We start from the raw sequence: 142,059 nt of genomic DNA, 5'->3' as shown, positions 1-142,059 counted from the left end.
GCAGGGTTGATGCTGCAGACAGACCTGAGAACAGGACTGTTGCAGAGAAAGTAAAAAGGAGGACCAGGTTTGTCTTTATTGATCTGCTCCCACTGAGGTGTCAATTCAGAAGTAGAGTTATGAGACAAACACGACTGTTTGTCTGCCATCCACATATAGCTGCAGAGCCTGTGCTTGTAATAAAACCATGAATTTGTCTGGGCGCCTGTCATGTGATAAATCTTCCCAAAAGTGCACCCACAAAGCTCAAGCATTAAGATTTTCTCTTGTTTATGTCTCTTTATCCCCTCCTTAAAGTCAGAATTTCCGTCCGATCATGACTCAGAGATTCTTCCTCCCTACGTACTGTTTCATTTCTCTAGCAAGTGATTTCCTTCTTATGTGAGCAGAAGAAATGAGGTATGATAAACAACAGCCTCCATCCAGAAAGCAATAATCTGGATATGAGAGAAAAAAGAAAGAAGCAGCTGTGAAGTTTTCTCCTAGAAGCTGATATTCACCTGAAAATTATCACAATTTATATAGATATAAAAATGTGATGACAAAAATGTTTTTTTTTCAACCGACAACAACTTATTTTTTTATTGTGAGCCTTGTAGTTTCACACCTCTTCTTAATCAACAAGAATAAAATCCAATAAATAAAAATTTTTACATTAATTAGAGATAATTATGAAAACAAAAATATAAACTTCAGGTCAAATAAAAGTAGCAAATAGTCATATAACATGTAGTGCAGTCAAATAGTATTTCCTGTTCCCTTCAATCTGGACCCTGTCTTTCAGCAAAAGTGTGACCGCCCCCAATAATCAGAGTGAAGTGGCTAGTGTCCACAAATTGTGAATCAATATTACCAATATCAGTAATATTACTCTCATCTGTGACTGTAGTTCCATTGAGAACAATTAAAGAAATGTCCAAAAATCGTACTCATATAATATTTAACTTACTGATTATAATATTTATACAATTAATTTATGATTAGAACATTTTACATTATGAGGAATTTTTCAGGTTTTGTAAAAAAAATGCATTTCTCATAATTACCTTGCATCTTTTAATAATAGGGTGACATGAATGGATTTCAGAAGGAAATAGACATGTTGTCTAAACCTACATGACAGTGACAGATCCAATACCGTTTATAGACAGAATTCCAAGTCACAGATTTCAATTTCTGAAAAACTATTAACTACATTCTGTGTACGTTATACATGCAATCATATTTGTACATTTATAGGCTGAACAAGGGTGCCAACATCTTGTTTATGCTTTTGGCTTTGGTGTTCTTCTGAGGTGGATTCTGGGAAGTGGGTGTGCTTTATTTCAATATATAGGCACTTAAAATGCACATAAAATTAGAATCTGCAATCATTGTATGCAGTTTGCACTTGAACGTCTGCAATACAGACAAATGCAAATACATAGGGGCACAGCTGGATTGTGGACACTGTAGAGCATGATGTGATGGTTGAAATGGAAATTATGCTACATATTTAATACAGACTTGACCTTAATGCATTAAATTTTAATTTGTTACTACAGTTTATGTTGAGAGTAGGTAATGCTGATAGTTTTGTTAATGTGACCCATGTCTGTGTCTGTATTCAGGATTTTATTCTGTGCTTGGTGCTGACCTGAAATACAAGTTAAGCCAGATTGACTTATTTCTGTTCGTTATATTACTGAGTCCTATCTGGACAGTTTACCTTACAGGCAGGAGACCATGTTGATTCTGCCAGTCTCCTGCAGGTGTTGTTGATGTACTCTGGCACCCAGCTGAGTCCGAGGATTTGAGGTGTTCAAACGAGGCCGAGTGGATAAAGAACCATGTTTGAAAAAAAGTAAGGGTGTGTTCTGAGCTTCAACAAGAAGGACACAGTCCATCCTGAGAAACAGACAGAAACACTTGAATTCATCAGCACTTCCAGGAGTTACAGGAGCTCTCTGTCAGGCCTGCAGATATGGAACCCATCGCTCAGACAGTGGAGGCAGCAGATGCTCACTTACAGAGGTGACGGTGGAAGTTTGCGGCGAAGCTGGGAGCCTTGTCGCAGTTTGTGGGGAGCACAATCATGATCTTCTCCACTTATGCTGTTACTACCCTAACCATGAACATTCGGAAAAACATCCACGAACGACGATTCAGACCCAATGGCCACTAGCAGCGATGACCTCAGCAAAGGTCTGGACTAAACCTCTTCTCTCTAACAATGGTATAAATGGCAGAAAGAGCTGAAATGAACTGAAATTCCTTGCCTTAAATCAAATCTGTCAATTAAACTCATCTCAACTTTATGCAGGAAGGACGGGTAAACAAATCAACTAATGTCAGTCAAGACTTTTATAAATACCTTTTTTTTTTTTACCAAGAAGACAATATAATCTGGTTTCAAAGTAAGTGCTCTACATTACATTGGAGACCTAGACAGTGAATGGACACAAAAACTTTGCATGCAGTGCTGCCATGAGGCCACATGGTGGAGAACTGGGACAACTTCTCTACTTTTATGATGTCCAACAACAAATCACTAGCTGAAGATTGGATGTGTCTGTCAACAGCTCACTATTGAACCACAACAGTGACATTATTAAACACAACCCTTTAAATACATTAGAGAGAATGGAAATCAAAGCTATTCAGATGCTCTACGATTAATAACTGGAATTTTAGATATTTTTCTGTATACTTGGATGTTTTTTTTAAGTCTTTGTCATCTATTTGCCTTTTAAGTTTTAAAAAAATGCCTATTTGACTGTGTGACAGTGGATTGGAGATTTTTCAGACATAATTAATTGAATGTCTATGAGCTGATACAGAAAATGTATTTATTTGTTGTCAACTAGCGCCTGTATAGCAAGCATTTGGACAGAAAGGACATAGTAGTAGGTTTTAGAATATACATAATAAAGATTTAAAGGAAAGCATCGTCCAGTCAAGGTAGACATGCTAGATATATGTGCTAGCAACTAACTTTGGCCATAACTCATGTAATGAATGGTTTTTGAATGGAAAAAGCATAAATCTGTGTTATTTTGTTCCTGTTCATCCAACTGCAAACCTTAGACTCCCAGTGACATTTGAAACACTTCTTCCAAGAAAAACCTTAATTAGCAACACCAACAATTTGGTATTTGACCAGTGACATTTCTGTCAACTGAAAGGTCACTGAATTTGACCTTTCCTTGAGAGTAGCTTCTACACTCACAGGAGTGTTTCCTTTTACCGTTAAATATTACAAAGGAATTCAAACTATGGCTGACTGAGATAAAATGCACGATCATTTTCCAAACAACAAGAGACCATTTAATGAGTTAAAGGGGTTTCCTATATTTCCACGTATATGACAGTCTCAGACATCCTCTGCATTGGATTTCCTCATGTTGAGGAAACAGGAGTAGATCATGAAACCTCATGTTCAACATGCAATACACCAGTGACTCCCCTTTTTGACTCATGTACCCCCACAGCCCTATCAGATCTTAAGAACCACCAACACCATCTTTCCTAACATGTTCTTATTAACAGATTATAATCTGGTTGTCATTTAACACTGTTAAATATATCATACAATTCAATTGTCAGTATTTAAGTTGGTGTGGTTAAGTTTGCATTGTACAACTAACACATGGAGTGACAGAAGCTAGACATTCCAACCATTTATCCATTAAGGCCTCCTTTTAGCCAAATATTTTAACTATTTATCAGTTCATTTAAGATTTCAACTATTTATCCATTATTTTAGCTATTTCAAGTTTTACTTTTTGCTAATTATTTAAACTTCTATGTTTGCTTCATAACTAGTTTTCATACACCCAGGTTGATGGGTAGTTTACTGGTAATTGTAAATTTAGGTTTTGATCGGATCAGCATCACAGCAATTTGTAATCCTGTCTGGCTTTCTGTTTTCCTCCCAACCCCTTGGTAACTGCAGAAGTAGCCCCTGGGAGTACAAGTATTCTTGGTTGGGAATCACTGCAGTACACAACACATTTTGTATCCCTGCTGTCATGAAGAGTTTTCGGACAGGTTCTCCACTTCTCACCTTTTATTTCCAAACTTCATGTAGATGCAACGTTTGTTAAACTGTCTGCTGTCCTGGAGAAATAGGTCAGTGGCACAAATCAAAGAAACTCTAAATGGCAGAAATGAATGTCTGTCAGTTTGTGAGTTGACGAGGATGGATGACACTGTTTGCCAGCTGAGGGCCGAGCTAAGGCTCAAATGCAGGCAGTGACCCAACCCTGTTAAATGAGAACGACAACAAGGGTACACAGAGAGCAGCAATGACCTGCTTTGTCCTCCTTCATTCTGTTCCCTGAATAGCTCTTGCACAAAGAATATCGTTATTCCTCCTCTAATTACCAGATGGAGAGCTGTTTGTCTGCCTCTCGCTCCTCTGCTCGCACCCCCAGAAATAAAGTGCTCTGTGGTGATGACCCTCAGCAGTTATGAAACAGTCTGGTGGACAACAGAGCCTGAGCGAGCCCTCATTTCCTTCTGCTGCTCATACAATATGAATCCAGGTTGAGTCTACACCGAGGCCATTTCATCTGCACTCAATCTGCGTGTTTATTTGATGACCAATCTGTCTGGTCCCTTCTCTGTCCCAGCACGGTTTTGTTGCCAGAACCAATCATGTCTAAAGCATGTCACCAATTTCACAGTCTTGGTTTTAGGCAGACGTATCTAGGCCACAAGACACTCTCCATCTGCTTTTCTATGGCCAAAAGCCTTGGAAGTGCACTTGGGGAGAGAGAGAGGGGGGGGGGGGGATGCACCCAGCCAGGGATTAGGTTGGCACACCAGGTCCAAGGGGAGGTGAGATTAAAAACCGGGAGTAATAATACACACATGGTGGAAAAAAACACTGGCTGGTCACACTCATTTGTCCATATGACCCCATTCAGAGCTTGGACTTTGCAGCTGTCATCAAACAAATGTGATTGTTTAAAATATTTACAACCAAATGGAAAGGATTTAAAAAAAAATGCTTTTAGGGATTATGCTTTTTGGTAACATAACTGGCAAGATTACACTTCATAGTTTGTACACATATGGCCTACATGCATCTATTGACATAAGTGGCCAAAAAAACTGCATCTAGAAAAAAAGGCTGACCTGAACTCTATCTTTTATATAACAGGAAGGGGTTTTGCAAGGCACAGCAGCTTGCAGGTGAGTTTGTGGTGTTTTGTTCCATAGAGATGTGAGTTCCCTGCCCTCTGAATATCATATAGTATTAAATCTCAGCTATATCCTCCTCTAACCCTGTCATCTGGAAAAAAGTCCTGACCTCAGTGTGTGTGTGTGTGTGTGGGGGGGGGGGGCAGAGTGAGTTGAGGGAGGTCAGGTGTGACTCAGCACCACCTGTGAATGATCCTCTCTTTCTTTGATTTGTGCCACTGACCTATTTCTCCAGGACAGCAGACAGTTTAACAAACGTTGCAGGGATCGGACTTTGCCTTTAAATCAGTTGGACAAGTGCAATGTTTTCTCAGTGTTTCCATCTACAACATTACTTGGACGGATGGGAGGAAGGCAGTCAACAAGGAGGATTTGGTAAACATCTCATCGAGAGATTAATAAGGAGGGAGCCCGCTCTTTTCTGTGTGTGCGTGCGAGAGAGGGAGGGAGGAGGATAGATGGAAAGAAAGAGGGAGAGAGAGAGAGAGAGAGGACTTCCCAGCATGGGGCAGAGGGAGGGGTGAGTTGCCTGGTGGAAGGGACTGAAATGTCCTTCATATAAACCAGTGACAAAGTGCCGAGTAGCGGCCCCGGGCAGCAGAGATCATAGGCAGCACAGTGCGAGACAGAGAGAGAGAGAGAGAGAGGAGGACACCGGAGCACCAAGCACAGCGTACAGCCACTGAATTCACAGCAACAAACCGGGGAGACACGGAGAAAAAACTCACCAACAGAAAAGCATAAAAACCGAGATAACTAAGCCGGACGGAGCATCTTTTATCCCAGCGACAGGTAAAAGCATAGACGACGATCTAAACTGTTTCACCAGATAGATTAAGTACACCTGAATCGACTGATCGTGGTAAGTAAATTTTTACAAGGATGTGATATTCATCACAACAAAATTACAGGTTTATGGGAAGATATTACATTAAAAATATTGTGCCATAAAGATAACCATAAAGTGCCTTATGGTCCCTGTAAACTCACTAACGAGTTGCGACGGAATCCATATGAAAACTGGAAATTTGTGGTCATTTTTTTCAAAGGTGTGTTTAGACAACTGCGTTGCATTTTTTGTTAAGATGTTTTTAATATGTTTCAAATTATATAGCTAGGTTACTGCCTGAGCCTCACTTTTAATGTGTTTTGTTTAACCAAAAACTGATTAAAAATAAATAAATTGCAATAAGTTTTGATATTTTATTTATTTATTTTCGAGGTTTTACCAGCTGCTTCACACTTGGTAGAATATTGTTGAAAAACTGCATACATTTCTGAGTGTGTAGCCTACACCCATGTGTATTTTTATTGTGTATAAATTTGAGATAGATGCATTAAAAACTGGTGGTTAAACTATTGTGCCAATTTTAACTTATTTTCTGTCTTTTTATTGTGTATCTCTGATGTATAAGATCACGGCCACAGTGGACCTGCCCAAGGCCATGTGGCCGTGTCCAACAGATTTGTCTAATTCGTGTTATGTAGGCTACACATCGGCCAGCCGCTTGACAGATTAAACAACTACGCATGTCATCCATCTCAGCACGGTGCCCCAGTCCCACCTAATTAGATTCACCCTGTCTACTAGGTCACCACACGCAGAGCACACACGGAGCTAAAAAGCCTGCGCTGTATGTCTCAGTCACTCTCTATAATTCACTGCATGCCATATTGATTGAAACTAGGAGGCGTGAAAGCAATTTTGAATGTGGTTTATACATCCAAGGTCTTTGATTTTGTGTATATGTATTAATAGGCTGTTGAGTTATTTTTGTGGGGACACTTTATATTTATTATGTTATATTAAAGTGTGTGTGCATTATCTTGTATAGTGTGTTTGATTTTTGCTGGTGATTATGATAAAAATGTGTCGTATTGTGTCTGCGCTGTCCAGTGTGCTTGAACTCTTTTTCCAGACCTGTTTGAATCTGTAAAGATGGATGTCACCTCTCGCGCTCTGCTATTGGTTTGTGCATATTTGGCGGTTGCGCTGATTGATGGAACCCACTCGGAGGGGATGTGTCTTCAGGACGGCAAGCACAAGGCCACACCCAGCCCGGAGTCACACCTGAGGGACTGTGCGCTGTACGCAGACAGTGAGTGACTGCGTGTTTAAACACCTGAAGCACTGTATATTCAATGGTATAATGACAACTCGTGATAAAAATATCAAAAAGAATCGCCCAACTGACAGCTTGTTGAAAGGTTTTCCTTTCCTTGCTGCTGACAGATAGCTGCTGCACAGAAGAAGACATCCAGGACATCTCCCATGTTCCTTCTGCCAGCAATAGGAATGAACCCTGGGACAAATGTGGGTCTCTGAGCGCTGAGTAAGTCTCACCCAGTAGATATAATCCTGATTCAGACTCTTTAAATTTAACCTTAAAGCGACTACAATAAACAATTTTTATATATTTTTATATTTAAAATTGATCATATTATTACATATAGTGAAAGGGGTCCTTCATAGTGACAAACTCATTTACCACTTGACTCTGCAACTCCCCACTGGCATACAGAGCTCTTTTAGCACATTGTTTTGGTTTTACGGCTGCAGCGTTACTGTTTTGTTTCAGTTTCTGGTAGCGTTTTTGGCCGAAGCAGGCAGCTGTTTTCAGCAAGAAAGATCAAAAAACCCACTACCCATCCAGCATAGCACCAAACTCCAGAAAAAGTTAGTGATTTAATTGTGAACATAGTGGAGCATTTAGCCTCCAAAGCTAAAACAGGATGGAATTTTGGGCTTACATTTGTAAGGTGGCCAGAAAAAAAACTAATGTTGCAAATGTTGCTCAGTATATGGTAGATGTGTAAACAGACAGCTGTTTGCTTAACAAAATCATCATTTCAACTTCAAAGGTTTAATACAGCATGTCTGTGTTGTCTTCATAACTTGTGGCCACTTTGTGCCCCCAGGGCCACAAAATCAGTTATTGCTGGGGTTTTTTTCCTCAATTTAATGATAATGTTACATAGGCTAGTCTGTATGTGTTTGTTCCAAGGCTTTAATGAAGTTGTATTAAGAAATATATTCAAACCCGTTGCTGCCCTCTCTTTTCTCAGGTGTGAAGGTTTCCTGAAGCGTGTGTCATGTTTTTACCGCTGCTCCCCAGATGCCGCACGGTGGCCTCATCCTGATCGCCGCTCATACATCCAGGCTGTGCCGCTCTGCCACAGCTTCTGTCGTGATTGGTGAGGCTGCCAAACTCATTTCGAAGCAAACCTAAATCAAAATCAGTATCTGTCCCCCTTCACCTATAAGGCTGTCAAGAGCATACAGTGCTATTCATACATAGACAGTGTTCAATAAACAGCATAAAACTGTATGACACAGATAAGATCAAGGTTGTATATACTGTATTAGAATCTTTTCATATAAAGAAGGTTACAAGTATGTTTAACAGAGGCTTCCAAGCTGTTATTCATAGACACCCAGGGGATCCCCACCAATTTGAGAAACTGCTCATTTCATGGTTACGATGTTAAAAAGACAAGACAATTTGGAAAATGTAGTAGAGAGAGTGTGTGAAATGGCTTTACAACTGGGGTCAGCACAGATGTACGTAGTGATCGTCACATACCTGAGACAAAATGTTTGTACCAGAGGTGTTTGTTGTCATGAAAAAATATTAAAATTACCAAGTATAAAATTCACTATTTAACACATTATATCTCATCTGTTGGCTGTAGCATCATATTTTACTGCACAGACATGAGAGTGGACTCAATCTAACTATCTAAACATCTAAAAAAGGCAAAAAAGCGTATTTCCCAAAACTAAAGAAAAGCATGGTGTACCTAAAATGAACAATGGGTACCCCAGTTCTTTTGTATACAACACAAATCTTGGGAGAAAATATTCAGAGGAGAGAATTACAGTTTAATATTTTACCATTTAAGATTTATTTTTTTTTTGACAATTTACATTAGATACATTTTCTTCAGGTTTGATGCCTGCAGGATGGACTTGACATGTGCTCGTAACTGGGCCAGAGACCCCAGGGGACAGAACTGCACTGGAACCTGTGTTCAGTACCAGCAGGTAGGCTGTGATCTGGCAAATATTTGACTGGATGTTATCTAACCTGTGATTCTTTGGGGTTGTTGCTTTGGTGGTCCCGTGACTTCTTCTCTAGAGCCACCATGAGGTTTACATATCACTCATGGTTTTGAGTGAAATGTGAGCTTCCAATATAATGGGTGTATAATTTAACTGTAACCAGCTTTTTTAGTCTTAGCAGTAATGTGACTGGTGCGCCAAGTGAACAGAGTACAGTCACAACTTGGCTAAGATTTTCAGGCCATTGGAGGAGTGTTACATGTTTGAGTCCCATTGACTGACCTCAAAGCTTGTCATTTGAACCGCATGTTGCAGGCAGAAGGTCAGATACTGTGTCACAGTAGAGTCTGTGTGTTGGTGGTCAAGAGAGCATTTTGCAAGCAAATGGTTAACGATGCAGGGGCTGAAGCATGAAAAGGTTCAGTGCTTCAGTGGGCAGGGGCCAGCTGGGTGATTTAAAAAGAGATGGAGTGACCGAGGGGCTGGTGTGCAGCTGAAGCCAACAGCACACTAACTGTCACACACCACACGCCATGCCACACGACAACAATCTATCTGTCTATCTATCTATCAATCTATCTACCTGTCTGTCTGTCTGTCTTTCTGTCTCTATCGATCTGATAGTGTGTTTCTCTTGTCTCTCCTTCTCCCTTTCTTTTAATCTGTTTTCCCTCTTTCTCTCCTCCTTTATCTCTTTTTCTCTCTTTCTGTTCTCTCTCTCTTTCTCTCACACCTAGAGAGAGAAAGAGACAAACACCAACAAATGAGCACACACCTCAGACACCAGACCTATTAAGGCTCCCTGGTGGACATTATGTGACTACTAGAAATGATGGATTTACAGTAAGAGAGAAAATGAAAAGAGATAATATCTGTGTGCTTGCGTTTGTGTGTGTGTATATATGTGTGTGTGTGTGTGTTTGTGCCTCTGTGCCTGTGTATTTTTGTGCTTTGTGTGCTTATACTGGCCCATTTTCATGTAGAATGCCATCATGGCACAAAATAGGCTCCAATAAATTTAAGTAGCTATCAAACAGAGTGTTTTAAACACCTCCTGAATACAAAGAAATTAGCCACATTCACAGCACATTCAATAAATCGGCACTCTTAGAGAGACTGCAAACAAGTGCCTGCCTCTCACAACATTTTTGGAGGTCACAGCAGTAAAGCTTCATTTTGTTTTCTCCTCAGCTAGCAGAGATGGGAGATTTCACAGCGGGCCGCCTTGTGGTCTTAGCTCACAGCACTTAAGTCCACCTCAGGGCTGAGACAGGCTGCACGGGAAAGCAAAACTGCAAACGTACACAGACATAGGTATCACTGGCATCATATTAAAACCTCTCACATGAAAAATGTAAAGATTTTAAAGCTTTACTTTCACATGATTTAATACAAAGTTTATCTATGATTTGAAAAAAAAAAAATCCTCATGAAACCTTTTCAGCATCATTGGTGGTGTTTCTCCCAGCTCCTGAAAAGTTAACCTGATAGATAGAAACAAAATGTAGGTGTGTGTGTGTGTGTGTGTGTGTGTGTGTGTGTGTGTGTGTGTGTGTGTGTGTGTGTGTGTGTGTGTGTGTGTGGAGTAAATATACAACGATGCGGACAGGATTTGTTTCTGCTGACTAGAGTAGATATCGATTTGCATAGAAATAACCTAAAAACATTTAAAGGCACACACACACACACACACACACACACACACACACACACACACACGGCATGCAAAAATCCCTCTGGCACTGTGTCTCACTCTCTCTTTATACTCACTGGTAACATTATTTGCCAGCCAAAGTCTGATTTATCTCAGCAGTAGTTTTGTGGGAATGAGGTTACATCTGCAAAGAGTGGCCATGTCTGTGCCGGACGCTGGCACAAAACACATATAGAGCTGCATCTGTGGATCAGATATAGTGAATTAATGGTCAGACGAAGGGGAGAATTTTTATAGGGTTTGAGGTTACTGAACTATGTGGTTTTACAGAACATATTGTGGTAACGTTTTAGATAACAGCCTGCCAATTAAAGTGCAAATCTTTAGTTTATACATTTTGTACAATTAAATAGTTACTAGGTACATCTCAGTAGTTAAAAGGGAATAAGTCCAAGGAATAAGTGGGTAAAATATATCAGTAAATATCATTAATTACTAATTTAATTACTCAAAATATAAAATAAATAATTACTGGCTATTTACAAGGGAGCAACAGGCTTAGCCTATATGTCCTTTCATAATAGCTATGTTTTCAATGTTTTGTCCTGACCATAGTGTACTGTCGATCCAAAGTAAAGGTAATTACCTCGGCTGAAATTCCTCATGCATTCTTTTACAAAAAAAGTTGGTCAAAAATTGAAAAAAAATTACATTTTGTTGTCATTTGTTGAATTTATGAATAGGTTGCCACAGCATTCCTTATACAGTATGTTGTCCAAAACAAAGTTAATAAAGTCTGTTTGTGAGTGAAAGTATATGTATGTGATTGTCATCTGATGATATGACAGGATATGACAGGAGATATAATCTCATATATTTTCTTGTCTGACATCAGTTTTGTATGTTAGATGATGTGACAATGGTTCCCAAAAGTACATTTCTTTTCCCCAGTATTTTAACATAATTTTTTTATCAAACATATACATAATTTTTCTATAGCTGCATTGATAGAGGTACTTACTATATTTCCAGGCTCAGCCTAATTTTTTGTTTCCCAGCAAATTTTTATGTGCATTGTGTTAATTAAAACAATTTATTTCTAATGTTTCCTTAAACACAATATTGTTACCTCTTAATTCCTCAATCTCTTGTCTTCTACACTTGTTCTTACATATTTGTCTTTGTGCAGGTACCTGCACAGTATCTTATTGATAGCCCATTTATACAAAATAATAACACTGTAATTTGTGGTCTGTATTCTAAAGCATAACCTTTCAAAGAATCAGCTGTACTAATTGTTGCATCTCATTTAAGATTATCGTAAAATGTATTGAATGTTGTCCTGATTTTGAATTTTCTAAATGTTGTGATGGCTCAAATTATCATTGCTGTAGCCAAACATACAGTATATATTCTCAAATTAGGATATTTTTTATTCTGCTACAAAAAAAAATTAAATTGACCATTTTCTTTATTCTGATCTTGACCGCTGGCCAAGAGAATCATTGTAATAGATGACTGCTATAAGCAAGAATGTATCTTTCTTTTTCTCGTTTCTGCTTCCCTTTTCACACCAGGTGTAATATCACATTATTCAGACAGAGAATTGCAAAATTGAATAAGATAAGGATGGGAAGGACAAGCTACTGCCCCAGGAAATTTCTGTATCTCAATTATTCGATCACACCATGTTGTCTAAAGCCACTTGTGCTTGTACTGAATTAGCTTTGGATGCAAACCATGTCTGCCTGGGGAAGGACAGAAATGTGCGTGTGTGTGTGTGTGTGTGTGGTGTATGTGTGTGTGTGTATTATGGGGTTGTTGAGATAAGACCTAAGCATCTGACAGAGAGTATACTGTATGTAGTGGAGAGAAATAGCAGTCATCCTCTTTGTCCTTCCAACACGGTAAATATATTACAGCTTTTTCTGCTCTGAGCACCCTGTGTGACTCAGTCTTAATCCCCCAACAGACAGGAGGATGAAAGGAAGCAGACGTTGGGGTGGGGGTATGCGACAAAGAAACAGGGAGAATAAGAGAGATACTATACAAACAAAAATTGCAGCAATAAGCAAAAGAGGCAGAAAATACAGTGGGAGATATACTGAAAGTTAGGTAGGGGACAAAATGAGCTATAGTAGGAGACAGAAAGGGTGACTTGGCAGCACATCTTAATGACTGCTTATGAGGCCGTCACTGGAGAGAGAATGGGAGTTTAAACACAAAAAAGTACAGTGTGTGTCACTGAAACTTCACTAATTAGCATTCCCAACTATTTCTAAATATGTACAGAAATAGCCTACACCATTTACAGTTAAATAGCTTAAATGTGGAATTGCGACTTGTTTTTTGTAGCATAATGCAATATCCCTTTTAATCTGCATACGTGTCCGATTAGAGAGGAGTATAATTTTTCATGCTCCAGAAACTATAAAGCTAATGTCAGCAGTAATTCGAGTTTTTCATCAAAGTATAACTTTATAAAGACTGAGCACTGTAATGAATTTCCTGTCAGATAGCAACACAAAAGGTGATGGAAGTAACCTTTCTGATTATCTATATCTGTCCATCTACTCTGCGAAGCTTTACAGAATCCTCATTCTACCGTAAGGACGGTGCAGAGATGACATCTTTCAGATACCAGTGTGAGCTTTTCAGGGTCATATCTTATAATTTCCTCACAAGGTGAGTGGAGATGACATGAGGCGTGCGACAGAGGCAGACAAAAGCCGCTTGCGAGAGCAGCTGCCAGGTGCCTGCAAACCCTTCTAACACCTAGCAGAGGGCTCGAAGGCCAGAATCAATTATTTCTGTGGATGTTCACAAGAAAAGAGAGGCTATACTTTATGAATGTTGCAAATAGTGTGCATTTATTCAAAATGCATTACCAGTGTGGAAAATTGGACTCCCCAAATTTGATAAGTCATTACCTGTTACTTAAAAATTCTCCTGACTATTGTAATTACCAATGGTGTAACGTAACCAAGTACAGGTTCAGGTACATGTTACTTGAGTATTTGCAATTTCTGCTACTTTATACTTATACTCCACTACATTTCAGAGGGAAATATTGGACTCTTTACTTCACTACCTGTATGTAACAGCTACAGTTACTAGTTACTTTGATTATACATGAATTTACAAAACATGATGCATAACTACAGATTAAAGGTCCTTTTCATCCTTTTAGGTGTTGTCAGGTTACAGTTGTGCAAAGCTATGCTGGGACTTGCATGAGATCACAATGTACTAATGATAAAATTGTAACCTGATCCACAAGAAAACTTACAGGTGGGCCCTGACATCCTGATTTTTTTTCAAATCTTGTTGCACATGGTAATTGACTTTTATGCACAAATTACTGTCTTTTGGCTTATGTGATAAAAATCTATCACTTTTCAATGCCTTTAGGGCCCAACAATTTTGCACACTAAAAGGAGCCAGTCTGTATAACAAATACACTTACTTTTGATACTTGAATTGCATTTTACTGGTAATACTTAGGTGCTCTTACTTAAGTAGTAGAATTTTGAAGGCAGGACTTTTACAGGTATTTTTAAACTGTGGTATTACTACTACTACTTAAGTAAAGAAACTGAGAACTTCTTTCACCACTGGATATTACCCATTTTGTCAAACGAGGTGTTTCAAACTTAAAAGTGTTTTGCATGTTTGTGTGTCTGTGTGTGGTATGTGTGCATGTAGATGTACCAGCACGGCAGGGATCTCTGTGAGAGCCTGTGGGGTGATGCGTTCATGACAGTGGAGGATGAGCCAGAAGATGTGGGAGAGGCTGGAGAGATTGGAGTGGAGGGCGACAGTGGTCACCCCTGTGGCTGCCTGACCCTCAGTCCCTCCGACAAGGATGTGATCGCTGCCCTCAGGGCCCAACAGGACGACCCGGAGGAGCTGGATACCACTAAGTCGGGTCTGCCTCAGTACCGGGCACCTTGCCAGACCAAGTTACCACTGCAGGCCAGAAGCAGCAGGAAGGGGAACTCTGTGCTGCGTAAACGCTCAGTCATGGTAGATGACGTGGAGGGGAGTGGTAGCGGCTTGTAGAGAGGAGTGATAGATGGCAATAAATTTAGAGTTAATTGTCTAGATGCTAATATATGAAATATATCTCTCGAAATGGAGCTGTAAAACTTGCTCCTCCGATTAACCTTTCCACACAAACCCTAAGCTCTCATTATCATTAAGTTTAAGATATAATCTCTATGGTTTTAAATAGTACTATATATGGCACAAGATAGACAGACAAGCTTGAAAACCTTCCTGGTCAATTATTTGATTGAACAACCCAAACAGCCAGGATTTTAAAAAACAATTACCATTATAGATGTCGGAACTGATTGATACAGTATATTGTAAGAGTATTGAAAGGCAAAATCCTCAGTTCTGCAAGGGCTCTGACTTCAATAATAGGACTATCTTTCTTATTATTATTGATATTATTGTACAAATGTTTTATTGCCAGCTAACAAGGTGTTTTTTTTTCAGGTCTCTATCAATGTCAGGTATCTTATTTGCTTTGTGTGGCTCAGTAAAACACATCACTCAACATTATTATATTAGACATGTGAAGTCTTGTACATGGGAAATGTAAAGAGTTACAGATTTATAGTGCTGCATGAATCATACATGTCATGACTGTTCCTGACAGAACTGTAAGCATAATGTACCTGTACCAGTACTTCACTACCCTACTACCCTTTTCAATCATCTAGGTTACTTTAATCTGTGCATTAGTCAATTGTTAAATGCAGATCTTACTGTTGTGATGCTGTACCGTGCAGTTTACATGTCATGAGGTGTATGATAATGGAGAAAGTCACACAGAGTCATTATAATAATGAATGTAACTTAGGCCTGAACGTAAGGAATCTGGTATGATAATGACACTGGAGTGGTATGCTTAATACCTGAGGGAAGGTTTAATATGCAGAAAACAAAATCTGCTCACCAGAATAAATCCGCAGAGGCAGTATTTGTACCAGATAAAGTTTGTTCTGGTAGTTTGATCATGCATCATCAATGTACTGTGGATGTTTCTTTTATAATCACGTCATGTGTATCTAGAGTGAGGCACTGTTAGGAATAAATGTTTTGTTAAAAAAGGGAAAGTGGTTTGTTTGATTTATGGTAAGCTTGCTGAAAATGGGTGTTTTTGTGCTTTTCTTTACATTCTCAATAAAGACAACATTTCTAAATGTCATCCTGAGCCTGTCATAGTTCTTTAGGCTGCACTTTGCAGTCAAGCCCTTTTTTTTCCAAAATGAAAGACAGTGCATTAAATGTTTGCAGTGGTTCCCAACCTTTTTGTCTGATGAGCCCCCACAGCTATATCAGATTCATTTAAATTGATTATAAACTGGATGTTATTTAACACTATTAATTACACAAAAGTGGATATTGTTCATACAGTTAAATTGTCTATGTTTAGTTGGTCAAGTTTTCATTCACACTACTCCTGGAGTGCCACAAGCTAGACATTTCTACCATTTATCCATTATTTTCATCTAACTAAAGTTATTTCTACCATTTATTCATTAACTATAGCCAACTATTTGAACCATTCCTTCATTTCTTTTAATTATTGCTTTCAATGGTTTATCCATTCGCTACTTTTGACTATTTCAACTGTTTATTTTAGCTACATGTTTAAAACATGTATTGATTACTTTTAGCTAGCAATTTGAAATGTGTATCCATTATTTGAAGGTAACTATTTCAACTGTTTGTTCATCTCTTATAGCTTACTACTTTAAATGGGTATCCATTATTAGTTTTAGTTAACTGTTGCAACTCTTCTGCTTTCCTGGTAGCTCATTTTCATGCACTCTCACATGCAACATGTGGTTACAATTGACTCAGGTTGATGGGCAGCTTTACTTGTTATTGTGAATTTACTGAAGAGCAGAATCACACCAATTTGTAATCCTACTTGACAGTTTATTTTCCTCCTTACCATAAATATGTAGATATAATTTTTAATCAAATCACAATTTCTTAGTTGAGTTTATCTCAGTTAATTAGCTGACCTTTTCATGTATCTTCTGGTAACAGCAGGCGTATCCCTGGGGTACAACTTTACACCTGGCTGGGAAAAACTGGTTTAATAGACTGGAAAGATTTTATGGTTTTACTTAGAAAAGTTTGGAAATGTATGCAAACTTTTGAAACATAAAAAGCATTTCTGATTTTTTTCTTTATCAGGGAAGGTGAATTTTACAACGGAGCAGGCTTGCAATGCTTTCTTCCAATGCCAAAACCCCTACTGAGCAAAGCTATGTAGAGATTTTGTCTGCACCATCCATCAAATACCTGAAAGCTCTGGAAATAGGCATAACATACTGCAGATAGCTTCACTTCCTCTGTGTTCTTTCTACTGTTATGCTACACCACTTCTTCTACAGCACTGAAATTTAACTCTCTTGTATATTACCAATTTTATCTCTGCATGTCCATTCTTCATAAACTAAGAAAAGCAATTTTTTAGCCCAACAAAAAGTCATTAAATCAAACCAACCAACTATATACATCACCCCAGGCGGAGCATTGCATGTTGGCACACAGAGAAACATTTAACTGCTGTGTTGGTGTCTTAAAACATGGCCTCCACTTCATATTATGGGAGCAGGCAGTGTCTGTGGAATTCTTTCTCAGCCCCCAATTTACTGATACATCATGACAAGTGTGTTTACCCTCCCATTCAGACAGCTGTCACTCAGTCCTGCCCTTTCCTAACCATTGCTTTAAGGGAGGAATTCAAATGCTATAATATTTAAATAAGAATCGGCACAATTTATTTTAACACATTCAAAGTCTGATTTTATTATACGGGCCGCATTCAAAATGAATGTCTTTTGGGCTTGGGAGAGTTTAAGTTCTACCGTTGATTCAGCTTTGTAGCAATTGAGGAGACAGCACAATTCATCATCTGAATCCAGCAAATAGACCTTCCCGATAAATCAGGACACATGAATAATGTGTAAATTAATCAACAATATACAGATCAGAATGTGACATATCTCTCTTTAAATAACCCCATTAAGAGTGACATATACATGGACTTTACACATAAATTATCTTTGGAGTTGTTTGAAGTGAAACAGTGTGTGCCCTCTGCAGGTGAAAATGCAGTGTGTGTGTACTTGCATGGCTGTACATTGTGATGACCAGTTTGAGTTTTAAACCATTGGAGTGAGGACATTTTGGGCAGTCCTCAATCTCTGATACATCTTAATAGGGCTGTTTGAGGGTTAAGACTTGGTTCTTGGTTTTATGGTTCAGGTTAGAATTAGGTTTAGGTTAGGGTTAGGGTATAGGTTAGGGTAAGGGTTGGGGTTAGGCATTTACACGTCCCATTACACGTTACATGTGGGAGTTAAAGTTAGGGTAAGGGGCTAGCGATTGCATTATGTCAGTGGGTGTCCTCACAAAGAGAGAAGTACAAACTTTTACAAGGCCAACATCTGAAACAAATTGTAACTGAGATGAGATATCATTGTAATTTTTTTCAACAAGGCCAAAATCTGAAATTCAAAGTTGAAAACACTCTCTGTCTTTGTTTTTCTCTTTCTCTTCCTTCAATTCAATCACTCATTCTTAGACAAACACACACATGCAGTACATCTAAAGGGTGAATATTGGAACCTCTTTGTCAAGTTTCATTCACATCCTCTATCTGTGGATTACCTTCACATCAAGGAGGAAACAGTCTCCTGGATGGCCAATGGTACAAAACAGTCAATACAACACAACATACACAATACAATAATGAAAATATATTACAGCACTTTAGGTCAAAAAAGTACTGTGATAGGTCAAAACATCATTTAACATGAGTGCGGAGAATGCTCACCCAACGTTTGGCCAATTTGACTTTAAATTGATAACTTACCTTTTTTTAAAAAGCAAGACCCTCCACAGCATTACCATGCATCATCCATTCGTTAGCTATGCCAGCCTATCTTTTAGTGGTTCGCTGGGAGCTCTAGTCAATTCCAGTTGAAACTGAGCGAGAGGCGGGGTACTACCCTCTCCCCACTTATCTTTAAATAATATATCAGTATCGGTACAACTCAATTCACCATGAATAAAAAAGGGCAAAACATAAGACTTTAAGATGGTGTACTTTTTCCTGAACCTTAACATTAACCTTGATATGTTAACAGTTTTCATTCTTTTTGTCTTGCTTTTCGTTTCACAATTAATCCGCCAGGGATGGCTGAAAAAAATTTATAAATCTGGTGAAAGAAAAAATTTAAATATACTCCCCTGCCTTCCTTAAAAAAGTCAGACCAACCTCTCTTCAGCTGAAATAAATATAGTCTTATTGTAATCCTAGAAACTGTGCAGACAGGCAGGTACGCGGTTATAAATATAAATAATGAATGCACTCTCTCTGCTTTAAGGATAACAATAGAGATCTGGTTAAATACATTATCCCATCTTTGCACAGTAAACCCAAACTTAAAATCTGCACAATGTCCATATTGTTCCTTGTTGAAGAGGAATGTGATGTTTAATATTCTAGCAATAGGAGAAATATTTTCAACTTAAATAATTTTATATATAACTACAATTACAATAACACAATCATGCACCAACAGCAGACCAAATGTTGACTGAGTTGTTCATTCAAATACCAGGTTACATCTGAAGAATACATAAGAATTGTCCCGGCGGATGAGTGTCAGGTCTAAGATTTGACCTGAGATGGGAAAAATTAAGGAACTCATTATAGAAACTGCATGAAGAGTCTTCTATTAATAACTAAAAGTTTCTAAACACTCCCTTTTCTAACTGGCAAAGATGTCCCTTGGGTTAAGACACCCACTCCCATGTAATTTTGCTCAACAAATGCCAGTAAGGTCAGTGTCTATGTGTTGTTTTAAGGGCTGTGTGAATTGTAAATGTTCTTACTTGCTTCTAACTTGGAATCACGTACAAAAACTGATTTGTCAAGTAATTTATCAAGTTTTTCCTTATTGATTGTTAAGGATCGGTGTGTTTTGACAAAAAATATACACAGAAAAACATTTTGATAATTTAATTAGGAGGTTTATGTGAGAATGTTTTTATTAGTTTAGAGCAGAATATAAAATGTATTTTGCTAACATTTATAAACAGAAAAAGAGGTTAGTTAAAGAATAAACCATAATTTAAAATGTGTTAAATGTGTTAAAAAATGTTATTTCATTTTAGGCCTAAACCCTTTAAAGCTGAACCTCAATATTGTGGTCTATTTAAATTAACTTTGCCCCTATAAATATGTAATCCTACACAGCATAAATGGAAGAATTTATTTAAAACAAACAAACAAAAACAAAAAATACTCTCACACAAAGTTCTTTAAGTAAATTATAAAATGTACTGTATATAGCTTAAACTAAAATTTCCCCAGGGGGCATCTTGCTCCATTATCGGGGGAAGAAATAATATTTATGTTTAGATTATCTACATTTTCTTTTTAAAATTGATAATAATTATCATAGCCCCATCATACGAATCACGATCATAGAGAGTCTTTGAAAGTAGGACAGCTATTGTTGGTGCTCTCTGGTCTCTCGCTTGCGGTTCACGATTTTAGCTGCTGTTTTAGTGTTATTCCACTAGATGGGGATGTGTGGCTACAAAAATCTTTCAAACTACACTGTTACTCAGACTAGTACTGTATTAACTGTGAATCTAGACCTGCTTTCTGGACCACTGCTCTGGTGTAGTGTTAACACACCAGAATGCATTTGAATACATGTGTATGTGACCACAAGACCACAATTCAACAAACGCTTTTTAAACGCCAACACAAAGTTTCCTGTATAATCCGTAGCTTGTTATGTTACCTCCTCTGGCGACACTGTGATGGGAACAGTTGGTGAATGAGTATGTAACTTTATGAAATAATGGGCCAGATGATAAATTTATCTTTATCATTTTCAAGTCTAATGTGTATAAAAAAATTTGTTTTCAAGATTGAAGCAAACTTCTTTCAACCCCAACCCCCCCCCCCCCCTTAAAAAAACAGCTCTCTATTAGCCGTCTTAAACTACTGTAAGAACCTCATTTGGCTCAAGGTGGGGGGAATATTAACAGTTCTTGAGAAGACAACAGAAGATCGGAGATGGGGAGAGAATGAGTGAGAGAGCCAGGGCTCTGTGTATGTGTGTGTCTGTGGGAGGTGAAGGGGGCTCGTGGAGAGGAAAGTCAAACCCACCCAGAGCTCTTCATACGTCACCGTTCACATCACAGACGTTCCCACAGACACTCGTTGTGGGTTGTTGGCCGAGGCGTGTGGAGAGCCAGTATGGCCTCAGTTGGCCTGTTTTAGGAATGTGTGAGCGCATTATAATATGTAGGCCTGTTGTGTGCGTAAATGGAGACTTGAACACTGCATTGATATTTTAACGTAGATCATTCCTTTGAGTAGGAGCTGGACTCAAATGAAAATAGCATTTTAATGCTTGTGAGTGCAGAATTGATGTAATTGGTTTTGATTTTGAAGACACTTCATTAGTATTCCATAATAATTTAGGTTATAGAAAATAAAACATTTTGCTACTTCAGGGCCGCAGCAGAGTGTGGGATTTTTGTGATACAAAAATCTGTGAAACTCTACTGGATCTTATCATAAACGTGTCGGTTATTTGAAACTGTTTAATAAAGCAAAATCAGACAATCAGGAAAAATGTACATCCCCTGAAATATAGGCTTCTTGATAAAAAGTCACAGAAAAGTAGAAACTGTGTGGGCGCACCCGTTTAGTTTCCACGTTCCTGGCAAAAAATAGGGGAGTTGTTATTGATGGAAATTAGACTATTTAAATATGTGTCAGATGAAAAGAGGTTAAAAACCTTCCTCTCCAAAACAGCTTGAGGTGAGAGTGCGCTCAAACCGCAGCCTTCGCTTCACAGAGTCTTTTGAAGTGGTTTTCGTGAGTACTGAGAGACAGATTTTTTTAAGTCCAGATTGAAGCTGAAGCTGTCTTGTTTACTTGTACGTCAAAGTATAATTTTACAGGACAGTTTTCCTGAGACCAGCTTGTGCACAACTTCTCTAAATCAGCGGTCACAAAAGCATAGTCTGCTTCACTTATTTTTCTGTGGAGGCTCTGAGTCTTCCCCTAAGTCAATGTATTGAGCAATTAGTCTCCCTACCGCACCCCCCACCTCAGATTATCATTATTTTAATTGTTTTGTGCATCTGGGGCTAGTGGGACGATTTGGTGACCTGATCACCAAATCGTGGTGGCGACCAAATCGTGGTGGCTGACTCATTCACATATTGACAACATTCAACCCCCTATATCCATCTCCTGAGCCCCTGGTACCGCACATATTTGCCCAGTGAGGCGTCCCACCAGAATGTTGTCCTTGGCCGCGCGGACATCTCCATCCCTTCGGTACCCCAGCGCGTTCCGGACGCCGACTCTCACCTACTGCTCTGCCAAGCGGCGTGGCATTTCGAGACGCCCCCGACATTCCTGAAGCCACTTTCACTTCCCCTCGTGTGCAGTCTTTCTGTTATAGCAACCATTCAAATATTTCTTCATGACTCTGACGCGTGAGTGGCACCAAAAAGGTTGAGGGGATTAAGAATTTGATTGTGGCTTTAGCTCACATTGATTGCTTTATAATGAGCCTTAGATATTGCAATTCGTGTTTCATAATGAAAACAAGTGTTTTAAAATATTGTAAACGCCACACGTTTTATGTTATTAGGCCTATCTACTTCCTCTCGTCTTCTAGCAAGTTAGACCAACTTTATCCATCTACCTGATAACACGGTTGCACTTTGTTCCATTCGTGTGCATGTGTGACAAGTTAGTCTAAAGTTGCACAATAAGAGAAAAGGAAATTCCGCCACCCTCACGAAGCTCAGAGACCTTATCGATACAACAGAAGGGGGGACTGTGATTAAACAGGTTTGCATTACCTGGGCGGGGGTTCCCAGAAATCCTCCCCTGTGACGAGGTATTCACCAACATGCCCATAAATGGACAAGCCCGTGCGTAATTATGAAAGGCATACGTACGCGGGCTACGCTCTGTACGTAAAAACACTGAAACCAGAATGTGCTTGTGTAAGGGTTCCTTCCTGGGAGCTGTAACAACTGTTATGGTTACAGTAGTGTAGGAAAGAAAGCTTGTGTGTACTCCCCACTCTTTCCTGCTGTTTATGTGTATTCTCTGTTTTCGACTATGTAGCCTACTATCTTAAATGAGATATAATTATATGTAATATAAATAAATAAATAAATAAAACACTCAAGATCACCGTTTACGTTTCATTTAAAGACACTTTACTTAAATACACAAGACAAATATAAAAGACATTGTAAACATTGGACATCATAAGTTTGTCTGGATCCACCGGACAAACAAAATAATTTACACAATGAATAAAATGCAGCATTGCATGACAATATCAGTTGCAAAAGTACAAAGAATCATTCCCATTTTCTACCATTAGTAAACCCGGCTCTTGGGCCAGTGCCCGCTATGTTGCTAAGTGTCTTCTCAGCCTGAATGCTGCCCTGGTTTCTAGGGTTAAATGGTCCTTTAAGCGGTGTCCAGCATCCGGAAGTACCATTTAAATCAGTCTTTTCACCCTAAATAGCCTACAGAGTTGTCTACACATAGCCCTCGGCCCTGTGTCGCTGCCAATGCTGACAACACATTAGCCGGTATTCCAGTGCTGCGCATGCAGAACATGACTCCAGTGTTATTACTTCTCGGTCAGTTTATAGGCGCTGTGGTTTAAAATGCCTCCATCTTGCTTGTAAGCATGAGCTGACAGCCGCTGCTCACATGTGTAAGGACCTTCTGTTTGAGCTGGGCGACCTGATCCCGGAGCACCGATGCTGTGTTGGAGAGCCCCGCGTTGTCGTTCTTCAAAACTTTCACCTTCTCCTCTAGCCGGGCGATGCGCTCCAGCTTGCGCCTCCGGCATTTGGTAGCTGCTAGTCGGTTCCTCAGCCTCTTGCGCTCCGCCTTGATCCTCTCCTGGGTCTCCAAGTCGATGGGAGACATCGGAGGCGAACCGTCGCTGCTCAGGAGGTCAGGCACGGTCTGAGGTTCCTCTTTCAGCGCGGCGAGCCGCTGCGGATGGAGTCCGGAGCCGGGGAGACTGTGCTGGAAGGGGTGCGTGCCGTGCGTCGAGGTGTGCGGGTGGCTCTGCTGGTGTGGCGGCAGGTAGCTGATGGTGGCTGTGGGGTAGCTGGATGCGGAAGAGAGGCTTGTGTTCGGGCAGTAGGCGTTCAGTGTTGTGTAGATAGGAGGCTCCGGTTGCAAGGCGGAACCAAAGACACTAGAGGCCGCCGCTGAACACGTCGTAACTCCACCAGCTCCGATGGACACATTAGGAGGAGGCATCTGGTTCATCTTGTGCAACTCGTCCAGGGCTTTCACGAAACCCTCAGCGAACCCCTCCTGCTCATCAGTGATCCCCCGGTTGTAGAAGTACTGCCCGGGGGTAGGAGTGGTGATCACACCGTTACTGTTTTGGATGATGAGCCTCTCTAGCTCAGGGGATGCGAGCTTCAGGGACGCCGCGTCTTGCTGCCCCCCTTGGTACGGGTCTGTCTCGGCTCTCAGCTGGGATTTCAGGTTGCGATAGGGCTCTGTCAAGTTCAAATTCATATTCTGCTTTAGCAGTTTGTAGTCGTGCATTGCTGCATCTGAGTGGCCGTAAGCCGAAAGAAAAGAGTCGTCATGATAAAAAGGCTGTTCCATCTTTGTAGACATAAAGTCGTAGGAAAAAGTAGGCTTACCAGGTGCTTATAGAAAACACAGTCTCTGGATAATCAACAAATGTCAGTGCCAGCAGAGTGCATGCATCAATTCAGGCACTCGTCGTTTCTCTCAACAGTGTCCCAGAATCAAAATGGAATTAAAAATCACACCACAAAGAAAGCGTGAAAGTCCAAGGTCCAACAAAAGCTGTCTTCAGTTCAGTGTAAACAGGTAAAAGTCTTGTCCAGTGTCTGGTTGCTGTTTTTCTTTGAAATCCTGAGAAGGAAAAGTTGTAACTTGGAATTCCTATTAGCTGCTGTGTTGATCTTGGCGCTTGTTGAGGTGTGTTCAGGCGGGTCAATACGTGTCTTATATATGGGCATACACACGCACGAAAGGCCAGTGCAGCATTATGATTGGCCAGGCAGGTCGGCCTCCACGCCCAGAGAGTACTTCGTCAAGTGACGCTAATGCCGGGAAGAGGCGACTGTAAACAAGCCTGTAGGCTAGAGAAAGCAGCGAGGAGGAATCGCAGCCGAGACCAGTGTCAGAAATAGAAAAGCGCACTGTTTTTATGCAAGGCTTTGCGTGTTTATGGGTTGAATAGTTGCTTGTTGGACAAGCGAAGAGGTGAGATCATTTTTAAATCAAATCGGTGCTTTTAATTCACTGATTCATGTGTTGTTACGTTGTAAAAACTGCGCCATTGCTCGTTTGTATTAATTCAATGTGGCAAATGTGCTGCATCAAATGTGTATCTGTTCATCTGCAACCTGATATTGGATTCATTAGATATCAATTATAGTCAAGAGCCCAAAACGTCGGCCTATAGTGCTGTTTTTACTGTCATGAAACCTCTGGAGGAAGTCCTAAGGCCTTATATGGGCAGAATGACGTACCGGTTCCTCTCCGGGAGAACCGGGAAGCCACGCCCACCCGGCCTCATTCCAGCATCATTCCTGCTCCTGTATTATCCCCATCCAAGTGCTAGTTAGTTAGGGACTTTCTGCCTCAGCAGGGAAAAGTGAGCTCAGACATCTCAGTTACATCCTCCTGTGTTTGCTGATCAGCTCAGATAGACAAGTCTGACAGACATGTCATCTTTTTTATTTTTTCTCATTGATATTGACATTAAAATATGATTTATTCAAATGACTGACTGCCTCAGTATTAGCTGTGGTGACACACACGACTGGAGCCGAAAACTATGTCTGTGATCAGTTATAGAACAGACTCCTACAGTATCCTGACAGGTTTGTGAGATGCTGCTGATTCTGGGCATGTTGCCTGAAGTAACTCTGCTTTGATCATGAATGGCAAATAGAGCAAACTTTGTCCTACAAGAGTTAAACCCAGTCAATTATCTCAAGCAGGAAGATTCACGTTCAGTAATTCATCCTTTTGATCTATAAGGCCTGTTTCACAAAAAATTGCATTTGGTTTTGCTTTACAAGTAGAAGAATTGAGGTTCAGTCTTTTGGACTACAGTGTGCAAACGAAGAAAATGTGATTCCTCAATGGTACACCTTTGTCAGTTGTGGAGAAGGGAACCTTTGTCTCCTGTTTGTAATTCTTCAAACGCCCACACAAACGCAGACCAATGTATCCCGTACATCCTGCACAAACAAAACAAGTCTGGTAGGATGCTTTGCCTTGGCAGGTGCTAAAATCCCGTGGCTGCACATGAGGCATGAATCTCTGATCATGCTTAACAGGTGTTTATATGAGGAAAAACATAAATAAAAAATCTCTTATTTACAGATGACAACTGGACACAACGCCAGAGTCGAATTTATAACTGAACAATAAAATATGGCAATCTAGTCAATAAAATGAGATAAGTTTAGATGAGTGGTTGTCAAACATTTTTTTCTGACGTACCCCTACAGCCATATCAGATGAGTTCATATACCCCTTCATCAGTACCATCCATCATCTTCCAAATATGGTCATATGAATGGATTTTAAAATTGATGTTAATTACTATTAATAATATAAAGAGGGAATAGTGTTACAATTATTTTTTAATATAACTGAATTTCAGTACCAACGTTGGTTTGGTGAAGTTTAAATTCATATTCAAATTCTTTACTGGGTTGGGAATCACTGGTCTAGATAACAAAAGTAAAACACAGTAAACTGACACGTAAACAAGAATACTATCATATGTAAATATTTCAAAACAAGTGCAGCTTCATCTTGGAATATTTAACCTTTGCCATTCTCATCCATAAAATGTCAGTCTCTGTGTATCCAACCTGTACTGGAGAAGGGGGCGGGATCAAGCTTTCAACACGTGTTCCCGTTGGCAGTGAACAGTCACAAGTACCCTGTAACAACATGTACGTGTTGTAAAAAGCATATACAGTGATATTGGCTCTGACAGACCCTGTTATCATGTTTAGGCCTAAAGGGAAAACTGCTGTTAGGACAGAAATTACTCAACATCTTTTAAAACTATCACAGAAAGGAGAATACAGTTGTTAATAACCATCTTCTTAACATGACTAGGAAAGTTGACTGAAATCAACAATTTTAGGGTGTCAATGCCTGATCATATTAATGTCATCTCAGGTAATTCTCTGGTATACAGACTGACTTTTTTAATTCTATGCCTATGCCTTTTTGTCAGTATCCATGACATAGATAAATAGAGGAAAACAACAGTTCCTGGCAGTGTTATGCCTCCATTTTGCCACCTCCCTTATAAATTCTATTCTCTGCGCAGCTGCCTGTTTCTGTTGCTGCTCTGCTCTGCTCTGCTTGGGTTAAGTATTTATTCAGCATTGCGGCAGAGGTTGACCACAGTCCTAGTGACATTTTGGCAGAGCACAACAGTATAGGGTCCAGAGTGGTGAGTGTTTACGGGAACACTCGTGAGGTGGCAACGTGCCATTCTGCCAAATGTTAGTCAAAAACAGTCATGTTACCCAACCAGTGGGAGAGACAAATGTGTGAATGTTGAGGCAGATGTACGGTGTGTTATACATTAATATGTGAAATTGTTTTTGTCACGAAACAATCTCTATTAATCACCACATCAATTATAAACAGTAGTGCTGTGAATTTTGGGCAGATTAAGCTCTCAACAATTCACATGGGGATTAGTTGAACACTTCAGTTATCAGGTTTTAGCTTTTGAAAAAAACAAACAAAAATGCTGGTGACGTTGTAGTCACATTTTGATTAGTCACATCTCTGTTTAGTCTGTTTAGATTTAGAGTAGTTCTGTGTATTCAAGTACAGAAATTCCTGAAATAGAGTTCTGCTTTTTTTCTGCACAAGTGCTAGTTATCGCCAGGAACTGCTCTAGCATTTTGTGTTGATATTTTTTTTTTTGTGCATATTTTTTGGGCAAACTTTCAAAGAGTTCCAGGGCAGGACAAACTGCTTGGCAACACACTCGGTTTTAACAGTCTGGATCACATGGATGAGTGCCAAAACGAACTGAATGTTACCTGCTTTTGTTCTTGGGAAAGGCAAGGCCTGAGGCTGGAAGGAAGCTGTTTACGGTAAGATTAAGCAAAGCATGTGTGTGTCTGTGTGTGTGTGTGTGTGTGTGTGTGTGTGTGTGCGTGTGTGTGTGTGTGTTTGTGTGAATAAGCACGTATATCTTTTAGGGTGGAGTATTCATTGGCGTAGAATTTTTTTGACCACAGTGTGAACATCTGCATGAAGGGAGGAGATAACTAAAATAAACATTTGTTCAGTGGAAATTTTTATCTACACACATCCCACATCATTTAGTTATCAGTAAAGTGACTTTTTTCTGAGCCCATAATAGATAATCTGGGTTGAATTTGTAGCATTTTGTGCCTTCATTTCCAAAACAAGTAGAAAATAGTTGATGAATTGTGTATCAGAGTATATTTTAGTGAAAAACCAAAAAGGTATGAAACACATTGTTTTCCTCCTCACTCACAAAATGTCACCAGTTCCTACACACAGGAAAATCCCCTTAATTTCCTCACCCTATGGATTCTGTCTTTTAACAAAGCAGGCTTTCACAATAAGGTGCTTATGGTGGGGACTGAGCTCTCCTCACCTCCTCCTCTCAAACCGTCCTATTGTGCCTCGCCACCTCTGCACAACTCTCCTTTTGTCAACAGCCGGCCAGCAGCCTACTTGTCGTCTGCTTCTCTACAACGCAGGGCCCCTCTGGTTGGCGAGATTGCTCCATCTCTGTGACTCAGAGCAGCTAGGGTAGCGAAGGCCAATCAGAGGTCAAAGCCCCAAGCTCCCTCCTCACGACTTTCCCCTGAGTCTTTCACCTGACCTTCGCAACTCCTCCAAACACCCACTCAGCAGAAAAGGGTCGCGATAGCACAGAGAGAGCGGGTGGGCAATGGGAAAGAGAAAGACAGGCTCAGTCAGATGAGGTTTGTTTGTGAAGTGCCCTCTTGACAGAGCGGCTGACTCCTTCATTTGGACATAATAGGGTCTCTCATCCATAGCATTGCTGTTCTTCTTTGTGACTGTGGTCAGCTCTATTAATAGAGTGATCCATCATCATTTACATCATCATTATCATCATCCTTGTCAACATCACATGATGGCCTGTTGGTGTTTTCCTCAGCTCCACTCTGTTAATCCCAAATGGCTGATTTTGATGTGTTAAAACTTCAGCTTCAACCTCATTCAACCTTTATGTGCCACTAATTTGAAGGCTGAAGTTCATGAGGTTTCTAATCAGAGATGCTTGATTGACTCCAAGCCTGACATGCATCAGTGCGTCTAATATTGCATGACAGTATCAATGGAAGAAGAACTTAGATCACGCAATCTCATTTAATTTTTTTTAGAGGAAGTGAAATTGTGTTGCAGTAAAAGACCCCCGCCCTAATAGTACTAAGGCATAAGGTATTTTTAAAGGACTAGTAGAATAAGTATAGAAGTAATCATGTTTCATGGGAAGCATTTTGAAGGTATAATACCAGAGAATTTTATTTTTACTTTGATTATTAGTGTGCCTGATTTATTTTAAGCTACACTAGCAGCATTGCTCTGGGGATGGCAGTGTCGGTAAGTTTGTCCACCATTTTGGTTCAGACTGAAATGTAACTCTAACTATTGGATAAAATTTATGTATGGACATTGCTGGACCCAAGAGGATCAAAACTACTGGTTTTGGTGATTCCATGACTTTACCTTTAGCGCCACCACAAGTTTCACATTTGTGTTTTTGGGTGAACTGTCTCAGCAACTATTGGACGGATTGCCATAAAATTTAGTACAGACAAGTATGGTCCCCAGAGGATGAATATAAATAATTCTGGTGATCCCTTAATTTTTCATCTAGTGCCAACAGTGGGTCGAAATTTTAATTTGTACAATTGTTTTGATTTATGACCACATACATGCAAAACTAATTGCATTCCCATCTGCCCAATCAGCAAATGTTAGTATGCCAACACACTAAACTAAAATGGTAAACATGGTAAACATGATACATACTAAACATAGGCATGCTAGCATCATCATTGTGAGCATGTTAGCATAATGATGTTAGCATTTAGCATAAAGCATCACTGTACCTAACTACAGAGATGCTAGCATGGCTGTAGACACTTAAGCCAAATTTGGACTGGATTTATGTCTCTAGGGCAGGTGGGGTGATTTTAAATTAACCGAGCTTATGAGTCATTTTAGTCCTATCCAGAGTGCATATGTGGGTGCTTTTTTCACTCTCACCCCAGTAATAATTGCAGTCGCACTTACCTACTTTTTTTTGACAAACTCATCGGTTCTCCTGTAATTTAAATTCTATCCTATGTGAATTCAATTCTATGTGAATTGCTGAATGTGGCATGTAGTGTCAAGCACTTTGAGTGATTTGATAAGACTAGAAAAGCACTATATAAGTGCAGTTCAGTTGTGTTTTATTTTATTTTTACCTTTTAAAAAGAATTTACTAACAATTTTAATGCAAGTTTTACAAATTGCTTGACTGAAATCATTGACAACAACAGGCTTAAGCGAAGATTTATGTTAAACACAGTGATAGACACACAAAACTCAAAACACTGCCAAAGCAGAATAAAAAAAGATCTTGCTAATATTATCTGAGGAGATAGCTGGAGGGAAAAACACTATGCCTATACCTATGCCCATGGCAGTGTATAGAGGGAGTACACAACACGGTGAAGTCTAAATGAGACGTAGCAGAAAATCTGTACATCTATCATTTCGAGACACATCATATTTCACTTAAAATCTTTATATTCTACATCTTTGCTATAATCTTTCTTATGTTGCGTGAACTACTTTTCATTTTTGCAGTTTTCAAAGCGAAGTTCAAAACTTTGATAATTTTAGAGAGAAAAAAAGGACAACTTGTCTCTTACTTCCCCTGTAGTAAGAGACAAGTGTGTGCATCAGCCATTCTGGGCTTGTCACAACCTCTTGCTAAGTTCTTTAAGATAAAAGGAGGGGGGTAAAAGGCCTGTTGGGCAGCCACATGGTCTCATGAACAGTGCTGTCCATGACCATGCAAACTAAAAGGACTCTGAGATCTCTTTGGCAAGGTCCCATGTCCATCCTACTCAGTGACCCTGAAAAAGCCTTTAGGAGCTGTGAGTCAGGTAGCTGACCGGAGCTTCAAGGGCATCCTTGCTGGCAGGCAGCAGGCCATGTTCTTCAGAGAGAGAGAGAGAGGAGAGAAGTGATAGAAAAACTGTTAGTCAGTCAAAAGCGTGGGTCACTGATTTTAGTGCCAGACGTCAATATGTTTGGCTGTGTCCAGTGGCTCCATTCACCCCTTTTTGCTACATCGTTTGTCCTGTCTTTCTCCTTCCTTCCCTCTTTCTTTGCTCATTAATCTGTAGTTCAGGGACATGCAATCATGGTAATGAATGCTGAATGTGCACTTAATGATCTTGCCCTATTCAGAGTAATAAGTTAAAAGCTAGGGAGCTTGTAGCATAAGAGGACATTTAGCGTAACAGAGGGGAATGCAGGGGTGAGGGTGTTGTGGCATGAGAGAACAATTGGCTCCAGATCTTTCTTATGTGTGTGTGTGTGTGTGTGTGTTTTCGTGTGTGCGGGTGTGTGTATGTATGTGTGTGTGTGTGTGTGTGTGTGTGTGTGTGTGTCTCAGGGGAGGAGGGCAGATAGCTGACATTTTGTCCTCACAGTCTTGAAGTGGCAAATAAAATACTGCATGAATTCCTCCTCTCCACCATAGTCCACTCAAATTTTTGTTTGGCGTCTGCCAAGCTACTTTCGGATTTCCTTTGAGTGGGTCTTCTCCGTTATGGTTAGCCATTCTGCTATGTGTGTGTTTCCTTTTGGCTCTTTATCTGCCACACGGTCAAAACATGGCTTTGGCTTTTATTAAAACAAAATGCCTCCGGTCTCAGTGGAGCTCATGATCTGGGGTTTTAAGAATAATATAAATCATCAACCCAAGCAGTTATTGCCCACTGTGGAGGTTTTTGCCAACACAGGCAGATTTGAAAGCAGCTGCTCCAACCTTTTCTGCTCTCACTGCAGACCACATCACTTTGATAACCAATAAAATATTCTTTATCAGAAATCTGTGCGTGAATGTGTGTGTGTGTGTGTGTGTGTGTGTGTGTGTGTGTGTGTGTGTGTGTGTGTGTGTGTGTGTGTGTGTGTGTGTGTGTGTGTGTGTGTGTGTGTGTGTGTGAACAATCACATATGCTCTTCAAAACTCCCTTTTCCTCTTTGCCTAACAGCAGTTTTTTTTTTGTCTGTGTTGAGTCTCTTCTTCAGTGTCTGGTCCACTTCCTGGTTTTCCCCTAGTCAGTGTCCAAATAGATACAGTGGAAACTTTGCAGTCCTAGACACCAGGATGCCAAACTGAAGGTAAAACCAGACCAGGGAATCCCTTCAGGGAGGATATGAGTGATGGGAAGGTCACGACCTTGATGGGAGTGACGTCACTGGTTGGTAAAGACGAAGAGGTGCAGAGTTCAAGGCAATGACAGTGGAGGGACTAGGTTTCAAGCCATGCACACACACCCTCACACTTCATAAAGTAATATAAACAAACAGCAATACAACCAGAATTATAACACACATGTGCTATTACTCATTTTACTATTGTGCAAGTCCATTTAACAGAAATCCACAGGGATTTTCTCAGGTTAGAGATAGAGTTCAGCGAAAAGATGCAGCACCAGCAGTTTCTGGGGACAAACACCCGTATGCAAGTTTTACTGTCAACATTAAAGACCAAGGATTTTTTGACTTTGTCTGCGTCTGCAACTCCTGTTAAGCCTTGGGGTGCGTTCGCGTGATCCTGTAACAGAGAGCCATTCCCGACACCTGGGACCTAGCACGTCTTAAACAAGCCTGGACACAGGCGCCCTCGAGTGAATCAGTGCCTGTAAAAATCATCCAACTCCCTCACAAACACCCACATATTATATCCAGTCACACACACATGCAGACACTGCACTCCACTCTTGCGCACACTCACACTCTTACTCACATATGTAAATGCACTTTTGCTAGTGCACCACCTTGTACACAGCTTGTACTGAATACATACACCTCCTAATGCCTCGTACCTCAGCTTAGCCTGCTATCAGACATTTTTTTGTGTCTCAACTCAGCTGACAATTATTGTTTGCAATGATCTTGAGCAGAGCAGACTCCGAGGTTAGTATTAAGATCAGTCTGCAGGTTCTTTTGGGTCAAGGCAAGAAGAGACAGCCATATACAGCACAATTATCAGTTTGTGGTCTGTTATGTGGCACACTAATTACCTCACATTTAATGTAGTTTACCTTAAGTAGTGCATTTAGGAAGCCCTGCTCCAAATACAGACTTTCTAATTGGGCAATTTAAGAGCCTTGTTTGGTCACAAATTACTGTTTAATGGTTTTCATGGCAGAGTTGTTTACTAGTGTTTCAAACAGAGAAAGTATCTGGCTAAGATTTGAGAGGTTTGGAAGCAGTGACAGCTTTAAAAAATACTTAAAACTTGTATGATATAAAGGTATTGCTTGACATTTTCAAGTTGCCCAAACTAATTCCTCTCAAGTATTTAAACATGTGGTCGACTGTAAACCAGCTGCAAGCAGCCACCAAAATATGGGAAAAGAACTTATGTGGCATTAGAAGCCTTCAAATAGTTTTCGCTGAAGTCAATATCAAACAACATCTTCCCCCTTCATATCTCGCTCTTAAAGTTTGGGCTTAGTCATCTTCACAGTGCCTGTCAAACAGTTCACTGTTTTGTCCTTCCTCATCATTGTGTCAGTCTGGACAATGTCAGAGGTGTCTCCGTGTATTATCACATTAACCTCCATATTAAAAAGCCTGTTACGTTGCATTTCTGCATTTCTGAGTTGCATCTGTTTTATCGTGTTCTTGACAAAAAGAAAATAATACTAAGGGAACACATTTGTTAATGGAACAGTCTTAAAGAACATATAGTTCAGAGTTCAGATGTTGACTTGAAAGCACTATTAATTATTATTTTATTTTTCACATGAGAAAAAGGAAACTCTGAAGTACAGGACCTGATATTTCCTGTCGTGGCTGTTCAAGTTTTATAGCACATGTTTTAATGGGGATTTTTGCTCAATGTTTCACTGTAAAGTGCGAGGACAGAAATAACTAAACAATGCCTGGCGGCTAGAGGCTCACATCCATAATGACCCCAGCCTTGTGATTGAAGAGGCCCCTGTAAAAGCCAGAGCAGGTGGAAGTGTAGGTGGTCTCCCCCCAGCACTCTCCTCACGTTGCATATGCACACATAGCTACCCCACAACCTGCACTACACACACACACACACACACACACACACACACACACACACACACACACACACACACACAGGCACAAAGTTGGTATATGTGCTGCTGCCGCTGTTTTTGCTTCACTCCCTCACTCTCAAACACTCAATCATAGATACACACATATACCAGAGTCACTTCAGAAGGTTCAGTTACTTGACCCCCTACACACACTAAGTGTGTAGGGGTCTGAGTCTATTGCTGCTCTTACTTTGTTTTATTTCTGGGTCACACTGTGGATTTTAGGCACTATTGTGTGATTAAACATCCTATGATCCCTTCTTGAGAGATTGATGCTAATCACCAACTCTAAATGCACTTATATCCAAGCTCCTCTCATTTTATTTAACCTTACAAGTGTGCAGTATTCATGCATCTTAGTTTGAAGTTGCATTCATTTACAAGATTCACGCATAAAAAACAAAGCAGCTGTAGGGAGTCGTCAACTTTCTCTTCTGCTGTGAGTAATAACGAAAGTTGTACTGTCATCCCATTGACGTTGTAAGACGACGATGCGGTGCAATTGACTGTTTGAGAGTAGCTCCATTCATCTATTTACAACGCCCCATGACTCTGAAGAGTTAAACAAGTTTCACTGTCAGATGTAAAAGAAACATAAGTGCAAACTTGGCTGGCATCTGCACAGTCAGTTGGCTTCATCTTTATCCTACCACAAGCACTCGATAACTGACTTCTCAGTTAAACCTTTGCAGTTACACACATAGACCACTGTTCCAACTGTGTATATGTGTACGTGTGTCTGTGTGTGTGTCTGTGTGTGTGTGTGTGTGTGTGTGTGTGTGTGTGTGTGTGTGTGTGTGTGTGTGTGTGTGTGTGTGTGTGTGTGTGTGTGTGTGTGTGTGTGTGTGTGTGCGTGTGTGAGACCAACTTCCATTTGTTATCTGGCTGTAACCTCTGCCAAGATCACAAGCATTCAAATCTGTGACTCATACACTCTTGACATCTGATCCTGAATATGTGGACATGTGAATGGTGGTTCAGGATTGAAATGGAAAAGTAATTTTGGTGCTTAAGTGTGGTATTGGATAAGTAGATTGGTTTCTTTGTGCTTACTGGTGGACAAGCGCAGATGTTGTGTGTAGATGATTGCATGCAGGTGGATTCACACACAGATGTTCTTCTCTGCTGAGTAGGTTGAAAACACACATACGCACACACATATAAACACTAACATTCACACACTGGTTGTCTCCCCCGTCTTTCGCCTTCTCACTCATATACACATAATACTGTGCATATACACTCATATTCTTTATTATAGAAATATTAAGAGCTGATTTGGAAGAAATGCTGATACGATGACAGACAACTGACAATTTTTCATTGGAATAAATATCTATATCATCAACTAATATTAAGTGATGGTTATTTATGAAACCTCACAGGTCTACATACACTGTTGTTTTTGTAGGAAAAAATCCCCTGGTGCACAGTAAGTGATGCTTATTAATATATTTCCACAGCTGGCACTTCAGCATATAAAGAAAATCTAAGGAAAAAGACATCACAATATAACAAGTGTGGCACAGACATAGGACAGTAATGATCTCTAAAGATTTTTATCAGTGGTGTGCACAGACTCTCTAAAGGTGGTAGGGGAAATTGAAAAAGGGGCACCCCCACGGTGTGCAAGGTTATTGTTATGGTTAGAGTTCATTTTTGCCCTGTGCTCACAAAAGACTGGCACTTTAGCTAACCAGAAGACTCCTTGGACAGACAAAAGAGACACCTGGACTAAACAGAGGGGCACCAGGTGTCACTTGAGTTAAGACTCTTGAAGATTCCCCTCAGCTATACAAAGTTTTGTCATGTCTTTCAGCTCAAAGATTGGGTTTTACAGCCCGCAACATTACCGTTTTGATTCATTTTCACCAATTTAATCTTTTTTTTTTTTAATCACGGGTGGCAGCTGTAACCAACTGTACAGTTTCTGCCCAGCACCAAAACAACAGTGACAACAATTGACAAGTTAGCAACTGTTTGGTGAACGTAGGGGAGCATTTAGTAGCTAAAGAGCCAAATATACGAGATGATAATATGCCAGTGTTGTGTTTATAGCTTGCTTCTGCTGACCCAAAAAAATCAGTTGTTTCAGGTTTAACCAGGGGTTTTATCTGCCTAACTTAAAATATACCTTATCCATAGTTTATTTAGCATTACAACAATCTTTCCCTAACCTTAACCATACCAGAAGTGCCATGCACAGATATTGTAGAAAGCAAGAATTTTTAAAATGTTGGCACCTGTCTATGTTCCCCTTTCTGTTGTTTGCTGTAGTTGTTTTTTACCTTCCCCAACCTCTCTGTGTACTTACTTGTTTCTTTTTCTATCGCCATTTCACCCTTAACTATCCTTCTTTACAACATGCACCTGTGCTTCAATTGCCTCAAAATAAAAAATCTTGCCCACTATCTCTGGTCCGCCATAACAAAAACCACCTTGCCAATAGCCTTGATCACAGGCACCATGTGCTCACAACCACATTTGCTCACAGCAGGAGCAGTGCTTCACACTGATGCATGCGTGAGTGCAGCCACTTAGACTGGGCTATTCAAAGCCATGTGGACCCAGCAGGTGCCTCTTCTACTTCCACTTCTTCATCTTCCTCCCTCTCCCCTTGCAGGCTAGCCTTAGCCATCCACCCACATCCCTGTATCAATTGAAGGATCAGAGAACAGAACAATGTCCTGAAGCAAATCATCTGGAGCATCAGACCTAATCCCATTAGTACTAACTCTTTCACACAAGTTGGTACACTCACTCAGCTGGCTGAGTGTCTCATATGGTAATGAATGGATGTTATCTAACGATTGTCAGACAGTTTTCAGCTCCCAGCTTGCATGTGGCAGTGAGAAGGAAACCTTATTGAACCTAAACCCAATTAGTATTGAATGCAATATTTGCTTCACTTTTTCTTTCAGCTCAGCTCACAGTATCATGCCCATCAAAGCCCATTTAACCGCTGTGTCCTTCCTTACAGACATGACTTCCTGTGCTGCTGCGGCAGCAAGGTTTTCACACAGGATGTTGAGGGGGCAGAGAGGATGTTCGAATTCTGATCGCATCCTGTGGTCGTGTGTATTTGTGTGTATTCATGTTTGTGTCTTTTGACAAACATAAACTCTAATGTATGAACTGATTGTGCCTGTGATAGGCTCCACCATCCACCACTGCCATAAAAGGACACACAGCTGTACAGATTATTAACATCTCATTTTCCACAGGTCAGCCTTTCCAACTCTTCCTAGTTTATCAAAACTGTACAACACTACAGTTTGAAAGCAGTTATCTAAAGTGTTAAGCTTACAGGTTAATGCATCAGTAACACAATTTAATCCACTCAATAACACAACAGTGTGTGTGTGTGTGTGTGTATGTGTGTGTGTGTGTGTGTGTGTGTGTGTGTAATATATGCTGTATATATCCAGTAAACACGCTGAAAGAGACCATTCTGCATAATGAGTACCTTCATACTTTAGGTACTTTTTGCTTTTACTTATAACAGAGCATGTGGTAGACCATCGTGGTATTGATACGTACTTACTTAAATAAAGGATCTTCTTCCACCACTCCACCTGAGTAGTCCAAGTGCCACTGTGGGGTGACATTTGCGCAAAAATAAAACATGGAGTAGTTTCATTAGAACTAATAAAATATTTTTATATTTATTTGCAGATAAAATCTTCTCAATAAGAAATTGTTTGCCAAAAATTAGATTTAGGATAATAATTTCAGCTAATTATTCTCAATATATGTTACCATGTCATATCTATTTCTAGAGTTGAATGCTATTTGTATTTTTTTGTTTAGCAGAATAAGTCCACAGCCTCCTGTCACAAAGATGATTGTCATCCCAGCAAAATTCCCCCTGCCATGAACATCAAGCTCCATGCAACTGTGCACCAAGATTTGCATGTGGTAGACTCGTGAACAGAGATGTTAACCAGTTCCAATGATTCCTTTACCTCACTGAGTATTCTGCATTGAGTTTCTGGAGCCATATTACCTGGGCACCCACATCTAGGAAGAATAGCTGCAGTACTAACTGCCCAACTGTGGACTGAATTAACCCTTTAGTAACCCTTTCTAGCTTTATGCAAATAACAACTTTTGATCGTAAGTCTGCTGAGATCTATTTTATGATTCACATCAACAGATGCTTCTTGTGAATAGCAAACTCAAAACTTTTGAGTGATTTTTTTAATAAGGCAAAGTAGCTCTAACCCTCACCTCTTATATTGTTTCAATGACTGGACTCCAGGTTTGATAACTTCTGACTCCAATTAGCTTTTTTTAATGTCATTACCTGAAGGGTTAACATACTTTTTCCATCCAACACTGTAAATGTTTTAATGATGTGTTCAATATGGAAAAAAACAATACAATTATTTGTGCATTATTAGTTAAAATTGATTATGTTTGTTCATAATTGTAATTTAAATGAAGATGGGATCATATTTTAAGACAAGTTTATACATAAATGCAAGTAATTCCAAAGGGTTTCTGTAAATCTGTAATATCATGATTGCTGGCCATGCTAGCAGCATGGCTCCAGGGACTGACTGAAATATCTCAACAACTACGGGATGGATTGCCGTGAAATTTTGTAAAGACATTCATTTTTCCCAGAGGATGAATCCTACCAACTTCAGTGATCCCCTGACCTTTCCTTTAGCACCACCATGAGGTGAACATTATAATGTTAGCATTGTATTGTGAGTATGTTAGCATGCCATTTTTAGCATTAAGGTGAAAGAACTGCTGTTCCCAAGTACAGCCTCACAGAGCTGGTAGCATGGCTGCAGACTCTTAGCCTTTGTTAAAAATTTAAATATTCACAAACATCAAATGAGCCCACAGCTGTGTAATCACTTAGGTAGAGACATCACCATAATAATTACCAGAGAGCAGGAAGAAACAAACACAAAGCAAGACCAACAGGCAGAAATGGAGACAGGCAGGCAGACGGGCAGAGACCCACTGAGAGAAGGCTGACAGGAAGGATACAGGCCCACAATGGCTCATCTGCCCAAGAGCCAGAATAACAGAGAAATAGGAAGAACACCAATAAAAGAAAGGAAGGAAGGGAGCCACGGGTTCAGACAGTACGCAGACCTCAGACTGGAATAGTTTGCACATTTTCCATTTAAGTAGCCTTTATTTTTCCACCAGTGCCACTGTTACTGAGTGAGCCCTGAAACACCAGGTCTGAAACTCCATAGACAGCCTCTGTGAAAACAGATAAAGGTCATAGTTTTTTTCAGACAAAGGGCCATTGAGTCAGAGGTGATTGTGTAGTGCTGCCTGCAGATGATACTAGAGGGTTTTACAGGAATCGCAAGAATGTCTGTTTTAATGTATTGCTGTTTGTTTGTGCATTTCTGTGAGTGTGCTCGTATTGCTTTTGTGTGTGCATCATGGGGGAAAATGTGTGTGGGTGTGCTCTAAGCCCTAGGAATAACATTTACGTCGTAAATGCTCTGTTTAAAACAATCAATATCCACTCTGGTTTATACACAATAAAAGAGCATGAAGTGTGTGGTTTGATGTCTGTGTGTGTGTGTGTGTGTGTGTGTGTGTGTGTGTGTGTGTGTGTGTGTGTGTGTGTGTGTGTGTGTGTGTGTGTGTGTGTGTGTGTGTGTGTGTGTTCGTGTATGTGTGTATGTGTGTGTGTGTGTGTGTTTGTATGTGCACTTACATGATGGGAGCCCTGATGCAGCAGGGTGAGTATGCGTGAGCGTGTGTGTGGGCTGTGGGGCGACCCTCTGATCGTCTCCTTGGCAGCCGCTGTGCTGAAGTGCTTTCATGGCGCTGAAGAGGCGTCCCAGAACAAGAAGAAACATACACACACACTCCAAGCACTTTATCAGAGCTGACAGCCTCTTTTTCTTTCTTCTCCACACTTTGGTTGGAGCAGCATAGCCTAGCTGCATCTCTGCAACTCTGCGCCATGTAATAATGCACACACACATAAACACATGCTCACACACATCCATTTAAATGCGTACACATGAACCCAACCCAGCTCCCTCCCTCCCCCATTTGCCTCCCCTTGTGTTTGATGTGGTCTTTGGAGAACCATGTTTAAAGAAATTTTTCTCAAGCTTTGAAGTCGCTCTGTGTTTCCTACTCTCTTTCTGCTGTGTTCCCTCTTTTATCTTCTGACAGTGTGCAAGTTGGGAGGGAAACAGGCCGGTATGGAACAAGATACTTGCCCCATATTTGCTATTTACAATGTGTTGTACTTGTGAACTCGAGAGGTTTCTCGATTGGAAGCTATTGTTTCTTGTAAGATACGGGTATAACTCCTACCTCTTGCCAAAACACTGTGGTCAGCTTTGACAAAGAGCTCCTCTTTAAACAAAGGCCCCAGGAGCAAAGTTTTGATGTGATTCCAGGCATTTATCAAACACTGTTTGTGAGAGCAGCGGTACTCAGCTACGTCTGGTATGCTTAGACAAATATGCCAGGTGTCATTATGGCTTCCTGCTCTACAAGGACACAATTGAATCAAAGCATTCATCTGTAGCTAAAGACTGTTAACTTCACTCACTCACATTTATAAAAGTCATTTACAAGTGGCGATGACTATACAGAATGGAAAACTCTGTCTTCAAGTGTGCAAAAACAAATGATCCACTAATGCTGATGTGCCATATTTCGGAGATGAAAATTACACCACATATTTTGCTTTGATAGATGAGAAATCAAATACAACATGTGATGCAGATGTTGCAACTCTGTGATTACTCTTTCCACTGGATTAAGTTGTTGTGCAAAATACCAGCTGGCTAAAGGCAACACAGCTGCGATAACTGAGTAAACTCTAAAGCCGACTTCAGGTTGAGAAATCTGCGATGATTTAGTCTTTCTCGGCAAAGTGTAAAATTTAAGTAAAAGCAAATTCACATGGAGGAGATTCAAACCATGACTGACAAGTAATGTGCAGTGTTCATATATCATGCTTCATTATGCAAGTCTGTACCATCTAATCCTCTACTCTGGTTTAAAACACAGTAGACCAGTAATTACAGAACTGGCCTGTGTTCTTACATGGACTCTGGGGTCTAATTTGCTCCAGTTTACTTGTGCTGACCTGCCCCACCGCAGTGAGCTAGTTCATCTCACAGGTCAGCGGTGCCCACACTAGTGTTTACAGACCACACATGCCACAAATTATTAATTATGCTGGTCATCTGTGTGGCCTACATGAAACCGGACAATGCTAGTACATCATTACTACTGGAATATTATTTACAGCCCATGTAACACACTGGAAAACAGGTTGTTTTTTTTTATTAGAGCTGCTTTATGAGAACTAAGATGCTTTTATATCAGAGTTTAGAGTAACGACAGCAACTCTGTCCTCCTTTTTATTTGGGCTTGGGAAATTAACACTCCTGTAACTGTTAGATGGCATTAGGTTTGTCAAACCCATTGGTTATTCCTCATCATCAAATCCTTTTCCTTTGTATGAATTAAGCAAACTGTTTGAAAATACAAACATTAAATCATAAATCTAACAACCGTGTTGCAAGTTTTCAAACCACCCATGAGCTATGTTACAATGAATAACATTTTAATTACATTTTTATTTAAAATACTGTTCTTTAATAGGTATTCCTCAGTGCTACAGTGCTGCTCCTTATTTCCATCGCCTGGTGAGGATGTTAACTTTTTGCCTGGGACACGAAACTTCAGTCTCATTCTATTAGCATTATATCATGTATGTGGCCATCAAGAGCACATTTTTACAGGATTCTCATTTTAAAATGAATCAGCTGAAAACATTCAAAAGTCAACTTGAAACAGAGTCTTCCAACACACAGAGTTTGACTGTTCTCTCTCTCATTTTTGTGCCTTGGCTTTGATTCTACAAGTCTCTGGACCTCTACGGGTGGGATGGAACACCATTCTTCCAAAAGGTATTCACTCATTTGGTGTTTTGATGATGGTGGTGGAGAGTGCTGTCATCGGGTCAAAATCTCCCATAGGTGGTCATTTGGATTGAGATATGGTTACTGCAAAGGCCATAGCGTATGATTCACATCATTTTCATTCTCATCAAACCATTGATAATCCCTCGTGCCCTATGGATGGAGGCATTGTCATCCTGTTTCTCTGCTAATTTTTCAGATTTTTCCTTTAATTTGTCTGTATGTGTAGGGCAGAAAGCTTGTCAGGCATAGAAACAGTAACTCAGTGGGGCAGGGCCCAGCATAGTTTACAATGATGTAAAGCAAGAGTAGAGTTGCTGTATCACACAGTTCACAGGGTGGATGTTATCTTAAACAACATTAAGTAATGAATGTTATATCACTGCTCCCTCCTGAATGTGTTAATTAGTCCTCAGAATGGACGGTAATAGTATTTATACAGGCTGAGTGCTGCTCCTGTATGCTGATACTATTCTAAGAAATGTTTACTTACTGTAATATCATGAAGGTCAGACAAGTAGCCTGACTTCAGGGCCACTTTATTGTCATAAGTGAGCTGCCTGCCACCACTTCCACCGCCATCACCCCTGCACTTCCTCCATGGCAACACAGACAGACAAACAGGAAGCAGCTGTTGCCAGGGAAACAGCCAGAAGGTCTATAGTGCTACAGTGTGAGAGAGAGCATGAGTGAGGTAAGAAAAGAGAGAAAAAATGTGGAGGGAAAAAGGTTGCTGTGGTGGTGGAATCTAATTAGACTGTGACAGAGGATAAAAAGGGATATTTCCAGCTTCCAACTTGCAATGATACAGTGAGAAATGTGTGTTCTGTACGTCCGTGCATGTGTATATATACTCCCATTTGCGCAGATACTGTAAGCGTGTAAGCCTGGGAATTGGCTGACTGACGCATGGAATGACAGACAAGCTTTGGAGTCCTGGCAACGCTGCTATTTCTTTCTCCCATTGCCCTACTCTCTCTCTATCTTCCTCCTCCTCGCACACCCACACACCTCCTTCTCATCTCTCATCCCTCTGTCTTCTCTCTGCCATCTCTCCTCCATGTCTGTCTTCTCCCTTGGCATAAAGTGATTGCATATGGATCACATAATCATCACATAATCCGATTCTGTCACTGAGAATAGCTTTGCCTCCACGGGCTTCTCATTTCCTCCAGAATGTGAATTTGGATCACTTATCCATATAAGTTAACAGGAAGAAGCCAGAATCATTACATTAGTATTCACCATGCTACTCCAAAGGCTCACTGTGGGAATTAGTTTCATGGAGGCTGACACGGCTCTCACCTGTGAAATGGTGTTACGAAGTGGAAAGTCTGGTTTTTGGATCAACATTAAAGTACTTGCTGGCTTCTCTGGGTCTTTACCCAGCGATGACATACAATACAAAGCTCTCTGAGCTAATTTTAAGGCCACCTGACTTTGATCTTGTGCTGAGAAAACAAACGAGAATCAAGATCTACCCAAGTTAAAGCTTTTTATGGTTGGGAGTAGGGAGAACAAACAATAGATAGAGGTGTGGAATCAGATGTGTGGAATCAGATAGTACAGACTGGAATGCCAAACACAATAGATAAGTTTTCATCTGATCTCTTATCTCATCCTTCCATGACACGTATTATTTTTCAGTCATTTAACTGTATAAACTATCACTGTTACACAAAAGACGAGCAGTTATTCTTCAATCAGGTGCATTTGTTTTCCTTCCTTTGGAAGCTGAACACAGTGCAGTAATTCCAACAGAACTGGCACACAGCTCCTGGATTTTTCCCTTGTCTTGGCAAATACCCTTTTCTTGTGTTTGTATTTTTCCATCTTTCCGTCAAACAGCAGCAGACCATACTGGTCTGCAGTTTCATGGGAATAGACTTAAATTATGTACTGGGGTTGGACAAAATACATGAAACACATCACAATATAATGCAACCTAAGGCAATACCATCTCAAACTATGGCTTCAACAAGACTGAAGCTGCCAGTATACTCTGACTTAACTGCTTATTGTATGGTCAGACAGCTTCGGAAACTCCCTGCCTCCACAACTTTCCAACATCAGATTAGGGGGGGTGTGACCATCAGTTTCTGTCATTCACACCCACTTGACGCCAGTGGGTGGCCAGCTGTGAAGAAGAGAGCAACTGCTGTAAACTGGGTTAAAACTTCTCTCTGTGAACAACCAAATGCAACATCATGAATACCTTCCAGGAGAGACTGTCTGAAAATATGCACCATTATCCCCATAATTAAACAATATCGCACCTCACTCCTCACTTTCGAGTGTGGTGATCAGAAAACATGTCGTACGTACTAGTTTTCAAGCAAAACCCAACCCTGATTGTCTACAATGCTAAGCTACTGATGTTTATAAACCAAAGTATTTAACAAATTAAATGTCTGACCAGATGGTGGTGCAAGAAGAAAGGTCAGGGGGTCACCAAAGTTGTCGCAATGCATCTTGAGGGGAACATGAATGTCTGTACCAAATTTTATGGCAACCCATCCCACAGTCCCTGAGATATTCCAGTCTTGATTAAAGTGGTGGACTTACTGAATGACCAAAATTACCATTCCTAGAGCCATGCCGCTAGCAGGGCTAAATATTAGCCTCTATCACCTCTCTGTCACTATATCAATAAAAAGCTTCACGAAGACAGCAGTTATTGCAGATAATTATAATGTGAAGGAGTTCACATTATTTTGTCTCCCACTGTTCATTTTGTTTCCTGTGTAGCTATCTGTCTGTGGTGTTCAGCTGATGCAACATGCCCTATGGCATGTGTTATGATTATCTGGAATTATTTTCCGTTTCAAGACACTGCCAGACTTGACACACACTGTATACCAAAAGTTTTCAGAAGTGGAGTCATCAAGTTTAAGTTGTTTACGTCAATGAACAATGTTGCTCAATCTTCTCATAAACCACAAACCAAGGAAGCTGTGACCTCACTACTTTCAGGTTTTTAAGATTACCAAGGAAGGAGATCTCTTGTCCCAGTACTGGAAACTGGAACCAATCCCTGTTTGTACAGTAAAACCATCATTCATTGGTTAATTCAGGTCCTGTGAACACTGAAAAAGGTGAGTCTTATTTGTTTTTATTTTGTTTGAGCAACTTTCACTTTTGTACTCTTGTACTTTTTAACAAATTTTTTTTCACTATATGAAGGCACATTTTTTGTTGTTGTTCTGTAACTTTGGGCATTTTATTAAAATATTTGGATTATACAAAATTGTTTAGTTTGTGTTTAATTCTGAAGATATTCTAAATTCTGTCCTTAAAATTCAGGTGTGCGAATAATTTTAACAAGGACAGTATCAGAAACACAGTGCAAAGATTAGACGACATAACCTTTCCATAAAGAAACAGAATGATAAGAATAAGAATAATTTCATAATGTGAGTCATGACCCTGCCACTGCCATTTTTTTCCATCGGAGGAAGGTGGTGTGTTGAACATGTAGTAATATAGTTTACAGTAAGTTTTTCTACCCCTTTTCTTAATCAAACATTTAAAATGTACTGATTGACCCTAAACCCTGTACACACAGCTTAGAGTGCATTTATCCATTCATTGTGTTTTATAAATTACTCCAGTTTGTTGACTAGTTGTAGTTAACGTAGTAGTTCACAATATATGTAATGTGTAATGTGTGTATGTGCAATGTCGTATTTTCTTTTGAACAATCAGAAAATAATCTTAATAAAAATAGACAGTGATGACCTAAAATGATGATCTGACCATAACAGTTATTTTTGGCTAAATTCCGCAACTAAGCTTTCTAATAATAATCCCTAAAGGAAGTGATATCTTTCTGGTTTAAGTTCCAACATCAGTTTCAAGAGAAGTATACCCATGAGTTAGATGTCAGCATCTCCCTTCTCCCAACTTTTCTTAAGAGTCATACAGTGAATGGAGTGAGGAGCACCTTTTGCATTCACCTTGCATCAAAAAAGTGCATGCAATATTGCTGAGGGAGATTTTCAGATTTTTGTCAATAGCTTTCACATTTTTATCATAGACACCTCAGATCTACTTTATATTCATCTGGGCCTCCTGCTGGTATATACACAACCTCCTGTTATTGTGTATATTTTGTGAGCAGATGATCTTATACATATACTGTATGTATGAGGAGAATAAATTGCAATAGAAGACAATTTAGCATAGAAAATCACGCAATCTAATATAAATCTGAATACAGATATTTTGTGACATGACCAGATACAGATACAGATAGATTTGAATTGCACTTCTGCTCCTCTCTCATTACTGTGGCCCTATTACAAACAGCAGCTTACTGTGTGTTTACCAAAACCAAAGCACTTTTGTTGCCTAAACCGAACCACAGACAGGACTCAGGAAACATTGCCAAAAAGCAAGCAATCCTAAAGCTTTCCTGTCAGAAATATCAGATTTTCTGGTATTGCAACCACTGCTGGTGAGGAGCTTTCTCTCAACTCTGATTCAGAGGCAGACCAACATGGGAGGGTTTTAAAATTGTTCCCTGCTGATTTTAAAACTCATTAATGCAAAATTAATTATCTCAAGCAAGTTTCAAGTGTTTGCATTTGTTTTTTACACTGTATGGCATGAGCTAAAATAAACAGTTTGAATGGCCTTAATAATTCTAGAAACATGTGGTATGCTTTGTTAGCAGTAATGTTCAGCACGCACAAGTGTCTGTATTAGTACTACCACTAAAACTATGGCTCTTTAAATGATCATTGCTTCAGATCTTTTAGGGACCTCACAAGCAGGGCTTTTCTTCTTAGCCAACAAAGTAATTCAAGCTAGGTGAAAACCCCTCTCTCTTTCTCTTTCTGTGTGTGTGTTCTCTAACCTAATCAATGTCTGAGTTCCCCTTGTTGACCTGGAGGACCACATGGGTGTCAGACCACTGCAGTTATGATGTCAGAACACCAAAGATGTTAAAGAGAAGGAGAAGTAAGACATGAAAAGAAAGAGGTGGGTGGAAGAGCAGAGAGGTTTGGAGCGTTTAGTGCGACTGGCGTAACAGAAAATCAGCCATGGAGAGAGTGGTTTATGAGTGAGTATATGAAATCTAGATACAGACAGAGGGACAGACCCAGCTTTTCATGTTGTCCCCACTGAACAATGCTACTCACTTGCCTCTTTACCAAAAGACAGTATAGTTTATTTCATACTCTTTATTTCCTCTTCTGACAGCAGACAGTGAGTTACAGAGAGTGTAATTAATAATATTCACCATATATGCAGTGCTTATGGGACAGTTGAGATAGTGACAAAGATAGCATTCTCAAATAAACTAACGTGTGTGAAGGTGTGTTTGTATCTGTCTTGTGTGTGTTTGTCTTGTTGTGGATTTATAAGGGCAGGCCTATTACAGATGGAGAATTCCCCGATGGAGCAACAGGGGAAGTAATATTTTCTTCCTGACATGGTTGTCAATCATTGGCTGTCACTACCCTGTATTTGAAATGTTGCCAACATTGAAACAAAACCATAAATATTTACATCCTTATAGTGAGTGTGTATGTGTGTATTGTTCTTTTTGCTAATTTGTATATGGCATGACATCAACGTGTTATGTCCGAGTCTTTGAGTGAGTCGCATGATCTTTGTGTAAATGAGTCACAGGTGAAAACCCAGAGTCTCAGTGTGGCCCCTGTCCAATATGAAGGGCCTCTCCATGGGCTTTTTGAGCAGAAAATGGGAGAGTTGGCACAGTTGGTGTGGAATCTGTCTGCTTTCTGTTTATGGCAACCCTGTCTCAATTCCTCTGCCTGACATTACACCAGAAGATAATGTTGTTACCTTACCTGTAGACCAGTCTCTGTGTGGAGTATATTATAATCAGCAGATATATCCAAATGACCAACTTACCTGTCAAGCTTTCAGCTAACAGTCAGTTTTTCAGATCTGCGGTTTTCCAACAGAATTGGGCTATTGCCGAAGGTTGAATTTTTTTGTCCACAGGTTGAGTAGACCTATTTTGGAGGCAAATTACATGAATAATATCCACTGGTCTACACCACAGAGCTTCATTTTATTTATGATAATATACTGTATCTAATTACACAAGGCCATTTTAGGAACTAGGTGAAAGAACTGTTTGGGGAAACTGCTTTTAATGCTGGCACACTAAACATTTATGGTGTTATCTTGTAGATATTACAATACATTTTTGCAATGTTGTCGCAAAGCAGTCCATTTGGTTTGGCAGAGGCATAGCATTGGGCTGATTTTTGGGCTGATTTTGATTGGCCATTGTGGTGGTTTTTTCACAAAGCTGATTCTATGCTTGGACCTGTGTGATTGTCCAAATTTGCCTCTCTAGGATTATTCTATAAGTACATTCAGGGTACAGAGGTGGGTGGTTTACAGAAAGGGTGTGTATGTGTCTGTTTGTGTGTGTGTGTGTGTGTGTGTGTGTGTGTGTGTGTGTGTGTGTGTGTGTGTGTGTGTGTGTGTGTGTGTGTGTGTGTGTGTGAGTGTGTGTGTGTGTGTGTGTGTGTGTGTGTGTGTGTGTGTGTGTGTGTGTGTGTGTGTGTGTGTGTGCGTGTGTGGTAGCTGCACACTTATCAAGAGAGACAGGAAGTAAGAAAAAGACATGTAACTGATTGGGGAGGATGGATAAACAGCCGGATATGACTATATTATTCTCTGGAGGAAATGCAGGTAGAGCAATAGGAGTTGTAAAAAAGAAAACTTTCTTTGGAAATGACTTTTAACACTCTCCATCTTCCCTGCTGTGAAATCATAAGGTTCTACATTAATGACCCACAAATGCACAGATATTAAATTCATTATGGCAATCATGTGCCGTACCCACCCTCCCTCTTTCTACCTTTCTGTCCTTTTCTGAATCAGCCACTCAAGGCTGCAGCTGCCAGCTTCTAATGGCTTCCAGATCTCCTTCTCTTCCTCCCTCTGTTCACCTTCCCTATCTCTCTGTTTTTCTGCAGCATTTCAGATGAATGGGCCAAAGTGGAAGTGGAAATCCACTGTACTTCAGCCAGTGAGTCAGCTAGCAAAGCACCCATTTGAAGGAAAACCACAACCAGGAGAAGTAATGGATTTTGTTTTTCATAAATCACGGTAAAGTTTGTTGGGGTTTATATTTCAACGGAAGGTCTTTGATGAGTGTATTAGTTAAATATGTGTGTTTATGCACAAGGGAACACATTCAGAGAAATGCTGTTGAAGTTATTTACCTTTACCGGAAAATGAAAGTAGCTTATGTATAACAGCTGTGAGACCGAATTTGTGCTTTTAACTTACTACAGACTACCGATGTGTGTATATGACTGTGTGTGTTCCTGCGTGTGTTTGCTTGTATACGAGTGTGTGTGTGTGTTAATGGACCTGTGGTAAGTTGTGTAGTACACAAACATAAGTTATTTTAAGCATTTTCCACTGAAATAAATTTCTTTTTTCACTTTCAATAATGAGAAAAGTGATGTCTTTTAGATAAGATTTGTGTGTAAAGGGGATTTTTATGACTGTCTATTGTAACTTTGGTGAAGCACAAAGGGGTTAAGGCAGGGTTAATGACTGATAGATAGACAAAACGCCTCCCAACAACAACTGGCTCACCTACAAATAGAGCCTGAAAGATGACACAGAATCAATAGGGCCTATATGTCACCCAAACAACACACACACACATGCACACACACATTTCAGACCACATATTTTGACTGTGTGCATGTACCTATTTTAACTAACTGCACAGACAAAACATAAACAGACTGACCATCTACCACAGCCTATGAAGGTGATAGACGGTTCTCCACAAGAGCAAACACTGCCTTATATCAAGTGCTCGATGACATTTTAATGGTAACAACCGTCTTTGTCAAGCAGGCTGGTTTCTACGACTGTTTTGATTACTCACTCTTAGTCATCATCAGCAGCAGCAGCAGCAGCAGCAGCATCGAGTCCTCATGTGCCACATACCACAACGGCCACACTAGCACAAAGAGCCCAGTAAGACTGAGGCCTATCAATCAAGCAAGGTCACTGTGGTCCAAATGAGAGGAGAGTGGAATGGCTGCCTTTTTTTTGTCCATTGTTATGCTGCGGCCGGTGACATCATCCTTTGTGAAGTCTGTCATTAAAGCCTGATAAATATCCTGTGTGTGTGTGTGTGTGCCTGTGTGTAGCACTGGACAGTTGAGAGAGAAGCTTGGCCCCTAGAGCTAAATGGCCACTGATAGAAGGTTTGAGGGTGTTATTGTGCAGTGTGCAGGGGGCCCGCTGGGGAGAGTCCCTGACCACAAAATTATGTTGATGATCAGTTAGTGGAACAGAGTGCTTGAAGGACGGATGAGTGGTCACACAAAAGAGCTGACATAAAAATAGTAGAAGTAAGTAGAGCAATAAAATCTGTGGTTTCTGCCTATGAGAATTTAAGCACTTTCCATTATAGGGTGCTCCTAAAAATGCTGTAAAAGCTCCCATATTTGAGCACTGTCATCATTTTACAAGCACTTGTCTGCATGTTACTGTCACACAAGATGAAGTTAGCGAGTTATAAAATCTTAGCATGGTAGCTGATATCCACTGACTCATCTTACCCACTGTATTTGACCTGATCACTTAAAACTGTTTAATGCACTCACACATGCATATTCACAGGAACAAACCTGAGTGACAAACTGAGGGTTTGATCCAGCAGCGGTTCAAGTTGTTGCTTGCTTTTTTTTTTTTTATGCAATAAGTCTTAACTTGTTATCTCCTCAGGTTTCAAAGTGAAGGATACGTCTGCGCCTGAAAAGAAAGCTCATGATGCTGACAGCCGTGCACACAGCTGCAACTCTGTTATTAACGTTCAGTGTGAGACACTTGTCAGAACTCAAAGGGGTCCATTGAAAGCATGACGCGGCAATGTGCCATGGAGGTATTCAAGCTCCACGGTGTGATGCCAAAAGGGGGGAGCTCAAGTAGAAAAGAAAAAGTGATGACTCACAAAACTTCCCAAAATCCTCCTCCCTCCCCCTTCCTGGTTTACGGGAAATGGAATGCTGTTTTTTTTTTTCTCTCTCTCTCTCTCCAGTCCTAGACGTTCATCTTCTTGACAAGCTGCAGGGCCAGGGCCTGGGTTAATGTTTGTCTGTGGGATTGTTTCATCCCTCTCTGTGGGGGCCAATCCGGCAAACTGGTCTAATTATGTGAGGCGGACATTTGAAAGTTTGTTAGCAGTGTGGGGGAGGACGCGAATAGATGGATTACTCGCTTGTGAAACAGATAAGCCTTTGTTCTGCCAGTGATTTATATTGGTGAGGTTTTGATTTACTAATTGCCAAATTAATTCACTGTTAATCTAAAAAGGATTAGAGGATCAATTGAAATGAGCTGCTTAGTTTTATGTTTCCTAAAGAGATTTTAATAAACCACATTGTTTTAAGCCATTTGAAGGATTTCAAGCTGTTTTGTTTGGTCTGTGTACTATTTAAAGACAACTCTTGGAGTCCTTGGGGAACAAACAAGCTGTTAACAAAGAAGTTAAATGATTTTATGGCATTTATGGTTAGATACATGGAACCAGTGTGCATGTCTTGTCCAAGAGTGGAACACAATTAAAGAGACACCCCAGCATGTAATGTGATCAAATACAATAACAGCTCTGTGTGAAACTTGTAACTTTCATACAGTAAGTGACAAAATAATCTCAACTCAAGTCCTGCTTACTAGTTTTTTCAGAGCTTTGAATCACATCCCATGGTCTTCATCAGTGAATTAAATCCAGGTGTAATTTAATTGTGGAACCTAATTTACTGGATTACAAGTAGCTGTGTAAAAATGGTTTCTGGTGTCAGATGTAGATGTCCTCTATCATCACTCTCCAGCCGTCCACTGACAGCCGATGTTGTCCCTTTTCTGATATTCACTCATCCACTCATTGTCCTTTCCTTTTCGACAATGTTTTCTTCCTCACCGCCACCACAAGTGATGTCATGATGATGTCATCGACTACTCCATTCTTCATTTCAGGTGGGCTCCTGTCTTTAGGATGTACACACGAGATCTTAAGATGTTGAATGGTTTGTGGTACGTCTGTTTTTATTTCTATAAATGCATTTCCGCGGTGACACTGAGGTATGGGAGCATCAGGACCTCCTTTAACAGGCTCTGCAGCACCAGTTGCTTCCCTTAAGCTGTGAGGATCCTCAACCCAGTGCCACACCCCCAAATCTATCCCATCACTTTAAACCTCTGTGCTTTACAATCCACTGAACTGTACAGAATAAGCAACCAGTCATTTGTTTACAGTATTTTTTAACACAAATATCTTTTTGCACCTTAATTTCAACTGAACCAGCTATTAACAAGCAAAGCTTTTGCTGTTAATGTAAATCCTCACTCTTTACCTTAAGATTGTATGGTGTTTGTATCTGTTATCTTTATTTTTAGTTTTTAATTTATGTATACAGTTATTTTGTTCATTGCACTTATTACTGTTTTATACATGTACTTAATGTCTATTCTATGTTGCACTGTGGTCCATGAAGATGGACAATTGGTTTTCCTGTATTCATGACAGGCCTATATGTGGAAATGAAAATAAAGATGAACTTGAACTCCTCACTTTGATGTTGAGTAATAATCCAAACACACAACCCAGCCTAGCTAGAAGATTGTCTGCAAGCATGTGTACTGCTTTACATTATTAAATAAAATGGGTCATCATGAAAAGAGAAAAGGTCAAAAAGCAATGTGAAAATTAAAAAAGACTTTTTAAAAAGCTGATTTTGATATAAACATGAACAATAGAATTCTGTTAATCTGAAAAAGAATGAGGAAAAAACATTTAATGAAAATATTTAGAGTTGTAAAAAATTAATGGTTTATTTAAATTTCTTACACAAATTGTTTATATAATTATTTATTTCATGATGTCTTATCTATTCATTTAATGTTGAACACTTCTGGGATTCTGTATTGGACCACATTTATGAACAAAAACTGACCACACATATTAATAATTTATTAAAATTCTATGCAAAAATGCAATAAAAAACCAATGAAATGGTGTAGTATAATGTACTTTACACAGTTGTTACAACTATGTGGTGCGATCAAATTTTGATTTTTTTTTTTTTTTTTTTTTTTACTGTATGCAAAGGAATATAATCACTTCCCTTTACATTACAAACTGAAATAAAACTTTGGCTTTTATTTGATAGTAGATGTCAGTTACTCCTTGGCCAAACAACCAAACAGGAAGTTTTTTCATAAATATTGCACTTTTGAACCTCACATAATTTCTCAAATTTGTTGCATTTTAATATTTAATCAGAAAAGACAGTAAAATCCAGGATGATTTCAGGCAAGTTATCCCACAGGTAAAAGTAACAGTGGCATAACTGTGACCTGAGTGTGGGAGTGAGAGCATCCTGCTCTCTGTGGTTAGGGAGAGCTGCTGCAGGCATTCTGCTGACCCTGAATCAAGGCTGACCCTGCAAAAAGAGTATAACAGGTCATGGGAGTTATTGCTTCAAAAATGCTCTAATCCTACATGACAACTCCCTTTGCAAACACCTTTCAAACTGAACCTTTATTCACTCTCCTGTAATTATCTCCCAAGGCACAGGTGCTATCACTTCTTTTTTGCGTACATTCAGTATTTCTGTAGCAGGAGTGTGTGACAACTAGATACATTTTACTGTGTGTGTACTTGGTGATAGCCATTGCCACTTCAAAGGGCTTTGAATTTGTGTTCAGGGTTCGACTCAGTTTAACACTCATCAACTGGGCTTTGAAAAACGGAGATCAGAGACATGACAAGTTCTACACAAGTTTACAGTTGATGATGGATCCTTAAGAAATGAGACAACATGCGGGGTCAGCAGCTTTCAGTCTTTCAGGTCATCAGCCTGCTGTGTCTCATAGTGTGTCAGTCAGCCAAGTGGCCCTTCCATCACTTGTGTATGTGAGCTGAGGGGAGAGTTAGTTCACCTGTGTCCAAATCAGTAACTATAGCTGGTTGTTTGAATGGATCAGTCTCATTTGGACGGTCCACCCTAGCTTGGTGCTGACGTTGCAGAAGACAGATGGGTGAGCAACAAGTGGGCAACTAGCACAATGCATGTATGTACACCTATACAATTTAATGTAATCCAATATAACAGCTCTGCCACATATTCTTCCTTTACAAAGTTTATAATCTTCAGTCTATGATAAAAAAATTTAGAGAGGTGAAAATTCTACCATATGTTTGTTACTTAGGTCGAAGTTAGGGGTGTTGTACTGGTCTATTTTTTTGAAATGCGTTTTTTATACTCACACGTGTGTATAGGGATGGGAAAAGCAGTAGAAACGCCTCTTATTATAATGTAGTACAAAACAAAACAAAACCACCACAAATTACAACATCAGTAATAGATATGTAGTTAATTAACACCTCTCTGACAGTGTCAATCAAAAGTTAACATTAATATCTTTGTGAAGGTAGAATATATGGCTGAGCTGTGGTAGTGGATTGCTTCAGATTTTAAGTGGTACTGAGTCTACAGTACATAAATAAATCAGAAAGAAAAAACATAATAAAACAAAAAACATACACGGTATGAGATGTTAAGTGAAACATTGGAGAATTATTGCCCTAAATAATGACATCACAGTAAGAAAACAGAAATGCAAATGTGATTGCTCCATTTAATTTTACTGTAGGTTATGGTTTGAAATATGATAAAATCTGTGGAAGCCTAAATACAGCTTTCATTTTCATTTTAACTTTTGCTGTAAATGGAATATTGAATTTTAATTTCATTTGCTATACATTATGTGCAGGCACTGTGTGTAGCAAATTAAACTGCAATTCAATATAACATTTTCTGCTTGATAATTTATGAAGATGCTCTCACTGTGTGTGCCTACAGTGTTTGCGAGGAGAAGTGTTTGCCTTGTGCGTGTGAGCCTAATTTGTTGCCTTGTGTGCCCAACTGGATGATGTGAATGTGGAAGGACGTGGGTGGATGGGTGGGGGAGGCGGGAGGTAGTGTGCCCTCATGCCTTCCCTCCCAGCGTCTACCCTCTCTCATTGCTGATCAGGTTAACAGCGGAATTACAGACAGGTCAGATACAGTCGTGTTGATTGCAGTGGACAGGTCCAGTAAACAGTGCCTGTGTGCTGCTGAGTCAGGCAGAGTGTCACTCTTGGTGAAGGGCCGCGGTTTCACTAAGGCCACACTTGTTGACAACCCGCTCTCTGCCCTCAAAGCTCAGCTGTGTAATTTAGGCTGTTAGGGAAGGGCATCAATTAAGCTAGGCTGGCTAAAGAACACTGAGCGAGGGACTGAAGGGTGCAGATTGTCTGGGTGTGTTTGCTGGGAGTGTGCGGACCAAAAGAATAGGGAAGTTGTGCAAGGCTGAAGGTGTGGTTGACGTTTTTTGACATGTGTTAACAACTCATTAGAATCTGGTCTCACACACCCAGCAAACTGGCAAGAATGGTGGCTTTTGAGATCACTGCTATTGATGGCTATTAAAGGATAGGTTTTTTGAAATCTACACTCACATGCCTGTGTACATTCGAACAGTTATTAGTGGCTGTAAATATTCCTCCTGTTTACAGTGGCTGTACAGAAATGCTTCCTAACATAATTCCAAAACTAAAAACACTTCAACTTTGGTAGATCCCTACTTGATTCTTCTAATTAAGACTGATGAAGCCTCATATTACCCTTAAATTAAATTTTACACAGTGGGAGGACTGTTGATTTTGTCCCTCATCACTTAAATTGGAAATACATTAGAAAATGATTTTTTTCAGGGCCAGTATGGAGACCAATAACCCTTTACATAGGGGCATGTGAACAATGTGAACCTATCCTTTAATACCGACCATATGCAAAACTTATATCCAGAGACCAACACACAGACAAGGAGAAACCTGACAGCCACTACTACTATAGTAATACCTTCACTCATTTTCTGCAGTATTGACATTGATTGCTTCTTTTACTGGGATAACAGGCCTTCCAGCAGGCTCAGTCTTGTCATCCACACACCCTGCCAGGGTAAATCCAGTCAGCCACCACCAGCATGACCAGGCCACTGAATCCGGTTACATGTGCAACACCCCAGTAGGACACACTATTGTGGTAAAGGGTGTGTGGAGTGTATCTGAAAAGGCAAACAGGGTGGAGGAAAGATACACCTGGCTTGTGCTGATGAGGTGGAGTGTAGTGCACGCTCCTCTATGGTTACAGTTAATCGTGGGTGTATGAGGTGTGTTTGCTTGTTTATGAACATGTGCTGGGAGGAGCAGCCTTAAATACTGGGCCTCTAGCCTGTTATTAGTCCTGAACAGTAATTATTGCATTCAGGACCACCAAATAACACCATATCCAGACTCCTTTTGACCACACTTCAAGAGGTGATTTTTGCAGATATCATTTAGTACTTGTACCTGATGACAGCTATATGATGTGCTTGCGTTATGCCAATAAAATAAACAAACACAAACTGGCAGGCCTCAATTGAAAATGCTATAAGCAAAGGTGTATAAAATTGAGCAAAACAGTTGTTCCTCTACAGCGAAAAATGCAACATAGATTTCAACAAATACTTTCATGTGTCAGTTATTATGACGACTGGGATTCACAGCAATTTGTAAATTTAATACTTCTCACCAAATTATTCTCAGTCACCCCTCTATGTTAAAAGAAAAGATGTTTCATTACAATTTGTTACCCAGTAAATAACATTGTCATGTAATTTATTTCTAACCACACTAGCAGTTAGCTCTATAGATGACAATGTCAGTCTGTCTGTCATTCGGTCTGTCAGTCAACTTGAGACTCATATTTCAACAACTATAGGACGTACTGCCTTGAAATTTTGTAACATCATTGATGTACCCTTCAGGATGAGTTGTAATAATAAACTGTAACTATTTATCAAATTTTAATTTGTCCAGCAATTGGCTTATGACCAAGTACCTGCAAAACTAATGACATTCCCACCAGCCTCAGCATACCTCAGCCTTTAGTTCAAGTTAGCGCATGTTAGCATGCTAACATGTTAACATGCGGAACTAATGTTGTTAAAAAGGTAAACATTACACCTGCTAAACATTGTCATGATAGGATTGTCATTGAGACCATGTTAGCATGCTGGAATTGGCATTTAAAGCACTGATGTTCTAAGTACAGCCTCATAGAGGCTGTTTTTGTTGTCTTGTAAAATATTGATGACCATGGTCAATACACTGTATTTTATGTATAAAATTTGCCTTAAAATTACCAGTAATTTGTGTAGGAATTTACCTAGATTCTTCTTGATAGTTTTCAAAAAGTAAGTACAAATCATTATTTATTTTTCTATAAGTTTATATATATGTTTCTTGCTCATCATACTGTAATCATAATGTGTGTAGCAGGCACAGTGCTTGTGGCTTCTGGGCAGGTCGCCCCTTTCTGCATACTCTACTGTCTATGAGCCCAGTCAGCTAGCTATCCTAGTAGTTGCATACTCTGGTGTCCCAATGTCTCATAGAATATGCTTCAACATTTCTATTTTCAAATGAATAAGCGTTAGGTCAAATCTGTATCAAAACAACAAAATACAATGAAACTACCTCACTATCACTGTCTGTTGGTTTTCAAGTTCAAGTTAATATCTGAAGGAGTGTGTGTCAGGTGTGTTGTTGCATAAGCTAATTTTTATTGTCAACTTGGAGAGAATGGAACCAAGTCTCACGTTGCCCAGCAAAGTAGTGCACCTGATACAGTCAGGGGGAATGGCTTTAATCACAAAGACACATGGAGGGGCTCTCCCTGAGAAGAGGCACTTGTTACCAGTCCACTGTGACTCACTTGCACTGGCCATGTGCTGCCTGTTTTATGTGTGTGAGAGAGAGAGGATGAGGGATTGGAACAGAGAGCAAGGCAAAGAGAAACAGGCAGAGATAGAGAGAGGGACCTATGCTAACACAAAGAAGGAGTAAACACTAAAAACGTATTTGTGCAGTGAGAATAAAAGCAAGCAGAGCATATCTGTTTTGCAGATACCACGATAATGATGGATTGTTTTGAAGGTGTCTGATAATTACATCACAGCTGATCCCTCCTCCTCCTCAGCTTCTAGTTTGATTTTACAGTGGGTCAAGTCTGAAAAGAGCAGATTGGGGTTTGACTGCTGCAGTTACTGCTGTTGCCATGAGTCATATTAAGATTTAGATCAATAAGTATGAGGGTCATTTAGTTCCTGTTACATAACATGAGTAAAACTTTGCTGTCTTTAAGTGACATTGACACAAAAAACACTGAGTCACCAGAGACGGGCTACACCAACTGGCTGAATATTCTCTCGTGTTGAAGAAATGTGCTCAATTTTAAAGGCAGACACCCTTTTCCTATGAGTCAACAACCTGTTTGTATTCACATACATGTATTTCAAAATGACCACTCCCTGCTAGGTTCCAGAGGTGAGTTTATTATTGACTACCTGTCCTTGCCAAAGACATAAAACTGTGGTTTAAGAGTTAAGGAGGAGACAGCTGATACAGCACAGAGGGCCAAACAATAAATCTCTGTTTATTTCCCTCCTCTGATTTACATGTCTTGACAGCATGTACCTATATGGGTGACCTCATGTCTAAAATGGGGATTTCTGATCAGACTCATGGGTGTTTTTCACCCACAGCCCCACACCCTTTCCTTTATTAATAGCCTTTCTATCTCTACACCATGGTTTTGTTTTTCCTTTCCCCGTAACACCTGGGAAAGCAATAGGGGAAATAAACCACTGCCAGCATTCCAACACATTCCTGCTCTAAATGCCTGGGCACAGCCGCACATCATTGGCATTCTTTCATTTAAAGATGCAGCGTTTCTTTATCTCTCCAAACCACATCATTCATTCATATATAGGTATATGGGGACCTTTTTACAGATTGGGTTTTCATAATTTGTTGGTGACTTTCATGGCTGAACTATGACCTGAAAATGAGGCCATAAGGGACTAAAGTGAGGTCCCTATGCAGATACTTAAAGACTGTTTCCAGACATATTTTAAGACATAAAAAATACTCAGTTTTTCAATCATTTGTGTCTGATATAGTTTTTTCAAAAAATGTTCAGCTATAAATTCTTAAAAGCCTTGAAAACTTATTTTCTCAATTAACTTCTCTCCATAAGTGATGTGTTCCTACATGAATACAGATTTTGCCAAAGTTAGAACAGTTTTGGCTGTTTCACATGCAAGATTTTCTGTATTTTTGTTTTTCTCTGTGCTCACATCACCCTTTTACAACTTGAATACTGAACCACATTTGGCTTCTAAACTAGTTGTGATGTTACAAAATCATGCTCATATATGCACATCTTAAACTGAGATTTAAGGTGAGCAGAGACACTTTTCAACTTCAGCAGATCAATGTGAAAACAACCTTCTAGCATCCAACTCTGCACATATTTTTCTGCACAGTGAAGGTCAAACATCCAGGTGAAGTAACAATAAACCAAACTGGTTGTTGAGTGTAAGGGGGCTTTAATAAATAAAAGTAAAAATGTGAAACATCTGTAGTTTTCATCTACAAATCAGAAGAATTTCACACATCAATGCAACCTTGTTGTGTGTAGAGTGTAGATAGTTTGCTCTTTGCACTTAAAGAATTTTCAAAAAAGGAACTATCCTCATTTTTTTCCAAACAAGAAAACCACAAGTTAAAAAAAAAGGAATAATTACTCAATCTTAGCTTCTGGCCCTCCCACCTCCACCCTTCCAGTTCCCCCCAGAGGGATGCAAGTGCGTCAGTGTGGGGTTGGAAAAGAGGAGAAGTAAAGCCTTTTGACTTTCAGGAAGGAAACACATCTGGGGAATAAGGAAAGAGAGAACGGGTGAAAAGAGGAATTAGAGTGGAGGAAGAGGAGCTGGCCAAAAATAGTCAGCCTCCGCTCGAGCCTTGCCTTGCCAGAGTCCCTCTGGCACCATACCTCCTGCCACTCAAGCATTAGTCAGCCCTGACCCATCCCTCAGCAAGTGACTAACTTATCTGCTGACCCCCCTCCCCATGTCATGAACCTCACTTCCTCCCAGGTGTCTTAATCTACTTTAGGGTTACTCAACTTGAGAACCCATTCAGCTCTTTCTCTCCTGAAGTAAAGATATACACAACTGCCCTTTACAGGACCCTACTGGAGGGAATGTGGAGCTCGAGATACAGATCACTTTGGGCCTTAAGAGAATGAGTTAGCCATGTACAAACAGATAAAAACTAAATTGAATGGTAAAGATATATAACCAAAGTTTAACCATAATCAACTGAGAGATAACAGGAGTCAGAGTAATTGAGGTATGATTTATAATACAGTAACAGACAGTGGAGTGGAATGGGTAAACATGTGCATTCCTCTGGTTAGAAAACCATCTAGAAAAACAGGAACTCCAGCCAGACAAATATGGTGAAGCCAGATGTACAGCGGGGTTGTGACCACACTGGTTTTGGATGGGAGGGAACGGAAGTATAGCAAATATTTCATCCCATGCAGGTGTTTAACAGGCACATTGGACTTGGTACATAGTCACTGGTTTGGTTTGCCACAGCAAACAGGAAGCAGTGGGCAGTGTTTCACTCTGATTGGTTACTGTAGTTTGATTTGTGACATGGACAAAGAAAGCAGGAAGGAGACGTGTGGACAGGGAGATATAAAGATTACCAAGGAAAGGGAGTACGTGTGTGACAGCATGTTAATAATATGAGAGAGGATTCTGACAGAAACCTGCTAAAGCTTTTTTTTTGTTTTGTTTTGTTTTGTTTTACAGCTGTAAATCACAAACCAGTTTGAACAGGCCAGTATATTTTGCACTCTGGAGGCCTTTTGATAACACTTAAGACAGTTTGGTAGTCTTTATTGCAAAAGAACCCCCCCCAACTGTGAAATGTTTGTATACATTTACAGAAGGTGTGATATATAGTATTAAATTGAACAAAAGCCAATAGATTTCTTAATGTAAAGTGAAGGATTGATTAATGTTATTCCTTCTATTTTAAAATCCACATTCTGGCTACTTAGAGATAATGTCTTATTAGAAACATTTTTCAAAACACCTGTAATCCAGTAGGATGTGTAAACTTTTTTGGCTGTCAGTTGTGTATCAGGCTGTTTTCTATAGCTATTTGTCAACTAGAGCCATCCAGTGGTGCTTTAAGGAACTTTGAATATAAGAAAGAGAAAACAAAGGGTCCTTCAAAAAAAATTCATTGTTGGGACTTTCTTCCTTAAAATTAAACAAAAATTGAATTTCAGCCTAGAAGTACTGTTCTTTCAATGAATGAGGTAACTATTGCTGGTAAAATATTCCATTCATTGTATCTTGGAAAGAAGACAAAACACATTCTTCCCTTGTATCTTCAAGTGTTTCCAACTAGATTTGATATAGTTTCACTTAGTCCCCTCAAAGGGACAGTATGTGTCCCACACACACACACACACACACACACACACACACACACACACACACACACACACACACACACACACACAGATTTAAATATGTGTGTCTGTGTGTGTGTGTGTGTGTGTGTGTGTGTGTGTGTGTATACATTAATCACTTTTATTTAAACATGTTTGGGGGGGTTAGATATCCCTTGGGTTGTTTAAATGTGCTATTTAGATTATTTATAGGATGAAATTTATTTTTTTTACATGGTTTTTATAATCACATTCCTCTTTGATTCTTATTTTGTATTCTGTATTTTATGTTGTATGTGTAACGCATTGTGTTGCCTATCTTGGCCAGGACACTCTCGAAAAAGAGATTCTTAATCTCAATAAGGTTTTCCTGGTTAAAGGTACAGAAAGGTTTGATAAATTATATTTTAAAAACAAATGAAAAGCTATCTTGATTCACGGTTTTCTCTGTTGGGATATGCAGACTCTTTAATAAGGAAAATAATAATAATAATAATAATAATAATAATAATAATAATAATAATTATTATTATTATTATTATTATTATTATTATTATTATTATTATAATCGCCAGGTTTTAAACCAGCGTCATTGTGCGAGCTTAACAAGACAGTGGGATACTATTGTCATTATTATTATTTTAACTATGACCAGACAAACTGATCCGTAACATAATCCGTGTCCATGGGAACGTTCTTAATACGGGAGCTCGCTTGGAGCTGAAATGCGAAAGGGTTAGGAGCCGCAGGAGGCCATGATTGGATAATGACTGACGTGGAAAGTGTCATGAGTGAGTAACAAACTTCGGGGGGAAAAGTCTTGAGAGCCAAATCCGTCTCTTCTCTGTAAGCTACCGGAGGTTTCAGTTGGCACAGCAGAATGAATCTGGACAAAGCAGAGCTGTGTGATTCACTGTTAACCTGGGTAAGTATGATATTAGCGAGGTTTAGTAGCAAGGCTAACAGCTGGCGAACAGGTGACAGCAGGTGATGGCAATGTAAGAAGAAAAATAACGTTACTTTTGCAAGTGAAGGCCTCACATAATCGATACAGAGGTACTTTATAGACTTAGTAAATTAACGAACAACGAAAGTTGTGTTTTGAAGCTAACTATCGCTAGCCAGCCAAGCTAACTAGCTAGGAACACAGCTTGGAAGTTTGCCCTTTGTGGTCTGTTAGCTTGTTATCTGTGTTGTCAAATTGATTGCAGGGTCAGCAGAGTTGACTGCCAGACAAACAGACCCAAATAGCATGGTATAAGCTCAGAGTCTTATGCAGTAATGTTAGGCTATCCAAAATAGTCACTACTGAAGCTCAGGGAAAATCCACCTGTTTGGCACTTGTCCACACAGAGGCAAGTGTAGTACTAAACGGCACCTACTAATATTAATAGCTTGCTCAATTGGGCTGTAATCCCCCATGACTGCTTAGTATCTAACATTTAAGTAGTGTTTAGAGGGACAGAATGGGTTTAGACAAAATCCCTGTTATTTACCTGCATTATTTGACAGTTGTTTTGTAATATTCATGCCACTATAATGTGATTTACTGCTGGTAACAGATCTCACACATTGTTATTTATAAATAATAATTTATTCAATTTATAAATAAACAATTTCTTTATTTATGAGTGGTTCAGTTTAGATTAAAAGTTTAATAAAAATAGGGCTGTGCATCATGTTTATATGTTCTTCAGAGGTTACTTCGTTAATGACTAATTCTTAACATCTTCATTCTTAGTTACAGACATTTCAGGTGCCATCATGCAACAGCAAGCACGACCTAACAAGCGGAGTGGCCATTGCACATGTGCTGCACAGAATGTAAGGGCGCACACACGTAAAAGTAGTTGAAGTATTTATAGTTATTGTGTTGTTTTAATTATTTGAGTTTACAGCATGAACTCAGAGGAAGCAGTTGATAGAAATTAATGCAGAACCTCACATACATTTGCTTATCTTTGTGATTTGCACTAAATTACCTTTTGAATTGCACAAGGCCATTATCTATGCAAATTTTAAATCATTTATAGAATAGAGGCCGGATTTGCAAGGTCTCTCTTTTTTTTTCTTTTTATAGAGTGAATCTGCCTAACTGTACCTTTGAAGCAAATGTTTGATTTTGGAGTAAACCAGTCTTTTAACTTGTGGTGAAGTATTTGTGTTTTCCTTATACCCATAACCCACTGATAAATAAACAAAACAAGTATTTTTGAATCAAACAAAATGTTCTTATTTTAAGGTCACCGTAACTGCTTCTTGAACATTATTCCCACTTGTGTGTGACTTTAATGAACTGTTCTACTCAAATGTACTTAGTAGAACAGAAGCAAAGGGCTTCATTGCCCTGTCGCCTCTTGTGAATCTTAATGTCCAGAGTTGTGTTGTCCTTGTCATTGGAGTTCTTTTGTCCTCTCATTAACAGAGACTCCTCTTGGTTTAATGAGACATGGCTAAGCAGAATCAAAGAGGAGAGCGGGGCCAACTGGCGCCTCAAGGTAATTTGTGAAAAAGCAGGATATGACACACTACCCTATGGCAACCAAGAATAATCAAAATGTTTAGTTTTTTTTTTTTAATAACTGCTTTTTCCCCTTATAAAAACGAGGATCTAGATTGTAACTCTTGTTTTGTTCTTTCAGGTCAGCAACTTGAAAAAGATTCTTAAGACAGTGCTGGAATATTATCACGATGTAAGGAGATTTTAACATTTTGCTTACTTAAATTTATATTTGTGTGTGAATGTCTTGTATTTCTTTTGCTGGATTTTCTCCCCTTTTTCCTATATCTCAGACTCAATCCTGTCTCACCTTACTCTCCATGAACAGGTGCTTGGTCATCAGGTGTCAGATGAGCACTTGCCAGATGTTAACCTTATAGGAGAGATGGGAGATATCACTGAGCTGGGCAAGCTGGTGCAGCTTGTACTGGGCTGTGCTGTAAGTTGTGAGAAAAAACAAGGTAAGCTGTCTGCTGTTAAAGAGAAAACCCAAGCAGATCCAGCCATCTGTGAAATAACATAGGATTAATTTAAAGTCAGCTCACATGATTCTTGTTTTAGTCATGGCCTGAGCATCACAAGTTTTTAAACTGACTACATGCTGTTTTCCCCTCACCAAAAAAAATTCTACAGATTATAATTCAGAAGACAAACTAATAATGTCATTTGTTATTTAAACAATATCTTGACGAGCTCAGGGTCTCTGAAAATAGATACACCTCTGGTTTGGTTTTTAGGAGATTATTTGTGTTAATCTGTATTTGGCTACACCGTCACTAATCACTGTTGTTATCTTCGCCTAAACACAGAGCAAATCCAGCAAATAATGACACTGGAGGAATCTGTCCAGCATGTTGTAATGACAGCCATTCAGGAGGTGAGTGAGACTCTTGCTTATCCTTATCGTCGGTTCTCTCTACTTTTCTATAATCCCAGCTCTTACTCATGGTGAATTCACAATGAAAGAAATACGGATAAGCGTAAGGCTGAACGGCGACCCAGAAACCCTACTCTGTGATATTTCAAGAATATGTTTAGCATTCCATTGACCCTCATGGGACTGGAAAAACATTGAACATGGGGGAAAAAGTGTATGACAGGTTTTTTCAAACAAAGTTATCCAGAAAATCCAATAAATTTGCTTTTAGGAAAACCCTTTGTGTTCTCATAATTTGGTCTTTTCCGTTACTTTCTTATGGCTGCTTTGTCACAGCTCTTATCAAAGGAGCCTTCATCTGAACCAGGAACCCCAGAGACCTACGGGGACTTTGACTACCAGGTAAAACCAACAACACTTTCATTCACCCTGTGTATACTTGCTTTCAACTATGTAGATCTGTTAGATCTTTCTTTTGTGTTTTCCCTCATCCTTTGCAGTCCAGGAAGTATTATTTTCTGAGTGAGGAGACAGATGAGAAAGAGGACCTGAGCCACCGCTGTCAAGAATTAAAACATCAGGTTGGTTCACTAAACTGGGTTTATGTCTTATTTTGCAAACATTTCCTGAGACCGTAAAGTTAGAATCCTTAAGATTTTAGTCCTGGTTGATTTGAAACCCATGGTTACTCTGGTAACAGCAAGTGCAGTTTAATACAACAGGTCCCAGAATTCGGGGGGCAGCAAACACTCTTTTACTACTTTGACTACTTTGTTGGAAATACGATAGAAGAGCAAGTGGTGTATGTGTTTTTACGTTGCAGCCAAACAAACTCAAATTAACTCACTGAGAGGAGTTTGTTTGCTTATTTAGTTAGGAGTTGGAGGGGTATAGCCAGTCGCCTGCAGATCTAACAACTCACTGTGGCTACTGCATCTAGTTCCATTACTGCCTGCAGTAATGAAAACTGGTCCACCTTCAAAAAAATGCAAAAAATGATGATGTGTTGTGTACAGATGCGTTTTTTGATGAATGATCATTGTCAGTGCAAACCTCGGTGACAGAAACAGTTAATCTTCTGTGACTGCTTCATAATAAAAGCATCATGTGTTTCACCGGTTGAATGCTGTTAATGTGAAACAGCAGAAGTAGGAAATGTTGTGTATACATCAGCAGCAAGTTACTGCAGCTGTGATATGGCTGAAACAGAGTGAACAATAAACAGTTACTGGCAGATATCAATGAGATAAAGTTACAAACAGTAACACTAGATTATATGCTTCATTTTTCCCTGTGGATTTCTTGAGTGTAAGTATGCAATTTCAATCCAGTGGGCAAATGGTGGACTTCACTACTAACCGTGAAAACTACTATCTTTTACTAATATCTACTATCCAGTATGTCTCAGACTGGAGAGGAAATTACATTATATAATTACATGGAATGGCTTTTACTTAAAAACTACTAACAATAAATAACATTAAAAAACAGGGTTTGATTCCATGAAAATCTTAAGGATTATAACTTTTATGCCGGTATACTGGGGCTTTGGTTTGTTATATCTTCCATTTGTCACTATTTTGTGGTTTTGGAGTAATATAAAGCCATGTCAATTCTATGTACTTGACTTTCAGATACTTAGAGGCCTAGTTTTGCTGTAGTGTGGTTACAGCATGTTGTTGAATGTGTGCATGCAGCTTTTGTGCTTTAGCCCTTATTGATTGGCCCGTCTGAGACTTTGTGTTCCCATGGCTTGTTTTCGCACCACTGAGAAGGGATTCATTCAGGGCTTTTTTTGGTTGTTTTATTTTGTTTGTTTGTTTTTTTTTTTTCCTTTTTTTTTTTTTTTTTTTTTAAAGAAACATTCTACTCAATAGTTGCATAACATCAAGATAAAACTGACACATTGCCTTGAGATGGCGCAGTAGCCAACAATAATTTCTACTGCTCTCAGCCCACCTGTTTGTTTAGTGTGTGTTGCCCACTCATTAGGGATTAGTCATTTGTGTTGTTTTGAAAGCTATTTACTGTTACTGGTCCTGTGCTAAAACATGAAATCTGTGCTTAAAGTTCAGTGTAGGGTTTTGCTGTATTCAAACTGGAAAGATATCCAGCAGGTAAGTATATGCTCTACTTTTTAATACTGGAATGCCAGCTTGTCTAACTGTAACCTCAGGTCAGCCTGACTCAAAAACAAACATTTTTGTTAATGTAATACAACTCTAAACTGCATTCCCTTAGTTTCTCATTTCAAACCAGCTTCACCAGCCTGAAGTTAGAACATTTCTCCCCTCCAACTATAACAGTATAACCAATATCACTAATGGTCCTCAATGAGCTGTGCATATTCATCTATTTATATCATGAGGATCGGGTTCTGACCCTAAGGCTAATGCTAACAGCTCCACTATTGAAGAAGTTCCCTCTGCCTGAGACCATTATATACCAGCTGACTAACTAGCTTTTGACAACTGAGCATGTGAAATGGGGATAAAAGCATGTGTTCAGGTTCCTCTGTGCTCTAAAATTGCTGACTTTGTCGCTGTGTATCAGTGTTTTTGCTATTTGAATCTGTTAAGTACTAGTACTTTGGCTTTCACGTGTGTATTTTTGGTTTGAGAAGATTTCAATGTTTATGTCAGCTATCTTGATAATGTTATTCTGTAAATCAGCATTGAGGACTTTTCTGATGCAATGGTTTTTTTTTTTCGGTTTTTTTTTTTCTTTCATGTGCCTCTTCTTTCTCTACTCTTTTTCCCTCCCTTCCCTTTGTACAGTTGTAGATTTGTCACTGCATCTTCATCACTTCTCTCTTAGCAGTCTAGTACCGAATCTCCAAGTCTTTGCACCTCTTTTTGTAATTTTTCCTCCGCTCCTCTCTCTTCCCCCCAACAGTTGTCAGTGGTGCTGGAGGAGAAGTCGTCCCTTCAGGCAGAGTCACGGGCTCTGAAGGAGAAGTTGAGCCGCTGCGAATCTATGGATGCCTCCACCACTGCCATCACTGGCAAGAAGCTGCTGCTGCTGCAGAGTCAGATGGAGCAGCTTCAGGAGGAGAACTACAGGTAAAGCCTGTACACATACATAGATTTGAATTTACTTAGCACCTTGCCCCATTTCACATCTTACAGTGCATCCCTCCAGTTATTCAGTTACACAAACCACTGCTCCTCTATCGTGTATGTCTCAGACTGGAGAACAGTAGAGATGACATGCATGTGCGGGGAGAGATATTGGAGCGTGAGGTGGCAGAGCTGCAGCAACGTAACGAAGAGCTGACCAGCCTGGCACAGGAGGCCCAGGCCCTCAAAGACGAGATGGACATTCTCAGGTGAGCCCGCTAGTATTCTACTAACATAAGTTTAGTCTTAGTTCCAACGGCATTTTCAATAGGAGACTCAGTACACTGAGGACTTCGGAAAATTCATCAGAGGCTTACGTGCAGAAATGCACGTAAGCTTATGTGAAAATGTGAGACATGTTGTGGTAATTATGGGCTTACAATTACTGTAAAGCCAGTTCTTCTGGAATTGTTTTGGATAAGAAAACTAAATACCTATGATATAATTTAATTTAAACAAGTTTAAAGTACCATTTTGGCTAAAAATATTACTTATCAATATAACTTATCTCTTTAAAGGATACGTTTATGATGTTCTACATTTTTGTTACTATCAACAAATCTCATGAAAAGACCAAAACCAACAAAGTATTTTCTGTTTAATAATAGCTTGATATATCTTATTCCTCTGTGCCATAAAGCTCCATTGTTGTCCAAAAAAAATTAAAACACATCAGTGAGCCACACCTTTGCACTGGGCGACATTTTCCTTTATTACAATGAACATGGGTACATAGTTTTTTTTTGTTTGTTTAAGTCGATCTAACAGACATTGTTTTGGTGCCATAGATATTCACTATTCCATATTTTTGCACGTGAAAACAGCCCAGAACAATTCCCCAACCCAGTAATTTCCTCCTGTTTGAGTAATGTTTGCTAAAAACTACAGTCCTAGCTTTTTAAGGAAGGATTTTAAGGATTCATTCGTTCCTACTGAAAATTTACATCTCAGTAGGAATGAATAGGCTTGGACTGAGAGCCACAGACAGGGTAAGGGAGTTGAAAAGTGTTCAGAGATGAACTAACATATTGTTGATTTTGATCTGAACTTTTGAAGGGAATATCAAAAAGGGAGAATATCACCAGCCTTTTCCTTAAAGCAGTAGTTTGTCCATATCATTTTACACTCACAGAAACAACTCCCACTTTGCCCACACACAGATGTCCATTCAGCTCCCCTCTCTGACATCTGTGTTGATGATATGAATTTTATGCATTGAGACAGGCTTGTGTCACAGTTGTTAGTTTTCAGTAGTTAAGTACATATCCTCATGGATGTATTGTGTTAAACTAAAAGTCATATTCCTGTGCCGGTACTAACCCCCCCCACCCCACCCCAGGCATTCGTCTGACCGGGTGAACCAGCTTGAAGCACTGGTGGAGAGTTATAAGAGGAAGCTGGAGGATTTGGGAGACCTGCGCAGACAGGTGCGCCTCCTGGAGGAGCGCAACACCGTGTACATGCAGCGCACCTGTGAGCTGGAGGAGGAGCTCCGCAGGGCCAATGCTGTCCGCAACCAGCTGGACACCTACAAGAGACAGGCAAGCTGCAGGCTGAAAGCAGGAGGGAAAGTGATACTTGCTCATGACATCGAAGTGATGTTAAACACATCACTTTGCTTCTGCACATGTTTTGGAAAATGCAGTTTGTATAGAGCACTCTTGCCAACACAGACTAATGCTCTCTGACTTGCAGGCTCACGAGCTTCTCACCAAGCACTCGGCAGAGGCAATGAAAGCTGAGAAGTGGCAGTTTGAGTACAAAAACCTTCACGACAAGTATGTCGCATTGCGGAAAGAGAAAGAAGTGAGTTGGTGAAGACCGTCAGGAAATAAAAGTTCAGTTGTGGTAGGAAAAAAAACGTGCTCATGCCACTTCTGCAGTGCTTTTGCTGTGGTGTTTTAACAGTGTGTAGCAATCTGTTTGTAGGGGCTCTGTCTCATATCATGGTCACACACTAAAGCCCTGTCATCACTTTACAAGGTGTAGGGATATAGGTTTAATTTCGGTGATGGCAGTACTTGTCTGGATCACCATTTATTGTGATGATTACAGGACGCACAATGCTGCAGGAAGAATTGTTGCTGGCCATATATTGTACTATTCTTCAGTGGACTCCCACGTCCAGTGTCAGTTCTAGCACGTTTTCCAATCCAGCAGGAGTGAATAATGTTTTCGGTTACTTGTGGGTGTAATTAAGAAATACACACTTAACTAACATGTAGTCTGAATTTACATTTATTTCATCCATATTATACTAATTTCATTGAAATAATTTACAAGTTTAGATACAGAAAACCCCTTACTCCATGGGGCTTTAAGGTCACGTTGTAACACTTTGTAATGTGTAATCTAATTTCCCCAGTTACTGCACTTTTCCCAAATGTAAAATGACTTTAGGTCTGTTTCCATGTGTATACCACAGGTGGTCTAACAAAATTAATGGGGCATTATTTTTTTCCTTACATCTCAGATGAGTTTCATCAGTTTTGTTTTTTTTTTAAACTGAACTGACTTCATAGATTCCATTAGTCGCTTAATAAGTCATTTTAACAAACCAAAGCAGTCTGAACTGAGGTGAGTGTATGTTGTGCTTTGACCCTTAGCGTCTTATCTCAGAAAGAGACACACTTCGAGAGACAAATGATGAGCTCAGGTGTGCACAAGTACAACAGAGGTGTCTCAGTGGAGCAGGTGAGATGTAATTTCTGCTCAGCCTAGAGACATACATTTTTCCTTTATCATTCAGGATTACAGTAGTAAACCGATGCCGATACCAATTTTAGGGAGTAAAAAATGTTTATATATGAATGTAGATGGATGGATGTATGTATGTAGATGGATGGATGTAGAAGGATGGATGTATGTATGTAGATGGATGGATGTAGAAGGATGGATGTGTATATGTATATGGATGGATGTGTTTGTATGTGTGTGTGTGTGTACACGCGTGTATGTGTATGTATGTATGTGTAAGTGTGTATATATGTGTGTGTATGTATGTATGTATGTGTACGTGTGTATATATGTGTGTGTATATATGTAGGTGTATATATGTATTTATATGAGTTTGTATGTGTGTTTGGTTGTGTGTATATGTGTAAATCATTAATCCAAAAGACAATGCAAATGTGAAATATTTCTAAGCTGGTGGAGCAATTTTATAACATCTGTTTAAGTTTACAGTTGACACTTAATCTCTTTTTCTCTACAGGAGGCTTATGTGATGGTGATGTCACAGTGGGAAACCTTGCTGCAGAGATCATGCCTACTGAGCTCAAGTATGTCTGTTATTATCATTATTATTATGCTGTATGTGTGTATAAGGTTTGTTGTGGAGGGGTTAATGTGTGCATAGCAATCAAATTTGTGCATAACAAATGAGATTTTCCTTCTAAACCTTTAAAAAAAAGATAGAGAGAGACTACTCAGACCTGCTAACACAGCCACAAAAGTTTGTCTTTAGAACTGGAATGCACACTTGTTCCTGAAGTAGCGACACATGGCAGCACTGGATATTTGGTCTGGGCGTTGTTGTATAGAAGGCTTGGTCAACTCAGCAGCCTCTTTTTTTTTTTTTCTCTTTTCTCTTCGTCCACCACTCTCTAACCCACTTCTGTCCTCCACTTTCTTCTTCCCCTTTTCTTCACCTCCTATTCCCTTTTTCTCCTCACTCCTTTGACAGGGAGACAGTGGTGCGTCTACAGAGTGAAAACAAGATGTTGTGTGTCCAGGAGGAGACCTACAGACAGAAAGTAGTGGAGGTGCAGGCTGAGCTGGAGGAGGCTCAGCGCAGCAAGAACACCCTTGAAACTCAGAACAGGTGTGTGTGTGTGTGTGTGTGTGTGTGTGTGTGTGTGTGTGTGTGTGTGTGTGTGTGTGTGTGTGTGTGTGTGTGTGTGTGTGTGTGTGTGTGTGTGTGTGTGTGTGTGTGTGTGTGTGTGTGTGTGTGCACTCAACATACAGTCCAGCTTCTTGTTCACCATTGTTAAATAATCATTCCCCTTCTAGGTCACCATATTGTGTGTTCCTGGACATTAAGCTGGTTATTTGGCTGATGGTAGAAGTGTTATCTTCCTAAATGTCAACACACCCTCTGGACTGTGTGCTCAACTGAGCTGTGTGGGCTGGACTGGAGGAGAGACAGCAGAAAGCCAGATTGTCCCTTGACTGTGTGTGTGTGTGTGTGTGTGTGTGTGTGTGTGTACATGCCTATGGGCATGTGGACATGTGGGTGGATTGTGTGTGTGACTGTATATGTGTCCATTGCAACAGGCCCAGGGTGTGGGGTGTGGGAAGCATCCTCAGTAACAGGAGGAGAGGAGAGGAGTGGAGTGAGCATGCTCAGTAGAGCAGAGAAGTGACTGGCCAAGCAGCACTCTTGGTGGAATGGATGAACGCTGCCTGCAGCAGATGTACAAAGATCCACATGATACTTTGCAAACATCTTCCACCCACAAAGCAACTTAATAACCTTATGTTTCATCTTTCCTCTTATGTTTTCACATATTCTACCATCCCCCTCCTTTGTGTTTGTGGCTGTCTCCACAATGTTTTTTGTTTTTTGTTTTTTGTTTTTTGTTTTTTTTTTGGCTCTTTCTTTTCCTAAACATTCTCCTTGTCCCTTTCCTGTCCCTATCTGTTTCCAAGGTTGAACCAACATCAGATCTCAGAGCTGCGTTCTCAAATTGAGGACCTCCAGAAAGCACTCCAGGAGCAGGACAGCAAGACTGAGGATGTGAGTGGAGAGAGAGCTGCTTCTCATCTGCCTACTTTTGTCACCTCACACTTACAACTTCCCTCAGCACAAATAATAATTTTCTATAATCAAGTTCAAAGAATAAGTTGAGACTATACACACTGTGTGCAAGTGAAAACTTGTTTCCTTGTGAAACTGCTCAACTAGGTGAAATCAAGAGATCATTTTATTTTTTCTTGATCAGATGACAATCGTTGTAATTTTTATTATTATATTATTTTATTATTGATTATTATTAGTGATAACTAATCTTAATAACATTGTGAAACTGGAACAGCACAGATATGATATTCATATCATCCCTTGAATTGATGAAGTGAAAGTATTTTTTTGAAGCAACAGTGTTTTAGTAAACACTCCCTATGTGTAAAAGCAAAATGTTTGCATGGCAAACTGAGTGTATTGGAAAGATTACTGTTGAAGACACTTAGCTGTCAAAGACTGCAATATCTGTTCTCCTACTTTTGATACATGTTGTGTGGGAATTTAACCCAAGTCTGCTGTGGTGATTCACTGTTAACGCCCGCCCCTCTCTGTCTGTGTCTCTCCGCCTGCCCCCATCGGTCAACTCTGCCAAAATCAGGCTATCGTAAGTACGGCCCACCCTGTCCAACTGGCCAATGATTTACCTCTTTGACAGCTTTACTTTCACAGTTTATACTGTGTGTGTGTGTGTGTGTGTGTGTGTGTGTGTGTGTGTGTGTGTGTGTGTGTGTGTGTGTGTGTGTGTGTGTGTGTGTGTGTGTGTGTGTGTGTGTGTGTGTGTGTGTGTGTGTGTGTGTGTGTGTGTTTGGCATTTAGAAAAACTTAAGAGTTTTGAGATGAATGTGTTTTTTCCCTTTTTCTTAGTCATCCTTATTGAAGAAAAAGCTTGAGGAGCATTTGTAAGTACTCCATTGCTTCTTACATATCATTTATCCATGTGTACTACAAACATAAGCAAATTCAAATTCTCTTGTCATGTGATTATTGCAGGGAGAAGCTCCATGAAGCCCACACAGATCTTCAAAAGAAAAGAGAGGTCATTGATGACCTAGAGCCCAAAGTGGACAGCAACAGTAAGTAATTTCCCTAATTCCTTTAGTTGCTGCCTCTTAGAGCACCTGACACTATCTGCTCTTTCTTCTCTTCTAAACACTTTTTTTTTCTCCTTCTCAGTGGCTAAGAAGATAGATGAGCTCCAGGAGATCCTGCGGAAGAAGGACGAGGACATGAAGCAGATGGAGGAGCGATACAAACGCTATGTGGAGAAGGCGAGAACGGTCAGTCCACCTAAATAGAACATGTTGTCCTCAGCATTTGGCTCTAAATAAATATAAGGGGTTGTTTTTACACTGATTAAAGGGGAACTCTGATGATTTTTACACATCAAAGTCTTTATAGGTGTTGCTGAGTATTACTGCATTTGTGGAAAAACTTGTTTGTGGCTCCACAGGGAGCAAAATCTGAAAAACTAACCCATGTGATGTCACTTGAGTCAGCATTGGTTTGCAAATGAAAAAAAATCTGGAGGTGTGAGTTTGCAAGATTTCTGTAGACCACTCCTTATATCTGTTTGAAGTTAGCAGCTCAAGGCTACATCAGCCACTAAAGGCGTAACACACCCAAATCTGCCAAAAGACAATATTGCTGGTTCTGCTGCATCAGTTTTTTTAAGAACTATCTACCGTCATGGACTATCGTGAGTCCAACAATGTTATAGGAGTATAATGCTAAATCAGTGGAGTCCTTTTGTGTACAGGTGATCAAAACCCTGGATCCCAAGCAGCAGCCGGTGACTGTAACTCCTGACATTCAGGCTCTGAAGAACCAGCTGACAGAGAAGGAACGAAAAATACAGCATCTAGAGGTGTGACCCTTTAACATAGACACAAATGAGGTTACTCGAGCTTTGCTAAATCTCACTGTTGCATGATAATCTGTTCCTTTGTACAGCATGACTATGAGAAGAGCAGAGCCAGACATGACCAAGAGGAGAAACTCATCATTACTGCATGGTACAACATGGTAAGCGAGTGTACAAATACATTAAAAAAACATGTTGATGGACTAGGACTATTTTATGGTTTTCATGTGGAAAAACTGTTCTACCACCTTTGATTTAATGAAACATGGAAGAGTTTTGAGGCCAAATATTTATACTGGACAGAAACAATTTGCACAAGATAAAGATTCATCACTCTTTCTTTGTCTCTTTCTTTTTCAGGGGATGGCACTGCATCAGAAAGTGTCCAGCGAGCGCCTGGGACCATGCAACCAGGCCATGTCCTTCCTCGCCCAGCAAAGGCAGTCCACCAACGCCAGGAGAGGCCTAACACGACACCACCCAAGATAAAACCTCCAGGCACGAGACAAACATGCTGAAATAAAGTATAGAGAAGATGAATTGATCTACAGCAAACTTCATCTGAACTCCCGTAACTTTGCCTTTATACCTTCACTGGATGCTGCACATCAGTGTTTTTCATTCTGCTGCTGCCCCCTGCTGGCTCTTAATGATACGGGAATTTATTATTTTCTCTGTGGAGCCCCACAGGAGAGAGAAACTACTGTTAACTCAGCTGTTGATAAAATTCAGGGTTAACCTATGGAAACAGAAATGATGGAGTAGAAGGAGTTGTAGGGCCTGAAAAGAGGCTGCCTCACCTTTTAAGGTGACTTTTTATTTCCTCTTTAGCCTCTTGGACTCACTCCTGTTTCTTCAAGGTCTCTTTTAAATATTTTTTTAATATCTTTTATGTTATACAATAGGATGGAATTTGAACTAGTTTTGTCAAGGTTACAGTTTAAATGTGGCAGATGAGGGAAGAGTTATTAGGGGTAATACATTTACTGTAAATGCTAAAGAAGACATAAAGCTATACAAGTTATAGAGTGCAAACAGATACATTTAGCCATTGTTACATCTCTCTGGTATTGTTCATTTGTTTTGAATTTTCTCAGAATTTATTTTTGTCTTCTAGATCCTGTGTTTTGAGGTGAGTTTTTTGTTTTAATTTGAATGACCTTGAAAAGATGTAAAGAGCATGAGAGTTGTTTAATGGCTTAAGTCTTGTTTTTCTTTTTTTCACTTTAATTTTCCCTGAACATAATGTTCATAATAAGAAATTATTAGAATTTTCACAAGATACACCAAAGCACTTCATCTTTAGATGGGTGGGTTTATTCATTGCCTCGCTAAACACTCTGGATGATACATAGATATAGATATAGATATGGATATATAGATATGGATATATATAGATATAGATATATAATATAGAGGAAACTGAAGTTTGATTTTCTCAAGTGTTCTCATTTATTGCCTATGATTTTGATTTATCCTTTTTTTTTCATCTCCTTCCCTCTTCCCAAAGATTGAAGCAGGGTGTTGGTTGTGGGTGGGACCTGATTGTATTCACCACTTTAGGCTAATGTGAACGTAGGTAGCTGGAAGCCTCTTAGTTTATCACAAAGACTGGAAAACACAATGTGAATGAGTCCCTAATTATTATAACACTAAAAATAATGACTCAGCTAATGGCTTTTTATCACTGCTTGAACTGGAAGGAAATGTGTACATCAATAAGCTGGAATTCTTTTGTTGTCTGTTGACAGGAAGTCAGAGGCAGATACAGAAGGTAGAGTCTGCACTAGATAGCTCATTTATCCACACTGCATCTTTCCTTTTCAACAGATGTCGTAACTTAAGTCTGTCCCTTATCAGAGCTGCTGTTTTGTGACTTGTACTACGGCCCTGTAAATGTTTGTGCTATGATCTACACAGACCGAAATCCTGCTGCTGTATGCACATGTTTCTCTCCGGATGTTTTATTATTTTTGAGTTGATATTTATGGTGTTAAGTCATTATCTTTACTGCACATGGTTGTCAGTGTTTGTTTCATTTAATGGTCTAGTAGACTATAGCATACTGTACTTCACACAGGGATCTGAGGCAAGTTACAGATTTGTAGTTCTGTCCGTTGTACTTTTGCACTACAAATAAACGGGATCTTAAAAACTGGTGTCCGGTGTTGTCTTTTGTCAGAATGTTAAAAGATAACTGAAGAAGTATCCATACATGGGTAGTCACTACAGGCTAATAAATAGTTCTTTCGAAGGATCTGAGAAAGATGACTGACCCTGGTTTTATCATCTTGGTCATTCTAGTGGGCACAGTTTAATTCTGTCAGGATCTAAAGGCCAAACCGATTATTCAGATTTCTCACATCCTTTTGGGCAGCTGTCGAACAATTGATTGAAATTGTGAAAGGACTCTATCAATCACACCACTTTCAACATGCATATCTGACAGACTTGAAAACCAACATATCTAAATCTAATCAACCCCATTAATTAATTAATCCCCCCAAAAAATCATGTAAAACAGCACGTACAGACAAAATGACAAATACAGTACTTACCTGCATTTGTTTTGTGTGGTTAATTTTAAAATTGCAGTACAGTTCTGTAGTCTAAACTTTCTATGTGAGATGTATGCAAGAATGAACATAGCTCAAAATAAGTCAGCTTGGCTTTAAGTATCTGAAATCCTACTTGATGAGTATTACAGTATGCACACCTAATTACAACCCAGCCATACCTTATTCTACTCAGAACTTGTGACAAAAACCCCAGGGACAAATAAATGGAAAAAATAGAAGATTTTAGTCATTCCCAAGCCAACAGGTCCAAGGGGTAAATAACAGCCATACATGAATTTTGATTAATGATATACTACAATTTAAACAACAAAGATGAAGTATACAGTTAGGTCCATAAGGTTTTGGATAGCGACACAATTTTCGTAATTTTACTTCTGTACACCACCACAATGGATTTGAGATGAACGAATCAAGATGTGATTAAAGTGTAGACTTTCAGCTTTAATTCAAGGGGTTCAAAAAAAATATTGCATTAACCGTTTAGGAATTACATCCATTTTTTATACATAATCCCTAATTTTCAGAGGCTCAAAAGTAATTGGACAAACCAACATAATTATACATATAAGGATTATTTTTAATATTTGGATGAAAATACTTTGCAGTAAATTACTGCCTAAAGTCTGGAACCCTTGGACATCACCAAATGCTGAGTTTCCTCCATTGAGATGCTCTGCCAGGCCTTTACTGCAAAGTTTCTGCAACTGTCTGATAGGTTTGTTTTGTTTTATCAGCCTAATGATGGCTTCCTTCATTTGCATTGACTCCTCTTTGGACCGCATATTGAGGGCTCCCATGATCAGTTACCAATGCAAATTCAACACTTGGAATCAGCTCCAGACCTTTTATCCGCTTATTTTATCATGAAATAACAGGGAACGGGCCACACCTCGCCATGAAACTGATCAATTGTCAATTGTCCAATTATTCTTGAGCCTCTCAAAATGAGGGACTATGTATAAAAATGGCTGTAATTCCTAAACGGTTAATGTGATATTTTGTTAGACCCCTTGAATTAAAGCGAAAGGTCTACACTTCCATCACATCTTGGTGGCTTCTTTTCAAATCCATTGTGATGGTGTACAGAGGCAAAATTACAAAAAATTGTGTCGCTGTCCAAATACCTATGTACCTAACTGTACGAGCACCCATAGACCTAAACAAAAGGTTTGTATGACATTGTAGAGGTGCGTAATGTTTGAATTTTTCAACCCATGCAGATAAGTATAGTAACCGTTTTCAGTGAGAAATCGCCAGAATCATTTTAAGTATCATTTTTTTACTTTTTAATATCAGTTTCATTTCCGACACAGCAGGGGGCGCAAGAGCTGCTCCGTGACGTCATCAGACGAAATTAAACATGGCTGACAGTGAGTGATGGGGAGCGAAAGTTAGCGAAAAGCGTTGGCAAAGTCCCGGATCCTCTCCGCGTTTGTTACAGGTATTTAACTTTGTAGTGCGCTGCAGCTGTATTTTTATATTTGGTTACATCCCACACGTGAACTGTAGATTCAAGTCGAGTTTGGTCGTCCATAAAGGCCTTACCAAACCGGGCATGCTAGCAGCGTAACCACCGCCTGCTTATGTTTTTGTCAGCGGTTATGCGCTAGAGGGCTTACATTGTGAAGCTCTTTAGCTTTTTTTTCATTTCGCCTTATTTCTTATAAACAGCTACACTTTTTTTAAATGAACTGTGTAGCTGTTTAGATTAACTCCGGAGCGTTTTAAATTGTATCGTGGGGTGGGGTCCAGTGTGTTGGTAGTGTTGTTCATTACAGGCCAACTTCGCAACAAAGCCATACTTATTACAAAACTGACGGATACATACTCGCTTTTGAGCTGCTGGACTGTGCCTCTGTATGAACATTACGCCCAGGAAACATGGATCCAAAGCGCGCACACAGCAAACCTCAAACAAGCGGTGACGGCAGCAGCGGCGACTCCAGCTGCGGGAGCCCTGCGTCCCCGTCCAGCAGCCCCGCACCGGCAGCCAGCAACGTCCCGGTGCCCGGAGGAAATGTGTTCGCTAACGACGGCAGCTTCATGGAGATGTTCAAGAAGAAGATGGAGGAGGAGAGGAGGAAAAAGGAGAGGTCGCAAACAGGTGGAGACGCGAGAGCCACCGAGCAAGGACAGACATCAGTGGAAAAGAAGCCCCCTCCCGTGACAACCTTTGTAAGGGGTTTGGCAGTTGTAAGATGAGATAGCAGTAGTTCAACATACATCCAAATTAAAGGACCGTGCACTGATTGAAAGTCTTAATTTAACTGGCAATTGAGTCATTACATCCTGAAATCATGGCCAGTATTTTAGTATTAATTGCCAGTAGCATTTCACACACATGCCAGTGCTAGTTTTATACTTGCATTATTTTACACTGTAACAAATAGATAAGTCAAGTCAAGGGATGATCCTCACTGATGATGGTTTTGCTGGTGGTTTGGCAGGAGACTAAATGTAGACCTTCTGCTCTGGTGTAGTCTCCTTCATTGGCAGTCCACCTGCAAGGGCTCCTATAACGGTTTCAGTCTTCTATCCCCTAACCCAGGTGGGGAAGCGCAGAGGCGGTGTGTTCCTAAAGACCGGCATGGTTGCAAAGAAGCAGAAACAGGACACAGAAGTAAGTGGAGTTGGCAGTAGTGTCAGCATAAACTGTGTGTACTTTTGATTCCCACAATTGATCACCTTTGCCTCCTTTCTGCCAGGTTGAGCCAGGCAAGAGTGATGCTTGGTCAAAGTACATGGCTGAGGTGAAAAAGTACAAAGCCCACCAGTGTGGCGACGACGATAAAACCAGGCCTCTGGTCAAGTAGGCTCCAAAAGGTGAAGATGAAGCAACAGTGTTTAGAGGGGAAAACCATCTGGGAGAAGCTCTGAGAGGGCCTGCAAATCTTGACCTTCTCATACTACCCATTCAAATTACCCCTCACATTAAGGCTCTCACAAACTGCTTAGACCGACACACCTTTCCCCTTTTTTTGTATTGTTTTTGTCTTATTTGTTGGACGTTGGTGATTTGATCTGGTGTCAAAAGGTGTTTCAGAAACTTGACATGCATTACTCATCATTGTTAAATCTTATCAAATTTGTCATGTTTGGTTTATGTTAGGGTTCATTAATAATTTGATTTGTTAATAGGCAAATCAAAGTTTCAATTAAATTGACACTGCCTATTTATGTGTTGTTGTGGCTCAGTTTTGTGAGATTCTTTTGTGTGTAGGGAGTCCAGAGGAAACATGGTGTTTAATACTGGAAGCATCAGTCGCACTTGACTTTCATGCAAGACCCTGTTGAATCAAATTACTCCATTGTTAAGGGAAAGATTTTAATTAAAAGTCGGTTTGAGTTCTACACAGAAACAAATTCATTCAAGAATTCAAGTACAATGAAAAAGTGTACATCTTTCATTGGAAAAAGCTAAAATTCATCAATTTGCAGTTTACATTTCTTACAAGTATCAGAGATAATTACATTATGATAAAAACAGCACCAAATAGAAACACTGACCATGCATCAGAGAGGGTGACATACAAAGGCACACTTTCAGCCCAACCCTACAAATACATTCAGACACTCGCACACACAAACACTCACCTAAAAAATCCATTCATTCCTTCTCCCTGTCCACAGTGATATAGGTCTATGTTGTAAACATTGACAAACAGTATTTGTCATTTCATTTAACAATTCTATTAAGAATAGTATTTAAAACTTATCAAATCGTTTAAAAAAGTTATATTTAACTGTGGTATTCAGAAAAATTTGAGCTGATCTTCTCTGATCATGTGTCCTAAGTGTAGCCCAGTCTGTATTTCAGACCCTTGTTATCCGTGTTCTGTCCATCTGTCATCCAAAGCCACGTTCCATCCTGATATGCCCCAACATCCCATCATTTCGTTAGACATCAACGGCTGGGTGTAGAAATCCAGCTGTATTATAGAGTCTTCCTTTTAGTGTCTCCTCCCTGGCTTTGACTGACATCTGGACAGGAATAGTACAGTGCTTGAAATCAGTGAAAAGCAGTGATAGACCAAAAAAAAAAAAAAAAAAATTACAGATTGGACAACAGCTGAAATGAATCCACGAAAGGCATGCTGTCACCAACAGACGAGGAGAGAACAGAACAGGACCAGAAAGAAAAGGACAACCTGAGATAGAACACCAGACACTTAAAGAATAAAGAAAGGCAGGAGATGGGGTAAATGGAGCAAGCTTTGAGGTTGGAGGGAGGGTCAGATTTTACCTGAAAAAGCGAGCTGCAAGTGAGGAGGCAGAGCAACCTGAGACCCTGACTGGAGACTCTTATACAGATCTGAGGAGACAGGACAGGGGAACAAGGAGGGAAAGGGAGGGAGGAACAGATACCAACAAAACAGGGAGGAGAGGGAAATGTGGAAAAGAAGGAAAGACAGATGGGGAAAGGAGCAATATGGCATAGAGGTAAAGGACAGGTAATGACAGCCAATGACAGCCAAACAGAGGGGGAGATAAAGACAAGAAGAAGTATAAGGCAAAGTGAATGACAGATGGGGAAAGTAACCAATACAGGATTGAGAGAAATTTTGGGAAATGAAGCAAACATAATGGAATAATGTCAAACAGGAGAAAAATCACAAGCTTACATCTGACACCCAATATGGTGATAAAATAAATGATGCTCTAACATACAACACAAAACAAGGCCTACACAGGAACACCCAAACAGACAACAGCAGAGCAACGTACTGATGGTCACATACAGAGTGTGTCTATTATGTAAAAATAAGTATTTCAATCACATCAACCGGACAATATTTTTCCACATTATACTATTTATTATATTCAGAACTTGTCACCAACTTTAAATGTGTATGTAGTGCATAGTTTAAATTTCATCTGTACAAAAGTATCCATGTGTCTGCCCTGCTTTCATCACTCACTCTGGGTCAGGGTAGAGAACGGTGCATTGCTACTGGCTGAAGAGCCGCTGGCTGCTGTACTTGAGCCTGCTGTACCCAGTGGTGGCAGGTTTAGCAGTTGTGGGAACTGGAAGGGCAATGACACGGGCACCAGGCCCCCCAGCATCCCAAACCCCAGGGGAAGAGTTGAGGCTGAGCCGAGCAGACTGCCGCTGCCTGCTGTGGAGACCTGGGCAGAAATGGATTAAGATTTTACAAGTGTTTTTCAAAATGCAAATTATTGATATTGTGTCAGAAAATACAGCAACTATTTCACTTTCTTTCAGACCATCTACAATTTATGATTTTTAAAGTTCACCCAAATCACACCAAAATTTCCCCATTCTCTAGGAGTGGAGCAAGTACTTAGTTCCTTTACTTAAGTATAAATAGCAATGCCACAATGTAAAACTACTCGATTGAAAGTAAAAGTCCTCCATTAAAAACTTAACATAAGTATGAGTATTATCAGCAAAAAATACCAAAAGTAAATGCTGATGATACAGCGGAATGACCCCTATCAATATTATAAGTATACTATACTATACAGTATTATGTAATTATTATTACTGATTCTTAAAAATAAGAAGGATTTTAGAGGGAACTCATTTTAACTACTATATAATGTATTACTACAGTTAGGTAGTTTAACCTATAATAATGTAGGCTGATTTTTCTTTCATTATCAATTATTTTGCGAATTATATTCTGGATTAATTGATTAGTCAGTTCGTGAACAATATGTCAGAAAATGTCATATCATCACAATAACAAAGTGGGAACTAGTGAACATTTGGCAGTTTTGCTTGAACAATTAATCTAATCGTCAAAATAGTTGCTGATTAATTTTCTGTCAACTAACCGCTCAATGAATTTATTTCAGCTCTATAATAATGTATCTTAATAATAAATTATCACAGGTTTTGTGCATTAAATCTGAATACACAAAGTAACTACAGATGCCTCTGAAATGTAGGAGGAGGAAAAGTATAAAGTAGGATAAAATGGAAATACTCAAAGTACTTCAAATTTGTACTTAAATACAGTATTTGAGTAAATATATGGAGATTACTTTACACGACGGCTACTTGCCACTACTGGTATTTAGTCATGAAGGTAATTTTTGTCGCATTACCCGAGCTTTTGAGCCTTGTTACCAAATGCAATGCATTAAAAGGTGGGTGAGAAGGTGGAATTTTATTTGAGGCACTGGAAGGATTGAAAACTGACAAATTCAAGTCGTGTGTCTTTTAAGAACAAATGTCCCAGCTACTGGTGATGATTCACACACACTCTACTTTGGCCAATTTGCAACATTTTTTTTTCTTTTGTTAGACAACAGCTCTAAAACAACACTGCTCACATCAAGGTGTATGTATTCTCATGAATAATCCAGGACACCGTTTCTGGAAAATCCACACTGCTATTGATTTTTAAAGTGTCATTTTTCAATGCTTTGAGCACCTCAAATTAAATTCCGTTCACATCTATTGCTTCGTGCTGGCACTGGATGTTTCAATAGTGAACATCTAATACTTCAGTAAATGGAACCACATGGCTACACACCACTCAGGGTAAGTGAAATATGTTTGCTACTAATGGTAGCACTGGTTGCTCTGAATAAATGTGTGTCTTTCTATTTCTCACACTTACTATTTTTCAAGTGTGCACATGAATATTGAAAAATACAGAATATTCCACATACTATTCAGGTGAGGAAACCAAATTAATGACTAGTTTGTGTGTTGAATTTATAAAGTAAAATGATTCTGTTCAGATCATGTTGGACTTCAGATTTAATTGTCTTGGACAGAATGCAAAACCACGAGTAAAGATGTTTGCTAAAATTACCTGGTGAATGATCGAATTACTACAGTGCATGTAAATGTGTTTTAATAATGATGCACTTGGACAATGGGAAGCACACTATAGGTTACTAATCTGGACATGCTGACAGTACAAACCTGTGGCAACTGAGAAGAGACGGATGATGATGAAACAGATGCAGCAGACTTGGCCCCCTGAGGTGTCCCACTCGCGGGCCTCTGACGCTGGCCTGGGTTGGCAGAGACCACTGTGGGGGAGGCACTGGACCCTGAATGCTTGCTTATGGATGAGGTGTTAATAAGGCTGGTGTTGGTGGTGCTGTTGTTGCTGGGGGTCTTCTGGCTGCCTGGAGGAGTGTAGCTGCCTTGCCCTGGCTTGGTTGCTCCTCCTTGGGCACCTGAGAATTGCGGGCGGAACCCTGCTGGGGTTTTGGGAGAGTACTGGTGTATAGTGGGGGTTGCCTGAGACCTAGGGCTTTGAGAGATAGAGGGCGAGGCTGAGGTGGTGGCAGTGACGGCAAGGTTGGGGGTGCGGGGTGTGAGTTTGACAATAGGTGGGATACTGCTGTGTGTGGACTTGGTGAGAGTGGCGTGCATAGGGGTGATGAAGTTAGACTGCGGCTGGGGCTGGGACTGAACTCCAGGGAGCGTCTGAGAGAGGGTGGGGGAGGATTTACTCTGTGGGGTGTGGGGCAGGCGAGGCGTTTGGAAGGTTTTGGGGGTCATGAGTGACGGTGATGAAAGGGTGTGTGGCCGAGACTGAGGGGATGTGAGGATGAGAGTGTCACCACTGTTGGCTTTATTATTATTGCTGCCTTTGAGGAGGCCAGAAGGGGGAGTGGAGACCCCCGTCTTTGATCCTGGGGGCACAAGTGGAGACGCAGTGGGTGGTGGACGTGGTTTAGGTGGCGACGCTGAGGCATGCATATTGGCTTTTGCCACACCCAAAGGTCTCTGAGTGTTCAAAACTGAGTGTCTATGCGCCTGCGGCGCGCCCTTGACGACCCCCATCCCATCCACCCTCACTGAGGGCAGAGGAGAGGACGTGATGGAGGGAGGCCGAGACAGAGAGGTGGAGGAAGACGAAGAGGTAGAGCTGTAGTGAGGTGCATTGGAGCTGGGAGTGCTGACAGAGTTCTTTTTCTGTTGCTGAATGAGTGGCGACACGTGGATGGAGGAGGGGTTGGTGGCGTTCTTGGGTCCATCCGGGGACGGGGGGCTGTCCCCCTGGGCCAGACCCTTGGCTGCGTTGCCGAGGATGGCTAGAGCCTGAGAGATGGAGTCCAGGGAGGGAGCTGTCAAATCCTCATCGAGGGAATCAAGACATATGGGCTCAGATGGTGACTGAGGTGGTCGCTTGGCAACCTGGGCAGTAGGGGAGGGAGTGGCACCTGCTGAGGGTGTGGACCGCTGAACCCAAACAGCGTCCTGGATTTAAAGATTACACAAAAATAACATTTATACAGACTTTCATAACCCATCTTTACTCATCTTTAATACCACTATTAAAGGATAGGTCTTCAAGAAAACATTACTCACAAGCCCATATGTACAGTACATTTAAAGATTATTTTTAATTGCTTTAATCATTCCTCCTTTCTATACCGGCCAAGAAGAGATCCCTTCCTAACCTAATTTCAGTGGAAGAGATGGAGGAATAAATCCACTTATTCAGTGTAAAATGCATTTCAAAGTTTAACTGAAGCTATTATGAGACTTCAGAAGTCTGAGTTAGACAAATCAATTGGGTAACCTCCTAACGTAGTGTTTTTATTTCCAAAGGAATTTTGTACTAAACTAACTCTGGAAGACACCTACTTGTTTAGTCTGACTCAGACAGATGACACTTCATATTAATTTGAGCTGAATATTAGAATGCATTTTTACAGAGGGCTTTATTCTGATTTTGTCCCCCACCATGGCCAATATAGAAAAAATAAATTATTAAAGCGACCAGTAACTTAAAAAATGTGAACCTATCCTTTAATGAGCTTTTGTATGGCAGTTTTTAAAAGTTTTTAATGTTTGAGATCAGTGTTAAATGTCAGATTAGTGTCTGAGATAAGCAGCAATATAACAAGCATGATATACATACCAAAAACTAAACCATGTAAATTTGATTAAGAGCCCAACTTAATAGGGAGCACATTCAGTGAAGCACAGTTTTCAAGCCTCATTTTTAAAGTACAGCTAACTAAAAGTCTAACCTTTGGCTTGGCCTTGGGAGTAGGGACCATCTTCTTCTTTGCTCTGGAGTGACATGGCCACAGAAGTGAATGAAAACAAGATAAATATCAGAGTCAGTTATGAGAAAACTTAACAATAAGTTACATGACTCACGTGTAGCCTGTGAGGTGACCATGAGCCATGATGCTCTCTTTGAAAAGCATCCTGTGGACAAAAATAAACATGGAAGACATTGATAAAAGCAATGTTCATATAAAAAGGGGTTTACTACTCAGCTGGCAAGTAAAAATTAGGGGGGCTGCAATCTTGCTAGTTAAAGCTACTACTGAAGACATATAATACAGTTTGTAATCATTATAAAAAAACAAAATCATCATGGCAATTAAAAAACACACCTGGCCTGCATCCAGCCTTTAGGCCAGAGAGGTTTAACTTCAGTCTCCATGAAGGCTTTGAGGTAGTCCTCTAGAGACAGTGAGTTCTTGCCCTCCAGCTCATAGCAACCCAGCTTCACACGCACTAGGTTACACAGCAGTGTCCTAGAAACACATACAATTATCCAAATACTCCATCACTACAGAGGGAAAAGTGATTGTGACCATTATGTATGTTTATGAAAACTTGCATAAGAAATGAACCTCCTTCCTCGATGAAACTGACCTGAGTTTGTCATCCCAGACAAACTTTTTTCGAGGCCCCATCACTCTCTTCCCTGGTTTCTCCTCATCATCATCCTCTGACCCGTTCTTCTCTCCCTCCTCAGACTGCTGCCTGGGAACACACAAAGAAACATCACGTGTCAAATCACCTTTATAAGCAATGTGGAGGGAAATATGTTCAGAGTCAAACAGATATAATGCTATGTAAGTCTAATAATCTGAGCTGCGTTCAAAATAAGAGCCACAGTTGACTCAAGACGTGTCCTTACTTTGCCACTTTAGCAATACAGTCCATGTTGTATCGAGCAATCTGCTCTGGCATCACACTGCACACTGCCAGTTTCAGCTTCAACAGGGGCGTTCGAAGACGGTCATCCTGGGCGAGACGGATAAACACAATCCGAAATCATACACACATATGAAGGGCAGCACACGCACATGCTAAATAAAGAATTAGATAATGGGCACACAGCCAACAGTCACAACAGCTAAGAAAACATTAATTTAGCTTTCACACAGTTACTTTTAGAAACACCTGCCAGCTCGAAGACTCTCACTACTTCTAATGTCTTGTGAAATACTGGGGAACATAAACCTACAGGCATCATTTGTTAATCAATTAAATGTAACGAAATGAAAATGGAAAATTATTCTTTGGTTAAACTGTTCATACTACTATGGGTCCCTGTGACAAGTCTCCTGATTAACACACCTTCTACCAATTCAATTCCGCAGAGAACAGTTTTAAAAGCACATCAAATATCTTTCCAAAACTGATAAGCAATGAGCAACCTGCAGCAAGCAGTCCTTATGGTCTGACTTGCAGTGACAACAATTTTTGTACTTATATGTAATGATAATGTCAATTACTCCACCTCACCTGTATGTTGAGGCTAAGCTTCTTAAGGCGTTTGAGCAGAGCTTCTTTATTGCAGGGCACAAAGGCCTCTAGGTGAGAGTAGACGGCTGATCGCACCTCTGCAGGTTGCTCCTGAACCTGCAACTCAATACTGCCACAAACACACAGAGGGAGATTTACATGGATTTATATTTGTTGATTTATAACAGACTGCGAAAGTGAAAATCTGAATGGTACTCACTCTAGTAGGATGTTGTTCATGTCCAATGTGAAGAATTTTTTTCTACCCTCTTCATCAAACAGACGGGATGCCTATGAGAAGAGACAAGTATTACTATCAGACAGACTTGAGCACTGTCTATGTTAATACTCTTCACATTTCTGAAAAAATGTGTCACAGTCTTAATAAACACAGACGTTAAAAAGCATCGAGGTTATTAAAATCTCTGACCTCCCTTTCTAACCTCCCATAGACCAAATCACTGGTACCCTTATCTATAAAGCCATGCCTGGGTTAACAGCCAACTTGTCTATGTAAAGTTATTCCACAAAATGCGTGAACACTGATGCTTGTCGTTCCCAGGACTAATTTCTCCCTAACAGTTGTAGAGTTTGCACTGAATTTGGTATTAGAGCTTTTATGTATGTCCCTTCTGCTTGGACCCTTCTTCAGTTAGATCAAAAATTGCAGAAAAAAATGTGTCTAAAATCTTTGTGAATTTAATTTATTGCTTCAGAAAGTGGGCGCTGTCTCTTCTGGCTGCCGGTGTTTTGGGGTATTTTAGAATATTTATGTGTTAGTCTCATTAAGTTATTGTTTGCAATTGGTTTTAGTTATTTTATGGTTTTAGATAGCTCTTGGGTTGCTTTACATCTTTGACATGATTGTAGTAGAAATGTTATTCCTGATGTTTTAATCACATTTCTTTTGAACTGTGATTTTGTTTAACGTGTGTTTTCTGTGATCTGTTGTCTGTAACTCATTGTTATTGCTCCCTATCTTGGCAAGGACACTCTTGAAACTTTTTATTTTTAATCTCAATCAGACATTCCTGGTTAAATAAAAACAACGTTTAACAGAAATTAAAAGCCACGTCCTTTGTGCCAAATACTGTAAGGTAGATAGATTTCTGTAGCAATCACACTGTGAACATTATTTGTATCATGAATATTGCCATTCAAATGTAATTTACACTCTACAAAAAGTGATCCACGGTAGTACTGAAGTTTGTACCGCTCTCAGGTCTTCGATGCGCTTTGTGAGCGGGCCTGGGAGTCCACTGGGCAGAGGAGGAGGGGTCACCACATTACCCTGTGACACTCTGCTACCACCTGCTTTATGTCCCACCCCAAAGGAGCCATTCTCTCCCTGTGCTGGACTGGAGGGCTGAGGTGAGTCCAGCATCCCAAAGTCCAGGTCACCCATCATGTCCTGCAGTATGTCGTTATTGGCCAACAGTGACATCACAGCTGGGTCAGAACTCAGGTCAGCCATGCTGCAGTCGTTGCTGCCAGTAGCCTTAGGGTGGGTGTTGAGGAGTACACTGTTGGCGTTGGGCACTTTGGCTGTGGGCCGCGGCAGACCGGCAGCAGCCAGATTCTTCTTGCGCATCTCCTCCTTCTCCCTTGTGAAGCGGCGCAGCATGTTGGCCAGGTGGAGAGAATCCTTCATCAGTTTCTTCCTCTTTTTCTTTTCTGGCCGATGAACATTCAGGGCAGAAACTCTGTCAGAACAGAAGAAGCAAGAAGAAAGACATTTAACCAACTAGGATAGGAAATAATCTGTCATGATTAACTCCTAAACTGACAAACTTGAGAGGGTGAGGGTGCTGATTGGAAACCATGATACATCTGACTAACTTCCAATTAGGGAAGTTCTCGTTTCAGTCTATACGATTACACAATAGTTAGACTTTTGAATTAATCTGCAATACTAACTGTATTACTACACAGACTTCTGAAAAGAGATAATAACAAATACAAAAATATTTTTTTGATAGAAAATATTGGGAGAAATGATAAGCCTGAGAATAAAACACTGAATAAATCTTTAAACCTCACCCAGGCTTTGGTACTTTATTCTTCTTGGGTTTCTTGTCCTCCAGAATTCCGTCTTGCTTTTTCCGCCGCTTTTTAATTACCCGCTCTTCACCATCTTTCATCTTCTACAAATGGGTGCAAAAATGCAGGGTAATTAGTATGGTATAACAACAGTAGTTTTCAGTTCAGAAACAGTTTTAACACTGATGAACATTTATGTGTAATCTGCCTGTATATATAGTGCTTCTATTTACAATGTCTTCATACAAGTGCAGAGAAGCAAGAACCTACCTTGAAGTGATTATCCTCCGTGCTTGCATTCTCTCCCTCAGAATCAGAGGCTGGTCTGAACTGCAGAGTGCCCGTGTTGATGTAGAAGCCTCCATGTTTTGTGGTGAGAGAGGCAGGCACCAGCTCATCATACTGAAGTCGGGAGAGAAGTACAATTAATTTTACTTTTCTTCTACTACCCAGCACACAACGTGTGATTTTGTGCAAAGTGCAATGCTGATCAGTGGTTATAAGATCAACGGCATGTGGACAAAGCTCTACTTAATTCTAGTTGAGGACATTCTCAGCCAAAAACAGAAAACTTCAGATCATCATAGATTTTTGCAAAAAATTAAAACTCAAAAGGTTTGTAGGGGCACACACTTTGGAAATTAGTTTCATTTTAATTAATAAAGTCAGGGCTGATTGCTAACTCTTAAGCTGACGTGTGTGTTTTGGAAAAAAAGAGAACTCACAGCCTCGGAATTGTCTATGAAGGGGTCAGTCTCATCATAGCCATATCCAATATCAATGAGATCCTGCATCCTGTCCTTTTTCTTCTTCTTAGAGCCCCCACCCTGCAAACAGAGGAAACACAGGTATGAAAAACCTTTTAAAAATATAGGGCATCCACAGCATGCACAACATCCAGACAGCTGCAGGTGTAACAATATATTGAGATATCTTGAGACTACAACACTTACATATTTGTTCTCAAATTTCTTGGCCAGCTCTTCTACCTCCCGTCTCTCCCTCTCATCATCAGCAAAGGGGTCATTGGGGTCCAGGGGAGGAGTGTGTCCTTTAGGGACTGTTGATCCTGCAAGCTTTACCTGATGTAAACATGGAAATTGGATCAGGAATGAAACTGAAAGAAGAAGCTTTTGATGATTTTCTTCATAAACTGCCTATTCTCACAAACAGCTATGAACCTAAACAGTCAGGTCATATTAGCATGCTCATCACAAGTGGTAGTGCTCAGCCTGAACAGTTGTATAATGTCTTCTGTGGCTCTGAATGCAGCAATTTGAAATCTGAGAAAGCAACCCTGATGATATCATGTTGAGTATGAAACATGAAGTTTAGAACAGAAAGTCTGCATTACAAACTGAGGGCCTACAGTTTGAAAGATGTGGGCATTATGTTGCGTTCACTCATACCAGAGAAATCGTAAAAACAAAATTCTATCTTGTAAATAGCATTCACATCAACATCCAAGTCGTTATTACAACTGAAGAGACTTTTCTGAAAGCTCCAATATATCCAACTTGGTGCTTCACAATAAAGAAGTGCCTGAAAATCAAACTAATAGGGACACGTCATTTCAGCCAAAGTCCATTGTTCAAGGTGATTAAACCCAAATTTAATGGATATAGTATTATACGGTCAATACACAGAATTTATACCCTCACTCAACAAGCTCTGAAGTCATACAACTGTCTTGAGTTGTCCTGTGATGTGAACGCTTGCAAGTTGTAAACATGGAGAGTTTTCCCAGCTCTACCATTAGTCCCATATAACGTGAATGAAGCATTAACCAGGCAGTTAACGAGGTAGGAAGGGTAAAACAGAAGAGGGGATCCAGCGTTTCTGTATTTTCACTCATTCTAGGGACTAAAACTCAGGTTATCGCTGCCTCTGCCTCAAAATTTTTCTGTCAAAAGGCAATACTAAATCACTGGATTACCCCTTTAACATGCAACTTTTCATCTTCAGCACTGATTCGTTTCCTTTCTTACTTAACCTGTCCAAACTTTGGCAAAGGCTAAAAATAAATAAAAACTGAGCATAAGAATAGTAGTTGAGTGCCTTATTAACACCACGCGTGCACAATTAAAACTCTTGAGTAACTATCAACATCTTCAAGAGTGACATCTCAGCCTCACAGCCCAACCAGTGCGCCTCTCCTGAACTGGTGCCAGGTTAGGCCCTTCCTGCTCATATCATGGTGCCTACTGTGTATCTACTCTCCTAACCTGAGTAAGAGTTGAGTGGACCAGCTCGCCGTAGTTGAACTCGGCGGACCCTCGTTCATTCGGCTCGGTCAGCGGGAGGTTGAGGCGGACGGTAGGTTTCATCTCCCCGGACTCGGCGTCCCCACCTTTCGTGTTACCAAACAGACCTCCGCAACCTCCTGACCCCACCGCCGCGGCACTTCCACATCCATCTTTCCCAAAAGTGATGTCGACGGCCTCATCTTCGCGGCGGCGTTTCTTGCTGGACTCCGGGGTCGGCGGTGAGGTGTTGAAGGACGAAATGGTGACGAACGGCACTTTCCTCGGCTCTGCCATTTGACGCTCTCCGTCCGACGACCGGGCACGTAAAACGGGGAGCGCCACGCTCCTCTGCCGATGGCTGGGGAGCTAAACCTGGAGATGGTCGACAAGTACAGCTAGCTAGTTGCTCTGCTAGCTAGCTTCCTCAGAATGAGTGCTGCAGACAAAACAATCACTTTTATCTCCTCTCAGCCCGTTTTAATCCATATAGTATAATCCGTGACACGGCCCCCGTGACCTACGAGGGACTTAAACAATGGGAAAACGTAGTTTTGAGAGCTTCCATAAAATTGGTTGTTAGCTACCGCAAGGAGTATTCTGTAGTAGCCATCTTGATCATTATTATCATTATTCAGCGGCTGGGCGTGCTTATGAAAAGAAAGCGGAAGCCGGGGAGGAAAGGGAACAGTGTTTGTCCAATGGCAGAGCTGAAACACGCCCACTTGACAGACTAGCGCGAATGTAGAGAAGATGATTGTTCTACAAAGGCGGGACGCAGCTCTACTATTTACTACAAGGAGAGATTATATTTTTCATGCTTTTTCTGTCCTGATTGCTCATATAATAAGTGAAAGATAGATTTTGTTCCCCATCGTTGCTAAAGCTTAAGAGGCGTACTTCAATCTTATGAATGAAATGTACCCTTTTAATGAATTCCTGGGACTTTTTTTTTCGACTGTAAATCGTGTCACTTCTGTAATACACATGTAGAGACCGGAGATCAGCTGTAGGCATTAATAGAAAAAAAATCTACTGTAGACAAAAATGTAAATACACTGCTCATGTGAATCCCGATAAATATGACCTTGTAAAATCTAGTCATGATAATAAATGTTTCCATCAAACACAAACAGGCATGCTGATTTCTTTACAAGGCAAAACAATAACAGTTCCTTAGTTCTTCCATGAATGAAGCGGACCCTATTTACTGTGTGTGGATAACCTATTAATTACATTTCAAGTTCCACTGCGCAACGCAAAGAAACAGTAGGTGTGTATGACGGTTTTTGCCAGATGAGTAGCAAAACTTACAAATGGGAGAAATAATATCTGCCCAAAGATTCAATCCTAAAGCAACCATTTTATAAATCTGGTTTATTCTTAAATTAAATAAAATACTCAAAAATAAAACACACTAATAAACCAAACACTGACATCATACATGGTTGCTATTCTGCCGAGCCTGTATGTTGGCCCTCTGTTGAACAATGCTGGAAAAAAATGGCCCATATGTTTGCTGACCCGCTCCATAGATCTTTTGTTCTTTTATTATACTATTACCCAGTGTTTTTGGTCGCATTTAAATGTTTCTGAATTAATTCTACAGTTATTTCCTTTTACACTTGAAATGTCAAGTATGGATAGCTTTTTAAGAACAGTGATGTTAAATACTTTAATTGTTTTGGCACAATTTTTCACAAATGAATGCAAAGGATGCAGAGTGCAGCCCTGTTTGGCAGATTTAAAAAATGTAGTGCATGTATTTCACATCTTTGAGATGTGAGTGGAAAAGGAGCCAAGAATTGACTCTCGGTAATCACACCGTATGATATAGTTCTTTTTTCAGTTATTTATTCATGTTTTATTGGTTTATTCCTACATGTTTCTATCCATTTACTCAGTCTTTTTGCTGGTGAAGTTGGAAGATGTCACTGCCATTGTGTCTTGTAAATATGTGGAAACACAAGAACAGAGGCACAATATAGCACTGTAAAGTACTATACATATTCTGAGCATCTACTATACATAAAATGAATTACAGAGGAACCAAAAAATTAAATGTGTATGTGTATTGTATGCTGGGACAAAAATAGTCACAATTTAAAGGGAAGAGCCATCGAAAAAGTTAGACACCCAAAAAAAAAAAAAAAAAAAAAAAAAAAAAAAATCGCACTGGCAGGTGGAGGGTAAACTTATTTTGGTTATAGCAGACATGGTTTTCACACCTGTAACATCTGTGGAGTGCCCCTTAAATTTTTGCATCTGAAAATGATGGTGCAATTCAGATTTTTTGTACGGCCTTAGTACCTACAGTAATATTTATATAAAAACAGGAATGGGCAATAGGTAGATTATAAAACTAATAAGACAACGGCATGTATTGTTCAAATTACAGTTACAGATAAAATCTCCTACCTTCATTCCTGCTCAGCCATAAGCTGGTCGGTTGTGGTTCCCCTGACTAACAAGTTCAGAAGTTTTGGTGAATTGTGTTGTACTGAGCTTTCTACAGATATTGGTGATTAAGATGGAAAATTAATTGTTTTGGTTACAGCTTCAAGCATGAAATTTTGCTTTCTGTAAAAATATTTAATGATAGTTGTGAATAATCACACACATATATTCCACAAGAAAAGTGGAATAGGAGTCTATAAAATCTTTGAAAAAGTAGCACACTATATACACAGCCACGAAATGCCATTTCGACCAGTCTAATAAATTACTTCCCTCCAGCAGAGATTGCTCAATTATATTCAGATAATTTTCACAACATTTACATATTTCACTGAAGTAAGTTAGTTCTTACTAAAACCTAATGATAAGTTTCATCATTTTGTTTTTATTACACCTAACCAAAATGTTTACCACAAAATAAATTCCACTAATAATCAGTGGTACTGAATGATTTGTCTACATGCACTATGCTGAACAGTGACAAAGTGGTGTGTTCACAGTACAAGCGTAATTGCAACTGTTCCAATTTCAGGAGTTCCACTGGTTTTGACACTTCAGTTGCAGTTAGTTGATGTCGTTAGAGGAACTAATAGTGGCCTTCAGTAAATATCAAATGAATCAACTGAATAACAAAGTCAAAGTGTAAAAACACACTTTTATTGTTGCCAAAGTTAATGATTTAAGACCAGTCAGAAGTGGCACCACCCCAGTCAGATGCCTGGGCAGTAGGGGCAGTAGACCAGTCCTCTGTGGCAGGCTGAGTACTCCAGTCCTCTGCAGGGGGGAACAAAAAACAAAACAAAAAAAATTAGTAGATGAAGTAATTCTTACATGTTCTGATAATTCCATATACACTCACCAGAATAGACTTCACCTGTCTTGACTGCTGCAGTGGCTGTAACAAAGATCCAAGTAATGTTTTAACAGTAGTTTAGTGCCACATGACCGTAGCGAACCAAATGTAGTTTTACAAAGTTCAGGTAAAGATAAGAGCTTATCAAAAGAAAAACTGCTGAACTTACTTGCAGGGAACTGCTGGATTGGCACAGATGGCACAGCAACACCCTCAGACCAGTCAGCCACCTCAGGCTGAGCAAACTCAGCTGCAGGGGCGCTCCATTCACCCTGGAACTCCTCCTTTCCAACAGCCTTCTCAGCTGCAGCCTGCTCCTCCTTCTCAATCTGTAGTGAAAATATGTGCATTACAGAATGCAAACTCACTCATGTAACCATTAAATATAGCAACATCAAGCCACTGTACATTTGGCAAGGTGCACTGCATTTATCTTACCTCTTCGGGGTCCCTGTAGAAGTACAGATCTGGCATGACCTCCCATGGGTGCTCCCTGGAGATGGTTCCCCTCATCCTGAGAACCTCCCTGGCCAACATCCACCACATCAGACCCACGGAGTGATGACCCTGCAACACATTTACAGATTGGTCGTGGATAATCACTGAATAAAAACCCACCAGCTGCCATTGTGTAGTGCCTTGTTTATTTCATATCCACAAAGGCATAAATGTAAAACAAAGTTGTAATTTTGTGGCAAGACCTCTACCTGCTTCCCTCTGTGGGGTTCTGAAAGAGGAGGCTTGAGGCCAAGCATATATTTTAGCACACATCCTACACCCCGCACTGCACAGACAGGACAGCACCGGGCTCTAACAGTGTGCAAAGTGAAAGGATTCACTGGAAAAAAAGTCAGAATTACTTGGACTATAATTATTCACTTGGTCTCACCTTATTGTTACAGGGGATGGCAATGTCAACATATCTCAGTGGGGAGTCAGTGTTGCACAGGGCAATGGTGGGGATGTTAACGTAGGAAGCCTCAGTCAATGGCTGATGGTCAGCACGAGGGTCTGTCACAATCAGGAGGCGGGGCTCCCTGAAAGCTGCCTGGATCTGATTGGTGAATGTACCAGGGGTGAAACGACCATGGAAGGTGGTGGCGCCGGTGGCAGAGGCAAACTTCAGCACCGCCCTCTGAAGTGGGCAGAGAGAACAAGTTATGCTGAAGATCTCAGTTAAATTCAGATTGTTTTCCTTTAACAAATCGAATTGTGGCTCAGGTCACTATCAAACCCCATTCATGGGACAGCAGTCCTCATGGTGTTAGCGAAAGCCCGGCCCGCTTACTCTTGCACACTTCCGACACCTGAACACTGACATCAGTGCCCGGCTTTAACAGTGTGCATATTGAAGTTAATGTACTGATGTCCCACTGTACAAACAGCAGTCACTCCAATTTAAATAGCCACTGATATACACAAGTGTTAAACCTTACCTGTCCAGTGTTCCTGGAGGAGATGACACACACATCAGCCGGGTTCTCAATGGCAACAATGGCCCTGGCTGCCAGCAGCAGCTTCTCCCAGGTCTTCTTCAGGTTAATGATGTACACACCTGGAGATTTAAGGAGCAGCCCAAAACACAAAAAATCTTACTTCATGATTATTCTGTATTTTAACCTGATTGACTAACTCCATAGTGAAGAGACTCACCGTCACTTTTTCTTTTGTAGACATACTGCTCCATTTGGAAGTCCAAGTTGGTGCCTCCCAGATGGGTTCCTGCAGCCAGGAACTTCAGCACATCTTCCTCCTTCATTTGAAGGACATCCAGACCTCCGGACATCGTGACCGCTTTCCCTGCGTTACGAGTTAGATGGGAGAGCTAGGAAAAGATTTTTTTAATGAGAAAAAAAAAAAAACCCCATCGGTCACAGTTTTCTGTCGAATTGCTAGCTTACGGTGAGCATTCAGTCTTGACTAAAGATCTGGTCAAGGAAATCCTCCTCATTCTGTTCAGGAAGGCCAGGGTGCATCGTTAGCCACAAAACCTGGCGCTGGTGAGGCCTCAGCGTCTTGCTAAATGGCACTCGGGCAGGGTAAAACATTAACTTAAGGAATCCGGGTTATGGGTGGCCCTTAAAAACGTAAAACTGCATACCAATTGTGCACCACCTCCATCGTATTCTTACACCTGAAACAACTGGTCCGAAATTGTATTTCATTTGGATAAACTGCAACTACGAAGTCTGATCAGTATTTAACGGTAGTCGCAAGAGGAACAGCGAGATGAGCGCGTGTCACCAGCTAGCAAGTTAGCTATGGACGTTAGCATTGTCTCTTCGATAATTAGAGATGATAAAGACACTACAGGGTGGGTTTGTATTGCCTTGATGTGTGGTTATAGAGCAGATCATCATTACTTCGCATCCCTGGTGGCATTTTAAGGGTTTATTACTAAAACAAAACCGGTTAAAACTCACCACGAAACAACGCCGTATGGAAATCTGACCACACGGTGAAAAAGAGGGCGCTGGAAGGAAATGACGTACTATTTATATGCAATTTCTAAGCGTGTGATTGGTTAGTTATTGTGACTCGGGGCTGATGTAGTTCTGTAATTTGACCAGTAGGCGGAGTTATATCCCACGCGCAGTAATGTCAGGAGCAGAGGTAACCAGAGGTCAGCTCACGGGTCGGATGGGTATCCCATATTAAGACAATGGAGATGGAAAGACCATATTAAGACAATGCTGAGACGCTGGCTTCTCAGTGAAAGACTGACCTGTGTTGTAACTTTATTTGCTAGAGATAAAGAGTTCCAGTCAATGGGATCATGATATGTACACAATGACACAACATTTTTAGAAATGATTTCAATTTAACATGTCTTATGTACAGAAAGTTGTGTATGAAACTATAATTCTGTAAGGACACTATAGGCGTTAATGATAATAATAAACTGTGGTAGGAGACTGAACAGACATAGGCAGATAAGTAGGTTAAGTGGTAATTGGATTCAAAACTTTGACATTTGGATGGATGTCAAGGATGTTAGAGGTGATGGATCTTACAAATATGGCTAAAAAGAAGGAGTGGGGCAATGTGTCACAGGAGGTAATGACATGTTTTGCAGTTGTTTTCTGGGAAAAGAGGAGGGTAAAGAACACAATACGCAGTAAATAAAAAAAAGGGGGGGCCTTCAAAACACTCAGAGTCTGTTGGTTTGGTCAGTTACCATAAGCTCTGCACAATTAATTTATTAATTCCTCACTCAGAGACATGGGCAATCTGTAATTTTGTATTCAGCCTTTCAGATTCACAAAATGTGTCAAATCTCATCTTAAATTGCTGATATTCCAGCCAACAGTGTAAAAAGGCATGGGATGTGACACAGTGGTACACAGCTTGTTGAAATGTGACACAGACGAGAGGCCTAGTGATGAGGTCTGTGTCATGTATATTCTTCACATAATAGAGTTTATGTATAAACAGACTGCACATACAACACTTTGTATATCAAATCAAATAAAAATTAAGATGAGCAAGTACTTATAAAGTTTAAATAAATAATTAACTTGTCAATTTCAGCAGACAGAGCAACAGAAATAGCTTAGTTTCTTACTTAAGCCTGACAGTCCTATTCTCCTTGTCCTTATTTCCTATTTAATGTCACACCACTCCCCCTCTGCTGCTTATCTCTGTTTCACAGCGCTGTGGTAAGTTTTTGGCCTTTATGTTCTGACAGTCTGCTGCAATATGCTGAGCGATATATCTTTCTTATCTCTTGAAGTGCTTCTGATAGTTTTATGCCACAGCTGAACTAGTAAATCATCCCACTGGCAGTGTCAACTATTGTTTTATATCCTCTGTAATTAATAAGAGGAAAGTAGTAGTTCAGGCACTTAAACTTAAGTTTTTAGGAAAAAACTTTTATTTTTAAGAGTGGTTATCCATTGTAGTATTGGTGCTCTTAATTTTGTAAAGGATTTATTACATTTCCACCACTGCTATCTGACCAATAAATAAATAAGTAAAATAACAAAATGGTGTATGTCACAGTTAGTTCCCCTTCCCAGCCTGGGGTAGGAATGCAATATGTTATGAGATATAGCTGCCATATCTGCATGGCAGCATTTCAGAGGTCAGCCAGGCTTGACGCTCTAATGTGAAGCTGTCAGCTTTCTGCTGAATCATTTACACTGAAAAAATGGGTGCACACAAGAATAACATCAAGATTCATTTTCCACACAGACATATTGTAAATAGTTTTATTTTATTAAACATCCATACTTTAACAATGGTAAAATACATGTGCATTAACATACACTTTAAAATAATATTTAAAAAAAAAAAAATCATTACATTTTAAGGCAATGAATGTACTGAGTAAATATTACAAGCACATTTCATTTTATTTTACAAAAAATATCAGAATACAGATAGCATTGTATTAGTGGAAAGGTATTTAAGAGCCTCTCCAGGTTTTTCTAACTGTGCCATGACAGAACTGCAGAGGTTAAAGTGCATTACAGAAGTCTGAGCTGTATCTGGGACACTGTCTTGATCATTGCAGTCTTTTTGAAATCACATGGATATACTGTGAAAAAACAGATACAGGAATGCCCACCACATTTCTAAAGCAAGGAAATTCTCAGTTAATGATTGAGTCCAAATACTCATTTGGATCAAAAATTTGTAGTGCAATTCAGAACATCATAACATATCAGTATTATTTTCAAATATTTTCTCCAAAGTTATATAGCACAGGCCAAAAGTTGGATTCCTGAGCTTCAGCCATAACCCAGTAATGTGCATGTCAGTCATTTAGACAAGCGTACACTTTCTTTTTTCACCAGTCAGCATCTCTCGTTACGGTGAAATATTTTAAGTCACTGAAAGCCTTTGATACTCTTATGATTAACTCCACTGTAGCAGTTCCTTCCTCTTCACACATTACTGTCTCCATTCAGTGACTTTACTTTAATCTCTTTTTTGTTTCACTGGCTTATCATCAACGTTCCCTTTCAGGACTTCAGTCCGATGTGGGCCATCATCTGTTCATATACTGTCCATGCCATGGCGGCCATCATGGTCCTCCTTAGTGACCGAGGAACTGCCCCTCTGAAGAAGCCCTGGAGGCCATGTTCCTTAGAGAGAGGACAAGGACAGGGGTCAAATATAATCATTAAATGTATCACACAGCGATGTGCTGCAGAGTTAAAACATCAGTCTGTTCAACTGGATATCATCAAATGAAATACAACTTAAAAACAAACAAAAGCTCAAGAACAGTAAGATAATAAATGGTAAGATAATAAATGGTAAATGGACTGCACTTTGGAGGACTTTTCTAGTTTTATCGACCACTCAAAGCGCTTTACACTACTGCCACATTCACCCAATCACACACACACACACACTCACACACCGAGGATACATCGGGGGTAACTTGGTGTTCCAAGGACACTTTGACATGCGGACTGGAGGAGGCAGGGATTGAACCACTGACCTTCCAGTTAGTGGACGACCTGCTCTTCCTCCTGAGCCACAGCTGCCCCAATAAACACATCAAACATTTCTTACTGGACAAACTAAGTAAAAGAAGAGTGACATAGTTACCATATAGATAAGTTTGATAGCCTCTGCTGTCCTCAGCTGTGGATTCACTTGGACGTGTGTTTTGACCACATCAGCAGGCTGAGTGATCAAGGATGCCAACACACCCGCCAGGATCCCACAGCTGAAGTTAGCCAGGGGGGCTGAAGCAGACCTGCTGATTTCTTGAAGAAAGAAAGCCAGTAGGTATTTAATTCAAATGGACATTAAAGACAATTACCTGTTAAGCTTGCGTTAGAATTTTAAATGTAAATGTTTGTCAAGCACCTTCTACACCAAGTCATTATGTATCTCTCTATGGGTCTCTACTTACCTGTTGGCAAAGAGGCCTTGGTCTGGCTGTAGAACATGACGTAGATACCAGAGAAGGGAACATCTCTGAGGAGAGTGGCCATTAGGCCAGAGAACAGAGCTGCAGGACCCTCAGTCTGACAAACACTGTGCAGAGCCCCAACCACACTCCTATAACTGTACCTGCCACACTGAAACATATACAAAGTTTACAGTACTTAAGTTAAGTAAACATATAGAACACCTGTCCAAATAAAGACTAAAAAAAAACAAACTAAAAACACACTGTGCAAATCAAACAATGCCCTCTGAAGACCAATAAAAATCTTTTTTTTTCTGGCATTCTGATATTGTCTGCTTTATACTCTACACTAACTTAAACTGTGGGAAATGTAATATTAAGTCTGAGTCAGACAAACTAATAGATGTCTTTTATATGTCTGTGCATGCAGTTAAAATTTTAATGTTCAAATGGAATTGAGCTAAACTTGGCTAAATTTGCTAATAAATGCATGATGGTAGTATTTCAGTGTTCTAATTCTAATTTTACATGAAAGGAGAAAAACACTATTTGCTTACCATAATTATATTAATTTTCCTAATCATGAACATGATATAACTACAAACAGTACCTCTGTGTTCTGTTTTTTACCCTGAACCCGATTATTGGGTCATAACCCATCCCACTGAACCACCACCCACTGGCAGAGCACAGTACCCCTATAACCAACAGTTATATCGTGGGTGGTTGGTTTAAGTCGGTAATTTCCAAACAGGGGTACTTATACTCTATGGGGCCAGTGGGTAACGTGGGGAGACTAAATATAATCTCAACTAATTTGGAAAAAAAAAAAAAGTGAATTAATTTAAAAATGTATTCACATATTCAGTCATTAATAACACATGAACATTACATGTTGCGATTCAGAGTGCTTGAAAACTAAATGGTGAGTGAGCAGAGAGGGGATATTTAAGTTCATCTGATAGAGCTGTGAGGGGAGATCTGACAAAAAAGGGTGGGAACCACTGGTTTCAGTCAAAGTATTGGGGCATTCAGGGCAATTCTATCTATGACCCAACTGAATGCGATTTTTGTTCACACTCATGTTTCAGAAAAGATACCACAGGAAACACACCTCCACACAAAAATCTCTGCCTGTGCTTACTTCAAAGCGTGTCTTGATGACAGTGACTGGCAGCATGAAAAGCCCTGCCACCGTCCGGGCCCCACCTCCCAGCAGCACGGCCTCCATGGCCCCTGGGCTGCTGTCCTGGAAGAAGTGCTGCTTCAATGAGTAATAGGTGCTGAAGTAGATGCCCACACCTGGGATGGTCCGAACAAAGGACTGGAACAGCAGTTGGATGAGAGAACAGAGTCAGAAAATGGAAAATCTGATGCTGGGGAATTTGTGAACATTTTTTCTTACATACAGAAGAGTTTCAATAAGACAGGAGGATGGAGAAAATGTGTGGTTATGAATAGTAGAAGGTAGCAGAATGGTTTTCTAACCGGTGATACTCCTTTCCACAGTCCCAGCAGCCTCTCTGTCCGCACCACGCTCAGGAGCACTGTCACCATCCCCACTCTGCCCGAACTGAAAGAGGAAGCTTCGGATAAACTGAAAGGTAGGTAATCAATGGTAAATAATGAATACTGCTTTCATGTGGGACTCTAGTGCTGCATATGTGATACAAGGTTCAGCTGAGGCAAACCTTTCTATTGTTTTCTTCCAGTCAATAAAGCAGTTTTTGGAGGTCACAAAAAATTTGATGTGACGTGTGTTCAAGTGTTCAGTGTACACAGACTCACCCAGGCTGCATGCCACTCTGCAGCGTCTGCAGACGGGTCTTAACCAGGTCAAGAGGCTGGAAAAGTAGAGTGGAACAGGTCCCACTAAGGGAGCCACACATGAAGGCTTTGATAGCTGGGTGAGCCTGGAGACGGGGTTATACACCGACACAGGGAGAGACGAAGTACGGAGTGTGCTTCAATTAAACTTGAATATGTCCCATCAGAAAAAGGAGGGTAAAAAAGGGTTATCAGCATGTCAGAATGACGTTAGGATGCCCTGACCCTGAGTTAGTTATAAAACGCGCAATGACAAGGATGTTCCTTATGCTCAAACCAAAAATGGATGAAAAGAAAACCTCACCACTAACGACTAATATCAGGTAAACAAAACAGTACATAACTTTTCTGATTGTATAACTCACCAGCAACAGCTCCATAGTTCTTCAAGATGATGCTTAAGGTTTGAAAAACACAAAATCTTCCGTTTTGCTCCCCTTGTCAGTCTTTCACTCTGAAATGTTGCAAATGCAAATTACACCTAAAAAGACGAGAAACAAGAAGTCACAAACTGGCCTTTCAGTCATGGGCTCAGTCCATTAAAGAACACCGTTTTTGCCTATGGAGTATCTCTCAAAGATGATGGAGAATGTGCACAGTCCTGCTGTCTGTGTCAGCCTGCTTATGATAACACACACACACCAGTATAAATACACAGATCACCTGATCAACACTGCGCTTCCTATTTGCGACAAACCTACATAACACACAGCTATTCATTAACTAACCAAAGATCATCCTGCTACATATTAGGATGGATCTGGTGTTTGTCATCCTGCTGCATGTTTTTCACGTGAGTGTGAATAGGAACACATGATGAGCTAATGCTCTGTGTGTGTGTGTGTGTGTTTGTGCACATGAAAGCATGATGCACTGGAGTTTAGATGGATTAAGCATAGGGGTTTAAAAAGTCTGGAAACACCATTTGTTCTATTTTCTGAATTATGTTTTTTTTTTTTTTTTGGTCTCCTAACAGGTGTTTCTGGGTTTGGATTCCACATATGCAGTTTTGGCTATAGTTTTAAGTGGCAATCTGGACTATTTCAGTCCGCGATGATTTGGCGAAACCTGCAGTTACTGGTGGTAGAAACAAATGTGGTTTAATACTACAGGTCACAGAATGACGACATAGATAGATAGTGACTTAACAGTTATTTAAATGAAAATCTTTGAGACTGCCACTTTAATATGACTCCAGACTTTTTTTAGTAATTCCCCAGAGACATAGTGACAACACATGCATTCTTCTTCAACAAGAGACGTATATAAAAAGTGTAAAATTCAGCAGACCAACTGCATTACATTAAAAACATTATAACTACAACAGGATTTGACAATACAGTCATAGGATGCAACTCAATCATTTAAACAGACAGTTACAACCAAAGATTAGGTGTGCCATAGTTTTTTTTGACATTTTGTGTTTTTATGGGGCTACTGAAATGTTATACTGTGCAATATCTACATGTGGCGCCAGAATGATCAATTTATATAACAAACAAAACACAATAAATATTTAAGGATTCTTCTTCTGTAGCCTACCTTCTATAGCTTCCTTATATTTCCTGCAGTGTGGGGAGACTGTTGCAGAGATTGATATTAAATGGTTGAAGCCATTAAACGAACACACTATAGGACACGGTGAAGAAAACACAAAGGGATGCTTGACAGGTCTCCAGTAAAAGGCCGGTCTTCTTCTTCCTATGACAGGGCAGCCAGTCCACACCTTACTATTTTGTTGCAGTGAAGTTTTCTCTCCGTCAAGGGCCCGAAAAATAAACCTCAACGAATTTAAATGTCGGTGTAAATCCTTCACACTGTAATAACCAGAGTGCAGCCAAACCTGAGCCTTGCTAGTAACCAGAGATCTGCACTGTAACATAACAACTGATAACTGTCCTTTCTACTGATAAGTTAAACCGGCCGGTTCCTGTTTGACGACGCGGGCTGTCGTAACCGTGAGAAAGCTCCGCCTACCGAGGAGCCGCTTGTTCTGGTTGGTTACACAGCGCTCCTACCGTGACGTGAGTAAAAGGGCCCTACTTTAACTGAGTACGTGACCGGTGAAATATTGCAAGCACACAATGATCCAGAAATTATTCAAAAACTCAAAAAACTCTAAACAAATGTGTATTTAGTAGGATAAGTAACACCCACAAATTGAATGTATACTCAGTGTGACCTTTTTTTTTAAAATAAAAAAAGAAGGTTTTCTAAGAAAAAACATGTAAATATCCCGAACACCTTGAATCTTAGTTGCACTTTAGGTCTCCACCAAAGACCATTTCTTATGCACTATATTCAGTGAAAAGAAAGTTTTTCAATTCTTTACTTTTATAAAAATTAGAATACGACCAGAAATTACCCTATTTTCCCATCCATTTAACTTTAGTACAGAAGTATATCTAAATTATACTTAAGGTAAAAAAAAAAGTTAAATGCTCATCTATCATTTTATCATATATTGTCAACAGCATTGTCACCAGCAGAGGGTAGTCAGGGTTTTCCATATAGTCAAGATGGGGAAAATTTGGGTGAGAACTCTATGGTATTATTTTTGACTTCTGTCATATTTCTGTTCTAGTGTGACCTTAAACTGAACACAAATTTATTACATAACTAACAACGATGACTTAGACATAATAGAAACAACGGACAAGAAAAAAAGCTGTAAGAAGAATTTTTTCTGTTACAAGAACTTGTGATTCAAATGTAGATGGACATGCCCCTAGTATTCCTAAATACAGTCAGTGGTGGAAAGTAACTAAGTTGATTGTGCTCTACTAGTCCCTTATGGAAAACTGACTGCCCTCTGCTGGTGACAATGCATAATAAACAACAACCTGGGCCCCTGAGGAGTCACGTTTTGGACTTCAAAGCTGATTTTAACCCATCCTATAAGGGATGGGTTAAAGTATTAAATGTTTAATACTGAAGCATCAGTGTGTAAGCAGCATGTTACTGTTGTAGCTCCTGGAGATGGACTTAGTTTGAAATACTTTATATACAGTTTTATATACAGGGACACCAGATCAATCTGAGGGGTAGTGAGAGGATTATGGGAGAGGAAAGAAAAAAAAAAAAAAATCATTTTTTAATTTTTGGACTTTTAATCTAATCTCTGATTTTTGGTGAGATATTTGATCATTTAAACATTTATTGAAATGAATGCATGTGTTTTGAGTGTGTTGTGTTTTAAGAGCTTGTGTTATTATCCATTTCGTAAAATCTTCATCTTAAAAGTAACTAGTAACTGAAGCAGTCAACTAGATGTAGTGGAGTATAAAGTACAACATTTCCCTATGAAATGTAGTGGAATGGAAGTATAAAGTAGCATAAAATGGAAATCCTCAAGTAAAGTACAAGTACCTCAAAATTGTACTTAAGTAAAGCATTTGAGTAAATGTACTTCCACCCTTGATAACCCGTGATCTCTCAAGTTAAACCTCTGTAAATAGACATCAGTAAAAAAGACACAGGGGGTCACCATGTAGCAGTTTAGAAAGCCTCTTTAATTGCAATAATACCAACATTTCACAACATGATTTCCATTCCAGAGGTGCAGACAGACAAACATGACAAAAGAATTGAGGAGATGCAGTTTTTCTTTTTTTGGATTTCCTGTTTTTAAGTGTGAAATATGTGATCCTTTTATTTGTGAACTGTTATTCTTTAAGTAACACATTCCTCTCACTTCCCAGCAGTGTGAGCCAAAAGCCGCCCCTGAGCACAGCCTGTGAGGGGTTTGTATAGAACTGTTCATCTGATACGTCTGGTCAATACCTTGTCACATATCAACTCCCCATGTCTATATGAGGCCCTATAGGCCAGTAAGAGTATAGTGTACATAGGTTAGAGTAACAAAGTACATTCCTACCTCCTGAATCTGCCTTTTGGTTTGTAACCTCAGCTACTCCACCCTCAACAAGCTGTGCCCTGAGAATACAGTGTGTGCTGTGAGTATTAAACTACCCCACCACCCCATTTAAACTTTACCCTGAACATTAACAAAAACACTGATAAATGATAAAAATAAAAATCAATGCATGTCAGGAAGAAAAGCAAACCACCCTGCCCAGTAGAATCCAGCTGCATTTAAAGGCCTTAGTGTGTGTTGGCAGTCTGTGAGACTGCTAAATGAGCATGTACACAGTCTTTCCAAAACTTCCAAGCTTCTCCATCACCATTTCAATTAAACACACAAATGCAGTGGTTTACGATGTCTAGGCTTAAGCGTTTTTTTTCCATGTCAGTGCAAAATTAAGATACTTCAGCACAGTCACAGTCATCAAATGCCTTCAGTATGCATCAACGAGTTTCCAATTGTCACTTGAAATCTGCCTCAAATTTTATTTTCCACATGAAATGTGTGTATCAAATTATTAAGCCCAAAAGCATAGGCAGAAGTGCTAACTGCAGCTAAATTGACAGAATACATTTCAGCATAAAAACCATTATAAACTGAGGTGAGAGCGCAAGCGTAATAAACATGAAGCACTTCCATCCTTAACCATTATTAAAAAAAAAAAACTTCTGCATAAAATACAATTCTGTAGATTGAGATATTACTTTGGTCCCCTTCCAGTAATCGGTCTTTATTTATGTATACTTCTTTCTTTGTTTTTTCTTTCTTCAATTAGAAAAATAGATCCTAAATCAGGACTACCATTACTGGAATGTTTCCTTATAAAAATATCACTTTTTTTAATTTTTCCCAGAGAATGAAAAATGAAGCAAAAGAAAAATTTGGCCCAAATATAACGTGTGTATTTGTCAGCATGGTGATTGTCTGAGTTTACTTCCTTCTGTATGTGTGAAAGTGTATTAAGAATGCATAGATTGTCTACATTAAAAGAGATAAGACTCACAGGATTGTGTTTGTGTTCCTCTCTGTTCAGCAGGTACAGTAATGTGTGCTCATGTTTATTTAGGTCTGTCTATTTATAATGCAGTGTGAAGGAGTCAAGTGGCACGACGGCTGTTCATTCAGGCTTGGGCTCGGGGGTCTCGCTCTTGGGCTCGCTCTCTTCGTCGCTCTCGATGCCGGAGCGGGGAACAGTGCGGCGTACGGTGAAGGGGAGGTCACCACGCCTAAAACAGAGGGGGGGGGGCAGTGAGACATGACACTTCAAAAAGCACTATGTTGCAATTAGTATAACTAATTGCAACATATATAATATATATTTCAAACTGATCTCCCATACTTCAACAGATCTGTCTAGGACTGCTACAATTATTTGTAAACTGGATAAATATAAAAGCTGCTAGGTCTCTCCAGTCCCTTTGCCCACCTGAGCTTGTTCTTAAGGGTGGCGACTTCACGGTTCATGGCGTCTGCCGACTCTGTGGCATCCTCCAGCTCCCTCTGCAGTTTCCTTCGGTTGGCGTTGGCTCTCTGAGCCTCTTCCTCAGCCTCCTCCAGCTGACGCTTCAGCTGCTTCATACGAGAGTTCAACTTGTCAACCTAAAAATTTGACACAGATTATGTTAGATTTTCAAAAAGGTCATTTCTCATTCTCCTAGACATAGGTTACAATGATGCAAAGCTGATCTTCATAATAAATCTAATACACCACTGCAGCTGCCTACTGTTTTATATGACAGTGTTTAAATCACCATTATGACCTCCAGACCTTATTTTGACATCTGAAAAATATTTAACTTGCATCATATACAATCAGTTACCAGGCTTCTGGAAAGCACCTATTTAGATCTACATAAACATTACACAGATAATACTCAGGAAAGCCAGAATACAGAGATAGAAATAACCAATGCAGAGCTCCTGTGACGATTATTAGTTTGACCATGGTGATGGAAAACCTCTGACCTGGTCCTTGTACTGCTCTGTGTTGCGTCTCTCATCATCCACCTGCAAGATGACTTCCTTCAGTTTCTTCTCTGTGCGTCTCACAAGCTTGGTGGCAGCCTGCCTCTCCCTAAGACAAGAGTACAACATTGATTAGGATAAAGAAATAACACAATGTAACATATTGTAGGCCAGTGGTGGAAGGAAGTATTCAGATTCATTACTGAAGTAAAAGTAGCAATACAGCAATATAAAAATACTCAATTACAAGTAAAAGTCCTGCATTGAAAATATCACTTAAGTAAAAGTATGAAAGTATTATTAATAGCAAAGTGTACTTAAATCATTGGAAGTAAAAGTAATCATAATGCAGAAAAATGGCACCTTTGAGTGTTACACTATTGCACCAAGACCATGTGCCCTCCAGTTGTGTTGCATGCTTGGACCCTGGTACATATTGGGTTATTATTACTGATACATTCATGCTTACGTTGCTTTTTTACAGCTGTAACTGACTCAGGTGGAGCTTGCTTATCTCTCTCTCTCTATTTTTATATAAAGTTGGTTAGTTTAATCCATCAGAGTGCATTATATTTTATAGAGCACTTCATATGTTTTGGATGTAAAATCTTATCCTGAAAAATAACAGTAACTACAGCCATCAAATAAACTAGTGGGGTAAATACACAATATTTCCCACTACAATGTAGTAAAATAGAAGTATGAAGTAGGATAAAATGGAAATACTTGCGTTAAGTACATGTACCATAAATCTGTACTTAAGTATAGTACTTGAGTATATGTACTCAAATTCCACCACTGGTGAACAATGAGACTTCTCCAAGCATTCATTAAACATCACATCTTTTACTTATTTAAGTATGTATAATGTAAAGTAAACGTGCAATCTTTAGTCAGTTAGCTCTCATTTCCATGGATGAGGCTTTCACCTGGTCTCCATGTCAAGTTGTTCCTCCAGTTGAGCGATCTTTGCCTCCAGGGTGGCCATGTTGGCCTTGTACTTGGACTTGACTGTTCCCTCCAGCTCCTGCAGTTTCAGCTTCAGCTCCTTGTTCTGACGCTCTAGCTGGGCACGAGCCCCTTCCACACGCTGAGACGTACTGCGCTCTGCTGTCAGCTCCACATTCATCTGGTCAGTCTACACAAGTGGGACAGGAACTCGTCAGTTTCGGCTGAACACTTGGTTCGACAGACATGATGAGTTAATATTTATTTAACTTCAAATCCATTCATTTTAATGCCAAAAATACCAAAGAATCAATGTTTCTTTTGGAATAACACTATTTGGTGTAGAAGAAACCTTGAATCATTTTAACATTACATCAAAACCTGTACTGATCAAATGCATAACGTGAGCCTACAAACCTGCAGCATTGCTTTCTTCAGCCTGTCGTTGGTCAGCTCAGTGTTGCATTGCTCCTCCTCCAGCTCTTCCTCTAGCTGAGCAATACGAGCCTCCAACCGTCTCCTCTCCTCTGCAACCTGAGCACTGAGGGACAAAAGAAAGGTGGGAGGGAGAGCAGGGATAAGACACCGGGACGGATATAGAATACACATCTGGGTGAATAACAAGTCATGCACACAACTGACAGGTTTATCTTTTTACTGATAACTGAAGGATGCCTTACTTCTTGCTGGCCTGGTTATTAATCTCATCCTGCAGTTCATCTCTCTCCTGCTGGGCCTGTCTCTTCACTCGCTCTGCAGCTGCCAACTCCTGGATAGGGACAAATCAGGAAAGAGCAGTTCATTTAAGTGTGTAAGACAGTTCTTGGCTCATATCACTTTCATAATTCAAAGCATATAGAGGATGTTTGCTTTAAGAAAGGGAGGGGTATAGAAAAGAAGGTTGAAGAGGTGAGCATGCTGACCTCCTGCATCTGAATCATGTCAGCCTCCATGCCCTTCAGCTTCTTCTCAGTCTCCTTGCTCTGGGCAAGGATCTCCTCTCTGGACATCCGAGTGTCCTCCAGCTCCCGGACAAGATCCTTCATCTGGGCCTGAGGAGGAAATAAAGAGCAAATTTGACTCAGAGGAAACTGGGAAAAAACTACATACTCGATATAAAGCTGAATCCATGTGGACAGTAGATGATCTTCTGTATTGAATATATTTCAACAACCAACTCACTTGGAGTTTCTTCAGCTGTTTCAAGGCCTCGTCACGGTTCTTGTTGGCCATATCAATGCCTGCCTCCAGCTCCTTCAGGTCCAGCTCAAGCTTCTTGCGCGAGGCCACAGCTGCAGAACGCTGCTTCCTCTCATCTTCTAGCTCCATCTCCATTTCTCGCACCTGAAGGAAGCACAATTGATTTCAGCCATGTCCAATACAAGAAATTGCACTTATGTGCCTACACAAAAAACAATTTCGCACAGGAAGCAGACAACAGTTAACATACAGTATATTAGAGTAGACTCAGTCTATGATCCATCAGTACCTGTTTGACCAGTGCTCTCTTCTTCTCCTCGCCCATTTCATCACGTCCTGCCAGGTCTCTCTCATACTGGGCCTTCATGGCCTGCATGTTGACCTCCAGACGCAACTTGGCATCCTCTGTGGCCTGCAGCTCATCTTCCAGTTCCTCCAGCTGAGTCTTCATCTCTTCTAGCTGCTGCTCATTTGCACGTTTAGCCTTCTCCAGCTCGTGGACCTGTATGACAGGGAAGAAGAATTGTGATGAGGACATCGGTAAGAGCAAACCATACAGGCACAAACACACCTCTGCAAACAAATTTTCCAGACTTACACTCTTGCCAACATCATCCTTAGAGGAAACCAGGTCCTCCATTTCAGCCCTCAGCAGTTTGTTGTTGCGGTCCAGTTCTTCCTTTATGTCCATCAGAGACTCTAGCTCACGGGTTAAAGCCAGTGCTCTGGTCTCCTTCTCACGGGCCTCAGCTTCAGCTCGGTCGCGCTCCTCTGCATATCGGGCGGAGATGTTCTTCTCCTCTGCCAGCATCTAGTGAAAGTCAGGACCAAGTGTTTAATGTTTGTGAAGCTCAAATGAAGACATAGATATAATTCAAACCACCCTGAAATCCTAATCCTAAAATATGTTAAGTACAAAAACATTATACCAAAAATCTATGTTACTGCATATACACTATATACATTGTCTGACCTGGTCAAACTTCTTCTGCTTCTTCTCAAGGTTGGAGACGATCTGTCGGAGGTGATCCTGGTCTACCAGCAGATCATCCAGCTCTTGCTGGAGACGCGTCTTGGTTTTGTCCAACTTATCATAGGCAGAACATTTCTCCTCCAGGCGCTGGTTTGTAGTCTCCAGGTCCCTTTGAAGCCTCTTCTTTCCCTCTTCAGCAGTCTCCAGACACCCTGCATCCTGCTCGACCTTCTTCTTCATTTCCGCAAGCTGTATGGAAAGAGGTGGTGTCACTCAAACATTGGTGTCACTCTGTGGTAGATGTGTGCTTCATAAAATATTCTTGAAAAAGTAGCAATAGTTATAATTAAGTCTTAGTAGAAGCCAGTGTACGTATCTAAGCTACTGGTCTGAATGAGGTTATCAGCATGTCTGAGTGACATGTTCATGTGTTTTACCTGTGCCTGCACTGTCTGAAGCTGCTTCTCTACATTCCTCTTGGCTTCTTCTTCTTCCTCTAGCTGTTCTTTCAGGTTGTTCTGTTCATCCTCCAGCTGTCGCAGACGTGTGCCCAGCGACAGTTTCTGGCGTGTCTCTTCCTGGAGTAGCTCCTGTTGTAAACATGGACATATAAAGCTGAATTAGAAGAAACAGGCCATTTGATTAAGTAACACAATGTTTGCAATAGGATAATGGTCAATAGTAAAGATTTTAAAAGGCGCCCTCCACCTGTAAATATTTTTTTCTTATTGTTACATCACTTGTATGTTGGAGCTCCACCATGCAGAATAAATTTTGTGCAGAATTTGACACAAGATAAATTATTTCACAATCATCTGCTGAAGGGGGGAAATTTCTCTGCATTCACCTTAAATCTCAGTTTAGGACATATATGTATGAGCATAACATCAAAACTAATTTGGAAGCCAGTCATAGTCAAACATGTAACTGTACAATGTGTGATGTCCAGTAGTTTAACTTTTAAGATGAACAGTATTTGCATATCCATAATTTCTGGATTTGTCAGTGATCAAGAAGGAGTAGATGTCATTTGAAGAATCTTTAAACAAGGTAATTAAACCTTTTGTGGAAAAACCATCACAAACATTGTTATTCAAAGCAGAGTATTTTTACACGTCGTTATTTATAAAAAAAAAACAACAACAACCAGTTTTTTTCTTGATAAGAATATTAAAAAACTAGCACAGGATAATTAAACAAAGTAAACTGATGCTCTGCTCTGCCGTGCCTTTAGAAAAATTAAATGCAACTCAAAAGTTATTTTGAATGACAAATTAGAGGAGACTTCATCTAATGTCTACCATTATATTGTGGGCTACCGCTATTTTCTTTCATTAAAGAAATATGTTATCTTAAAAATGTTATATTTTGTTTTAGGTGCCCTTGAAGAAATCATGTTTCAAAAACTAAGCATTGCTGGTTAATATTCCTTTGATCAATTACTAAAGCTTTTAAAAATCTTTTTCTGGGCATTTCTGATAAACTTGTTAACGGAGATAAATTAACCACTAATTAATCATTAATATCTCTAGTTCAAATGGATATGTCCTTTATGTCCTGAAAGCATCTCGAGCCTGGACCCATCTCAAGATTAACTTTTATTTAGCTGCTACATTTCTGAATAAACAGGGGGGTATAAACAGCATGCATGTCTGCGTACCTGAACATCCTGTAGCTGAGACTCCACAGCAGAGCAGTCTTTGGCTGCCTTGATTGATTTCCCCTCTACCTCACTCAGCACGCTGTTTACATTATCCAGTTCAGCCTGTGGACAAAGGACAACAAATGAACCACTGAACAGAGAAAAAACTAACTGAATAGTCAGTTAATAAAGGCTTTGATTTAGCATTAAGCAGTGTTACCACACAAAGTAAAAGGTCATCATTTACCACCAATGTGATAAGAAGCACAGAAAGTAGAAATAAATGTAATAGTAGGTGCAAAAGCACTGGCAAAAAGAAGAATCCCTCTAAATCACATCAGACAAATTCTTTCAAAGAGCTGTACCTGCACTTTTGTCAGCTTCTCAGCCAGCTCCACCCTCTGGCGCTCACTCTCTGAATGTTTGAGCTGCAGCTCCTGGACCTGGGATTCAGCTTTCTTCCTGCGATGCTCGGATTCTCCTTTACCCTGCATCAGCGTCTGCAGCTCAATGGCCAGCTCATTTCTTTCTGACTCCAGAGCCTGCTTGGCCTTCTCCATCGACACTTTGTTCTACAGGGAAGGACACAAACATTAATGGTTTCTGCATTCAAAAATTTGTATTAAGAAGAAATGAGAAAAAGTGGATAGAGGCTCTGAAATAGATTTTAAAATTACCCTCTTAGCCTGTTCCAGCTGCTCATTGAGCTCATCGAAGGCCTGACCGTGTTTGTGCCTCATTTCAGCCAGCTGCTGTTCGTGGACTTTGGCTTCTTCATCCAGAGTCTTTTTAAGATGTGCCACCTCTGTCTCACGCTTGGTCCTGAAGAGGCAGAGCACTGGTTAATCTGCTTGTGTAAATATGTACAACGGACCCAAATACCATGGAACATGCTAGGGAAACATTTAACTGTTGTAGCTATGCCTCAACCAATCTCTCTACCTGAGTTCCTGCTGGGCGGCAGTGGAGTCCAGAGTGTCCTCTAGCTCAGTCTTAAGGGCCTCCAGCTCTTCTCCAAGGTCCCTGCGGTGTTTCTCAGCTTTGGTGCGGGCCTGCTTCTCCAGCTCCAAATCCTCCTGGAGTTCAGAGAGCTGAGCCTCCATCTCACGGATCTTTTTCTGGGCCAAGTTTTTCTGTGCTGCCTCCTCCTCGATCCTTAAGGAAGGTTAGCAAAAATTAGTAAATGGAGCAGAAGCTGAGGAATCTTTATCAAACTATCATCCATCCATCATCTGTTTGAATAAAATAACCAAAATACTACTACTGACTAATAAACTGAGTATAGGGCAACAAAGGCAAACAATAACCCAAAACATTAAGCTGTGAAGTCCATACAGACCTGGCCAGAGCTGCCTGGAGCTCTTCCTCCTTCTTGGCAAGTTGGGCACGGAGCTCAGCAATCTGGGCCTGCAGCTCAGCAATCTGGTCGTGTATCTCAGTGAAGTCACCCTCAAGTTTGCGTCTGTTCTTTTCCAACTCCTGACGCTGCTTCTCCTCCCTGCGCAGGCGGTCTGACAGAGAAAAAGAACAAATGTCAAATTATAGGCAGGGGGAGGAAAAAAAAAAAGTTACTTAAAGTCGGAAACTGAGCTCAAATCTTGTTCTGTTTAGACTCCGTGTAGGGCCAGTGGGTTCTATGATGGCTATAATATATGTTACCACATGCCCCTGTTGTGTTCTCTTCTTACCCTCCAGGTCTGTGATCATGGCCTCATGTTTGGTCTTCAGTTTCTGCAGGCTCTTGGATTTCTCTTCCTCCTCCGCCAGGTTTGTGGTGAATTCAGAGATCCTCTCCTCCAGCAACTTCTTTTCCTGCATTAACAAACATGGTACACAATAAGTTTAGTAAGACATGGTACACTTTCATTTGTTATTTTTAGGAACAAATTATCAGAAAGATTCAAATCAAGCATTGCAGTAGTTACTAGCTTCCTAAAAGTATAAAACACTACTCCAATTAACCAGTCACAAAGATTGTAGTTCTCTTAATCCTAACCTTATTTAGTTTGTTGTTCTGGTCATCTAGAACCATAACATCCTCTTCTATTTTCTTCATCTTGGCCTCCAAAGTGACTTTCTCGAGCTGGAGCTTCTGTCTGGCTGCCTCCTCCTCATCCAGCTGCTGCTCCAGGTCCTGTGTATCGATAAATGACATGAGGTTTGGCAAGGCAAATCAAACAGTAAGTACCCAATAAAATGTGCATATGTATCTGAATTAGTGGTGTTACAAAGTGAGTGAACGTTCTCTACTTACCGAAATATTTTGCTGCATCTTCTTTTTCTCTGATGTCAAGTGAGAGGCACGCTCTTCCTCCTCCTCCACACGGGCCTCCAGGTCGTGGAGGATCTCCTCCAGCTCCTGCTTCCGGGCAGCCAGGCGGGCTCTCATCTCCTCAGCCTCGGCACAGAGTTCTGTTTCTGCTTGAAGCTGCTCCTGCAGGGCCATCTTTTCAGCACTCAGCTGCAAGCAGAGTAAAAAGATGACTTTAATATTGTGCATGTTTAACTTAAATCAAGGATAGACAGAACTCATAACATTCAAACAAAGCATCCTCCTTCATAATCTATCTATGAATATTATATATTGAAGGTGTTTATTCTACATTTCATGTTACCTGCTGTTGTTTCTCTTCCATCTCCTGGAGCTGCTGCTCAGCATACAGATGCTTCTCCTTCACTTTATTGAGCTCTTCATCTTTGGCCTGCATCTCCTCCTCCTGCCTGCTGACTTGCAGCAGAGGCTTCACCTGAGGACAAAATGGAAGAAATAGAGGTGTTAGAAAAAATAAGGGAAAAAAGCAAGGTTTTGACAGGTGTAGTAAGAAAGATGTTGGCTAAGATGTTGTCGGAGACTGAGGTTCACCTTGGTGAAGAGCCTCCACCACTGCCAGTTCCTGAGTTTAAGATAAGCAGCACAGTTTCTTTGGATCACCTTCATTGCAGTCAGCTGCTGCTGTCTCTTGGCAAAAGCCCTGCAAAGCAATATTAGACAGACTCAAACAATTACATTTCATATTACCATGCAATTCAATGCAACAAACTTTAGGACAAGAAATACCCTTATGTTATATATCAATAAACAAGTTATTTCCCTTGATTCAGCTGCATATTAACAAGTTCACCAGGGTCATTTTTTTTTTTTTTATAGAAACAAACCTCAGCAATAAAGGTTGAGATACAGAAAAAGTCTTGTTCAAATCTGAGTGTTGAGTATGCTCAAATGTTTTTGTTATTTTTAGGAACAAATTATCAGAAAGATTCAAATTATGGTCCACACTGTTTTTTCAGCAGCTACTGAAAAGGATCCGGATACCAGCAGAGTCAAAGAATGTGGTGATTGTCTCGTCTTACTTGCGGGCCACATAGCCTCTGCACCAGGCCTGGAAACTGATGATGATGTCTGTGATCTTCATGTCCCTCTCCTCCTCCAGGTGAGCGAGGACACCTGCTCTGAAGAAAACTTTACTCTGGCCTATGCGGTACAAGTTCGGATCCAGCTCCAGGCTTTTGATCTGAAAGGACAGGAAATGCACTGATCAGTCACACTATAGAGTGATTTGTTTGTATTTTCTAGCACTAAATATTGTGGAGCTTAGCTAGAATTTTGTAGACCCCTTACCATTAGCACACAGGCTTGCTTTCCATCCATGAAGCCCTTGGGGATGGCATTGGGAGTGAGGATTTCATACCTGGGGGAGGGGCAGATGATAGGATTTTGGGTTTTCTTACACACAATCCTGCATGACAACTATAAGATGCAGTGGCAACAGTATTATTATTCTGTTACCTCTGTCTGAACTCCTGGAAGACAATGCGGTTGGGGAAGCCCTGTCTGCAGATACGGATCCCCTCCAGCACACCATTACACCTCAGCTGGTCCAGAACCAGGTGGGGGTCCAGTTTACCAGCCTGAGGAAGGTGAACATTTGCTGATCAGTAATTTGGCAAAACAGAGAAACAAATGGTACTTTTCTTCAAAGTGGCTTATATTCCTTTTGCAACCAATAGTTTCCAGGAACTTTGGAACTAGAGGAACTAAACTCTGGAACTAAAAGTCTCTTTTGCGAATTCCTGTTTTTGTTTCCACCACATCAAAAGGCCTTTGAAAATAAGGCAAATTAGAGTGACAATGGATTCAAAATAATGGTGGTGTTTGACACGTATGTTTTGCACATCAGGAAACAGTCCGATTCTGTTGTTACACGTATTTACTGTTGCGTGACAATGTTTCCTGATATTTGAGTTTGATGTAATTTATGATTGAGGCGGCGACATGCAGAGGTAAAAATAGAGATTGAAAACTCCAATGCATATCTATCCACGGTGACGCTCTGAGTGTTTGATGGTTATTTATTTCTGCTTTAGAACGTAACTGGCATGTAACACTGGCTTGGTTCTACTGCCATTCTCTCATTCTTATCCACTCTCTAGCTTAATCACCCTCTGCTCCCTCCTCTTAGCTTTATTTCTAACATTTATAAACAATTGGAAATGTCCATCTTTCATCCCACCTGGATACCTGAGTACTTCCTTATTTTGTGAAGTGGTACACAAGTTGTACCTGCCATGGTGTCTGTAGTAGACCAATAAGTAATGATCAGTCCTTATAAAGGTTACTTAACAGTTAGAAACTACTTCACCCAGAACTTTTTTTAACCTTTTTTTTCACCCAGCACCTGGAACTATCGAATAGGAACTAATTTTAGTTCATGGTTACTTAATTTGAAAAGCAGGTTTAGTTCCTGAATTCCTCAAAAGGTTTTCTGGTCCCATGGGAAAGCTTCTATGGTGAAAAAGCCCTAATAGATGCCATTATTTTTCCTATACCTTTTTCTCATGGTTGGGGATGATGCAGCGAACAAAGTTTGGGTTTGTGTTCCTCAAAGTGGCCATGAGCTTGGAAAGCTGCTCCTTGTACAGCTGGCCCACTGTGCGGAACATGCCCTTACGGGTCTTAAAGGCACCGGGCATCTCGGACATCCCAGACACCTTATCCAAACCAACAATCCGGTCCACTGAAAGAGGAGGGGAAAAAAAAAAAAAAAAAGAAAGAAAGAGGAATGACATTATGTAAGAAGTCTGTGGGGTTTAATTCAATAATTTAACAAGGCAAACTCAAACCAAATGCATGTCACAAAGGAGGATGAATATGACCATTGTCTCTCCACTTCCTCTTAGTAAACACAAACCAGAAGAAAGTAGAGATGGAACCAGTGAAACATCAACACACACAAACACAGAGTGAATGTGGAGGGAAAACAGGAGTAGGATGACAAAGGGGAGTCACAAAAAGCCAGTGAAGTGTGGAAGGATTACAAACCATTACAAAACAAATATTCAGTGCAATGAGTGAAGAGGGTTTGTCAACTTTTAACACTGCCAGTTTGTAGTTTTCAGAGAGAGAACTCTGATGGTTCAATTAAATATGTATGTGTATCAGGGTGGTGACATACGTTGGTGCTTGCAGTGGCCTTGTATAGAAAAACAAAAATAAATAAATGAATAAATAAATAAATAAAATAAAAACAAACAAACAAACAAAACAAACCCATGCAGAATATACCCATCGTTGCAGTACCCATGATCAACATCAGGAGTCCCCAAACAACACTATTACACAGAGGGAGAGAAGGAGAGTTCAATGACAGAGTAACAAGTGCTAAGATGACCAGAAGATTTCGCTACTGAACACAGACCTGGCTAAAGACAATGAAGCAACTGACAACATTTCCTGGCATCTTTGGAAAGATAATTTTAGGAGAAAGGACAACAGAAAGGATTCATGGTGGAAATAAGCATGTTTAAAACAAGAGGATACAGGCGGAGAGATAAATTAAAAGAAACCTCATCACCTGAGTCTGAGTGTAGAATAGGAAAACGCTGATAAAAATAGGCTCTCTGACAATTCTGTACCTCTGAGACCCAGTAACAGAAAAAGATGACAGACAAAACAGGGCCATACAGAGGAAAAATTTGATGGAAACATCAAATGGGATTTAAGAAGGTAAAAACAAAAAAGGTCCACACACCAGACAGTAAAAGAGAAAAAAGCACTATGAAATGAAAAGAATATATTCCCACATTAAGCACCGCCTCTAGAGAAGCAGTGATTCCTGGGTTATTGCAACAAGTTGACATCTGCCTGAACTCACCATCCTTCCATAGCTCAGAGACAAACTTGTCTGTGGACTGATTGAGCAGTGTAGCCACGTTGTCATTCAAGGGGTCCATGTTCTTCATTAGCCACTCATCTGCCTTGTAGTCCACCTGAGTGGAAATATTAGGCAGGAATTAAGATGTCTTTTTTAGACTCATATCTTCTGGAGATTGTTATAAAGTTTGAGCAATGGACAAATGCATGACAGAAAAGGCGAGTACAACTTTAAAATGGGTGAAAAGTTATTTCAATTTAAGCCTAAGAAATGCATTAATGAGAAAGCATCACAATTAACTCTGCATGTTTACCTTGCCAGCATAATGGATGATACAAAAGTCAGCCTCATCCTTCAGTTTCTTGGGTTTAAGGAACTTGGGGTGTGTGCCCTGCTCCTGCAGCACCTTCTCCACAAAGCTCTTGTCTGTGGCCTTGGGAAACCAGCACTCCTCATCCAGCAGAGCAAGAATACCAGGGGGACTGGCCTGGAAACAAAGGAGGAGTCCAGATCTTAAAGCATGGAACAGAAAATATTAAACAGTGGAAGAACAAAGATGTTCAACTACAGAAACAATAGTATCTGATTAGAAATATACAGGACCTAATGCTTTGTCAAATAAATAAAAAGCTTGACAGGTAAGTGAAATGAGCAATCTCACAGGTTTCTCAATGAGGTCTATGCAGGGCTGCAGGTCGAGGCCGAAGTCAATGAAGCTCCACTCAATGCCCTCCCTCTGGTACTCCTCCTGCTCTAGGATGAACATGGTGTGGTTGAAGAGCTGCTGCAGCTTCTCGTTGGTGTAGTTGATACAAAGCTGCTCAAATGAGTTCAGCTGATGGGGCGGGGGGGGCGCAAAAAAAAAAAAAAAAAAAAAAAAGGTTCAGAACACCATTAATCAATCAACAGCACAAATACAAACATGAATAAGGTTTTGTATGATTTTTAATACATATTCACTGTGCTATATACACTATACTGTCTCGTAGGCAAGTCATTTAGTTTGCCTCACTGGTTTACCTCAAAGATTTCAAAGCCAGCAATATCCAAGATGCCGATGAAGGAGGCTCCCTGTCTCTTGGTCTTGTCCAGGGCTTTGTTGATCCTCATTACGAGCCAGCGGAACATTCTCTCATATGTGGCCTTGGCCAGGGCCTCCACAGCAAACTCTGCTTGCTCCTGGGTCTGGGCCTTCTGGACATAGTCTCTGCCCACCTTGATCCTGGGTGACAAGATGGCTCTGGTGAAGTCCGTGACATTCATGCCCATGAGATGGCACACCTTCTGGGCAGCTGTTGCAGAGGAAATGGAAGAAATATTTAAGACAAAACTGCAGGCTCATAAAATACTTATGAAGGAGCAGAGGGTTAAGGTCTAACTTACCTGTGTTGTCAGGCATGGAGGCCTGATCTGTGTGTCGCTCCTTCTTGAAGCTCATATTCCCCAGCTGCAGTACAGAGGCCACCACCTTCAGCATGCCTGCATAAGAAGAGAACCAAAAAAAAGAGCAAAAACATGGTTTTATGTAGCACTGACATTTTCAAGAATAAAAAAAAATGTTGTTTTAAAGTAATTTGCTGTCTGCATTACCTATTTGCTCATCCTCCGGGATACTCATGATCCTCATGGCCTCCATGGTCTCTGTAAACAGATCCTTGTCCTGCTGCCCAGGAATTGTGACATTCCCATTGGAAAGGAAACGGTAATTGTTGTAATTTTCAAGGAGGAGTTCATCTGAGAGAAAATGATGAGAGTGAGATAACTGGCAAAAGAAATTAAAAATCCTTACAAGGATCACTGCAAGCTTAAAGAATGAAACAATGTTTACTACTCCGCAAATTCTTAAAAAATCCTCACTGTCTTTAAACATATAGTTATGTAATATGTTACTTACTGCGCAATTTGTCTCCAGCCCCTGTGAGCAAGTAGTAGAAGATATGAAAGGTCCTCTCGTCTTTGGCCTGGCGAATGGCACGGGATTTCTCCAACAAGTCTAGTGGTCAATCTGTTAAGGACAAGTTTTCTGATACTACCATGATAAAGGATTTTGTGTTTTGTGGTGAGCCATTTCAAATTCCTGCAATGGATCTCAAACATGGCATTAAAAACAAGGCGAAAACACGTACTACAATGTTTTCAGTTTCAAGGATACAAGTCTCAATATTGGCACCAACGATGTAACCATTGACATCAAAGTTGATCCTGATGAATTTTCCCTAGAGGAGAGAGAGGGGGGAGAATGCATTTAAGAAAGGTATCTGGGACAGTCAATGTGGAAAACAGGCAGTTTATAAGAAGGAGAACAAGATTTAGCACTAAGTCTTACAAATCTGGACGAGTTGTCGTTTTTGACTGTCTTGGCATTTCCAAAGGCTTCTAGGATGGGATTAGCCTGCAACAGCTGCTTCTCCAGCTCCCCCTGGTGGAAATGTAGAGAAAAGCAAAGCACAATATAAAATACACCTTCTATTTGCATTACCAGCATTAAATCTGGATATTTCTCAGCCACGGATTTAGATCTAACAAGACCTTGACACCTAAATGGATCATTCACTGTGATGTATTGTGAGAACCTCAAATTATGATCTGCTAGTCATTTACTAGAATGTTTTGTCATTGTAAGAAACTGATTAGCTTGCTTCTTTGCTTTCCTTTTAAATAAATATGCTGATATAGTGGTATTTGTTAATTTGCTCATGACGTACTTAAGTCTGAGGACAAGGGAGATCATGGACTGTAAAAAACATTTAAAAAACAAAAAGTGACAAGATGGATACCATATACACACACATACACACTAGCAACGCACACAAAGGCACACATTGCACCCAAGCATTTTACCCCCCACACGTCAGGTTAGTGCCCAAATCTGCAAACACCCAAATACCATGTGACCCTCATCAGTAACCCATCACCTGTTACCCAGAGCAGAATAATCCAGAGTACCCCAAGCACAAAGCAATGTCCTTTCAGCTTTAGTATAACATTTAACCTCTCCCTTCAAGCTATACCAGCTTTTAGTGAGGTCTCTATATATATACAGTACATCATTTTGTGCAATACAAAATTACATCATTAAGTTATTTTTAAATTTTAAATCTTTGCTTACATATATGAACATTCAACACAAAAAGGCAATATCTTATTCCCAAAACAGTTTGCTGGGCATGTGTGTTTTTCAGCAAAGTTTTACCCCAGCTACCTGGCTTTTCATACAAAGGGGTTTTCACCTGTTTGGCTAATGATCACCAGATCATGGACTGGCATCATTTAAAATCCAAAAAACTGCCATTGCACTGATTCATAGCTAAAGCCCATATCACATGTTGACATTGAAGAACGCATTAAAATTTAAAGCATTAAAATTCTACTGTGCAAATGTTTTTCAAAAGTCTGAAGTCTATAATCAAGCTTTTCTGAGTGATAGTGAAAGATCAATGACTGACTGAAGCCCCTGGATAATCAAATTAATTTCAACCTATAGAGCAAATCTGATTCTGGACTACTGTTCCTCCGCTGATCATCTTGCTAAATAAAAAACTGTGATAACCAATCACTTAGGTGTATGTTAAGGACACAAAAACAGGCCATCACAAAACATGTGAGCTACGCAAGATATCAGTGTGTCTGCTGGGACTAGACATTGTACGAACATACACAATGACTGAGCAAAAATTTAGTGTGAAAGAGAAAAGCAACTTTGGATGTGATTCAAGTTATGAAAAATTCAACCAGACAAATATATGAATACATCTATGAGGCCTAAAATTGCTGTATTTCTTCAGCATAGACTCCCCCTTCCCGCCCCCACCCCGCAAAAGTCCTACCATTGTCTGGCTGAATTTTTCACAGGAACACATACGGCTGCCACTGATTTGCAAACAAACCTCCTCCTTACTTCCTATTGGCTGGCCAGACATACCACCTCTGCCCTTAATACAAAGACTCCCACAACAGTGCACTCCAGCAGGGGGAAGAGGAGGGAGGATGAGGGGTGAGGGCCGGGAAGAGGAGGTAGGATGAGGGGTAGGGTGGGGTGGGGATGATGACAGAAGCAGGTGGGGAGGAAGGGCGAATGGAGGGAGAGAGTTAACTCACATGTGACAGGATCGAGCTGTTCTGTTGACGGGAAGAGAGAAATACAACAACCTCAAAAAAGGGATGATATATACGGCTTTCAAACCTCACTATTTTTCAGCAGCATCTATCAAAAGGCTGGCAGGCCAGATAACAGTAGTGCAGGTTTTCTAGTGGAGTCTGACGTAATGTAGGACTGCTACATGGTAGACTGAGTTTTATTTCTGATAAAATGCAGAAATATCAGCAGAACAGATTAAATCAAAGATTAAGGTCTGCATAAAATACCAGAAGCCAAGTGCCAGAAGCCTTTAAATTTGCACTACTGTTTTTCTGTGCCTGTAGGGTTGTTATCTTAATTGCCACCACTTTTCCTTTGATGGCACTTCTTTTTTATGTCAGCTGTACCACAGAAGAATATGGCTACTGCTGAAAACAAGCTGTTTGAAAACAGCAATGTGATGATGGCTTAAAAATCACGTACACATTCAAGAGCACATGAAAAATAAAAAGAGTGGTTCATTGAGTGTGCAGAGAGGAACAGCAAAATGTTGATCCTGTAAAATAAAAGCACTGGAAGAATTAGGGATTGTGTCTAACTCAAAAATAATGATTCAAAATAAAAAGTAACAGCAGGAAGTGAAATGAGAGATGAAAGGATGAAAGACAAAAGGCATGACTGGAGGATGTAAAAGAGTAATAAGAGGTAGGTTTGAAGGATGAGCTGTTTAGATGACAGGTAGGGACCGACCTGATCTTTCTTGGTCTTGTGAGAGGAGGCCACATGAGCCAGATACTGGATGACCTTCTTTGTGTTCTCTGTCTTTCCAGCACCAGACTCTCCTCTATACAAGATATAAATAAACAATCAAATGACTGAGGAAAAAAAATGATCTAAAAGAGTGACATTCAAGAGTGGATAAAAATTAAAATAATGTTAATACAGCACTAGTCGAATGTGATGTCTGTCTGTGTGTATCTGATACTCACGTGCAAAGAATGGACTGGTCTTCACGATCTGCAAAATAAATGTGAAATAGTTGATTATGCAGCCTCTGCAGAACAACAATGCTGCATATTCTGAGTGAGCATATGTTATCACCACAGCACATTCAGTTTTTGTCTTTACAACAGGATGTACATTGGCCACAGACAGGAAATCAATATCCGGCTTCCTGTGACTGGAAAGAGGTGCTGCCGGATTTCAGACTAATAAATAAATTAAGCATCAGCTCCTATAATGTGGCCTGAAAACTTTGGAGCCAAACATAGCAAAAAAAATGGAAAAGAGGGGAGTAGTTTAGGTGTTGTGCACAACAGATGACAGAGCTCAGCACATAAGGAAGACAGGCCCTAAAAAAAAAAAAAAAAAAAAAAAAGGGAGCTTGACTGTTGTCAAGCTAAGAACACATACAGGGGATGGACTAAAGAAACACTTCAATGCAATAGCCCGACAGGAAATACTAATTGTGCTCATAATGTTAAATTTTTGTTTTAACTGTTGATTTAACTTACAGAACACTGCATAATTTTGTAATGAAGCAAAGGTTAATGTCTCAAAAAAGCAAGCAAATGCCAAAGACAGGAAATCTCCATTAGCAAAGTAATAAAAGCACTTAACAGGATATTTTTCTAACATACTCACTGTAAATTATATCCTAAAAAATTAAAATTGCGCTGAATTGGTCTCAAGAACAAAATAAAATACAATGAGCTCTATAAAATTAGCATTTTTGCAGATTTCATTGTATATACCCCTTTAAGAGTATGACGAATTTAAAAAAAAATAAAAAATACAACTAGAGTTGAAAGCGTCCGATATTTTCTGAGGCCAGTGGGGCAAGTAAATCATGTGAAATACTCTGAGGAGCTAGCATTATCTCTAATATTCTGCAGCAATTGGTCCCCAGTGTCTTCCATTTTAAGGCCCAAACTCAATATACAAACTACTCTTATGCACTGCATTTGATTTTTAAGAGGGCACTGATGCAAATAAGCTGCCAATATTACAGCAGGTATGCATAAATTGTATTCTCTTAGAGCCTTACAGTTTATAGATCAGTGTAGTACTGCTACAATACAATCGTAAAAAAAAGGGACCCATGTTATAAGAGCTTTGCAATGCAAAGATAACTGGAAAAAGTTTGAATCATGGGGGAAAAAAAGAAAAAAAGTGCATCATGTAAGCCAGCAGACTGCAAATTCCACTTGATTAGTTCTTTATCCTTCCTAATGCAAAAATCATGATAACAGTTTTACAGCAAGGATTGTGACTTACCCTGCATCATGCTTCTGTAAGATGTGTCAGTGATGGCGTAGATATGAGGCGGCATTTCATGCCTCTTCTTGCCCTTGTACATTTCAACAATCTCCTCTGAGTAGATGGGCAGGTTCTTGTAGGGGTTTATGACGACACAGAAGAGACCAGAGTATGTCTGCAGAACAGATAGAGGTAACATTTGAAAAAGCTGCACTTAAAGGTGGAATGAAAAAACAAAGTGAAGGTACTAGTGGAAGAGGAAGGTGTTTGTGTTTTATGGGTTAGTTAAAATGTTTTCAGGCCAAACCCTAGAGACTGGACATGTGAAAATACCATAAAGGAGATTTCCAAGACCCTGTTTAGTATAGAGATGAGGATCATGGATTGGTCATTTCATATGCTACCATATGCTAAAGTACAAGTGCTTCCCCAAAAATTAGCTTCTCAATAAAATCCCTCTCCCCCATCAAAACTGAACTGAAAGTTTCTCCTGAACTTTGAACTTTGTTACCCTCCTATATTATGAAATCTCAACCCCACCCTACAGCAAGTTTAAACTGATGAGTGACCTTGGTTTTGTGAAACTACAGCTACTATGACCAGTTAGCCAAGTCATATCTGAGATCCACTTGGTTGAATTATGCTTCAAGGCCAAGTTTAAAACTCTTCTCCATTCCTTTCTATAAGCTCCACTAAATTATTTTCTTTAGTGTATCTGGAGTCATTTCTCCTCCTACCATGACTATTGAATTTTTTACTATGTGCTGCATTCCTCTGCTGCCCTCCCAACATCTCTGTTTCAGCATCTCTCCCTCCACTGTACACCCACTCTTCCCTGGGGTAGGGGAGCCTGGAGACTCTCAAACGAACTGTAGCCTGGATCTCTGGAGGGATTGAGTGAGGGGGCAATGGGCTATGTTGATATGACTCGGTCATACCAGTGTCAAAGAGACCAAATTACTCCCAGCCCAGGTTATGGGGGGTAAATAACATTAATTATGGGCGCAGTAATAGCAGTTACAACACGTTTTACACCCCATGTCCATTTGTGTAAAAACTGGCCCCTCCCTCCTTCCCTAATGCTGTTCTTCTCATCTCTCATACTCTGGACTGCTTTGTTCCCTTCAACTTCCTGTTTACAAGATAACTCAAAAAAGAGAGAAACAAGAGGGAGAGAGAAAACAAGAGAGACAAAGAGGAAGAGGTTGAAGGAAAACAATGCTTTCCTACCATGAGTAGGCTCTGGTAACAGATTACACACTTTCTTTGCAGTGACAATTTACACACAATGGAATCGTTTAAACAATGGGGCTAATGAGATCATTAGGAGGTTGGACAGGGAGATAAATCAGTCTGAAGACTGGCCATTGAAGATTTTCAATGGCCAGTTTTCTATAAGCCACTGGGGATTTTAAAAGACCAGTGTGTAGGATTTAGGGAATCTCTTGACAGAAATGGAATATTCATAATAATGTTTTCATAAGTGTATTACCACCTGAAACTAAGAATTGTGTGTTTTCGTTAGCTTAGAATAAGCTCTTCATATCTACATATGGTGGTCCTCTTCTACGAGCCCACCATGTTGCATTGCCATGTTTCTACAGTAGTCAAGAATGGACAAACCAAACACTGGCTCTGGAGAGGGCCTTTCACATATTTAGGTTACCTGAAGGTCACCATAGGTTCTCCTACACGCTTGGAAAGGGAGGGATGAGAGGAGGGGTATTCAGTTGGTTGCAATCTGCTACCTCATCACTAGATGCCACTAAATCCTACACACTGGTCCTTTAAAATAATTAAAAGGAAAATGGTTTAAGATCAAGCCAATGGAACCAAGTTACCCTGATGTGGTCAAGCATACCAGGATAACAGTAGCAACACAAAGCTGAGGAAAATGTGGTATGTCACATTTAGCTAGATTTTTGTCTAAAACATGTAACATATGCCTAATACTTAAAATTTCAATAAAGTCTTTGGAAATACACATGCACTGAAGCAATAACTGGAACAGAGACTAAAATTAGCCCAATGCATCACTGCTACATTACCTTTCAGAAAACATGAGCTACATTGTATGAAATCAGTGCTTTATCTGAGGCATTTTGTGTCAAAGGCTGCTCCATACTCACATATATTAGACCAGAGTAGTATCTCTCCTTCAGGTTGTGCAGCACAGAAGCCTCGTTCAGGCAGGTGAGCTCAGCCATGTCCTCAACCTTGCTGAACTTGGGTGGGTTCATCTTTTGGATGTCATCCTTGTTCACCCTGATCTTCTTACCAGAGTCCGCCAACTCCACCAGACACTCATCGCCACGTTCCTCCTTCACGGAGCCGGCCTCAAAGCCCAGGCGCTCTGAGGGCACCCATACCAGCTTCTTGGAAGCCCAGTCAGCCTGTGCCAGGGGGTTGTTGACCAGATTGCGGTCCACGTACAGGAACTTGTCTGCATCTGACATGGTAGCTGTTTCAGAGAAAAAGCGGAATACAGAGTGCTTGTGGTCAGTGCAGGGAAATTAAGAAAAAAAAAAAAATTCCTGACAGAGGTCAGAAACCCAAACCATCAAACTTTGAAAAATAACAGATTCATTTTGATTATCATTTAAAATGTTTGTTATCCATCATCACAGTGAAATAAATTATATTTGTGTATTGCTGCAAGTTTTCACTAACACCTGGTAGGAAAAAAAAGGCTTGGTGGTTATGTAAAAAAGGTCTAGTTTACAGGTCCAGACATTTGCGATCCTATCTTCACATGCAATCTCTGAGGAATGCAAAGGTCACCACTGATGTAATGTACAACAGGAAAATTCTGCTGAAGTTATGCTGGGTTGACAAAACACACAACCATGTCAAACAAGGCCCCATGTTACTCCCTGGCTAACTGCTGTGAATACTTAATCAAATTTCCAGCTGCTGGACCATCCGGCTGACAGGAGAAATATTTGTCCAGAATCACAGAGATCTTAGTTCATCTCCCAGTAGAGGTGCCTTCAGTTTGGCTGACTGCTCCAACAAACAACTGTCTGCTGGTGGAAAGCCTGTGAGAGAGCAGGTCTTTGTCATCGTGCCTGCTGGCTGGTCAGGGTGCCTTTTCAGGCAGGGGGAGGTGAGTTGACTGTCGGCGACTTTGATGAGACGGCGTCAATCTTGGCATGAATTATGGCCCCTTCTTAACAAAACAGTCCCAGCAACTAATTCTAGTAGCTATATCTGGAATCAGTCCCTTTTGTACATTACTGTTTCCATTTTTTTGGTCCAGATAAACAGTAGAGATTGAAGGGTAAAAGATAAAAGGAGTAAAAAGCAAGTTTTGTTTGAGACTCAGTCTTTGTATTCAACACCCAGGTCACGATCCTCTTTGTAATTCACTGCTTCTGGTTTCTTAAACAAGCAGTGATGATGTGTTTATTATTTATTTTTCTGATTTTGTACATAACCACATTAAAATATCTAGAATGGCACTCAGTAGAGAGCATACCTCTGCCAATGTTAGGGAAAGTGATAAAAAATTCCTCGATCTGCCCATTTAACTGGATCAACACCAAAATTTAATGGGTTCTTCCCTGGGCCATGCCCCATCCCTCCACCATTTTTGGTGAAAAAGAAAAAATCGGTTTGGTACATTTTGTGTAATCCTGCTGACAAATAATCAAACAGACCAACAAACATACACGGGAGAAAAAACAAGTTTTGTTTGTCTTGGTCACCTTCTTTCTCTTGTTATTCTACCACATCTTTTTATATTACTCTCTTTATTAAAATATTTCATTATATATATATATATATATATATATATATATATATATATATATATATATATATATATATATATATATATATATATATATATATATATATATATATATATATATATATATATATATATATATATATATATATATATATATATATATATATATATATGTGTGTTTGTTTCAGTGTCGATAACATTCTAATCTCTTTTTAATCTGTTTTAATATTAAATACTAGCTAAAATAAGTGATTGACGGGAGAGAATTGTGTTTTTCCAGTCAGCAATATTCAGTACTCCATTCCACCTAAAATATTCCAGTGTCATTAGTACCTAATATGTTGGGATGATGACCTTTTTCGGGCAGTAACAAAAACCGGAGCCAGGTTATTGCTGTAACATTGCAGATCAAGAGCTTCGTGTCTCACAAGGTTTCGGTGGTGGAAATGGGCCATTGGTGAAACTCCTGGCAGTCAGTTGGAAAAAATTACCTGGCACTTAATATACACAATTTGTTTAACAACTGCACTGATTATGAATTGGAGGATGGTCTTCAAACAATTTGTTTCTCAATTTGGTGTTGCAAGGGCCAATAAGTAGATTTAAGTCAGAGGGTAACTGTCCAACTAGTTAAAACTTCCCATAAAATTTAAACTAAATTACATTTAAAGCTGCATGCTGAGGTTTCATATCAAATATGGGCACACTGCTTATTTTAAACAATATCTTGTTCAGGCATACAGACAAGCTCTGCACAAACTGTTCTTGCTTCAATACACCTCTGAAGTCTCATAAATAACATGCTGTTGACATGGAGTTCTTCAGTTTAACTCATATAGAAGGTGAATAGACAAGTTTTACCAGTATGCAGGAAAAAGGAGAGAGTCTGCTTGCCGTCTCAAGTATCAAAGTCTTCCCAGCAGCACCGGGGTCATTAGCCTCTTTCAATGTTCCCTCACCTCTAAGGGAACACTTAAAGCAGCCCTATATACACTTATTTGCATATGCTGTGTGGCTGATATGCAAACACTAGGAGAAGAGGGGGGGAAGAAAAAAAAAAAAATCTCTCTCTCCCTCTATCCACTCACACTCTATCCACTCACACACACACACACACACACACACACACACACACACACACACACACACACACAAAAAATTCACTTTAGGGGTCAGGTTCATCTCGGACATTTATCATAAGGTCTTAAATAATATTAGCTGAATTGTTTTATATGTCCATGAGAGTAATTTGTCACTGCAATGTGGCCCAGTAGAAGGATTCTGGAGCCAAATTCTCATACTCAACATTATAAAAACACTGCTTGTACATAACAGCAGAAAAAAAAAAAAAAAACGGAAAACAAACAAAAAAAACAAAAAAAAAAAACAGATCCTACAAGCCTCGTATTTTCCTGGTTTAGTGACAGACTATAACTTTCAACTAACTTTGTATTCCCGAAGTTCATAACATTAGGTCAACTATGATGTAACTTCATAGGTCACGTGTCTCTCCCAAATCCCTAAAATTATTCCCGTTAATAAAAAACTGTGTTTTTCAAGTTATTATTTCACTAATGGGTGCTTCTAATTATTTATAAAACCACTGCAAAATTCCATGAACTAGGATGATGCTCCTGACAAAATGCAAAACCCCAAAGCATTCCTAAACTGTACTAAGGTAAGGTGACAGATGCTTGAGAATCTTTGAAGAGAGAGAAAAGTAGAAGTTGCCGCATTTAACAGGCTTGTGTCTGTCCTGTCTGTTCCAATACATTAACTCTGATCTGTGAGAAAGAACGCAGAGGGAGAGCCATTCTTCTCATGACCCCTGCATCCCTCTGTCCTCCATCAACACTGTCAGGCTGCAGTATAGCTGCCCAAAGCTGCTCACCCCTGCGTTCTAACTCATGGTGTACCGACCCCATGCTATAACAGAACGTGGGGCAAACTAGTCATGCTTTAATTCTCAGCTGGCTCCACACTCCCTCCTCTGCCTTCAGTCACCCTGTTCTCCCTCTCCAGAATCCTAACAACCCCCATCCTCCCCCTCTCCTTATGTTTATCCAGTCTTTTCAGGGTCGCATTCCTCCCATACTCACCCTTTATCAGTGAGAGACAGTGAGCAAAGGCATTCCACAAATTTCTATCCTCTATCCTCTATGCCTCCTCCCTTGTATTGCTCTCAGACCTATTCTCTGGCTTTCCTTCCTGTTTTCCCCCTTCCCTTTTTTCCAATCATACCAGCAGGCCATGTGTGCTTTTAGATGTCACATCACTCAGGAGAGATCAGCATCACCTCACACTGGTATCACACCCATTGCTGCACAGAATAGACCTGAGCACTCTTATCACTGTGTAGGTGTCTGTGTTTGTTCACATGCTCCTTTAAAATTCACTTGACCACTACTCACTCAAGCAAGTTGGGCCCATGCAGGGTTGAATATGAGCCATGGCTGATTACCCAACCTGTAGCTTTGTTGTTTGGCAAGTAGAGTAGAACAGGCTGAACACACCCACAGCTCTGCTGTTTCTTTAGCTTGCTATGTTTCAAGGTGCAGGGAGACATGATGGCCACCATGAAAACAGCATCTCAAACACTTTTAAAAAATAGACACCTTTTATTGCTGCACTCAAATGGCTTAAGCATGCATTACTTGGTAGGTCATTAAGATCCAAGATTATTTGCAAGAGACTGCAGATCATAGATATTTAATGTGCAATTCGGAAAGAAAGTGTGATAATATATTTATGCGTGCTACTGAAAAATTTTGACTAGTGCTGCAGCTAACAATTATTTTCTTTATTGTTTCACCTGCAAAATCTTTTTGCAATTAGTCACTCTATAATAGGGCAGCAACTAGCAATTATTTTTATATTCTATAAATCAGCTAATTATTTTTTGATTAATGAATTAATCGTTCTGTCTTTAAAATGACAGAAAACAGTAAAAATGGCCATTATAATTTCCCACAGTCCAAGGTCCTCAGATGTCCGGTTTTGGCCAACCAAATCGTCAAAACATAAGGATATTCAGTTTACAGTCATGTGTGACAAAGAAAAACATCCTCATATTTGAAAAGCTAGAAACAGCAAATTTGTGACTTTTTTTTTTTTTTAAAGCAAAAAAGTTATTCAATTATCAAAATAGTTGTCGATTTATTTTCTGTCAATGTAAATCGATTAATTTAGTATCAGCTGTAGCCTATAAATTAAAAAAAAAAAAAAAAACCCCAATACATAATCACAAAAGGAAAAATATCAGCAGAACCTTTCAATTCAGATGCTGAAACTAGATGTTTGATATTGCTTGAAAAATGTCTTTAACAATTAATTGATTATCAAAATAGCTGCAGATTAATTTTCTAATGATCAATTACTGTTTCTAATGTGGACATTATTTTTAAAGAAGCAAAAGACACAATTAAGAGTCAAGTCTGCTGATTTGTGCCACAGTCCGACACACATGCTTGACACAGATAACTCAGTGACACACTTCAAACTACCTCTCCAGAGAGTGGCATGAGGACTAAAAATTACTCCAACAGCTATTCTAGTTTGACAAGCACCGAACTATATTCAAGGTAAAAGAAGAGGGATAAAAAAATTCCGATTAGACATTTTTAGACCTAGGCCTTCCCTTGCGGAGGCTGACAGTTATTGTAAGACAGGGATGTTGAGTTTGAGATAAAAACAGTGTACATTAACACTCATCACACCCACCCACTTGAGGTTCAGGGCTCATGGCCTCCCTGTCAAGTGCTCTATAATCCGGTAAGAATCTAGGTTTCCTTGATTCCTTGTTACTTTGCAACACCGCTCGGCTGTGAAAGCATTTAATATCTATTCTGTTGAGGCCCATTTACAATGAGATTAGCTGCTCTAGATATTCATAACAAGGATTACTCATTAGTTCAATAAATGCACACAGTCATCCCGAAACCAACCCTTGGCAAAAATCCCCTAACTTTATGGAATTTGACTGAGATACCATTAAAGGATTATACTCTAAAAATTCCCGAATGACAACAGAGTTAACAGTATCCTGTTAAAGCAGCAGCTTGCTTGAAAGAGGAAGAGGAACCATAAAATAAATAACACTAGGAAGAGAACAGAGACCAGTTTTAGAAACTGGCCTCACGGCAGAGCCCAGAGTGTGGTAACAAACAGAGGAAGTAATGCAGTAGCCAGGACTTTGAAAAATATGTAGGGGAAGAACGAGGAGAGAAATGGAAAAAGGGACAAGCTACAGTGCGTCCTTACAGTCCCATGTGTTCCCTTTAGAAAGCAGGTCAACCTTTGTCTTTATAAAACTGAGGCCATCCATCCATCAGTCAGACTCCCTCTTGTTCCTTTCCATCTCACTGACTATCCGAGTTACAGTAAAAACCAGGAGTCGTGACAGCCTCTACCACAGCATTACCATGTACAGTCAAACCCTCCTGTGTCAGTTAAAGGGAACTCATAAACCAGCTGTGCCATGTTGACTGGCCTATCAACAGGAATATTAATAGAACATCAAAGTCATTGTCAACACCGTATTCCAACAACTGCATCTGATCCCAGCATCTCAGCTATCTTAGGCTCAGCCTACTCTGCTCGTCCTAACCTGTCCTCCTCATGCCATGGATATTGTTTTGCACTGTTGTTACTGAAGTCTGTTTGGCTTTGGCTATTTATAGTTCCCTTTCTAACAAATACTCCTACATTTCTAGGGCAGCAGTTCCTCCTGTGTCTTGGATATATCAATTTGTCCCCTTCACTGTCCGATAATCTACTGACTGCAAGTTAATGAAAGACAGACTGGGTGCAAGACAGAGAATGGAAAGGTACTGAGTCAGTCAAAATTCATTATTATGGCAGCCTATTCATCCTCCTCCTCTGAGAGTGGGAAGGGTGGGGCAAGGAGAAGAGAAGGGAGGAAAGAGGAAATGACAAACTGAGAAAACTATTTTGCCATTTGTGGAACTTGTTGTGTGAGTCTCTCAAGCAGGAGGGAAGGTGGTGCTTTCTTGAGCACATGCAGAGCGGCTCTGAGGAGTGAGAAGAAAATTAAGCCCTTGCTGGAAAATAACCGCACTGCATAACAGATCTAAGTCACTTTCCACATTCCTGCTCCAACCAGGATCCAATTTCACATTCAACTGTAAGGTGGCCAATGCCATCTACCATTTACAACTACAGAGGCCCCTAGTAGGTCTTACTAAAGCCTCCAGCAAATCACCTACACCAGTGGTTCCCAACCATTGTTTGATGTACCCCCATAACGCTGTAAGATGAACTAAAGTATCCCTTCATCAATACCGCCAGTCATGTTCCAACTGTGTTCATCTGAATTGATTTTTAACTGAATTTTATTTATCACCATTATATAAAAAAGTGGCTATAATACACTAAATTACCAATTTTTAGGTCAGTTTGGTTTAGATTGCATTCATACTATTACTACCACTTCGAGTGGAAGAAGCTGGACTTTTCAGCCATTTATACATTACCTTAAGCTATTTGAGCCATTTATCCAGTAGCTTTAGCTTACTATTTCAACTATTTATCCTTTAATTTTAGCAGTTTTTAACTTCTCTAATCACTTGCTAACTAGTTTTCAGACACTCAATTACAACATGTGGTGTCAGCCCTCTATACTTTACTTTTAGCTAGCTATTTCTATTGATCCATTACTTTTAGGTACAAGCATCCCTGGCTGGGAATCAATGACCTACACAACTACTTCCACTGATAGTGAACAGTGCAAGTGTTTTCCTAAAACCCTTGACTGTTTTCGGCAAAAGGTTTTTTTTGTTTGAACATTCTGTATCATGTCCGTTTTACCTGTACCTACCATTTATCCGATCCAGGAGGAAGACCTTTTGGACAGTTAAATTAAATCACAGGGGTGATAGATAATTGGAAATAGTGTGTTGGTCTGATAAGCACATCATTTTCTGGCTCACAAAACAAATAACATGTCTATCTTTAAACCAGCTATCTGATTATAGCATTGTATGCACTATTGCCTGGTTATTTGTTAAAACAGAACTGATACTGTACACCACCAGTTTGCCCTTTTATTAAAGCAATCCAACAGTGCTGACCATTATATAAATAGATAGATGGTTATGTAAGCCTTTAACTGACAGTGAAAGAATGCAGAGGGGAGTTAAGATCTACATTTATGTTTGTAAGCAGTAATTTTTCATCAGGAATGCTGCATTGGCACAGCTAGGTTTTTTATTTCTGACAGAACCAACCAAGAAAATCTCCTACTACTACCACCCCACTTCTGCTCCTGTATTCTCAAAACATTCATCTTATGTTCTCATACTATTAATCCTATCACCAGACAGCCCCCACCTACTCTACCCTGGTGGATTATTATGTGGCTCTTTTTAGCTATATCACTTGTTATCTCTACCTATGGCACTCCCTTTGATTTACTCAGACAATAGAAAGCTATCTCATTTTAACAATCATTTCCTCAAATAATGTGTTAACAGACCTCAAAGAGCCACATGATAGTTTGACAACCTGGACATCTGGTGTGCAGTACAATTTTGACTGACACTGGAAAAATATGTCTAATAAGGGTCAGAAGTTAGACCCATTACACATTATGTTTCAGAATTCATAGGGGGGAAGAGAGTATCTGTGCTGAATGTGTCGCGAAACGTCAAAATTATTAACCACTTCTCTGCACAGTTACACACCAGGTTTGCAACTCACACACACCCAACCAAGGACAAAGTCTACTTTCTGTCATGTACAGCAACAACTATACCACAATCACTACCGATTAGATCTGTTTTCTGTTTTAGGATTATCATGTGGTGTCTTTCAGCTTCTGTAAAAAAGCATGGCTCACGACAGCAGACTTGAGAACATTTCTAAAAAGATTGCAAACTAGAAAAAAAACTTACAAAAATGCTTTTCCACAAGGAAGTTTTATAGGGAAGATGACAGCCAGGTGTTTACTTTCACCTAACCTTAACCCAACAGGAAGCAGGACTGATTAGCTGGCACTGCAGAGAAGGCTGGACTGTAGGTCAGTAATCTCTGATCAAGCATTTCCTCATAATTTATGCCACAAAACGGAAAGCAGTTTCATCTACTGAGCCACAAGCAATCATTACAAGAGGCATGGTCAAGTTCTGTCCTTCAAGATTAGAAATTTGTAAAAGTCCTTTCTGTATGTAGTCAGAGCACAGCCATTTCCTTGTATTGTTTGATTGTATTGAAATCTTACAGGTGCACGCTGTGAGGGGCAGGCAACTTAATTATGCTGTCCATGTAAACCAAAAGAAATATGTTTGGGCAGAACCAAAATAGACGAGATATTCGTGAAAATGTACTTGTTAAAGAGAGTTCATTAAAGGCCAACATTAATGATATATTGCACAATGTAAAGACAGCACATTTAGTATGTGTGCAGGCTGAAGTCTGTTGCGTTTAATGCCGTCTGCATCACAATCTGTCTGAAATAAACAGACATTATGTCTTTTTCTGGATACAGAAGTGAATTTCACCCAGTGTTGACTATGAGCAACACTATAAATACATACTGAGAAATGGCATAATCAGCTCTGCCGTGGTTATTGGAGAGTCTTTACAGTCTCTGCTCTGACTAGAATGTTTTGCCTGCATGAATGAATCTTAGATGGCTATGTAGAAAACTATGATATGTATGACACTTGATTTTACTGCCCTATCAATCATCAACAATCATTAGCACCAAGTATTACTAGAAAAAGCATGAATAATGTACTCAGAAAAGAAAACTTGCATAGTCCAACTGGCAGCCTCCTCTTCAGCTCTTTAACCATGTCAACATATATATTAATCAAGATAAGATCTGGCTAAATAACGATTGTTTTCATTACTAATTAGTCTGCTGATCCTTTTCTTGATTTCACATTTCAAAATATGCAACCAGTGATTTTTTGGCACCTTTTTCTAACAAAATAACCAACGATAGATCAATTATCAAATTAGTTGCTGGTTGATTTTCTTTTGATCGACTAATCAACCAGTTATTTCCACTCTAGCTGAGATACAGCCATTTTCTTTAAGCCTTTCCAGCTTGTGTTACCATGCATTTTTCTTATCTTAGTCTGACATTCTGAGGTAAAGAGATAATTGAGCCTATGGATGAAATTAGAAGCTCACCACACAACAGATAAAAGATTAGGAACACCTCGCATTTGTTAAAAGAACCTTGAGACTTCATAACAGAAGACAGCTGTGGGCTGAAGTGTGCCAAACTGTGTCACACTGTTCTCCCCACGCTGCACTCTCGTTTGCAACAAAAGCAAGGGGCCTGCAAGTAATCTGGCTCTGCCAGGACAACTAAGTTCAATGAAATCTCAACATCCACAGGTTTTTCTCTCAGACCATATCATTTTGCGAAGATTGAACAACCACCAGTTCCTTGTTCACAATTGTTTTTTTTAAATCTGCATTTAATTTTGTCTAGCGTACAGTACATAACTCTCCCAAGGGGCCTCGAGTATGAACATTGCTGACACACGAATCATGGAATGCAACTATCTCTGCAGGGGGCTCCATCAAAACTCGCAATCAGTGAGAGGAACTGGCCCCCTGAGATGCTATTGCACAATGCACTGTCAGGACTTAATTCAACCAAATGACTCAAATGCAATAACAGGATATGACAATACTACATGTCACCCAACGTGTCCCTTTAAGGCTAGGCATTTAGAGATTTGTATTTGTCACGCAACACAGCAAAAGACTACGCCTGGAAAGCGTGTACGGGTACCATCCTGAGAAACAACCATGAGAGATGACTTATAAAAGAGATACACAAATGCTACATTGGACCATACACACACACACACACACACACACACACACACACACACACACACACACACACACACACACACACACACACACTATTTCAGCATAAGTTATCATTTGCACAATAATTTCTATGCCGAGTATCAAAACGTTTTAATGTGGTAAGCTCACACTGTGGTTTAATGGCTTCTTGGTGGAAAACATCAGCTGAATAGAAGTGTATGGTTCTAATTACTAAAAGTAAGAGCAAAAAGGTGCTGTTCTCACCCTCTCTGAGACCCCTAACACTTTGTACAATGAGAAGCAGGTTTGGGGTGGAGAAATACCAGAGCTGCGAGTGCCAAAATGCCCAGTCTAACTTGAGGTTAAATTCATGTGTATTTTTTTTTGCAAAAACTGAGCCACACAGCTTGCCATATCAAACTCAGAAGGGCGTGCAAGCATACCAGAGTCTGTTTGCTTCCCAGATGGCAAACAATGATGTGCCATCTAAAAGAGTGAAAACAAATTGTACTGACAAAAGCACAACACTTATGTAGATACACCATGACACGCCATAGTTAGGCCCCATGAGAATGTGACTCTTTACAGATCTGACAAGAGTCAGATTGTAAAAACCCCCTCTGAGAAATTTTGTTCACTGACTGCAAAGTGAACAAAATTTCATATCTGATATGAAAAAAAAACAACAACAATCAAACCACAATTTTCTACCTAGACACTCATTGAAACCTTCGCTGATCCACATTTTTCACTCCCAACATTTTACACACCCAACATGTTCCTAAATTTCAAGGCTCCAAGATTAGAGGGAGTATTATGTTTTACAGTTGGTGAAGCTCTCTGAGGAAGATTTGTGACATTGGGCTAAATAAAATAAACATACTTAACTTAGCTGGATATAGATATACCCCATAAAATCTCTTAAGCCATGGAAAACTCATGTTGCGTAGCTAATGTTAATCACAGTGGACCGCACTGTATGTAGAAGACAAACCTGATCATTTTCAGATGGCATTCCTATGTATGCCAGCAACCATTCTGGGTAAAATCTGGCTAACTGATATAACAACCAATGCCTATCTACTGCTGTAAAATGCATTTTCCTGTTTCAAATGGTTATCAGACCAGATCCTCTACATGAATAACCTTTGTTAAAACTGCATTTGCATACCATGCACACTGGGCTTGGAATAACTCACAAGCCAAACTGCATTTGGAAACACTGCCTTCATATCAGACATTCAAACGAAACATCCAAAACATGTTTTATGAACAACACAACAGTCTTAGCAGTCTCTTCTTTATTCCTCTCATATATTGTGATGTGTGTGAATGTTGTTAATGTATTAAGTGACTCTTACCTATTGTAAAAGAGATAATGTATCTCAAGAGGTCATGGTTTAATAAAGGATAAATAAATAATGCAGATTTTTTTTTTTAGGCCCGTCTACAGAAGGGAGAAAATAACCTGTGATTAATATAGTACATACTATTAAACTATAGTGACCTAAAATCACAGTCAAATGTATTCCTTATTTTGTCGTGGCCTGTTGAAAACCCCTCAAGGCCCCCGATTTGCTTGCACTGGGAGTATAAAGAAGAAACGCAGACAGTGCACACACTTAGAGATGACACGGTACGGTGAGGGTGAGCTGGTAAGCGGCAGAAAAGCAAAGCGCCTTTTTTTTTCGATCCACCGTGAACTACTGACGTCATTCCGCCAGCCAGACACATTAGTGGCCACACACGTCGTACGTTTCTGACCGCTACAAACCAAAAAATTCAACCATAAACCAATAATACACTTCCCGGTGTCCATGTAGTCTGAACTCGCTTTTCTTACCTTTCCATCCAACTTGGGCTCAAATCCTTCACTTGCTTTTTCTCCAACTCATTCAAGCGAATCACTTCCTGTCTCTACCGTTGTGGCTTTTAGCTTCTCGCCAGCTGCCACCAAGTTGATACTGTATTTGATGATATCCTCCCCACATATCGTTCACAGGTTTGTGTATTAAATGTTTGAACGGTAATATATGTACTAAAGCGCTGTAAAGTTAAAAGGTAACGGGTTAAATCTGTTTGGGAGGTTCCACTCCGCCCGGCTCGGCGGCTGAAGTTGCATTCGTGAACTAGCAAACGTGCTTCCTGGTTCACTGCACTTGCTGGAATGACGGGCAGACTGAATGAAAGATTACATAGGGAGAACATGGCAGACAAAAGTGTTCAAACTGAGAATATTACCTGCTTTTGGAGTGTAGTACGCCTTTGAGAGGGTGGCTAACAACAACCGAGCGGCTCAGTCAGCGTCGCCTTGAGTCAAATTTCTTTTCCTGTCGGCAGCAGATTCGCAGAGAGTTCGGGCTAAACTACAGTGCTCGTTTCCTCCCTCTCTTTCTCTACTTCAGTCACTCTCTTTTTTTTTCTTCTTCTTCTTTTTTTTTGTTTTTTTTTTTTTTTATCTCTCCCTCTTCCTTCTGCCCTCCCTCTTCCACTGGCGGCTCACTGGGTCGAGTAATTTCACTCAGTACGTAGACAGCCGGCGCCGGGGTGCGGTCCAGAACGAGGCGGGCCCCGGCGCTCAAGTATCCGCCCCTCTAGCCAATGTGTGCCGCGCTTTGATAATCTACACACTTTGCGCCAATCACGTTATCCTAAAGGCGTGCATAAATTTAGGGGTGACAGCCGCTGGGCAGGACAAAAAGCGCAGAAAAAACTGGACTTAAAAGAGCTAAGAGGAGGGAGAGGGGATACAGATAAAGCTGTGTTTAATGAGAGAGGTATGTGCATACTAAGGATTTTTATGACCATATAAGTACCAGTCACTCTCAGGATGGGCTGCATCATCCAGGGTCTCCAGGGTCTGTATCAACAGGGTCTAGTATAACTACTGTCTACTTTTGAAAACAAGTAGCAGTGATGGCCCCAGCTGTTTGATACTATCTCTGCTTTACGGCTGCTAAATATCACTCAAATCCCACGCACAAAGGTCTGTCTGGGCTCGTCTATACTACTACTGTTATTGCTGATGTGTTTGTGTTACATCAAATACTGTCACAAGGAGTAGTAAAACTTGGACAAAAAAAATTGTACGCCTGCCTCTATCCAACACTGAATGTATGTTGTTTTCTCCCCTCCAAAAGGAGGTCAGAGGTCAGTTGCT

The 142,059-nt window shown here is 40.0% G+C and overlaps 8 protein-coding genes, 1 long non-coding RNA gene and 1 other non-coding gene across 24 annotated transcripts; 4 read left to right on the top strand and 6 right to left on the bottom strand.

The window, feature by feature from the left end:
• The first annotated feature begins 5,700 nt into the window (after positions 1-5,700).
• Positions 5,701-16,089, top strand: rtbdn (retbindin). 2 transcript variants are annotated; one of them, XM_040123290.1, is made up of 6 exons: positions 5,701-5,979; positions 7,107-7,286; positions 7,421-7,520; positions 8,254-8,382; positions 9,136-9,232; positions 14,610-16,089. In XM_040123290.1, the coding sequence occupies exons 2-6, from the start codon at positions 7,127-7,129 to the stop codon at positions 14,964-14,966; spliced, it is 843 nt and encodes a 280-aa protein (XP_039979224.1). In that variant the 5' UTR covers positions 5,701-5,979; positions 7,107-7,126; the 3' UTR covers positions 14,967-16,089. The 2 variants fall into 2 exon arrangements, with proteins under 2 accessions (XP_039979224.1, XP_039979221.1); XM_040123287.1 differs by having other exon boundaries at positions 7,085-7,286.
• A 7,107-nt stretch (positions 16,090-23,196) lies between these two features.
• On the bottom strand, positions 23,197-24,974 carry junbb (JunB proto-oncogene, AP-1 transcription factor subunit b). 2 transcript variants are annotated; one of them, XM_040124341.1, is made up of 2 exons: positions 24,681-24,974; positions 23,197-24,587 (listed from the first exon to the last, which is right to left on the bottom strand). In XM_040124341.1, exon 2 carries the CDS (start codon positions 24,577-24,579, stop codon positions 23,668-23,670), a length of 912 nt encoding a protein of 303 aa, XP_039980275.1. In that variant the 5' UTR covers positions 24,580-24,587; positions 24,681-24,974; the 3' UTR covers positions 23,197-23,667. The 2 variants fall into 2 exon arrangements, with proteins under 2 accessions (XP_039980275.1, XP_039980274.1); XM_040124340.1 differs by having other exon boundaries at positions 23,197-24,974.
• A 192-nt stretch (positions 24,975-25,166) lies between these two features.
• Positions 25,167-52,923, top strand: LOC120806239. 2 transcript variants are annotated; one of them, XR_005709663.1, is made up of 4 exons: positions 25,167-25,272; positions 28,011-28,154; positions 49,333-49,465; positions 51,113-52,923. It is a non-coding gene; the product is annotated as an uncharacterized LOC120806239 (long non-coding RNA). The 2 variants fall into 2 exon arrangements; XR_005709664.1 differs by lacking the exons at positions 25,167-25,272; positions 28,011-28,154 and adding an exon at positions 44,883-45,462.
• A 9,585-nt stretch (positions 52,924-62,508) lies between these two features.
• hook2 (hook microtubule-tethering protein 2) lies at positions 62,509-77,047 on the top strand. Of its 2 annotated transcripts, XM_040123463.1 has the most exons (23): positions 62,509-62,716; positions 63,533-63,615; positions 64,217-64,289; positions 64,434-64,484; positions 64,620-64,752; positions 65,101-65,168; positions 65,505-65,570; positions 65,669-65,749; positions 68,064-68,230; positions 68,356-68,496; positions 69,627-69,828; positions 69,983-70,093; positions 70,894-70,981; positions 71,502-71,568; positions 71,973-72,110; positions 72,938-73,025; positions 73,630-73,635; positions 73,896-73,930; positions 74,022-74,104; positions 74,205-74,308; positions 74,788-74,895; positions 74,982-75,053; positions 75,253-77,047. In XM_040123463.1, exons 1-23 carry the CDS (start codon positions 62,672-62,674, stop codon positions 75,379-75,381), a joined length of 2,139 nt encoding a protein of 712 aa, XP_039979397.1. In that variant the 5' UTR covers positions 62,509-62,671; the 3' UTR covers positions 75,382-77,047. The 2 variants fall into 2 exon arrangements, with proteins under 2 accessions (XP_039979397.1, XP_039979398.1); XM_040123464.1 differs by lacking the exon at positions 73,630-73,635.
• Positions 77,048-78,799: 1,752 nt separating this feature from the next.
• On the top strand, positions 78,800-80,648 carry trir (telomerase RNA component interacting RNase). Its single transcript, XM_040123474.1, has 4 exons — positions 78,800-78,912; positions 79,348-79,646; positions 80,020-80,091; positions 80,177-80,648. The coding sequence occupies exons 2-4, from the start codon at positions 79,353-79,355 to the stop codon at positions 80,282-80,284; spliced, it is 474 nt and encodes a 157-aa protein (XP_039979408.1). The 5' UTR covers positions 78,800-78,912; positions 79,348-79,352; the 3' UTR covers positions 80,285-80,648.
• A 60-nt stretch (positions 80,649-80,708) lies between these two features.
• Positions 80,709-92,903, bottom strand: ubn2b (ubinuclein 2b). 3 transcript variants are annotated; one of them, XM_040123460.1, is made up of 17 exons: positions 92,226-92,903; positions 90,954-91,082; positions 90,726-90,827; positions 90,271-90,402; positions 90,001-90,101; positions 89,174-89,663; positions 88,181-88,251; positions 87,961-88,090; positions 87,350-87,456; positions 87,082-87,192; positions 86,817-86,960; positions 86,575-86,625; positions 86,442-86,484; positions 84,373-85,662; positions 82,391-82,598; positions 81,715-81,783; positions 80,709-81,452 (listed from the first exon to the last, which is right to left on the bottom strand). In XM_040123460.1, the coding sequence occupies exons 1-17, from the start codon at positions 92,538-92,540 to the stop codon at positions 81,406-81,408; spliced, it is 3,540 nt and encodes a 1,179-aa protein (XP_039979394.1). In that variant the 5' UTR covers positions 92,541-92,903; the 3' UTR covers positions 80,709-81,405. The 3 variants fall into 3 exon arrangements, with proteins under 3 accessions (XP_039979394.1, XP_039979395.1, XP_039979393.1); XM_040123459.1 differs by having other exon boundaries at positions 80,711-81,452; positions 90,001-90,104; positions 92,226-92,902; XM_040123461.1 differs by lacking the exon at positions 81,715-81,783 and having other exon boundaries at positions 80,710-81,452; positions 90,001-90,104.
• Positions 92,904-95,335: 2,432 nt separating this feature from the next.
• rpsa (ribosomal protein SA) lies at positions 95,336-98,068 on the bottom strand. 4 transcript variants are annotated; one of them, XM_040123465.1, is made up of 9 exons: positions 97,977-98,049; positions 97,455-97,505; positions 97,207-97,378; positions 96,990-97,108; positions 96,443-96,688; positions 95,992-96,120; positions 95,723-95,882; positions 95,560-95,595; positions 95,336-95,474 (listed from the first exon to the last, which is right to left on the bottom strand). In XM_040123465.1, exons 2-9 carry the CDS (start codon positions 97,461-97,463, stop codon positions 95,380-95,382), a joined length of 966 nt encoding a protein of 321 aa, XP_039979399.1. In that variant the 5' UTR covers positions 97,464-97,505; positions 97,977-98,049; the 3' UTR covers positions 95,336-95,379. The 4 variants fall into 4 exon arrangements, with proteins under 4 accessions (XP_039979399.1, XP_039979400.1, XP_039979402.1 ...); XM_040123466.1 differs by having other exon boundaries at positions 95,575-95,595; XM_040123468.1 differs by lacking the exon at positions 97,455-97,505 and having other exon boundaries at positions 95,380-95,474; positions 97,207-97,353; positions 97,977-98,068.
• LOC120788503 lies at positions 96,762-96,901 on the bottom strand. Its single transcript, XR_005707242.1, has one exon. It is a non-coding gene; the product is annotated as a small nucleolar RNA SNORA62/SNORA6 family (small nucleolar RNA).
• Positions 98,069-99,767: 1,699 nt separating the features above from the next.
• LOC120788021 (mitochondrial glycine transporter A-like) lies at positions 99,768-105,175 on the bottom strand. 4 transcript variants are annotated; one of them, XM_040123469.1, is made up of 8 exons: positions 104,795-105,175; positions 103,618-103,733; positions 103,214-103,338; positions 102,914-103,022; positions 102,570-102,749; positions 101,426-101,594; positions 101,116-101,276; positions 99,768-100,643 (listed from the first exon to the last, which is right to left on the bottom strand). In XM_040123469.1, the coding sequence occupies exons 2-8, from the start codon at positions 103,630-103,632 to the stop codon at positions 100,521-100,523; spliced, it is 882 nt and encodes a 293-aa protein (XP_039979403.1). In that variant the 5' UTR covers positions 103,633-103,733; positions 104,795-105,175; the 3' UTR covers positions 99,768-100,520. The 4 variants fall into 4 exon arrangements, with proteins under 4 accessions (XP_039979403.1, XP_039979404.1, XP_039979406.1 ...); XM_040123470.1 differs by having other exon boundaries at positions 102,914-102,998; XM_040123472.1 differs by lacking the exon at positions 103,214-103,338.
• Positions 105,176-106,743: 1,568 nt separating this feature from the next.
• On the bottom strand, positions 106,744-141,348 carry LOC120788017 (myosin-9-like). Of its 3 annotated transcripts, none has more exons than XM_040123456.1 (41): positions 141,141-141,347; positions 128,464-128,795; positions 126,353-126,509; positions 125,065-125,092; positions 124,826-124,919; positions 124,096-124,116; positions 122,324-122,416; positions 122,150-122,213; positions 121,892-121,990; positions 121,588-121,731; positions 121,381-121,476; positions 121,018-121,289; positions 120,659-120,832; positions 120,311-120,484; positions 119,998-120,112; positions 118,673-118,860; positions 117,633-117,754; positions 117,465-117,534; positions 117,197-117,357; positions 116,709-116,817; positions 116,461-116,592; positions 116,100-116,306; positions 115,842-115,979; positions 115,534-115,657; positions 115,185-115,356; positions 114,788-115,000; positions 114,523-114,667; positions 114,211-114,417; positions 113,864-113,968; positions 112,641-112,793; positions 112,204-112,452; positions 111,829-112,041; positions 111,520-111,732; positions 111,213-111,374; positions 110,954-111,082; positions 110,711-110,799; positions 110,448-110,571; positions 110,012-110,220; positions 109,083-109,191; positions 108,544-108,716; positions 106,744-108,343 (listed from the first exon to the last, which is right to left on the bottom strand). In XM_040123456.1, exons 2-41 carry the CDS (start codon positions 128,788-128,790, stop codon positions 108,235-108,237), a joined length of 5,883 nt encoding a protein of 1,960 aa, XP_039979390.1. In that variant the 5' UTR covers positions 128,791-128,795; positions 141,141-141,347; the 3' UTR covers positions 106,744-108,234. The 3 variants fall into 3 exon arrangements, with proteins under 3 accessions (XP_039979390.1, XP_039979391.1, XP_039979392.1); XM_040123457.1 differs by lacking the exon at positions 141,141-141,347 and adding an exon at positions 140,743-141,057; XM_040123458.1 differs by lacking the exon at positions 124,096-124,116 and having other exon boundaries at positions 141,141-141,348.
• Between the last annotated feature and the right edge of the window lie 711 nt (positions 141,349-142,059).

The sequence above is a fragment of the Xiphias gladius genome, chromosome 3 (assembly GCF_016859285.1).
Source record: "Xiphias gladius isolate SHS-SW01 ecotype Sanya breed wild chromosome 3, ASM1685928v1, whole genome shotgun sequence".
Taxonomy (NCBI): Eukaryota; Metazoa; Chordata; class Actinopteri; order Istiophoriformes; family Xiphiidae; genus Xiphias; species Xiphias gladius.
This window is presented reverse-complemented; position numbering and strand designations above follow the sequence as displayed.

Excerpts from the sequence above, each read along its gene's own strand:
- rtbdn (XM_040123290.1), top strand. The coding sequence starts at position 7,127 with ATGGATGTCACCTCTCGCGCTCTGCTATTGGTTTGTGCATATTTGGCG. Across the intron at positions 7,287-7,420 it reads CTGTGCGCTGTACGCAGACA|ATAGCTGCTGCACAGAAGAA; the intron begins GTGAGTGACTGC and ends TGCTGCTGACAG. Across the intron at positions 8,383-9,135 it reads CACAGCTTCTGTCGTGATTG|GTTTGATGCCTGCAGGATGG; the intron begins GTGAGGCTGCCA and ends CATTTTCTTCAG.
- junbb (XM_040124340.1), bottom strand. The coding sequence starts at position 24,654 with ATGTCTACAAAGATGGAACAGCCTTTTTATCATGACGACTCTTTTCTT.
- ubn2b (XM_040123459.1), bottom strand. The coding sequence starts at position 92,540 with ATGGCAGAGCCGAGGAAAGTGCCGTTCGTCACCATTTCGTCCTTCAAC. Across the intron at positions 88,252-89,173 it reads GCATCGAAGACCTGAGAGCG|GCATCCCGTCTGTTTGATGA; the intron begins GTACAAACTTCA and ends CTCTTCTCATAG. Across the intron at positions 86,961-87,081 it reads GTCTGGGATGACAAACTCAG|GACACTGCTGTGTAACCTAG; the intron begins GTCAGTTTCATC and ends ATGTGTTTCTAG.
- trir (XM_040123474.1), top strand. The coding sequence starts at position 79,353 with ATGGATCCAAAGCGCGCACACAGCAAACCTCAAACAAGCGGTGACGGC. Across the intron at positions 79,647-80,019 it reads CCCCTCCCGTGACAACCTTT|GTGGGGAAGCGCAGAGGCGG; the intron begins GTAAGGGGTTTG and ends CCCCTAACCCAG. Across the intron at positions 80,092-80,176 it reads AGCAGAAACAGGACACAGAA|GTTGAGCCAGGCAAGAGTGA; the intron begins GTAAGTGGAGTT and ends CCTTTCTGCCAG.
- hook2 (XM_040123463.1), top strand. The coding sequence starts at position 62,672 with ATGAATCTGGACAAAGCAGAGCTGTGTGATTCACTGTTAACCTGG. Across the intron at positions 64,290-64,433 it reads GGGCCAACTGGCGCCTCAAG|GTCAGCAACTTGAAAAAGAT; the intron begins GTAATTTGTGAA and ends TTGTTCTTTCAG. Across the intron at positions 70,094-70,893 it reads CATTGCGGAAAGAGAAAGAA|CGTCTTATCTCAGAAAGAGA; the intron begins GTGAGTTGGTGA and ends TTTGACCCTTAG.
- LOC120788021 (XM_040123469.1), bottom strand. Across the intron at positions 102,750-102,913 it reads TGTGGAAAGGAGTATCACCG|TCCTTTGTTCGGACCATCCC; the intron begins GTTAGAAAACCA and ends CTGCTGTTCCAG. Across the intron at positions 101,277-101,425 it reads CAAGGCCTCTTTGCCAACAG|AAATCAGCAGGTCTGCTTCA; the intron begins GTAAGTAGAGAC and ends TCTTTCTTCAAG.
- rpsa (XM_040123465.1), bottom strand. Across the intron at positions 95,596-95,722 it reads AATCCAGCAGTTCCCTGCAA|CCACTGCAGCAGTCAAGACA; the intron begins GTAAGTTCAGCA and ends TCTTTGTTACAG. Across the intron at positions 95,475-95,559 it reads GACAGGTGAAGTCTATTCTG|AGGACTGGAGTACTCAGCCT; the intron begins GTGAGTGTATAT and ends TCCCCCCTGCAG.
- LOC120788017 (XM_040123456.1), bottom strand. The coding sequence starts at position 128,790 with ATGTCAGATGCAGACAAGTTCCTGTACGTGGACCGCAATCTGGTCAAC. Across the intron at positions 122,417-124,095 it reads ACAGCTCGATCCTGTCACAT|GGGGAGCTGGAGAAGCAGCT; the intron begins GTGAGTTAACTC and ends CATTTCCACCAG. Across the intron at positions 111,375-111,519 it reads AGAGAGCACTGGTCAAACAG|GTGCGAGAAATGGAGATGGA; the intron begins GTACTGATGGAT and ends TGCTTCCTTCAG.